This window comes from Poromitra crassiceps (genome assembly GCF_964638095.1).
Source record: "Poromitra crassiceps genome assembly, chromosome: 18".
Classification (NCBI taxonomy): Eukaryota; Metazoa; Chordata; class Actinopteri; order Beryciformes; family Melamphaidae; genus Poromitra; species Poromitra crassiceps.
In genome coordinates, this window is record NC_139636.1 from 28,658,632 (window position 1) to 28,761,131 (window position 102,500).

General features: G+C 44.6%; 3 protein-coding genes across 3 annotated transcripts in view; all 3 read right to left on the reverse strand.

Moving 5' to 3' along the window:
• Positions 1–13,327: 13,327 nt before the first annotated feature.
• gtse1 (G-2 and S-phase expressed 1) lies at positions 13,328–26,248 on the reverse strand. The gene is made up of 11 exons (XM_083654231.1): positions 25,872–26,248; positions 25,634–25,691; positions 24,476–25,067; positions 23,882–24,025; positions 22,604–22,742; positions 21,617–22,018; positions 19,803–19,854; positions 18,514–18,675; positions 17,341–17,881; positions 15,627–15,746; positions 13,328–14,027 (listed from the first exon to the last, which is right to left on the reverse strand). Exons 1-11 carry the CDS (start codon positions 25,888–25,890, stop codon positions 13,932–13,934), a joined length of 2,325 nt encoding a protein of 774 aa, XP_083510357.1. The 5' UTR covers positions 25,891–26,248; the 3' UTR covers positions 13,328–13,931.
• Positions 26,249–29,343: 3,095 nt separating this feature from the next.
• LOC310792541 (plasma membrane calcium-transporting ATPase 1-like) lies at positions 29,344–78,147 on the reverse strand (the record flags this gene model as incomplete). The annotated part of the gene is made up of 19 exons (XM_083654230.1): positions 29,344–29,676; positions 30,396–30,584; positions 31,437–31,544; positions 32,861–33,072; positions 34,196–34,409; positions 35,409–35,600; positions 36,831–36,937; positions 38,742–38,829; positions 38,925–39,104; positions 39,509–39,746; positions 40,802–41,043; positions 45,693–45,935; positions 46,805–47,019; positions 48,065–48,211; positions 55,338–55,559; positions 61,058–61,183; positions 62,571–62,828; positions 63,903–64,100; positions 77,940–78,147. The coding sequence occupies 19 exons, from the start codon at positions 78,145–78,147 to the stop codon at positions 29,344–29,346; spliced, it is 3,720 nt and encodes a 1,239-aa protein (XP_083510356.1).
• Positions 78,148–99,648: 21,501 nt separating this feature from the next.
• The window catches only part of LOC310792544 (cytochrome P450 2F2-like), a gene marked incomplete at its 5' end in the record, with an annotated part of 5,035 nt that continues 2,183 nt past the window's right edge, over positions 99,649–102,500 (reverse strand). Inside the window, 7 exons of the mRNA XM_083654235.1 lie at positions 99,649–100,213; positions 100,771–100,912; positions 101,147–101,248; positions 101,342–101,427; positions 101,508–101,646; positions 101,794–101,964; positions 102,216–102,376. Coding sequence (XP_083510361.1) covers positions 100,032–100,213; positions 100,771–100,912; positions 101,147–101,248; positions 101,342–101,427; positions 101,508–101,646; positions 101,794–101,964; positions 102,216–102,376 — 983 coding nt within the window. The 3' untranslated portion in view covers positions 99,649–100,031. The remainder of the gene's footprint in view (positions 100,214–100,770; positions 100,913–101,146; positions 101,249–101,341; positions 101,428–101,507; positions 101,647–101,793; positions 101,965–102,215; positions 102,377–102,500) is intronic.

Sequence of the window (102,500 nt, forward strand, 5' to 3'; positions counted from 1 at the left end):
CGTTGTCACATCCGCTGGCAATGCGTTGTAACATCATAATTTCTATTTATCTTACTTTTATCACATTGAATCATGGCTGAACCGACTTGTGAGATACCACATCATCCCGTCCCCAGTAACAAGTGTCGGTTGACTTCCTGTTTTCGTGTGAATATGTATTTCAGCCGTACCTCCAGACCTCCAGCAGCTGTTGGTCAGTAAAGAAGAGGTTCCCCCTGAGCAGCAAGACTGGAGCCCCAGTCTGGACCAGGAGGACCCAGAGCCCCCACATATTAAAGAGGAACAGGAGAAACTCTGGACCAGTCAGGAGGGAGAGGAGCTTCAAGGGCTGGAGGAGGCTGATATCACCGAGTTCCCATCCACCTCTCTCCCTGTGAAGAGTGAAGATGATGAAGAGAAACCGCTAATCCCAAGAGCTCCTCTGATCCTGACCGGTATGCCATGTTGCTTTTCAACATTCTTATTCACCTTATGCAGAAGACCCTGTCTGGCTTGAGAGACTAACAGGAAGTGTAAATACAATCGGAACTTCTGATTGTACTCCTAAACCTAGTCTGGCTCAATTCCACCACATTTAACAGCCCTGCACAGCTCGTCCCCACTCGGCTCTAATCGTTTCGGCTCGATGGACGTTTTGCTTCCACCGCGGATCATCTGCCCCCACCCACCCCCGCCCCCGCATATCTGTCCTTCGCTTATAGCCGAAGTAGACATAACGTTACAATTAAATCCATCCACAGAACTTTTAAACTGTTTATGAAATACTGGTGCCTCTAAATGACCTACAGTGGACATGGGCGAATGTGACAATCGGCCAGGAAAATGGATATCACTTTGTAGTTAGTCAAACTCAGGCACGCGCTGCGCTGCGCGCGGACGGAAGAGGCGCAACAGAGTGAAGCCTGCCCTGTACCCCGCGGCCTCTCAGGCAAGACCGCGGCTTCACCAAACACCCGCTGCGGCCTAGCGGAGCGCTGCAGCTCAACTAACTACAGGAGCTTGCTGAGCAGCGGACTTTTTTCACTCTGAAAACAATTGAAACCACTGCCACGACTTTATTTCACAAAGGCGAAGGCAGCAACACAAAGACAGATGGAAATCAGAAGAGAATGTAAGCCCACTAAACTGGTATGCAGCGCATTGACAGTCAGTAGATAGAGTAAACACGATTCTGCCTGGCCAATCAGTCGTCTACAATGTTTTCACGTCACCGTATGAACCCGGGTTGACAGAATAGAAGCCCGACGAGGCAGGTACGAAAAGTAGCACGACTCGACTCCAATACAACCCGGGCTGGGACAGTTTAAACCGGTGGGATGAGACAATTTATCGAGTCGAGCGGAGCGGGATCACGCTACAACCTGCGGTGGAAATGAGCCAAAACTAGGTTTGACCAGGTGAGCCAGACTAGTTTGAGCAGGTAAAACAGTCAGCATTTTGAACAAGAAGTTGAGATACAATGGGTCAAGTGGGCGGGGCTGCATAAGGTGAATAGAGGGGGTAGCCTTTGTCAGATAGTGCCGGCTTCCTGGAATTCTGTAATCAGTTCCTCTGCAAGCAACACCATCACTGCAGTGAGCTAGTAATTAACCTGCTCTTCTCCTGTTTAGAACTACATTAGTGGAAAATATTTTGTTGTCTCTGCATCAAAAATTTTCTCTTGTGTTTGAACCAAAAATATAGCAACCACACGCATTCTATTTACCGGGACCAATAACTGTTTAAATCTTTATCTGTATAAATTATTGTTTTAAATATGAATGGGCCAGGTATCTTCATATTCTTAAGAACTCAAATGCTTATTTCGCAATTGAGACTCAGGGGAGAGAAGTCTTGTCATTCAATATCGATACCGGTACTGCTTATTGATACCGATACTTATCGATACTACTACTATAATTTAGTGCAAAAAAATAAAGACATGACATGAAAAGATTACAGTTATTTTTTATTACTCATTACAAGTAAAATTCCTGAGAAGGCCTATTTCACCACTGTGAATATGATGATTTATTAAACCTACGTCACCTGAATTCTTTTTGAAATTGGAGCCCTTTGACCAGAGAAAACAGCTGTAGTTTTCCCCATATCACTCTTAAGGGGGAATCATACTACAACACCCAGAATGCATTGCGTACGTCACTGAATAGAGTAGACACTCGACACCAAGACAAAATTGGTGACATTACATCTCTTTACTGAGGCGTATTTTCATTTACAAAACATAAACGTTTTCCTGAATGTGATTGTGTCTGTATTTCACTTGTACCTCCAGACCTCCAGCAACTGTTGGTCAGTAAAGAAGAGGTTCCCCCTGAGCAGCAGGAGTGGAGCTCCAGTCTGGACCAGGAGGACCCAGAGCCCCCACATATTAAAGAGGAACAGGAGGAACTCTGGACCAGTCAGGAGGGAGAGCAGCGTCAAGGGCCGGAGGAGGCTGTTATCACCAAGTTCCCATCCACCTCTGTCCCTGTGAAGAGTGAAGATCACGAAGAGAAACCTCAGTCCTCACACCTTCATCAAAGCCAAATGGCAGAGAACAGAGAGGCAGAGCCTCTAGCCACCAGCTCAAAAACAGAAGCAGATGGAGAGCATTGTGGAGTATCAGAACCAGCCAGGAACTTAGATCCAGCTATTTATTTACAACCAACCAGTGCTGGCAAGGCTTCACACTCTTCTGAACGTGAGACTGAAGACCAGGATGACAAATGGATGGAAACTAGTAGTCAGTCAGGTTTAGACTCACAGAAAAACAGTGAAGTTCTTGCAAAGAAACACTTCAGTTGCTCAGTTTGTGGTCAAATATGTTGTCATAAAGGACACTTGGAGATACACATGAGAGTGCACACAGGAGAGAAACCATTTAAGTGTTCGTTCTGTGGTAAAGGTTTTCGTCAAAAAGGAGATGTGAAGAAACACATGAGAGTCCACACGGGTGAGAAACCATTTAATTGCTCAGTCTGTGGTAAACGTTTTGGTGATGAATCAAACATGAAGGTGCATATGAGAGTCCACACAGGAGAAAAAACATTTAATTGCTCATTCTGTGGTAAAGGTTTTAGTCAAAAAGGAAGCTTGAAGATACATTTCAGAGTCCACACAGGAGAGAAACCATTTATTTGCTCAGTCTGTTATAAAACTTTTGGTCGACAAGGAGACTTGAAGAGACACATGACATTGCACACAAGGGAGTAACCATTTAATTGCTCAGTCTGTGGTAAATGTTAATGTTTTATTAGGGTTTTTCACATATGTAGCTCATTCGCTTTGTTCCGATTCAGGGGCTAAAATGATACAATTGTTGTATTTCTGCCTTGCTTCATTTGTGTTCACAAAGCCACAAATCAAACGGTCTATATAGGGTTGCCAACCCTCCTGGATTGGCCAGGAGACTCCGGGGATGGAATAATTTAATTCCCAGAGATTTCTTGAAATTATAAGAATGTGTGTGTTGCTGTTGCTGTTGCACGTCGGATGTACAGAGAGAGAGCTACAATAACACAGGCAGGCGCAGCCTCACACACACAAAAAAATAATAATTGTGATTTAGTAAACACAACAAAGCCCTCGCAACTTCTGCCTATGTTTTGCTTGTTTCATTTTTCAATTATTTAAAGAATTCTGAATTATCCAAAGGTACCCAGACCCCCATGCCTATCATGGGGACTCTAGAGCATTGGTTCCCAAACTGGTCCACCAGAGAATTGCATTTTTATTTATTTTTTAAAAGACAACCGTTTTTACATACACATTAACCCTGAGAAGTAGCCGGATTGGGCCGATTTTCGGAAATATCGCGATATTTGGGAAATGTCAAAAATTTTAACATTTACTTTCAGAGGCTGCAGCAGGCTCAGTTTTAAAGCCAGAGTGAAGTTTCATATGAAACTAGAAGACCGAAGGAATCTATTTCTACCAACCATGTCATGCTAGTTTGTCAGGAATGTAGCTAAATAACACTGCAAAGTTAGGCACAATTTTGGCAAGGGAAAATTGTTTTTTCCAAGGGGTCCTCTTTATCACAGCCTAATGTTGGCAGGTGTGTCTGACTGGGCAATCCCGAGGTCTTCCCAGACCAGCACTTCACTTCTCATGACACATTTCTGCAGGCTGGCCTTCATGTAACTGTTTTATCCTGTTTTAAATCTCGTGTATTTGCCCTGTGCTTTCTTACTATGGGTCTTTTGTATTGCTGTCTATTTTATGAGTAGTTTCTGTTGCTTTCTGTAAAGGTGCTATACAAATTAGGTTTTGTATCTTAGTATCTAGTATTAGGTCTAACAATAATGCACAAATAAAGATGTAATGTCCTGGACCTGACAGCTTCCATAGCCTAAATTTGCTGCGGTCATATAGTGACATGCATTAAGACAGACACAGTGACTTGAGCCTCGCCCTCAAAAGACCTTAGACTTGACTCAGACTTGAGCTTTGGGACTGGTGAACAATCTTGTATGTGTTTGTTTTGTTTGCCGCATTAACATTAAGGGAATCTGTACTAATACTGTCAAGTAAGCAATGCTGAAACTGTATGCTAATAGATAAGGAGTGAGGATAAATACAGAACATGCATGGAATTCCTTAGTTTTAGCTAGGCACTGTTCTAAGCAGACCGGCATGCAGCAGATGATGGAATGATCATCCAAGAGACTTGAGACTTGACTTGGACTTGTGACCAAAGATTTGACTTGGACTTGTGACCAAAGATTTGACTTGGACTTGTGACCAAAGATTTGACTTGGACTTGCAAAAAATGACTTGTGAGCATCTCTGTTGGAAACCACATTTAATGCTACCAATACTAGCTTAATTATACGACACAGGCTGTAATTAGATTAATGTAATGCCATATTATATCAGACATAGGTTAGCCTTTATAATAGACAAAACTCAGAGAGGGCAATACCTTTATTTTTAAATACTTTCACACTTTATTACCGGGTCATTTGTTGCTCATTGGAAGCTTGGAAGTCAAACTTCACACGTCCCTCCTGGATGTTTTCTGGAGGCCGTGGAGTTTGTAGGTAGTAATAATACATCATAGCCTACATGCTTCCTCAAGGCCCTACTCTCGCATAACAGCTGAGAACATTTAAGTGCGACTCAAGTCCAAATCGTAAATCCAAGTCCCCATCTCTGGTTTCTAATTATAGCATAATTTGGTAGTATAGCATCTTCTACTTCTGTTAACACTCACAAAGTCAAAATATAAGCGATGTGATTTAGTTTTTGAGATATGAATGTTTGTTTGGCACAACTTTTCAGCTTTATTTCATACTAATTAACTGCTCCAGTGGCACCCGGAAGTGCTTTTGTTGTTGTGAATGTCACGCTAAGTCCAATTTGTCTCATTTAATCAGTTACAATCAAGTTGCCTATTGCTTTTTAGATAGGCTACCTAAATGAGGGGAGGGGCAGTGCACATAGCCCTGTGTGACCAACCAGTCCGTGGTGCTGAAAGGGTAGAAGGGCAAAAGGCATACTGAAAGGGCGCAGCTGAACGGCCGCTTAGGGCTTCCGTAGTTTACATGCAACATGGCGGCCGGCAGTCGCAAACATTCCTGAAAGGACTAACGTTAGCCTATTGTTTCCCGGTTATATCCTTTCAGAAGTTTAATCTACAAACAAGACTGTATGAGCGGGTGATATGATCACGAATATATATAAACTGGAAGCGAGGCTCCGTTTAGCTGTGAGCAAGAAGAAGAAGCTCCTCTCATGCCGGAGCCAGATGAATGATTTAGCTGTGAAGCTAACGTTAGCTGTGAATGATGAAGTTGAGCTGTGAAGCTATTGGAGCTTTGAATGATGAAGTTTAGCTGTGAAGCTATTGGAGCTTTGAAGGATAAAGTTTAGCTGTGAAGCTATTGGAGCATTGAAGGATAAAGTTGAACTGTGAAGCTATTGGAGCATTGAAGGATAAAGTTGAGCTGTGAAGCTATTGGAGCATTGAAGGATAAAGTTTAGCTGTGAAGCTATTGGAGCATTGAAGGATAAAGTTGAGCTGTGAAGCTATTGGAGCATTGAAGGATAAAGTTGAGCTGTGAAGCTATTTGAGTTTTGAATGATAACGTTTAGCTGTGAAGCTATTTGAGTTTTGAATGATAACGTTTAGCTGTGAAGCTATTTGAGTTTTGAATGATAACGTTTAGCTGTGAAGCTATTTGAGTTTTGAATGATAACGTTTATCTGTGAAGCTATTGGAGCTTTGAAGGATAAAGTCGGTCAATAGATAGTTGAGGAGGAAAAGTCTGTCACTGTGTGAAAATGTCTAAAGTCCAGAAACTGAGAGCGCTGGTGAAGCAGCGACTAACTGCGGCCATTGAAGATATATTTGGGCTGTTTGAAAGAACGATAGCAGAGTATGAGGAGGAAGCCTCTCATTCAAAACAGCAGAACGACCGACTACAAAAGCTGCTGGACGCTGTTATAAACCCTCAAATGCGGTTATACATGCTCCAACAGATGCTGGTTAGTGAAGAAGTTCCCCCTGAGCAGCATGCAGAGGTGGGTAGAGTTCTAAAAAGCTATACTAGCTACATAAGTACAATTTCTCCCATTAAAAAAAGGTCAATAGTGAAAATTGAGCTCGCAAGCACTTCGACATCCAAATCAGACCCTATTGGGCCATTCCTTTTTGTATTGGGAACTAGGAATACCCCAGTTGAGTGACATCACACCTGAATTGATCGCATTCCATTTAAACAGTCAGGAAACCAGCCAGGGTTAGCTCTATCCAGGCTAGCCATTGTTAGCAATAACAGTTGATAGGGGCACGCTATCGCCTGACAGCAAGAAGGTCCTGGGTTCGATTCCCGCCTGGGACGCTGTGTGCACTGAGGGTGTGTCCCACTCCCCATTCCCATGTCCTCAGTGCCTACGGCCCAGGTGGGGTCGTCAAAAAGGGCCTTTCTGTGTGGAGTTAGTTTGCATGTTCTCCCTGAACCCCCCACACAAAAAAAAATGCAAAAAACCAACAGTTGAACAATGGATTTTTCACATACATACAAACACTGTAGCAACATCTCCACAGATCATTAACGATAATAACCTTGGTTCCCCCTGAGCAGCAGGAGTGGAGCTCCAGTCTGGACCAGGAGCACCCAGAGACCCCACAAGAGGAACAGAAGGTACTCTGGACCAGTCAGGCGGGAGAGCAGCTTCAAGGGCTGGAGGAGGCGGATATCACCGAGTTCCTATCCAAGGTCAATATAGTTTTGCATTTTTCATTCGTTTTTATTTTCTATTTCGTTTTGACATTTTGTTTTCAATTTCAGCAATTGGAACCATGTCTTAATCTCAATTGTGTGCTTGCTTTAGGCTAATTGATAAGATCTAGCAGAAGAGAATATCTTTTACAGGACACTGTTTTAGTTTGATAGATACATAACGGTGTGATATCAGCATTTTTACTTAAGCGAGAAACATGCTTCAACGTAACCTCGAATTCGACGTTGGCGGCAGCTAGACCTACATACTCCAACGTCAGCTTAATGGGGGTGCCCCAGGGGAGTCCGCAGCAAAATGAGTAATTGTGTGATTTCACTATGATTTCAATGACTACTAGACTACTAGTTAGCCCAAGGAGAGAATGTAGTGCATATACTTGGTAATAGCTTTCACTCCCTCCTGTTATCTCCCCATCTACATTATACAGTAGTATATTTGCGCTGTTCACGTCAGCTGCATCAAATCACATTTTTGGGGAGCTGCACGATGCCTGCGCCGCAGGCTCGCCGGCCACGGCGCAGCCCTATGGCACGGCCTGTGAGAGCTTTGACGCCCGACCATAAATTCTGCGTTAGACAAGGAAAGCTGAGAAAGTGCAACCAATTAGGCAAAGTCAGCTCATGACTTAGTTTACAGTTGTGTATCATAACTTTAACTTTACATAATATTTTATATGTGTGTGTGTGTGTGTGTGTGTGTGTGTGTGTGTGTGTGTGTGTGTATATGTACCGTATGTGTATATATATATATATATATATATATTTTTTTTTTTTTTTTTTTTTTTTTTTTTTCCAGTTAATGAAAATGTTTTTCCACACCTTGTTTTCATTATTTCGTTAGTTTTTATTAATAATGATAGCCTTGACTCCCCCTGTGCACCAGGAGTGGAGCTCCAGTCTGGAACGGAGCACCCAGACCCCACACGTTAAAGAGGAACAGGAGGAACTCTGGACCAGTCAGGAGGGAGAGCAGCTTCAAGGGCTGGAGGAGGCTGATATCACCGATTTCCCACCCAAGGTTAGTATAGTTTTACATTTTTAATTCGTTTTTATCTTTATTTTGTTTTAATATTTTGTTTTCAATTTCAGTTGAGTTTTAATTATTAAAAAAACGTAAAAAAAAAAAAACGTTACAATGAGTAACTAACCAAATAAGACACATTTAGGCTTCCGTTCTCTGAGCCTCCCCTGAAACTGCTTGGAGCCCCCCTGGGGAGGCCCACCTCCCACTTTGAAAAACTCTGCTCTAGGAGGAAAGGAGACAGCGTTCACGTGTGGATTGGCGCTGGTGAGTGAGAGTGTGGTGGCTTGGACCGCAGCTCTCTTGTCTCTCTCTTCAACTCTGTGTGCGCGTGTGTTATCGTTCTGTAGGCACGTGTTCCCCAGTTGCTTGGTTTAAAGGGGGCTTGGCTCTCGTTTTTTGCCAAGCTGGAAGCTGTAGACAATAAACTTAAAATAAAACAATAAGCCCTGTGATTGTATTGTACAGTAAAACATGCATACTGTACATGCTGTGCATGCATATTTGTTGGTGAGATGTCTTACTGAACTGTTGGAGGATCGCATCCCAGGGGAGTGATGCATGCACGTAGTGCTCATTGCCTCCTGTGGTTTTTGCTTCAGGGGCCACTGGGGACAGATGCCCTGAGTCTTCCATGGCCGCACGTAACCTCGCATCACCAGGCTCTTCCCGAGGAGAAGAGCCTGGCCCCCATCATTTCTGAATTACACCTCTCTGCGTCTTTCCGCTCTAGAACATATATAGAATATATGTATGTGCCACATTTTTATCGCTCCCCCATTGAAATGCCGACACGAGGTTAACAGCCCCCTTGCTCCTCCAACGCCGACGGTGGCGGCGATGCCATATTGCATCAACGTTTTGTTTTATGTACTATGTAACTTCTTAGTCACCTCATGTTATCAGGCTCTAACTAACGTTAGATACACAGAAGATTCTTCCCAGACTAACTGCAGAGGCCAGATGCCCTGAGTCTTCCATGGCCGCAGGACAGGCTGTATGCTACTTTCCTTGAAAACAGCCTTCATTCTGGCTGTTGTGTCGGCGAAGCGGGTGAGCGAGCGGAGTGCTCTGTCTGTGGATGGGGCTTGTCTCAGGTTTGGGGAAGGAGATGTGTCTGCCTCTCTCCTTCTGAACTGAGCTGTTCTGCCCAAAGTTCTCAGTAGGGGATTTGCTTCCAGGCCCGGTCCATCCTCCCCCGCACCTTTCTGTCGAGGCAGAGAGGCTTCACAAGTTGTGAGGGCCCTCCGGTGCGATGTCACCCGCACCATGTCCCTTTGGTCCTCTGCTCTGACAGACTTTTTGTCCACTACGGGGGGACAGCTACTGTGTCCACACATCGCCTGGCTCATTGGGTTGTTGTCCTCATTTCATTGGCCTACGAGCAGTCGGGTCTAGCTCCACCATCTTGTCTGGTGGCCCAGTCTACTAGAGGGGTGTCCACGTCGTATACCGTGGACCCTGTTGAGTGGGGCCGTCATTGGAGGACATTGCAGTGCAGCATGTTGGGTCTCGCCTCTGACCTTTACCAAGGTCTATCGACTTAATGTGGCCTCCTCATTTGTTTCATCCTCCGTTTTTGGGGTAGCAGGTGACTGTTGATATGACTGTTGCAGTTATTTTCATGCCCTACAGAGTATAGCCCTACTTATTGGGAGGAGCTGGGGCTGCTGTTTTTATTTTAATTTTATTTCACATTCAGGCCCTTTATTTTCTGTTCATCTGCGGTGGTAAGCGAGTGCTTTTACCTCTACACTGCCCAGACTCAAACATTCACTTGGACTCAAGGATGAACTGAAAAGTTCAAGGTCACTGTGACCTCACGACCACCGGTTCCATGCTCGTTAACGTGATATCCCAGGAACGCTTTGAAGCATTGCTTCAAATTTGGCTCAAACATCCACTTGGACTCAAGGATGAACTGATTAGGTTTTGGTGGTCAAAGTTCAAGGTCACTGTGACCTCACACCCACCTGTTCTATCAAGGAAAAGGGGGGTAGGGACCATTTTCCATGTTGAAAACGGTGTTGTTGAGTTAGTCCAAACATTGCCTAAATTGCCATAGGGCTGAATGGCCACACCACTGCGCCATGGGCTTCAAGGTATTTGTGCTTGTATGAGTCTGGACAGACATGGATGTAGACTGCAACTTGACTTGTTGGTGGAGGCATACAACTGCAAGCTATTTCTCTCTTTTTTAAGCCGTTTTTATTTCAGTTTTTTTTTCACACCTAGTTTCGTTATTTCATTTTCATTAAAGATAATAATTTTGGTTCCCCCTTAGCAGAAGGAGTGGAGCTCCAGTCTGGACCAGGAGGACCCAGAGCCCCCACACATTAAAGAGGAACAGGAGGAACTCTGGACCAGTCAGGAGGGAGAGCAGCTTCAAGGGCTGGAGGAGGCTGATATCACCAAGTTTCCATTCACTCCTGTCCCTGTGAAGAGTGAAGATGATGAAGAGAAACCTCAGTCCTCAAAGCTTCATCAAAGCCAAACTGAGGACAACAGAGTGGCAGAGCCTCTAGCCAGCAGCTCAACTGATCAGATGAAAACAGAAGCTGATGGAGAGGACTGTGGAGTATCAGAACCAGCCAGGAACTTAGATCCAGCTAGTCATTTACAACCAACCAGTGATGGCAATACTTCAGACTCTTCTGAACCTGAGACTGAAGACCGAGATGATGAAGACCAAGATGATGATTGGATGGAAACTAGTCAGTCAGGTTTAGACTCAAAGAAAAACAGTGAAGTTCTTGGGAACAAACACTTTAGTTGCTCATTTTGTGGTAAAAGTTTTGGTCATAAATCACACTTGAAGAGACACATGAGAGTCCACACAGGAGAGAAGCCATTTAATTGTGCATTCTGTGGTAAAGGCTTTTGTCAAAAAGGAAACTTGAAGGCACATATGATGATCCACACTGCAGAGAGACCATTTAGTTGCTTGGTCTGTGGTAAAGGTTTTTGTCAAAAACCACACTTGAAGGTACACATGAGAGTCCACACGGGAGAAAAACCATTTAATTGTGCAGTCTGTAGTAGAGGTTTTGGTCGTATAGGAGAATTAAATATGCACATGAGAGTTCATAGTGCAGAGAGGCCATTTAGCTGCTCACTCTGTGATAAAACTTTTGGTCGTAAAGGAGACTTGAAGTCACACATGAGCGTCCACACAGGTGAGAAACCATTTAATTGCTCAGTCTGTGGTAAAGCGTTTGCTCGTAAATCACAAGTGACGGTACACATGATAGTCCACACAGGTGAGAAACCATTTAATTGCTCAGTCTGTGGTAAAGGTTTTGGTCTTAAAGCAGAATTAAAGCTACACGTGAGTGTGCACACTGCAGAGAAACCATTTAATTGTTCAGTCTGTGGTAAAGGTTTTGGTCGTAATGGAGACTTGAAGACACACATGATGGTCCACACAGGTGAGAAACCATTTAATTGTTCAGTCTGTGGTAAAGCTTTTCGGCGTAAAGACCGCTTGAAGACACACATGATGGTACATACAGGAGAGTAACCTTGCCCGGTCTGTGATAAAGGTTTTCGTCAAAACCGAAGCAATGTCACATGAAAAAGAAAGATAACCATAAATTACCCTTAGGTACAAGTGTTTTGTGTGTAGTATATAACCTAAAGTAGTAGCTATGATGACGAAGAGCCAGGTAGAATGCTGCACTGGATCTAACAACAATCAAACAGCCACAGATTAGGATGTCAGGAAGTGAATATTGTAGTTTTTGAGCTGAATTATCGTGTTACCCTTTGCAGTGTAACTGATCTTAATTCAGTGTCACGTAGTGATGGGAGAAACTAGGCTTTTCTGAACCATTTTTTTTTTTTAACAAATTGCTTCGAAAAATTATTAAATGTTTCGAAACAGCGCGCTGTCGACATCTGCTGGTCAAATGCAATGGGAAGACCCAAAACAACACTTAGACTTATTAAAAGATTTGGGAGTTACATGTATATATTTTGTTTAAGTGTAGTGTAAAATGTCCTGAAATAAACTGAAGTTATGTAGACTATGGAGGCCATCATATGGTTATATTTTGATCATTTTCATGATATGTAATAGCCTGGTAAAACCAGCCCGTCACGTGAACTCACGGAGAGCCAAATGAAATGTGAGTTCACGTGACGGGCTGGTTTACCAGGCTAGATATGTAGGCTATGGCAGTAGTATCTTATACCAATATTTATGTTTAATTTAGACCCCCCCCCCCCCCCCCAATTGTTTTTTATGTTATTTCAGACACATAAGTCCTATAGTAAAAAGAGTAAAAGTACAAAACGGGGACAAGAACAGCACAGAAAGACCTACGAGATCATGGCAGTTCATAAGCCCACATACTGTAATTGTTCTGGTTTCCAAAAACGAGCTATATATGTATATATTTGTTAATGTTGGTCTGTATGATCCTTGATTGGCACAAATGTATTCACCTGCCTTTTCTTTTTCCACCAATCAGTGTTTTGAGTTCCTGATGTATACCGTATGAATGCCCCTCCTACTTCCTCCTCCAATCTGATGAAGACCTGTTTCGTCGAAGCGTTAATAAAACTGACCTGGGAGCTTTATTTTCAGTGTGCAGACTTTATTTATTTTCCAAGTTTATTATGTATTTATTTGTCCTGCACCTGACCTGATAAGCCGATGTGTGCGCCCTACTTCCTTCTTTACCATTTCAAAACAGACACACACCTGCCAACATTAGGTTGTGACAAAGGGGACACCTTTGAAAATGTTTTTTCCCTCAGCAAAATGTTGCCACCTTCCCAACAAGCTAGCATGACATGGTCCCAAACTATGGGTCAGGACCCAATTTGGATCCAGCCCGTGGGGGGTGGGTCGCCAACTGGTCGTCATGGCAACTCATTACCTTATGTTTTTTGGGAGTTTGGGTCCCAGGGAGACACAAAATGTATCTTTTGGGTCCCAAGATGAGAAGGTTTGGGAACCCCTGCATTATAGCGTCAACCATTCAAATCACATCAGCCCAGAAACCAATTTACATCACAGTGCCTACATCCAAATTTTTATACAGTCTATGTAAGGACACACAGAGATTGCCAAAACAGTTAAATTAACAAAATTTATTCAGACATTGGCAGTTGACAACTTAATCATGAATTTCTTACCTCAACAGGCAGGATTTTAGAAACGTGGCTCAAGTAGGCAGCCGAACACTCAACAACAATCAACCAATCAACAATCTTTACTCTGAGAATCCTTGTTCCTCCTAAAAAACATTTCTTAATCATATTTTATTTATAGCATTTTACAACAAAATAAAGGTATACTATGCAACTTTTTGAGGGCCCTTCGTGTGCTCTTTTCATTGTTATCATCACACCATAACTCAAAACACAAGCCTGTTTTGCACCAATGTTTACAAACAATACAAATGTAAACAACCATTTATGGCGTTCAAGTATCTAAAAACATATTTAGCTCTTACAAACTGATACTCCTTGGATCAAGAGCACTGTCAGAGCTAAAAGATACTTTAAAATGTAAAAAGGGAGAAAAGAATAAGGTCTGTTTACATTTGAAGGGCCCTAAAAAAGTTGCATAGTATACCAATACAAAAACACAAAAAGACAAGGTGAAATGCTTTTTGTGCTGTGCAAATAAAACTCCAGTTTCCTTCCCCAGCACAACGGAAATCTCACTACAGTTAGAAGGACAAGTTGATAAGAGGGGCTTCGTTCATGCCGTTTTCCTTCTTGTCTTCTGGACTCCATTTGATCAGAGGAGAGCTCAGGTCAATTAACTGTCAACAGGAAGAGAACAGTTAAAGTTAGTGGAACTGTAATTCATTCATTCAAGACGAGTAGCGGAACTAAACCAAATGGAATGTGTCAGGTTAGAATACAATGATTTAATTTGCCTTAAAGCAATAGTTTGGATTATTTGACGTGGCTTTCTATGAGGTACTTATTGATAGTCAGTGCATTACCTACAGTAGACAGCGGATGGCGCGCTCCCAGTTTGGATAAGCAGAGAGTAGGTACAGAAGCAAAGCACTGTACTGTGTGAGTGGGGTCAGTAGCAAAAAAAAGTATTTTAGCCACCTAAACAGTTTGTGTACACCAGCGGTTTTCAAAGTGTGAGGTGCGCCTCCCGTGGACATAACGCTGAAAAATCAGAGAGAAGAAAATTGGCCAAGTTGGAAGTTGGCTGTGCTGACTGCACAATGCAGCTTCCACCGCGCAAATCAGCCGGAGGCGGAGCGCCCCCCAGTCTGGCTGCCTCTGTTGAGGTGAGCGCCCCCAGTCTGGCTGCCTCTGTTGAGGTGAGCTCAGCCCCCAGTCTGGCTGCCTCTGTTGAGGTGAGCTCAGGCTGTCAGAGGAGAAACCAGGGAGAAGGAAATTGTGTTTTTGTATCTGTTGGGGAGCCATTTCCGATGAATTTGACAAGATTTATGGGGCTGGGGAACGGTCTGTCCGCGCTGGCCAGCCTGGCTGCAGAGATCGGGGTTGAACATGCAGAGAATGCAACATTTACACATGATACACTGCACAGTGCGGGTATCCCGCTAGTTATAATAAAGAGGTGTTTAAAAAACCAGATTAAAAGTCCTTCAGAGTGGCTGAAGATGTCTGTTGTCTGAGAGGAGGCTCAGTCTCCCACACTTTGAAAACACCTGGTGTACATGTACACGATATTTACAACATTTTCAGCGCTTTACCTTGCTGGCATTCAAACAGCCCTTCCCTTAGTTTGGCACTACATCTTCTCAAGCATAGAACTTTGATATTCCTATGCATGCTTCTCACACTCTTATGGCACAGATCGCAGTTTTGGTCAGAAAGTGCTGTTTCGGAGTACTACAGTGCACGACATGCGCATGAATACCGAAGTTCTACAGGGCAAAGTGCTGAAAATGTTAATATATCGTAGACTTAAACTGATATAGATGTGTTTAGTTGGACCTTCTTTAGGTGGCTAAAATATATTTTGCTGCTGGCCCCAGTCACAGCAGTACATTGCATTGCTTTCGTGCTGGGGCTACTCTCTCCTTCTCCAAACTGGACGTGTGCCAACCGCCATCTACTGTAGCTAATTATCGATAAATAGTATACCTCATACAACCCCACGTCAAATAATCTGAACTATCCCCCTTAAACTGAAAACTACTAAAGCCATCAAAGTGTAAGAAATCTTTTTTTGTCCCATTTGTAATCCTGTCAATTACAATGTTGAGATCCTGACTTTATCTATAGCCACAAAACAACCAGACAGACGCTAAAATTATTTCCCCTTTTTCACAAAGTCAAAGTCAAAAAAAAAAAACTAACAAAAACAAGCTCAACTCAAAAGTTAGGCTGTGAGATTAGACTGAAAGGCTTGAGGAGGCGGAGTGTGGGACCTGTTTTGCCTCGCCGGACCAGTGCTTGGTGGTGGTGCGGAGCTCCGGGGTGTTGGTCAGGTCGATCAGGAGCTTCTCCTCAGGCCGCACAGTCGGAGCTGGAAGGTCCAGCAGCAGAACCTGTGGGATAGAAGCAGCCATGATCACAGAGCCAAACTGCTGCTCTGCTGCACTGTCTGCAGTCTCCACATCGCTGCTGTCGTGCAGAAACCTTTTATCTCCAAAAAAAAAGCTATTTTTCACAAGGAAGAAAAAACTTTCACATTTTAATATACAGTGTAATAGTAATAACAACATTAATAACCAGTAATATAACTTTCACTGGTCCAAAGTACCTGAAACTTTCACAGGTTATTTTTTGGTACCCCCTAAATCCATTTATGAAATAAAAAGAAAATGGCCAAATTTGGAGAAAATGGAGAATATTACCGGCACAGAAGCAAAGCAATCCCAAACATCCCTTTCCTTCCTACCCATGCCCAAACAGCAATCTGCGGCATGCGTAGGAATACGCAAGTTCTATGGTTGAGAAGATGTAGTACAAAAAGGAATGGGCAAAATGTTGTTAATATAGCGTAAACACTTACACTGAAATTGATTTGTTTAGCTGACCTCATATAATCCCACGTCAAGAAATGCAGTTTTCAACTGCCTCGCTCGTCACTCAGGTAACGTTATGTACGCTCAGCCTAGAGCTCACGCATGGAGTCAACTAAATTATATGGTTATGGTCAGAGCATCATCTGAACTGTCGTGTTTTGAGAGCAGGGGGTTGGATAGTGATTTGGGGGCTGCAGGTAGTGTGTCTGTCTTGCATTATTTTCACCCTTTCTCTAAATGAATGTTGGTATTGGCAGTGGTACAGTAGGAGCTTTTCATTCCTATATAATGCTAGTTTAATGCATCATATTTTATTTTTTTGCAAGTAAAATCTGGGAGGCTCTGTCCATTGCTGATGAATGACCCCATTTAAATAAAGTAATTTCTGTTGGTCACTTGTTTAGTTTATTTATTTTTTAATCAAGTGCTCTTATCTTTGACACAAAGTACTTGATTTAGTACTATAGATCTATAGATACAGGTTACTTATTGGTTTGACAAATGGAGGCATTTAAAATAGAGTACATTAGATAATTCTCCAGCACCCCCCACACACACACACGGTGCGACCAAATCATGTGTTGTGTGACCAGTGCTACCGGTGGAAAAGTTCATCTGGATGTAACAATCGATGTGAAGACACTTACACACGTCCCACTGTGTCCCACTGTGTCACACTGTGTAGCGGTTATTTGTGCTGTCACAGACTCCAACCCTCTTGGTAATAATTTGCTCTACTACACACCCTCTGGTTTCACTCGACATATTTTCAACATGTCGGCGCCCAAAATTGCCTAGTGATAATGTCAAGATGCATGATAGAAACCAATTATACTGATGACCTAATCTCTCTTACTCAACTTGTGGTGGTGCTGGTGAACATTGCGTACAGTGCCACACGCTGCACGTCTCAGCTTTGGGGGCACTGGTATAGGTGTCTTTTAAAATGAGTCACTAGACTATTTTTATTTTGTGTTTTCTTTTAATCTTTTTTGTATTATGTGTATTTGACTGTATTTTTGTATGGACCTCGAGTCTGCAATAAAGTCTATCTATCTATCTCTGTGTGTGTGTGTGTGTGTGTGTGTGAGAGTGTGTGTGTGTGTGTCCTTACCTCCTGTGTGTGAGTGTGTTGGTCCTCTGGTTCCTCAGTAGATTGCAGTTCCATCAGGTTTCTACTGGGCTCGGGAGCTTCCTGAGCAGCCTCACTGGGACTCGGCGCTCTGACCAGGACCTGGGACTGGGAGGCCTGGGGGTGGTCAGACTGGGAGTGGTCAGCCTGAGAGGACTGGGGGTGGTCAGACTGAGAGGACTGGGGGTGGTCAGATTGAGAGAACTGGGGGTGGTCAGACTGGGAGTGGTCAGACAGGGAGGACTGGGGGTGGTCAGACTGAGAGGACTGGGGGTGGTCAGACTGGGAGTGGTCAGCCTGAGAGGACTGGGGGTGGTCAGACTGAGACGACTGGGGGTGGTCAGATTGAGAGGACTGGGGGTGGTCAGACTGGGAGTGGTCAGACTGAGAGGACTGGGGGTGGTCAGACTGGGAGTGGTCAGACTGAGAGGACTGGGGTGATTGGGGCGATTGGGGCACCAGAGGCTCGGTGCTGGTCGGCTGCTCTTCCAAGCAGAAAGGCCGGATGTGTGCTGGAGCCGGGCTGCTGACAAGCAGAAACACACTTTTATACTAGAAAGCAAAACCTAAACACTACTGTTTAGTGTTTACTGATTTTTTTTCTTTCTTTCACGAAATGTGTTCTGCAAGCTGAAATGTGAGTTTAACATCACTACCAGAGGATCATGGATGCAAACCAAACTGTTACAGCAGGCTGGATCTTTATGAACGCACTTTACAAGGTTCCTTCCTATACATTTTCAATAAAAAAAAAAAAATCATACTTTTTCCATACCTTCATTAGTTTTGAAGATTTTAAATGGCGTTAAATATGATTTACACAGATAAACTTATTTTCCCTGCTAACTAGGTCAATCCACTGTATAGATGAAGACCCTATGTTCTTGAGTGGATGTGAATTTGGTGCAGGCTATTTGATATAATGCATGCTGACAGCGGCTGGGTAATAAGAGCATCCCTTTAGTCTATCTGAACATTATTCTTCAAATCTACAAGAACTGTGGACTCAAAGTGGGTCTACATCATCATAAAAGCAAGAATTATGTGTGTATCTGACCTGAACCACAACATTGTCCATTCTTTTCCAGACTTTCTTAGAGCTGCTGTTAATCTTATGCTGCCATGTTTTGGATGTACAGTTGAGTGAGCCGTCACCTGGCGGGCCAGGCCAGGCCGCTGGGCGTCATGGTGGGGATGCTGGAGGCCCTGCGGCGCAGCGGGGTGGGGATGGCCGAGACACGCCGCAGCGGCCTGTTCCCACCTGCAGAGGGCGTCAGCAGCAGCTCTGCAGCCGGGAGCACTGGCTTCTGAGGAATACTGGAGGGAGAGGAAAATGTTACTGGTGACATCGAGACCAATCCTATCTTAAACTTAACGAATTGTAAAATGTATCCATTTGAACAAGTCAATTTTTTAAAGGGATAGTTCGGATTATTTGACGTGGGGTTGTACGGGGTACTTATCGATAAGTCGGTGTATTACCGACAGTAGAATGTGGTCAGCGTGCTCTCTTCTCAACCATAGAACTTCAGTATTCCTATGCACTGTATTACACCACAGCACTGTATTATATTATTATTATATTATATATTATATATATTATTATATATATTATTATTATATATATTATTATTATATTATTATTCCTATCCACTGTATTATATTATATTATTATTATTATTCCTATGCACTGTATTATATTATTATATTATATATATTATTATTATATTATTATTCCTATGCACTGTATTATATTATTATTATATTATATATATTATTATTCTATTATTATTCCTATGCACTGTATTATATTATTATTATATTATATATTATATATATTATTATATATATTATTATTATATTATTATTCCTATGCACTGTATTATATTATTATTATATTATATATATTATTATAATATTATTATTCCTATGCACTGTATTACACCACAGATTGCTGTTTGGGACAGAAACATGCTGTCGCGGTGTCAATACAGTGCGGGCATGTGGAGGAATACTCCAGGTCTACGTCGAGAAGATGTAGCGCCAAAGGAAAGGGCTGTTTGACGGTAAGATAAAGAGCTGGGAATCTTATTACAGCGTCACTTAAAGAGATTTCCATTTGTTAAGGTGGGCCTTCTTAGATGCTTAAAATATGTTCTGCTCCTGGCCCCGGTCACACAGCACATTCACTTTGCTTCTGTGCTCGGACTACTACTACTACAAACAAACTGGGAGCGCGCATCCTACTGTAGGTAACACAGACTATCGATATGTACCTCGTACAACAACCCCACGTTTAAGTTTAAGTTAGTTAAGTTTTAAACTTAACTAACCTAAACTTAACGTCAAATAATGCGAATCATCCCTCTAAGTAAAGGTAAGTAAGTATATAAACAAACTTGATATAAACTTGATATAAATCCAGTAATGTGATAAACACCCACCTGTCCATCGGCCTCTTCAGCTTCATGATGCGTGACACGTCTGGAGAGGAAACTGCTACGACACAAAGACAACTCAGCTCAAATCATCATGAGGATAATATAATTAACTTCCTATGAAGCACTATTAAACAGTCAAAGTGCTACACAGAAAATAAAACTAGAATAAATATAAGCTAAATGAATAGACCATAAACAGGGATTCAAAATAATAAAACATGGAAACGCAACAAGAGTTAAGTTAGGAAAACATTTACAAGACAGCTTGTATTCACTTTCTAAAATGATAAAGTGATCTAGCTTGTATAATTTTACATGTTTCATGAATGATATACTGTGTATACCATGTTCATGTCAAGGACCCCTAAACTGACACAAATTAGACCACGGACCGCCATTTGATAAGATTTTGTCCCAGGGTTGCCCATCTGATAAGATTTTAGATTTTGTGATGACTCTCCGCCCTCTCCTGGCCTGTTGCAGGAGCCTGGTTTTTGGGTCGTTAGGCTGATTGGGTGCACCTGGGCCCAGTGCACCCATTGGGCTTAAAGCTCCCCTCGAGTCAGTTTTGTCATTTTGAAGATATTTCATGTGTAGCTGTGTTTTTTCCTGCTCTGCTAAATAGCCAAAGTGTTCGCCACTGTATTTTGTTGACAAATAACCTTATTTTGGGCTCAAAGTCTTAAAATACAGCTCGTGCTAGAAACGGGTGCTAACATCAGACATTATGTTCGTGTGACGTGTCATAGACAAATGCAATATTTAATATTACAGTGAATACAATCTGCCGTTAGCTTGGCCGCTACGTTTGCTAACGAAGTGTTCTGGCTATTCCTTCTGGCTCAAAAAAAAAAAAAAATCAAGTTACTCTCTTTCCATATCTTTTCCATATAAACCAGCTTTGATATCTGTTGGCTGGTTGTTGATATTTATAACAATATTGTGCCTTTTGGACGAACATTTTGCAGAGACAGAGGCAGCCATACTGTTTCCTGTCTACCATCTGGAAGTGAGACAAAGATCATATTGAAGGTAGGAGTGAAGAACCCCCTCAAGGACCCCTAGGAGTCCTGACCTGGACCCCACTTTGAGAACCACCGGCCTACTGCACTGGTTCTCAACCTTTTCATATCAAGTGCCCCTAATTTAGTCCACATTAGGGCAACGGATCCCCATTTTGATTAGATTTTGTCTCTTGGACCCCAATCTGAGAATATTTTTATCGTTAGATCTGATTTTGTCCAGAGTGCTATGACTCTCTGTATTGTAGGAAGAGAGATATCAGTGAAACTAGGATCAGAACATCATTCTACATTCTCTCATTGTGTCAACATACATCTTGTAAATTAAATAATGGTGAAGTTGGTTGAACAAATCATCAATTTCCTGGGGACCCTTCAAGGAGCCCTGGTGGTCCCCGGACCCCACGTTGAGAAGCACTACTGTATACTACCTAAAGTTTCCACACACCCGATTGAACGTTTTGTTTTTCATTCCCTTAAAGCCATTTACGTGTAAAGGCTTCTGTTTAAATGCTCGAAATGAGTTTCTTAGATTAAATATAAACGGTGAAGTTGAGCCTATGTATGAATTTGTTTCCAAAGCCTTTGTCTTTCCATCAAGGTAAAGGGAAGCTACTTTAAAGGATCTAAAATAGTTTTGATTTATTTGACACTTTTAATGGTGTCGCTGCATAATTCCATTTGTGTTATTTCATAGTTTTGATCTCTTTACCATCATTCTAAAATGCAGAAACTTTTTGACGTAGCATTTTGAAATAGGACAAATATTTCTCTTCGGGTGTAAAAACGCCTCACCGTCTGTCCGCCGCAGGCCCTTGACCGACCCGATGGGTCTCGGGGCGACGAGTGCTTTGGGTTTGGTCATGGGCACGCCCTGCAGCTTGGAGGGCATGCTGGGCACACTGCCGCTCCTCTCCATGACCCTCTTGGCTGGGGTGGGGTTGAGTGGAGCCGCGGGGGCGGGCCTCTTCACCGGCGTCGAGTGGGAGGCTTTGGGCCGGTCCGCCTCAGAAAGCTTCCTGGCCTGAGCAGAGAGGGAGCAGCGCCGCCCTGCTGGAGGCTCTGGTGCAGCGCTGTAGGCAGTGGAGCGGCGGGTTTTGGGGGCGTTGCCGCTGGGATTGGCCAGTCTGCTGACACTGGTGGAGGCACGACCGCTGGGACCCGTTGTGCTCAAGTTCAGAGGAGTGTTGACTTTGCCTGAAATTACAGACACATTCACACACGTTCTGGTCAGTTTATTTTCCTCCTTTAGTTGATAGATAGCGATCTCTAGTGACACCGAATCACAGCACAGAGACTCTCAGGGCCACATCTTATGCCCAGTGCAAGTGCAAGGGCAAGCGTTATCTTTGCTAATTTTTAGCACTCAATTTATTTATTTTTCTTTTAATTATGACTAGGTCTCTGAAACATGTCCTTTGATGTACTGAAACATGTCCTTTGATGTACTGAAACATGTCCTTTGATGTACTGGCCCAGTGGTAATTAAAAGGGAAAAAAGGGAGATTTTGAGTGCTAGAAACTAGCAAAGATAACACTTGCCCTTGCACTGGGTGTAAGATATGCCCCTCAGTCCTCTAACAAGAGAAATGGAACTGGACAACGTGAACATCATGAAGAGGATGATTTGGTTTCTTCTCCTAAAAGAGGTCAAAAGTGTGGGCAGCCCTGGTTTACATGTAGTGAAAAGCATGCTACTGAAATGTGGCTGAAATGACATCTATTGTGGAGTGTTTGTTATGATATCTATTTGGATGCTTTTAACTATAAAATAGACCTTACTTTTCCCAGTAGGGGACACAGACAGACTGGAGTTGAAGCTGGACACTGAGGAGGAGGAAGACGAGGTGTTTCTCCTATTCATCACTCTCCTGGTCTCAGGGGGCGGGGCTTTGACGGCTGACGGGATCCGCAGGGCGCTCTTGGGGGGGGGCGATGTACAAGACAAAAAGCAAAGACAAAATAAAAGACAAAACGTGAAACATACGGATAGTCACTGTCTACATGTTTTTTATTCATTTTCCATTTCAAAATTCAATACCTTAGAGTTTCACTGCAACTATCACTATTATGGGGTTTTTAAAGTCTGAGGCTGTGGGCCTCCCATCAGACAAAGCTTGGGGTCAAAGCCCATACCTATGGGATCATGATTATGTTATTTGACCCCAACAATTATTTGATTTGATCTCAACAATTGAGACAAGATAGCTTCAGACTAAAAAAGGGTCTGTCTGGCATTTATTTGTTTCGGGCTGTGGGAAAGTGTGGGGGGGGGGGGGGGGGGGGGACTGTTAAATTCCCCAATACTACTCTATGTCTTTCACCAAATCACACATATTTAGGCTATTCTATGTGATCTCCTTTTGATAACTAATGTTGGGTTTTTTTTCACTTTCATTCACTGAGCCTCCCCTGAAAGTTTTTGGAGACCCCCTGGGGAGGCCCGCCTCCCACTTTGAAAACCTCTGAATTAGGGGTTTCAGAGACTAGTCGACTATCAAAACCACTAGTCGACACTGTGCATCATAGTCGAGTAATCGTTCATCTGTGGTCAAAGTCAACAGCCTCTCAGAGGCAATCGAGGACTCTGCTATAGTTAACCCTTTATTGGATGTTTTTGATACCTTTTTGACGAGAATTGATCATTTTTATTGAATGAAAAAAACATTATATACCTTCCGTGACTAGTCGACTATTTGGAAGTAGTCGGCGACTACTAAAATGCAGTACTCGTGAATGCCCTACTGTCAACTAGACCAGATTATTCACTGTGTGTAGCTCAACATTACTCTTCATGACACAGGACAACTCTGGGCGGAGTATGGACCGGGCGTAGACGTAAAATACTTTTACACCATACTCCATCCAGAGTTAATGGAGAACTTTTACCAAATCTGGAAATCAAACCCATTTCAACCCATTGAGAAAACACAGGGGTAAAATGACACGATGGCGATTGTATGAAGCCGATGTAAAAGTCAAGCGTAGGAATAACAGTGTGTGTAGAGGACAAGAAAAATGTGACTTTTGCATTTGAATGACGCGGAACAAGGGGGTTACCTTGGTGGGCGGAGCCAGAGATGGCCTGCCCAGCAGGCTGGAGTTGAGGGAGGAATCGTTGACATCAGACGCCACGCTGGCCGAGTCAGACAGGAGATCCTCGCAGGAACCCACCCTGCTGGACGAGCGACCGCCCACTGCAGGCTGAAAGGCAGATCATACAAGAGATCATACATTGGGATTATTTCCAAAATGTAAGGCAGCCATTTTGCATAAAACATTTAAAATTCTGCTTTGGTCTAATGTCAGAAAATTGTGAAAATGTAACTCAGTGTTTCCCAAAGCCCAAGATGATGTCCTCAAATGTCTTGTTTTGTAAACAACCCACAGATATTCAGTTTACTGTGATAGAGTAAAGAAAGAAACAGTAAATATTCACAATTAAGCGTTTCTTCTTCTCCTTAAAAAAGTGACTCAAACTAATTAGGCCTAATCAATTATCAAAATAGTTGGCGACTGATTTAAACTAATCGATAAATCCCTGCGGCTCTAGTTATGTTTTTCGTCAACTAAATGATTAGAGACATGGAAGAAAAAACAACATGATTATTAGCCATTTTAAACAGATGTTTGGTGGATGGTCGCTGGCCTCACTTTGCAGGGCAGAGGCCTGCTGCAGGTTTTGCCAGCAGGTGTGGGTCTGGTCTTGGTGGAGGACGCGACCGGAGCTGCCGGCTTGCTGGGCAGCACGTCGACGCCCAGCCCCGTTTTACCTCGCAGTACCATCCTGGGCTGAGTCTTAGTGCCCCTCATAGGACTGGAGGTGCTGAGAGGGGCCTTAGCAGAGTTCACAGCACTGACCAATCTCTTCCGAATGGCAGGCGGCGGCGGCTTCGGCTTCATGGATACACAGAAGGTCTCCCTCTTGACGGAGCTGGGCGAGTTGACAGGCTGGCTGAACACGACTAGTTTAGCCGCGGCGTCCTGCACAAAGTATTCCTCCGTCTCTTTGTGACCATCGGCCGCAGTGCTGTCATTCTCCTCCCCGTCCAGCCGGCCCTGCATGCTGCTGTCTAGATGACCAGCTAGCTGCTGAGCTTCCTGACAGATCTCGTCAAACTGTTCTCCTGTGAGCGGACTCCATCTCGGCTTCTCGGCCTGGGTCTCCACTCCCACGGAGATACACCTCTCCTTGTGGCTGACCGGACCCACAAACACCTCCTCATCCTCTTCTTCTCCTCGAGAGCTGTAGAGCGGGACACGGTCTTTAGCACATCATGTGACAGCTGGAGTGAGATGCATAGTGTCTGGACTTCAAGGTTCCTTCCTACACACATTTCAATTTAAAAAAAGCCCTACTTTTACCAGACCTTGATTTGTTTTGAGTCTGGTGTTCAATATGAAAACATCTTATTTATTACCTTTTGCCAGTTTTTAGCACTGCTGTCACTAAACAGGAACAAATATGAGAATATGTGAGATGATTGACAGTGACACTTAGTTGGGCAGGGTTCCTAGTTCCTACAGTTTCACTTTTAAAATTCCATATTTTTCCCAGACTCTTCTTGACTGATTTGATTTTGGTGGGTATTTGATATAATGCATGCTGAGCTGACAGTGGCTGGGTAACGCATCGCACAGAACATTCTTCACAAAAATGAAGATGGCATGTTCTAACAGGAGGAGATGGAAGTGCAGTTTAATCCTACAGCTCTTCATCAATACCTGTCTCAAAGGGCTCTACACCAAAAATAAAATACAAGACAAAACAACATGCTACAGAAAAGTAATGTGAGTGTGAGGCGAGCCTACCTGGCAGGTGACAGGGAAACGTCAAAGTCAAACTTCTCATCAGCCAGTGAAAAGTAGTCTTGGAAAAGCAGAAAACAAATGGACATGAATGACACCGACACGTAACCATTGAGATATAAATGTATATTATTAATATTATATGTCGATGCACGTAACAATATGCAGAAGTGGCTATTAACCCCAAAACAACACAACTGTCTTGTAACGTGGTTTTCCATTGTGTTTGAGCTTAACTCACCTTTGGCATGCAGATCCATCCTCCCGTTTCCACCTTTATGAGAAAACAAGTGACTTTTCCAACTGAATGACAGATCCGAAGCAACAGAAGATATAACCTAACGTTAAGTTATACGTTTTATTTATAGCGCCCCCTTTTATTTGCAGGCAGCTGTTAGCTAGTAGGGTTGTTTAGCTAAGCTAACGTTACGTGCTTGCTAGCTAGCATGCTATGGTCAACTAACGTTAACCAGTAATCTGCAATTCAAGGAATGGCGGTAATACATTGATTTAGAACCAAAAAAGATAATGCGCTAATTAAAATCGGAATTATTTTAACCGAAAGGAGCCAACCTTCAGTGTAAAGCAAGTTAACAACAATACAGTTCTCGCACTACGGATCTGTTTCGCACCCACAAACTTTTCAAATTTTCTGCGTAACGTTTCCTGGTCACGTGACGGTGTTGGTCAGCGTGCTGGCTTCACCATTGGGTGAAACAGCATCGCGGAAGTGTCTGTGCAGTTGTGGGGATTGTAGTCCTAATGGACTACACACGTTCTTCCTGTCATGTGATTCCCAACCAGGCCCTACCCCTAGGGGTACTTGAGCAGCTTGCAGAGGGTACTTGGAAAGATTGGGATTACAATGTATTTCCAAAATGATAAAAACTAGCGACTTTTTCCCAATTGAAAACTGTCAAAATTGTATTAAAGAGGAGTCATTCAAATTATTTTCATTTAATGAGATGTGTTAAGCTGGGCTCAGACTACAGGATTCTGACAATCTTAGCCGATTTTGAAATCTGGCTGTGACACGCACTACAGGAGAATCTTCCCAGATTATCTTCCCTAGAATCTCAAACATGCACACACTACAAGATTTGTAAATGTGGCGCACCACGCACTACAGGATATTATTAAGATTATCGGCAGGATAATCACATTGATGCCCGGCCATACGAACCTGTTTCGTTTTTGGGGTTCCAGCAGTGACCAAAGCGCTCCGCCCCCACCTCACCTCTCTCTCTCGTTTCCTCATTTTCATGCCCGTCTCGCCAAACAAATGAATCTCACGGTAGTTAGCATGCGTGTAAACAACGCGACTCTATTGTCTGTACAAGTGAGAACACAAACACACACACACAAAATATATTTCCCTGCTGCATGTCATGAGATCGGCAAAAGTTTGGATAGTACTGGATTGCTTCCCGCAGCAGCAATGCCTTTTCCCCACACTGCCTGGCTGATAGACAGGTAGGAGATTACAGCCAATGACTGGCAGGGGCTCAAAACTACGATATAACAACTTTTTATTCATTGGTCATTCATTGTGATATAAATGAGTGACATTTCCCCCCAAATACTCGTGGTTCTGTGCTGTTGGTATTTGGTAGCCTATAATGCCTGCAGTGCAGCGCATCAAATGAGCCGCGTCAATTAACGACGGGAGTCTCGCGCAGCAGCAGAATGATGTATTCGCGCAGATTTTCAGTTCTAAATATCAAACATGTTTGATATGATCGGGACGGCCCCGATGAGGCTTTGAGCAGATCGGGAGGGTTAAGATTGGATCTGCAAACAGCTCACACTACAAGATCATCGGTGCCGAACGTCGGGCCCGACCAAGCTTGGCAAGCTGCCAGGCCAGATTTCTCCTCCGATTGTCGGGAGGGGTGAATCGGGCATAAATCGGCCCGAAAATCCTGTAGTGTGAGCCAGCCTTTAGAGAGGCCTACTAAAAGTTTAATATAAGTTTAATATAACAACTTTAGGAGAATGATGGACACACATGAGTGAGGGGGTACTATCGGCATGGTAAAACAGCTCAAGGGGTACATAACACAAAAATAGTTGGGAACCACTGAAGAGCAGTGATTCTCAACCTTTGTCATATCACAATTTTGCAGACAGAGCCACGGACCCCCATTTGATGAGATGTTTGTCTCTCAGACCCAATATTTTTTTATTGTTAGATATAACATTGTCCAGAACTCTATGACTATCCTATCTGTATTGAGCAACAACAATAAAACTATGATCATTCAAAATACTCATTCTTCTACATTGTAGAAGAATGTTGTTAACTTGTAGAAATTAAATAATGGTGAAGTTTAATAATCCATAAATTTGGGAATTGGGACCCCTTGGAACCCCCTGAAGGACCCCTGGTGATCCCCAGACCCCACGTTGAGAACCTGATGTAATGAAATGAGGGGCATGTTTCCTTTGTGGAAAGAGAAAAAGATTAAAACTCAACTAAATTGACGATAGGCTCTGTATTCTGCTTCTCATTAGAGGTGTTTCAGTTCATCCTAACCAAAACAGGTTACAGCTTGCACATGTCAGAGCCATTAAGTATTACATTAAGTAAACTCAATGAAGTATTATATTATCAGAACTGGTATTATCAATTTACTTGTCACCTAGCAAACCTCAAAATTTATGTCAAATTTATGCAAAAGGGAAGAGTGACGCATCAGAACAGCGCTCTCTGTGTTCCAGGACCTCTTAGTTTACAAATTAAGCACTGTCTACATCTATCAATCAGAAGCGTTTATCTGTGGAAAACTGTGAAAAATCATCCTGGTCTGGAAATTGTTCAACAGTTTTAATGAGTTTTGTTATATATCTTTGAACCAACAACAATCTATAACTTTATTATTATTATATTTTTTTTTACAAAAAGGCTAAAATAAAAGCCAACATTCCACTTTTTACTTTGAAACACTTTTCTCTAAACACATATCTGTAAGGATTAAAATGACTTCCCTCTCTCATTAATGTTGACTTACTACATATCGCCATAGTCATCAGCAAACCCTTTACCTCAACATAAAACTAAAATCGGTACTCAAAACATTAGCGTCCTGGACTTCTGCACTTCAGGACTTCTGGACTCCAATGAAGATTAAAATTAGCTTTGGACTATCTGACAACAAAATGGATATTTACAGTGTAGAAATATCAACATAGATATCGGTGGATGTTTCAGATCTATCCACCTTCTACTAAGACCGCACAACCACTTCCTCATATACTTTCCTACACAAAGCAGCACTGTCAAGGTTTCTGACGCTAGAAGAATAAGGAGCAAACAGAAAGTTGATATCGGAGAGACACCGGGCGACACCGGAACCTTCCACTGTCCGTCTTGAAAAAGTAGTTCTCTCATCAAAATCAAAAAGAAGGTCCCAAACTTGGAATACAGGTTCTGTATTCATAAAGACAAACATAAAACAGACGGTGTGTTTGATTTAAGACGTTTCTTGACGTGCAACAACGGTGAAATGCCACCACGTTGCTTTTTTTTTCCAAGAAGGTCCGTTCCTTGTCGTTCCTCGGCTTTCAGAGGGGGATGGGGGAAACAAATGAACGCTGAACAATATGTACGAAATGAACAATATGAACGAGTCTGAACACCCGAACAGGGTGTGGTTAACGCTGTGTGTGTGTGTGTGTGTGTGTGGGGGGGGGGGGGGGGGGGGCATCATGCTTCACAGGGAGGTCTCCAGGCTGTGCAGGGGACTCCCCGGACATGGACCGGTCTTGGAGGTGTCTTTGTGGAGGGGAACGATGCGGTCCACAGCATTATTGTTCTGGTTGGGCGAGGGGGGGAGCGGAGGCAGGGTGGCCGGGGAGTTGTTGCGTTTGGTGGGGGCGTCGTCCTCCTCACCCTCGTCCTCGTCGATCAGCGGGATGTGTGGCTCCGAGTAATCGATGCGGAACTCGGGGTGGTTCATGAAGTTGTGGATGGAGCTGCGGGACTCGGGAGTCTCCAGGCCGTCGAGGGGTGACATGCTGTCTCTCCACACGTTGACCACACGGATCTGAGGGCAGAGATGGAGACAGTTGGCAGGGTTCCCACACCTTAAAGAGCATGGTGCAGGTTGGAGACCTCATTGCATTTATATGTGGGAGGGGTATATAGCAATGTTTTTGTTTGTTTGTTTGTTTGTTTGTTTGTTTGTTTTTTTGGGGGGGGGGTTGTTAAATCACACATAGCTGCATCTAGAATTTTGTAAACTGCAGGGGGCACTACTGCCCCTGAAATGGAACTGCCTCCTGTGATGTCACAGGGATGCAAACTAGTCACTTTTAGGTGACAGTCACCTTTTTCATCCCAAAATAGGAGGATTGGTTTTGGAGTGGTTTGATGTCTGCCCTGGTAACTGTCACCTTTTCCACTATCCATGACTTTGCACCCCTGTGTCAGCCCCAACCGAATGAACACCCACTTAGAATGCCACCATTTTCTCCATATTTCTGCCCTTGGGGGCTTTATTTATTTTATTTATTTTATTTTATTTATTTTATTTATTTATTTTATTTATTTATTTTATTTTATTTTATTTTATTTTTTATTTTATTTTTATTTTTTTGTTTTAGGGGGGGGATTTACATACTAAGCATGGAGCCCAAAATGTAAATTCATAAGAAAATTTAACCTGCACCATGCTCTTTATACAGTACATCAAATTCATGTCTTTTCAAGGACATTCCAGGCCCAATGGATCAAGGTTAATTCCTGTTACTGAGTGCAGCGTACCTGCGTCTGGATCCTGTTGAGGCCGCGGCACCACAGCACCTGGCCCCTCCTCATCTCCATCTCGCCGTGGTCGATCTCGTCTAGGTCCTGCATCTCCTCCAGCTCCTCCTCGGGGATCTCCTCCTGCTGCGTGCCATGACCCGCCGTCTTCAGGAACTTCAGCCGGCTGGTGGGGATGGTGGAGACCAGCTGCATGGAGAGAGACAGCAGTCAGTGTAGGCAATAAAACATATATATTTTGAGGGCAACTTTTGCCCCCACTGTCGAAAGAAATAGGGGCATTTACAAAATTTCTCATTTTACAAATTTTTGGCACTTAAAAATAGTAATTGCTGCATAAAGTTGCTAAAGCGTAGTGTGAACAACAGCGCTGTGTGTGTGAGTGTGTTCTTCGTTTGTCTTCTGGCAACCAGCTTGTGTTTAAAGATGGAAATGGAAAATTAATTGAATTTAACGAGAAAAAAATTATCAAAATCTTGAGGGCAATTTTTGCCCCTTGATTATGATTTGTTTTCGGGGCATTGTGAGATTTCATGGGGCATTTTTGCCCTTGCCCCTGGCTAAATTCCTACACTAACAGGACTGCTCCTTCACTTCAGCCATTAACACAACCTTTGGTGGCTCAGTGGTTTAAGACGGTGCAAAGCCACAAAGTCCTTTACATCTTTGCTTCATTAGTGAAAGCACTTTATCTCGGGGCCATGTACGTTTCATTATCGTGAAAATGTTACTGTTAAGCAGACAAATACTATTTCAAATACTTTGAATATTTCTATTTATTCATTGTCCTTACCAATTTCTCTTTCTTTTTCTTTAATATAATTTTACTATATGCCTTCCTTGTCGGCAACGATACATGCCCATCACCACACTACAAACGAACCAAACCATGTGCTACTGAGTAGTTAAGTATTTAGTACAGCTTTCTGTGATTGACACTACCCACACACATCACCTGACTATCTGAATTGCAGTGAAGCCGCGTTAACCCGGCCCATCTAGTAGCAGAGCAGGGTAAAACAAACGCTGCTCGTGTCTCACCTGTCCCCACAGAAGGCTTCCCACGCCAAAGACGACACACCACAGCCATTGTTCGATTGTCAGACTCACACAGCTGAACGGTTTGCCGCCACACTGCACGATGACGATCTACAGGAACAGGATGACAAGAACAGGGGCGTGTGGGTAGTGTAGGCTAAGGCTAGAGGTAATATACTCGCCTACAACCGCAGAGACTTGGGTTCAATTCCCGGTAGCGGTACTTCCGGCTTGGCCAGAGGTTCCAAGAGACAGGTGGGAAGCCGGTGGGGTATGAGTTCTGGTTGCTGCACTAGCGCCTCCTCTGGTCCTCCACCCTGTTCGGGGGGAGGGGAACTGGGGGGAATAGCATGATGTTCCCACCCCGCTACGTCCTGCCGGTGAAACCCCTCGCTGTCAGGTGAAAAGAAGCAGTTGGCGACTGCACATGTATCGGAGGAAGCATGTGCTAGTCTCCAACTCTCCCCAGATTGGCAGAGGGGGTGGAGCGACAGGGGAAATTGGCAAAGTACAATTGGGGAGAAAATAGGAGAAAAAACTTCAGTGTCATGAAACTCAATCAATACACAAACGACCATGCACATTTTCAAATCAAGTAATAAAACCGAAAACTGTCACATGGTCTCATCACATCAGTATGAAAGCCTATTGGGGGGATACAGATTTTATTTACACCTGTTTCCCAAGAGTTAATTTTTTTTATTTTCTTGAGATACCATGTACTGTATACAATTATCACGAGAAGACACCTTTTGTTTTCCTGAGATCACAACATCTTTATCTCCAGATAAAGTAATGGGCAGAGAGTAATTGTCTCATTATCTCAAGAAAATTACACTTTGTTTTCCAGAGATAATGAATTAATTCCAACTCTGGTGCATCACAGTAGACATGATGACATGCCGACTGACTGAAGACACCCTGAACACTAACAGACAGACCTACTCCAACATTTGGGTTTTGAATAAGTTGCATCCCTTCAGGATGTTAGTTCCAAGCAGAGAATTATCTCATCTCAAGGAAGCGGTTTTTATTTTCCTGAGATAATGAGAAAATGGTCTATTTCCCCCCTTGAGATCTCTAGATGATTTTCTCATTATCCCAGGAAAACAAAAACCTTTGCTGCATAAGGGATCATGTAGACTGTAGACTGAGCCAGTCATTATCGCAAAATAAACCCCAACAGGAAGCAGAGGGGTCTTGAATTGAATTGAATTTTGCGATAATTGAAGGCTTACTGTCGCGAATGAGCTAAACCAGACTTCCTTCTGAGGATTGATATGACTGGACATGGTTATACAGAAATAACAGACTGTGGGATGCTGTGATTGACAAAGCTGTGTAATAACTCAAGATAATGACATACCGATATCTGGATACAACAAAGAACATTTCCTCAGTGGGCTTCCATACAGCAACACTTTTACCTGTATAATAAAAGTTCCAAAGACGATGGAGCAGAAGATGGGGTTGTTGAACATGCCGTCGAACACGTTCCTCTCGCCGTGGATCTTGCGGGCGTTGATCTCGTTGAAGATTTGCATCAAGACGAAGGTGTTGAAGACGATGGTGTAGTGTTCCGAGGGCGGCGCGTGCAGCGGGGCGTTCCTGCCGCTGTCGATGTTGAAGATCACCTCACCTGTGGGCCGTGTGAAGGTCACGGATGTTATGTTGAGCACAAAGACTGAAATCCTGAGTCGATACCAGATTGAGTGCTTGATTGAATTTACAAAGAATAGATACAGAAATTCATGGCACGGATAGGCCTACTTTGTGTTCAGGTAAGGGTGAGAGAGCACATTATTGGTAGAATTTACTATTTTAACTTCAGCCTTCTTAACATTGAGTATTTGTGCTGAACTTTTCAATTAATGGCAAAGAAATTCACAGATATAAGTTTTGTGTGGAGATGAGAGTTGTCAGTTTTCATTATCCTCTCAGGTTAGTAGATAACGAACCAAAACAAGACATCAGCACTTCAGGTGTGTATTCAAGCTGCTTCATCAGTTTTACGCTAGGAAGCCTAAACACTCACTGACTCAGTGCTTCACACCTGGCTCCAGGATAGTCTTGTTTTACTGTCACACAACCTTTTACAGTAAAACAAGACAAACCACACAACCTGTGGTGCAATTGGATTTATACTCTGTGTTGTAGGCTTTAGAGGTGAAATCTTCCCACACTTTATTGTGAAATTCGCAGTATTTCTTTTTACCTTTTAAACTTAAAGATTTTAAATCTCTTTTTCAAGAGGAACCTGGCCAAGAGGACTGCATAAAAAAACATACATTTAAGGTTTCATACAAACACACAAAAAAACATTTCAAAAGGCAGATTTGGGATTACATTCCCACGATTTCTCTGCAAAAACGGCAAAACAGGTTCCTCAACCTGCAATTTTTGCCAGTTCACACAATTTTAGTGGAATTATTTTTGAGAAAAGCAGCTGAAAAATCAATCAAGCATTTTGATTGCAACAATCAAGAAAGAACAGCAAAATCCTGGTACTTTACATCATTAATAAGATGCATCTTTCATGCACACAGCCTGAAAATGTTAAAATGATGCAACACGATAAAAATCCATATCAACGGATTTACATAATCAATTGATTAAATTAATTACGGTAATCAGATGATTATGTTGACTTAGGCTTGCACTTTCAGCATCAATGGGTCATTTGTTTGGTCTTGGTATGAAACTCAACACATGCCAACAACACATGCCAAAGTGAGCTGAGCTCCACAGCAGCAGCGACTCACCGGCAAAGAGCAGCGTGAAGATGACGGTGAGCTGGTAGACGGCATGGCCCAGGATGTTCTTCATCATGGTGCGAGAGATGAGGGGCTTCTTGCGGCCGTAGGGCTTCCGCAGCAGCAGCGCCTCGGTCGGTGGCTCGGTGGCCAGAGCCAGAGACGCAAGGGTGTCCATGATCAGGTTGACCCACAGCATCTGCACCGCTTTCAGAGGAGAGTCCTGGAGACACCACAACACTGCAATTAAGATCAGGATCCTCCAGACATCACCACAATTCCTGCTGTCTGTGGGGGGTTTGGAACATATTGAAGGTACAGATTCGCTATTTTGATTGTGAAGTAATTCCACTTTCCATCCATTAAAATTTGAGGTGTTTGTAGGATTATATAATTGACTCCATTCATATAAGGTATTCAAATCGCTCTCACATATCGGAGGGTGTGTATGTATACAGTATGTGTGTGTGTGTGTGGGGGGGGGGGGGGGGATGACTCATCTCATCCACCACTGATGTGTAGCACCTGGGTGATGCACGGCAGCCAGTTTGCAGAACGCTCACCACACATCAGCTATCATGGTGGAGAGTAGAGGACTGAATGTGCCAATTCAATATTGAGGGATGATTAGGTGGCCATGATGGAAGGAAGGCCTGTGTGGGAATTTAGCCAGGGCACCGGGGTTACACCCTCCAGGGCACCTGGGTTACACCCCTACTACTACTAGCCTGACCACAGAGAGTCAGGACCTCAGTTTAACTTCTCATTCAAAGGACGATGCTCACTCACAGCTCCTTGTCTCTGCCCTGGGTCATTGTGGAGATCATTTATGAGACCAGAAGGAAGAGCACCTCCTACTGGTCCTCCAGCACCACTTCGAGCACCAGACGGTCTCCCATCCAAGGACTGATTACAGCCAGCCAGACCTGCTTAGCTTCCCCACAATCCCCAGCAAGCCAGCAATGTGCTGGCTACACAGTACATGTCAAATTGACCAAACACCCTACCACTTATAATAAAGTCTCAAATTCTCATTTCCCATGTGTTCTTTGCCGATAAGGAAGGCAAAAACGAACCTTGTGATTTTTGAAGGGCCCCTAGTGTGGTAGGAGGGCCTTCCACCTCGGGCCGCTCCTGTGTTTTTGAATGCAGAAATCTCTGCTGCGTGCACTGGCCGGTCACTCTGCTTCACTCACTACAGTACCATGCTTGTGTTTGTCACCTGTGTGATGCAGGCCCCGGTGAAGGCCACGATGACAGCCACCACGTTGACGGTGAGCTGGAACTGGAGGAACTTGGAGATGCTGTCGTAGACGTTGCGGCCCCACATCACGGCCTTCACAATGCTGCTGAAGTTGTCGTCGGTCAGGATGATGTCGGACGCCTCCTTGGCTACATCTGTCCCCGCGATGCCCTGTGGGTGCAATGTCAGCTCGGGTTAGATACAGTTAGAGTTAGAGGCAGTCTGTCAAGGATGCACGGAGCATTGAGGCGGAAATATATGGACATTCGCCAGAGGAGTTTTGATGATTAAATTGAGATATATTTAGATATGCTACTCCTCTGTCATCCCATTCCATATGAATCATGTCGATTACAAGAGCATGAACTGCTGAAAGATGGAGACACGTAATGGTAGGAGTTCCATACCTTCCAATATCAAAGAGTCTGAAATAGGGGTGTTGCGATAATTAGAAAAAGACAATAATTGATATTGCATTAATAATACACATATGATAATATTGTGTAAATAATCCAGCACCTCTTCAATCATTTCCATTTCTTACTAGCTATTTAATTATCCATTTAGTGTAATTGCTCTTTTTCTATGATTTTGTACAGTTATGGTTACAGACTCCCTCCATCTCCATCTCCCTACACGTATTTTGAGTGTAATTCATTTGGCATAAAGGGGACAAAACGCACAATAAACAAAGTTAAAGATGAATTTAACGGATACCATTATGATTATAATTTTTTTTATTTTCTTTCTCATAGATATCGTGATAATATCGTTATCGTGAATTCTTCTGGCCACGATAATTGTGTAATGAAAATCTAATATCATGACAGCACCAGTAGTCTGCCTTGCAGCTTTTAAATCAAACCTAAAATCAACTCAGTCATGTCACCACTAATGACTGCCTTCTATGGCTAATTTTATTTGCTATATTCACTACTATACATTGGGAGATTTGTGTGTACTGTACATTGTACCATTGTGTGTGTGTGTGTGTGTGTGTGTGTGTGTGTGTGTGTGTGTGTGTGTGTGTGTGTGTGTGTGTGCGTGCGTGCGTGCGTGCGTGCGTGCTTACATGCGTGCGTGTGTGTGTTACTGTATTATTGTATTATTGTATAGCATGTCCTATGATTGTGTAAGTTGTTTGCATTTTCCAGATTCAAATTAGCTGGAAGCTGACAATTTCTTTGTCCCAGTTTGAAAAAGAAAAAAAGAAAAAAAAAATGTATTTGCTTCATCAGCATTACAGTGCCTGGACATTGGGGATTTGACCTCTGAACTCCTTACTGTTGGTTGGCTTATTCTGCCACTGTAAGTTGCTCTGGATAAGAGCCTTGGCTAAACACCTGGCATGGAAATGTCAAATGCAGCAGTTGGATGTCCACAGCAACAGTTGAGTCTTACCATGGCAAACCCAACATCAGCCTTCTTCAGCGCAGGGCCGTCGTTGGTTCCATCCCCAGTAACAGCCACAACCTGCCTCTGCTCCAGCACCGTGCTGTCAATGATGCCTGTCAGGAAACAGCAGCGACAGCTTCAGTAACTCGCTGACATTTTGGCATGCAACTCCACAGGCACGACTTTGATCTGGAAAAGTCACAAGCTCAAACCTTTCACTAGCATATGCTTGTCAGTTAGGAGAGGATCTAACCTTTCACTACACTAGCATATGCTTGATCTAATCTTTCACTAGCGTATGCTTGTGCGTAGGAGAGGGTCTAACCTTTCTTTCACTAGTGTATGCTTGTGAGTAGGAGAGGATCTAACCTTTCTTTCACTAGCGTATGCTTGTGAGTAGGAGAGGATCTAACCTTTCTTTCACTAGCGTATGCTTGTGAGTAGGAGAGGATCTAACCTTTCTTTCACTAGCGTATGCTTGTGAGTAGGAGAGGATCTAACCTTTCTTTCACTAGTGTATGCTTGTGAGTAGCAGAGGATCTAACCTTTCTTTCACTAGTGTATGCTTGTGAGTAGGAGAGGGTCTAACCTTTCTTTCACTAGCGTATGCTTGTGAGTAGGAGAGGGTCTAACCTTTCTTTCACTAGCGTATGCTTGTGAGTAGCAGAGGATCTAACCTTTCTTTCACTAGTGTATGCTTGTGAGTAGGAGAGGGTCTAACCTTTCTTTCACTAGCGTATGCTTGTGAGTAGGAGAGGATCTAACCTTTCTTTCACTAGCGTATGCTTGTGAGTAGGAGAGGATCTAACCTTTCTTTCACTAGCGTATGCTTGTGAGTAGGAGAGGATCTAACCTTTCTTTCACTAGCGTATGCTTGTGAGTAGGAGAGGGTCTAACCTTTCTTTCACTAGCGTATGCTTGTGAGTAGGAGAGGATCTAACCTTTCTTTCACTAGCGTATGCTTGTGAGTAGGAGAGGATCTAACCTTTCTTTCACTAGTGTATGCTTGTGAGTAGGAGAGGATCTAACCTTTCTTTCACTAGCATAAGCTTGTGAGTAGGAGAGGATCTAACCTTTCTTTCACTAGCGTATGCTTGTGAGTAGGAGAGGATCTAACCTTTCTTTCACAAGCGTATGCTTGTGAGTAGGAGAGGGTCTAACCTTTCTTTCACTAGTGTATGCTTGTGAGTAGGAGAGTATCTAACCTTTCTTTCACTAGCGTATGCTTGTGAGTAGGAGAGGATCTAACCTTTCTTTCACTAGCGTATGCTTGTGAGTAGGAGAGGATCTAACCTTTCACTAGCGTATGCTTGTCAGTAGGAGAGGATCTAACCTTTCACTAGTGTATGCTTGTGAGTAGCAGAGGATCTAACCTTTCTTTCACTAGCGTACGCTTGTGAGTAGGAGAGGATCTAACCTTTCTTTCACTAGCATATGCTTGTGAGTAGGAGAGGATCTAACCTTTCTTTCACTAGCATATGCTTGTGAGTAGGAGAGGATCTAACCTTTCACTAGTGTATGCTTGTGAGTAGGAGAGGATCTAACCTTTCTTTCACTAGCGTATGCTTGTGAGTAGGAGAGGATCTAACCTTTCACTAACGTATGCTTGTGAGTAGGAGAGGATCTAACCTTTCACTAGTGTATGCTTGTCAGTAGGAGAGGATCTAACCTTTCACTAACGTATGTTTGTCAGCGGGAGAGCATCTAACCTTTCTTGCACTAGCGTATGCTTGTGAGTAGGAGAGGATCTAACCTTTCACTAACGTATGCTTGTGAGTAGGAGAGGATCTAACCTTTCACTAGTGTATGCTTGTCAGTAGGAGAGGATCTAACCTTTCACTAACGTATGTTTGTCAGCAGGAGAGCATCTAACCTTTCTTGCACTAGCGTACGCTTGTGAGTAGGAGAGGATCTAACCTTTCACTAACGTATGCTTGTCAGTAGGAGAGGATCTTGCTAGCACACGCAGCTTGGGCCAAATCTTATCGATGCGCTCCTGCTCAATCTGGAAAAAGAGAAAGGGAAAGAAATGCTATTTTAGCTCCAAAACATCCAATAAAAAGTGTTTGGCGTGGCACTGACGGCAGTAGAGGGCCTCACCTCCCCCCGCTCATTGTGGATGCGTCGGTTGAACTCCTTGCCCTCCAGACAGAGGAAGTCGTCTCCAGGATGCAGGATGCCACACTTCAGGGCGATGGCGCGGGCCGTGTTGATGTTGTCCCCGGTCACCATGCGCACTGTGATGCCGGCACGCTGGCACTTCCTGATGGCATCCGGCACCTAACGTGGACACGAGATCAAACCAGTGCGTGATCTTTTCAAATCAAGTTTACTTCTAGAGTAGAGCTGAACGATAAAAAAAACAAAAAACTAAACTATAAGTTATGCACATTCCAAATCAGAAAGAAAGAGAAGCATCCAAACTGGATTTCTGAGCAAGGTCTTTTGGAGCTGCAGGTAATCTTTGGTCTATGAATCAACTACAATATAGGTAGGCTATGTATGTATATAGGACATACTCGATCTCAGTATCCGAAATCCTGCATATCTATTGATTGATTGATTGATTGATTGATTGATTGATTTTACTTTTCTTTAAAACCAATATTTCACCAAATGGAGTGAAACTCCACATCTACCTGGACAAAGACAAGTTAATGTTGGGTGTTGGGTGCAAGCGGTACCTCGGGCCGGACCGGGTCCTCGATGCCGACAACACAGAGGCAGGTGAGGCCGGTGAGGATGTCCGTCTCTGTGTCCCAGTTGGGTTCTCCGTCGCCCAGGGGGAAGTCCCTGTAGGCCATACAGATGGTCCTCAGCCCCTCGGAGGCCATGGGCTCGATCACCTTCTTCACCAGGTCTTCTCTGTCACGTGGCTTGAACACCTTGGCCTCGCCGCTGGCTGTCAGGATGCTGCAGCACCTGAGCCAATGATGTATATGAGTATAGTCTAGGGATGCACAATATATCGGCAATCATATCGGTGTCGGCCGATGTTAGTAATTTTTTAATTATCGGTATCAGTCCGACGAGCAAAATAACACCAATGTTAATATCAGTTATCGTATCAGCCAAAACTTTCATATCAAGAGGAAACAATGCGATAAATCTATGATTTATGGGCTTTTCCAAATGTTTTGGAAATAAAGAAAGACGTTAATTTTTCAAATTCAGTGTTTACATGTGAACCTGGGACCTTCTTGCTATGAGGCAACAGTGCTAACCACTGAACCACCATGCCGTCCATATTTCACATGAACATTTCCTAAATGTCTCTCCACCTTTGAGCATAATAAAACATTAAGTTACGAAGTTAGTCACGAACAAGAAGTGGGAAGCCTTAAATCCCACTTTGGGCGACAGTCACTTTGTGTAGAGAATCTGTATTGACTGATAAATGGAAAAATCAATGGAAAAATCCTGCACTTCTTACAAGTATCTATAACATTTCAAAGGTACAGGAAGGGTTAATAAATGGTTAATATCGAGTATATGAATATACCGACACAGACTAAAGTAAGTCTTCGGAATTATGTGCATTTTGAATCTCAAAAATGGGTGCGCTATCATCCATTTGCAGGGACTGGAAGAAAATCAATTACAAGTTAAGGTAAAAACGATATTAAACTTAAAAAAAAAAAAAGATTATGAGAAACTTAAGGGAAAATTGTACAGGATGAAATATATTGGTGTATGATTATGATTTTTGTTTTGGTCATAGCTGTCTGGAATTGGATACCCTGATCGTAGTGTTTATTTCCTCTGTGGCTTTTTCCAATCAATATTCTCCAATCAATATTCTCAATTCAAACGGTGAATACAGTATTACTGAAAGGTGATGAGTTTGTATCTCTGATGTAAATGAGGACAGAGCTGAAAATAAAGATCATTCAATTTCAGGGCCTTGATTTCCCCCCTCAAATTCACAAAATGTCAAGGATTTCAAGGAGCCGTGGGATCCCTGAACAGAGACCTACTTCCTCAGCAGGATCTCGGAGGCTCCCTTGCTGAACATGCGGTAGCTGCCGTCGGCGTTCTTCAGCACGGTGCTCATGGACTTCCTGACCGAGTTGAAGGTGTAAACCTTAAACAGTTTCTCCTCAGGGATCTCGTTGCGGATGGTCTGGTAGTCGCGCCGCAGGTCCAGAGTGAAACCCAGTAAGGCACATTCAGTCTTGTTGCCCACCTGCCGCGGCAGCCCACCTTCCTTCTCAGGAGGCTGCGAGGAAGCAGAGGGCACAGAGTGGACTGAGCACCAGCTCTGAATGAGGTGAACTTTTCCTAAAAATCATACGACCGCAAAAACATCAGTCACTGTGGCTGGTTTCCTGCTGAGATTTTTACTAGTCTCTCCCCAGACTCAAATATGACTGTGCAAGTTCGCAGCCCCCGCTGCTGTTTTGAGGGCGGGTCTAGGGGTCGTAATTGAATGACTGACAGGTCGTAACACCAACGAGAGAGTGGTTTGTTTTCAAAAGTCAACAGAGTCGACTGAGAACCAACTCACTTCAAAGGTTCTCAACTATCTGGGACCCGTTTTGGCCTACTTTGACGAGGTCAAGAATGACCAGTAACTGAGGCTAGGGGTGACGGATGGCTCGCCCGGCTGGTATCTCATGGACCCCTTGCGTGGGATCCCATACACACGATCTCTTACGAACACATAAGCACCTTATAATAATAATAATAATAATACATTTATTTATATAGCACCTTTCAAAATAACCGTTACAAAGTGCTGTACAGACAGGCAATTACAGTGCATAGAATAACGAATAAAAACCATCCAATAAAACCAGATAAAAGATTTTAAAAATGCGTCTGGTAGCACCATATTGTAATGTTGAATGTCGACGATGTATGTTTTTTTCCCTTTCTTTTCCTGTGTCTGAGCCTGTTTGTCTTGTATATTGTTCTATATTCTATAAAAGAATATATATTAAGATGGCTTTGAGTGGCTGAGAGTAGGGGGGGGAGGGGAGGCATTTGTTAAGTGCCGGTAGTAATTTTCAGCAATCTATGATGCAATGTGGCTGCAGCAAGACTGACCCTGTACTGAACTGGAACCTGGATGTAATAATGAAATCATGAAGCCCACGGCTGCAAGGAGTAATTAACGTTAGCCTACTAACACTTTCCTTCATTGGTGAGTGAAAAACAAATCCATCTTTTACAGCAGTGGGTTTAAAGTCCCTGGAAACCAGAAATATTTCTTTATTATTTAGCATTTTGAGTTCATCACATCACAGGACCCTATGTTAATAAGCCACCAGCCAAATTTGAACGATGATGAACGTCGCAAAGTATATAAATTTAGATTTGACAGTCATGGCAAAAGTCATGAGAATCAATTAGTTTTTAGAGTGTATTTTCTCCCGCGGACTGTGTGGGCGTGTCCCGTCTGCAGCAGGGAAATTTCTCTGAGAGAGAGAAAGAGTATGTGTGTGTGTGTGTGTGTTCGCGCGTAAAGAGATCTCTGCTCAGCGCTTCTGTCTCCCTCCCACTCTGTGTGCTGTGTGTCCAGCGCTATGCTGCGTGCTCTCTCTCTCACTAGTCCAGAGAGAGAAAGAGAGAGAGAGAGAGAGAGAGAGAGAGAGCAGCATAGCGCTCGACACAGCACACAGAGTGGGAGGGAGACAGACACTGAGCGAGCGCTGTGGGGCAAAGAACGCACAAAAGGAGAAGGGCGGGTTGCGCGCGTGTACAAAGGTTATATAGAGCTTATGACGTCATAAGCTCCTGCATTTTAGCACCTCGCGCACTGCTCTCTTCAATGAGGAAGTACCTTGTAGAATCTTGTAGAAAAGTATCGATTTTAAAGTCCCTGGAAACCAGAAATATTTCTTTATTATTTAGCATTTTGAGTTAATCACATCACAGGACCCTATGTTAATAAGCCACCAGCCAAATTTGAACGATGATGAACGTCGCAAAGTATATAAATTTAGGTTTGACAGCCATGGCAAAACTCATGAGATTTCATTATTTTTTAGAGTGTACTTTCTCCCGCGGAATGTGTGGGCGTGTCCCATCTACAGCAGGGAAATTTCTGTCTCTCGGAGAGCGCGAGAGAGAGGGGGGAGGGAAACGGAGAAAGAGAGATGAGTGCACACACCGTGTGTGTGTGTGTGTGTGTGTGTGTGTGTGTGTGTGTGTGTGTGTGTGTGTGTTGCTCCGCGGCTCGGAAGAGATCTCTGTCCGTTCTTTGCCTGAGTGTCTGTCGAGAGAGAGAGAGAGAGAGAGAGAGAGAGAGAGAGAGAGAGAGAGAGAGAGAGAGAGAGAGAGAGAGAGAGAGAGAGAGAGAGGAGCGCATGGCTGAAACCCGACACCTTGCTAATCTCACAAGCACAGCGCTTGGTGGCAGACGGCACACAGGGAGGGAGACGGACAGCGAGGGAGCGCTGTCACTGGGGGCAAAGAACGGACTTGCCATAGGTGGGTGGGATTGCGTGCGTGTACAAAGGTTATATAGAGCTTATGACGTCATAAGCTCCTGCGTTTTAGCACCTCGCGCACTGCTGTCTTCAATGAGGAAGTACTTTGTAGAATCTTGTAGAAAAGTGTCGATTTTAAGGCTTTGGGTTGAAAGTAATGTATAATAATTTCGGAGGCACAAAATTACTAACATAAGACCCTAAATAACATAGTTAGAACGTTTTTGTGGATTTTGGTTTCCAGGGACTTTAAGGCTTTGGGTTGAAAGTAATGTATAATAATTTCGGAGACACACAATTACTAACATAAGACCCTAAATAACATAGTTAGAACGTTTTTGTGGATTTTGGTTTCCAGGGACTTTAAGTTATGTGTTGACACAATTAATTGACTGTATTATTTTAGGCTACTGCGTGCGCTTGTATGTTTGTGTAACAACAGTAGTAGCCTTGTTTGGCTTAATATTGTCCTGCTCTTTATGGGTGTAAGTAAGGTAGCAGCGGTATCTATTAGGGGTGGGGGAAAAAATCGATTCACCTAAGTATCGCGATATTTAATGTCACGATTTTTTGGATCGATCTTTTATTCCAGAATCGATAATCGCAAAAAAAAAAAAAAAAAAAAAAAATTGGGTGCTTGCAGTCAGGCCACTCACTGAACAGCAGGCCAGGCGCCGCCTACTGGTTTACTAGTGGTTTTATTACTTTATTAGTTAGTCTGAAGTAATAATTACACTTCAGGGTTAAAGTGGGTGCATCTCATTGTAAAATTGGACTTCAAACGGCCCAAATCTGGCTTCAAACGGCCCAAATTTCACGCGCGTTGGCCCATATCGGCCTGGCCTGCTTGGTATCTAATGCCCGGCCTGAATTATGATCCCAGTCAGCCCCTGTTTTTAACTATATCGCCCAGCCCTACTCATGATATATAATATACAGTCTCTAGTGTATGATTCAACTTTTCCCATGTTCTAATCTAGTGTAAAAAAGCAAACAAACTGAAAAAATAAAAGAAAAAAATAAACAAAAATCGCAATAAATCGTAATATCGAATCGCGATAATCGTAGAATCGCAATACTTAAGAATCGCAATATAAATCGAATCGGCACCCAAGAATCGTGATAGTATCGAATCGGGAGATAAGTGAATCGCCACAGCCCTAGTGTCTATACTATATAGCAGGCAGTGTATATAGAGTGTGCACTTGGCCGATAGTATTCTGTTACATCGCCGCACGGCCATTTTGGTAGGAAAACAACAGGTGATTGTGATCAATTAACAGGTGATTACAATCAAGTGACACTTACAGTCAATGAGCTGTGTGTATTGTAGCGCCATATTGGTAGGAAAAAGGCTTGTGACATCATCAGAATACTATGAATATGTCCATGTGAGCCTTTTTACTAAAATGTATACTTAATTTACTATGGCATTGATTATTATTTCCCGTGCATTTCATGGTGCATGTGTGTGTGTGTGTGTGTGTGTGTGTGTGTAGAGAGAGAGAGAGGGAGGGAGAGAGAGAGAGAAAGAGAGAGGTGCGGGGTGGAGAGTGGGGGGGAGGGACAGTGCGTTGAAAAATCATGCCCCTCCGGTCAAATTTAATGCCCACCCAGCTATATGTCTCTCTCTCCCGCCGGTTCTGGTAACTTTTCATTTAGCAGCACTTAGACATGCTGGCCCCTTGCTGCTTAGCAACAGCACATAGACATGTTGGCCCCTTGCTGCTTAGCAACAGAGTGGAACAAAAGCGGCCATAAGGGGGTATAATAAGGTTTATAACTGTCACACCGTCTGACCAATTAACATGGCACTTATGTGTATCTCCTCATGGTGAACACTGACCCATTAGTTTTTAATATACTTTCATGAACCGTAAGTCAGATTGATGACCAAATTGTCACGTATTCAACATGCCTGAAGTTTGTGCTGAGCTAAGCAATCGGTCAAAAGAATGACGTTAATTTATAAATATGCAAATTAGAGTGTGAGGTTTTTATTCTATTGTCAATTTCCAAATGGCATATCAATACCAACCTAGCACAAGCATCAACATTACGACTAACAGACTACCAAGTATGACATCAATGGCATTCAAAATGAAGAAATTAGAACTAATTCAAATTAGGCTGCTACTTTGCATGTCTTTGCCAAAAACAGAAAACACTTCTTCTTAGACTTGCAGTCTCGGTGTGCTTGTGTGTCTACCAGGCAGGCACATTACATTTGACTGTAGTGAAATCAGATAATATCTCAAAACAATTTAGAATTGTTAATTAAGATTTTACTCCAGCCTCCAGAAGTTAAACCGAGGAAGGGGAAGACTTAATTAAGACCTGGCCTGTTGGGGCAACACTCCAAGATGGAGTGCAGCCTGAGCCAAACGCTTAACATCTAACGCTTGCCTCGATGGAAAGCTATTTTTAAACTCACCATAATCTTAGTGGTGTAGGCGCAGTTGACCCCGATGCCCAGGATGAGCAGGTGGAGGATCTTGCCGGGGATGAGGTCGGGCTCCGGCACCTTCCTGTAGTGGCGGTCCCCAAGGTACGCCTGGACCACCGTCATGCGGTTCATGGTCAGCGTGCCCGTCTTGTCGGAGCAGATGGCCGTAGCGTTGCCCATGGTCTCGCAGGCGTCAAGGTGCCGAACCAGGTTATTGTCTTTCATCATTTTCTGAGAGAGGGAGACAGCAGAACAGGCGCGAGTCCAACTCCTAATTCAGTATAGACGGTTTTAACTTGACAACATAAACATTCTAAATTGCCCCGAGGTTACTTCCTGTTGCATTGTTTGCTAATACAATAGCTGACAGGAAATAAGCTAGGTTTCAAATGCAGCACTAAGCCCCAAGAGGTCATGGTTTACAGTAGGGATGTTCATCAATTATCGAAAATCGATAATTGATCGTTAAGGAATTGAATCGATCATGTGGAATTTTGATCGATTATTGTTATTATTATTATTATTATTATTATTATTTGTTTGTTTTTTGCGGGCTAGGTTTGGGTGGAATTCGTTCCTCCTCGCCCCCACTCCATTGCTCAGCTGACTAACGTGAGGTGGAGCTTCATATAGTCTCTAGTTTTCTGGCTGGGCACGGGCCTTTGTGCCAACAAAACTGTTTTAAACATGGGGAATTCACACCGGCATGCGCCGGGGACACAAACAAACGCACCCAGCGGTCTGCGGACCTCAGTGAGGCTCAGGCCTGTTGATTTGACTCTTGTGCCGTCAGCTAAGCTGGAAGACGCCGATTGCCTTACATCATGTAACCTGACATGTAACATGTTTGTTTACCTGGCCACAGCGCTAGTGTCTGATATTCTTACTACACAGCGGCATCGGCATTATACCTGGCCGAGAACGCGCAACGTTATTACCAGACCAGAGTAAAAAGAAATATATATATATATATATATATATATATTATTATTATTATTATTATTTCGATTATGGAAATTTTTCAAAATGAACATCCCTAGTTTACAGTGACTTTGATTGAGTGATTTTACAGCGGCTAAGAGGTGTTTAGTGCATTGTACCTTGACTGAGTAGGCCAGTGAGATGGTGACAGCCAGAGGAAGACCTTCTGGCACCGCCACCACCAGCACCGTGACGCCGATGATGAAGAACTTAACGAAGAACTGGATGTAGACAGGGAGGCACTCGTTGACCCAGGGAAGGCCTTGGAACCAGAAGGTGTCCACCATGAACAGAGTGATCAGGATGATGACCGTCATCCCCGACATGAACAAACCTGGAGAGAGAGAGAGAGAGAGAGAGAGAGAGAGAGAGAGAGAGAGAGAGAGAGAGAGAGAGAGAGAAGTATCAGGTGAGGCAGAGGTAACCCATTTCCATGTCTTTGGAATTGGACTATATACACACTACATGCAACTCTATGGCACATGTATGTTTAGCATGGTAGTATCGCAGTATTCTGAACACAATGCTGGTGATGTCACACATTTCTTCCGTGTCCATTGTTCAAATCAATTAGGGCAGTGGTGGCCTAAAGGTTAGAGCAGCGAGCTTGTGACCGTAAGGTTGTCGGTTCAATCCCCGGGACTGGCAGAATAAATCTGGGTGGGGGAAGTGAAAAGGCATGCTTGTCTGATGACTGAGGAATCAACGTTTCATCAATCTGCTATACCAGCAGTCTGCTCTCTTATGTTCTTAGCTCTATGTTTTTTAATTTGTTTTTTAATTTTTTAATTAGTTTTTTAATTTGTTTTTATACTGTTTTATCGGCCGTATCAGCCGCTGGCTCATCCCGTTCTTAAGTTATTAGTGTCGTTTTATTTTATTTTATCAGCGGCACCAGACGTATGCTCTTTTATATTGGCTCATTGTATGTCTAAATGTTGTTACATCCTGATTATTTATGACATTGTATGTATGGTTTGCACTTTATGTTTTTATGTTTCAAGCCTCTATGCCTGCTGTAATCCAATTTGCCCTTTGGGACATTAATAAACTACTTGTGACTTGTGACTTGTCCCTCCCCCATTACCACCACTGAGGTGCCCTTGAGCAAGGCCCTTAACCCCAGCCGCTCCAGTGGAGCTGGTCAGTGGCCAGCAGATCAGACTGTGGTTGTACTGGTCAGCTTCCAGGTGTGAATGTGTGTGAATGTGAACAGGGCGCTCCTGAAAAAGAGAGCATTGCTCTCAGTGAGACTCCCCCTGAATAAAAGTGGGGTGGAAATCCTTCGGTGTTGCTGCCAGCAGTTATCAAACTCTATTCTCATCAGTTATATCTAAATAGCAGACACACACTTATGGATGAGCACAAGCTGTACATACCTGCTTTGCCAATCTGCACAGCCAGTTTGGTCAACTTCCCCTGGAGGACTGATTTCTCCTTCTTTGGTAGATTGGTTTTCTTCTTCTCTGATTCTCCATCTTCATTGAGAGGCTGCATTTCCACAGCAGCTCCCTCCTTGCCTTTTCCTGCCAGAGGAGACAAAACGTTACTTTTCACATAAAACTCCTACTACTACCACTACTACTACTATTACCACAACTACTACTACTACTAAGTTACTACTACTACTACTACTACTACTGTTGCTACCGCTGGTACACCTACTACGTCTTTCACCTTCTTTGAGGTTGAAATCAGTTAATAACAGCTATAAATCTAATCTAGTCATAACACTAGACGGTCACTTTTATTGTGGTATTGTTGACATTAATAACAAGCCATTCCTGCTTTCCTCTCACATCAAAGGCCTAGTAACCCTAGAAGCTGTATCATGTTTAATAGAATGGTAAATAAATGACAACAGTATGTCAGAGACACCTGAAGAAGCAGACTGTCGCTGACTGACTCATCTCCCCCTCAGGAATCAATAGATAGACAAAGAAAGAATGAAAATATCACATAACAAAGTAAAGAGTCATGTTTGCACCACTGCAACAATACATACAGAGAGATCACAGCCCAGAGAGACGATGCATCAGGCAGAGAAAGCCACGGAAGTGATACTAAAAGCTGTAGTTCCTCGAATGGCCATTTGAGGCTGGCTCCAAAATGGAGTCATTCCCCATTCACGCCCATATTAAAATGCCCGACTTTACAGTCAACAGGATTAAGCATGTTTACAAAACATGGTTTTGGTCTATATTGCTAATGTCACCTTTAAAACAACTGTACGGAGGTGAATCTTTATAGAACTCGCCCGTTTAGAGTCAAATAGATGATAGAAAAGACAATGTTTTGGCCGTGATTGACAGGTCGCCTGTCCAGTGATCGCGCAGCTTGCCGATCATGGACCAATAGTTGCTGCGGCTCTGGGAAACCCCTGGTCTTGTGCCAGGCTCTGGGAAACCCCTGGTCTTGTGCCAGGCTCTGGGAAACCCCTGGTCTTGTGTCATCTCGTACGAGCTGGTTGCTGCGGCTCTCTGGGAAACCCCTGGTCTCGTGCCATCTCGTACGAGCTGGTTGCTGCGGCTCTCTGGGAAACCCCTGGTCTCGTGCCATCTCGTACGAGCTGGTTGCTGCGGCTCTCTGGGAAACCCCTGGTCTTGTGTCATCTCGTACGAGCTGGTTGCTGCGGCTCTCTGGGAAAACCCTGGTCTCGTGCCATCTCGTACGAGCTGGTTGCTGCGGCTCTCTGGGAAACCCCTGGTCTTGTGTCATCTCGTACGAGCTGGTTGCTGCGGCTCTTTGGGAAACCCCTGGTCTCGTGCCGTCTCGTACGAGCTGGTTGCTGCGGCTCTCTGGGAAACCCCTGGTCTCGTGTCGTCTCGTACGAGCTGCGCAAGAACCCCAAGATGGCGACGGCCACACAAGGCTTCAAAACCGGAGTCCAAAAGCCAATGGGTGACGTCACGCTGACTCTGTCCAATTTTTTAGATGGTCTGTGGCAGAAACATGTGATTTTCCACCAGTGGCTATGTTTTCTGATATAATCTGATCAAGTCATGTAGTCTGGATAATTAATTTTGTTTGTTTCCAATGCAAAACCATTTAAGATTAAGCAACATTGTTTTGATAATGGACTAAACCTGCAGGTGAACATGTACACCAGAGGACAGCCATTGGAGGGTGGGGGCGGGGCCATGTTGATGTTGCTTGGAAACAGATAGGGGGCGCTATACTGTGATCCGACATGCAGCAAAGAACCTGACTGGTGTTTGGTTCATGGTCCATAATCCCAGTCTGGGGATTATTGTTCTTTCTCGGTTGACCATTCTCTACAAGCCAATCCACACCTCCATCATCCGACACACTCACGAACACACACAATGGGTCTGCTCCCCCAGCCTGTCTGCATGAACAATACTCAGCACAAGGAATAGCCTAGCGTCAAGACATTAGTGAAATGGCCTAAGCGTGCGAGTGTGTTTGTGTGTGTGTGTGTGTGTGTGTGTGTGTGTGTGTGTGTGTGTGTGTGTGTGTGTGTGTGTGTACTGATCCCAGTGCAGTAAATGAGGTTATTAGCGGGAAGGCAGGCAGGGGAAAAAAGCAGCTGCCAAGCTTAAGGCCAGTAATCTCCTTCGTCCTAATCACCATAAACGGAGTCAAGAGCACCTGCTGCTCAGGCCACAGGGACGCACGCGCACACGCACACACACACGCACACACACACACACACACACACACACACACACACACACACACACACACACACACACACACACACACACACACCATCTGCCTCCAGGGCAAATATCCAGCCCAACATTCTACCTACAGTGATGTGCCCACCTACCTACCTACTGCCCACCAAACTACTTACCTACACTCTACCTACTTACCTACCTACCTACCTACCTACCTACCTATAGACTCTACCTACCTACCCACCTACCTACAGTACCTACCTACTGCCCACCCAACTACGTGCGTACCTACCCATGAGCAACACCATCTGGCTCCAGGGCAAATATCCAGCTGAGCAGCTACATTCTACCTACAGTGATGTGCCCCCACCTACCTACCTACCTACTGCCCAGTGCCCACCAAACTACTTACCTACACTCTATCTACAGTACCTACCTACCTACCTACCTACCTACCTACCCACCCATCTACCTACAGTACCTACCTAGTGCCCACCCATTACGTACCTACCTACCCACCACCATCTGGCTCCAGGACAAATACAGAGCCTACCAACTACCCACGTATCTAGCTACCTACAACCCCCCCCCCCCAGGGTAAACACAGGTGCAAGCAAAACATGAATGAAGGTTCATTAATGTTTTGCTTGCACCTGTGTTTACCCTGCCTTTTCGACACAAAATGGCCACTGTGAAAAAGGCCCATTGTACTTCACCAGTTCCCCCTGCCACCCTCCTGGTTGTTGCTCCACCCCCTCTCTGGGGATTTGGGGAGAGTTGTAGACTAGCACATGCTTCCTCTGATACATGCAGTCACCAGCTGCTTCTTTTCATCTGACTGCGTGGAGTTTCACCAGCAGGACGTAGTGCGTTGGAGGATCACACTATTCCCCCCAGTCTTTCAATAAATGGGACATTTTTACTGTAACACTGTAAGGTAACACACATGCATGACAATGAAACAGTGATGTGCTCACCTTTCTTGCCATCTTTTTTATCTGCAGACAAAGGAGCAAAGATTGTATTAGTGCAACATTTACAGCCCGTCACCACTCGGCTCTACTTCCTTCAACCCGATGGACGTTCTGCTTCGACCGCCGTTCATCTGCCCCCGCCCACACCTGGTCGTCATAGCGACCGCATATCTGCCCTCCGCCCATGTTCCGAAGTAGGCTATAATGTTACAATTAAATCCATACACAGAACTTTTAAACTGTTTATGAAATACTGGTGCCTCTAAATGACCTACAGTGTGTGTGTGTGTGTGTGTGTGTGTGTGTGTGTGTGTGTGTGTGTGTGTGTGTGTGTGTGTGTGTGTGTGTGTGTGAGAGAGAGAGAGAGAGAGCAGTGCTGGCATGACCCCAGTCCTTGATCCTGGCCTGAGCAGCCAGCTCATAGCATCACAGCATGTTGGGCGGGTGTTACAGTGTACATGGGCAAATGTGACAATCGACCAGGAGAATGGATATCACTTTGTTGTTAGTCAAAACTCACAAGCGCTGCACGAGGGACGGGCGCGAGGGACCAGGCAAGACCCCGGCTTCACCAAGCGCCTGCGGCCTAGCGGAGCCGACGCAGCACTGAACTACACAAGCGCTTCAGAGCAACGGACTTTTGGACAATTGAAACCACCGCGCCGATTTTATTTCACCAGAGGCGAAGGAAGCAACACAAAAGACTGATGGAAAAGCATAACAGAAGAGAAGGTAAGCCCCCCACTAAACTCGTATGCAGCGCTGCATTGACAGTCAGTAGGATAGAGAGTAAACACGATTCTGCTTGACCAATCAGTCGTCTACAATGTTTTCACGTCACCGTATGAACCCGGGTTGGCAGAATAGAACCCCGACGAGGCAGGGACCAAAAGTAGCACGGCTCAGCCTCAAATCTAACCGGGCTGGGCCGGTTTATACCGGTGGGATGAGACCATTTATCTAGTCGAGCGGAGCGGGACCGCGCTACTAGCTGCGGTGGAATTGGGCCATTAGTGGCTTCTGAAGAAAAAATGCCCCATAAAAAATTATTTGATAATTAAAAGGGTCGTTTTATACTTCGAGTGACATCCGGAAAAAATCCCCCTGGGTTTAACAGCTGCCGGGGTCCCCATGCAAGTGGATGGAAATTTTCCTTTCTGGGCTGCATGGCGTCACATGACTTGCAATACAGAGCTTCGCCACCATGTTCAAATGGCTTCACAGCCCAGCGCTATTCCTGGGGGCTTGGAGTGAACAGGCAGACAGACAGTTTAGAGCAGGAGTGGGCAATTATTCTTCCTGGGCGGGGCCACATGAGAAACCCAAATTGTTGCCAGGGGCCCAAAAGAATTTGTCATGCCGCAACAAATTTTATCACTAGATTAAATGATAGAAAACATATTTCTACATACACATATTTTCTTTCACCTATTCTTCACCATTTATTATATTGAAAATAACAGCATCTTATTATGAGAATTAAACTACCGTATATGCAGGAGTCTTTGAACAAATGTTCTAGTCTTACATTAAAACATGTTTAAAAAATTTACACATATTACAGTACTGGTTTTATGCTTTTCATCTTACTAATAACTATCGGGATAATATTGTATATTGAGATAGTTTCAGTCAAGATAAGATGCTACTGGGATCACTATCAATCCTGCTAATGTTCTTGATGTGGTTTTAGTGTACAGAACATTATTTAACAGTAATTTAGACATACAAACAAAATCTGTTTCAGTGACAGTATTAATGCAAATTCCAACTCTAGCCCAAAAATGTTTTTTTTAAACAAGGTTCAGTAGAGATGACTAATATACTTTTAATGGGACATAAAGGTGGCTCATTGGTCCCACATGTGCATCAAAATGAGACGCACCATTGGGATATTGCTGTGCAGGGAAAAAATTAAGGGCAAAACTACAAAAGCTAAACTTTGTCACCCTATTTTAAGGGAAGGGGGAAAAGTGACTTGAGTGGTCATGGCTCAAGACCACACCAATGTACTCCTGGAGTCCCAGTTAGTATTCTGGTGAATCGATGAGAAGAGCAGATAAATACCTTCTCTCTGTGTCTCTCTCTCATGTAGCCTAACTGCTAGTCAGAATCACTTTTATTGCCACAGTATGCAAGTCACATAGGAGGAATTTGTCTTAGTGTCTGTATGCAGCGTAGTTAGAAAACCGTGGGGGAAATGGGTTACCTGTGCCTCACCTGATACCTCTCTACATTCAGCCCCCCCCCCAATACAGGTGGAATGGAATGATCCGAGTTTCATAACCACATGTTGCGATGACTCGACTTTGAGATTGGAAGTTGAATCAGATTCCTTATAAAGAATCATCGATGACCTTATTCGGGGTCGTCACCCCTACAAGACACATCACCCCTCTCTGCTCGTTAATTACCAATCGCCCTAGATAAGAGTGTCTGAGAAGTCAAGTCTGAATGATGCACCTGTGATGTCTCTCTCTCTCTCTCTCTCTCTCTCCCAAATTGTCATTGCTCCAACCCCCCGATGTGGGGAGAGTTGTAGACTAGCACATGCTTCTGATACATGTGTAGTCAGTCGCCAGCCCCTTCTTTCCACCCGACAGCAAGCAGTTTCAGCGGCACGTCGCAGTGCGTGGGAGGATCACGCTATTCCCCTCCGAAAAGGCCCCCCGACCGACCAGAGGAGGCGCTATAGTGCAGGACCCGGGACATATACCCATAATCCGGCTTCCCGCCCGACCAGACACGGCCCAATTGTGCCTGTATGGACGCCCGACCAAGCCGGAGGTAGCACGGTGGCTCGAACCTGTGACCCTCGTGTTGGTAGGCATGGACTCTACCGCTGCACGACCCTGCACTACAACCTCTTAGCCGTTGTAAAATCACTGTAATCCACAGCCTCATGGGGGTTATTGCTTTTATAAAATGGTTGCTACATATAGACGGTTTTAACTTGACCATACACATTCTAAATTGCCCCAAGCTTACTTCCTGTTGCAGTGTACACACACAAATAGTGTAGTAGCTGTACTGTACCGTACTGTAGCTGCTACCATTATGTATGTCTAATGTTTAATTGTATGTTTAATTAGGTATATGCTATTTGCACCTGTACGTCAAATACGTCGAATTTAAAATGTTTAAGCACGTCTAAAGTATGCACATGACATGTGCACCTATGTGCAGTGAATATGCCACTGTCTCTGACTTGTCTTATCACTCTACTGCCTTATTGCTTGTTGTGTCTCTTGTTGTTTTTGCACTCATATGCCCTGTTATATTTGTACTATGTTGTAAACGGAGTCCACAGCACAAGAATTTCACACGTGATACTTGTACCACGGAGTGACAATAAAAATCTTGAATCTTGTTTGCTACTCTTTATTGAGATCATGTGCTCTGCCCTGGCGACTGCTGACTCTTGAATATTGCTGTGCTGTTGATTAATTGCATTATCTCATGTGCATTGCTGTATTGTAAGCTGTACTATAAGACCCGGCCCCGGGCTTCAGTCCTTTGCCTTTTCCCATCGCACCCAGACGCAGCTCAGTGACGCACCCAGACGCACCTCAGTGAGACCGAACTGACCAAGACAATCTTTTGTACTCTGTCAATAGAAATCCGCAAAGAAGTCCTCTTTGACAATTACAATACAGCGGCTTACACAATGAGTCAATGGGGATACAGACTGTTGGAGAAAAATATAAGTTCCATTCTCTATCACAGACCTATACAACATGACATCGGATCTGGCTGAGCACATGATTCTAATAAGATCTCAATAAGTGCAATGAGACAGACAATGTCAGATACAGAGTGAGGAGAAAGACCTTCGGGTCCAAGCAACACGTGAAATGTATTAATATGTTAAAAATCAGTATAAAACATAGGAAAAGATTAAATTTGCTATCACACTAATACAATAGCTGGCAGGAAATAAGCTAGGTTTTAAACTGTTCCCATAGCAACACAACTCTGTGAAAACCGTCTATACATCTGGGGAGGAAACCGGTGGCTTCAGATGCTACACTTACTTTTCTTGTCCTTCCTTCCTTTCTTTTTCCTCCCAAATCTCTTCTTGTATTTCTTCTTGTCGCCCTCCTGGTTCTTCTTGTCATTGTCATGAGACTTCTCATCTTCGTCCTCACCGTCGCCGTCCTCACCGGCACCCAGAAGGGTGAAGATGATTCCCGTCTGAGAGTTGACGCCTACAGCCGTGACCAGCATTTTCCCAGAGCCTTCCATGACATGGGTGCCTGAGAGGAGGAGACAGCAGTGAGTGAGTGAGTGAGTGAGTGAGTGAGTGAGTGAGTGAGTGAGTGCGTGAGTGAGTGAGTGAGTGAGTGAGTGAGTGAGTGAGTGAGTGAGTGAGTCAACAGGTGAATGATTGAGCGAATACGGCCATTTTCACACTGGTCCAACAACTTTTCTTTAACTTCCTCCATTGTTATTCTGCTTGTTGTGGCAAACATCTACTGTAGTATCTACCATAAAACCTGCCTCTTCTTCATTGTGATTGGTCAACTCTAAAGGTGCGCGTTCTTCAAAATACCAAAGGTTTAAAGATTCTTAGAAAAACTCCATCTAATTAGAACGAAGCCTCTCTCCCAGTCTTTCGTGTCGACCTCTACTTCCAGCTGTCGTATAAAGGCAAAAATTGAAAAAAGAAAGAAGAAAAAATAACAAAATGGAGATCTAGTAAAACAGGTCGTGGCAGTGTGAGACAAGAGGCGCTTCAGCTTAAAGGAGGACTTACCCCCTAGATATGTATTAGAACAGTGATTTGAAAATACCTATGGAAAAAACCAAGAAATGACATATGCTCTTGTCTATACTGGACTCTTTGGCTGTGTTGAAGTCCAGATTTTTTTTCGGAAATCGACGCCATTACAGTTTGCCTATTGCCTCAAAAATAATTTATTTGAGAGGGGCCATATCTGTATAAATATCAACAATTAGCCAACGCTGGTGGCCTGTATGGAAAGAGCTTTGCTCAAAATGGTTGAAAGTTATATCAATTTGGTAATTCAGTGGCGAACTAGAAATTTAATTATTTTTCTGCATGTAACTCTATGGCAGTGTGTTGAACTACGTTACGAGAGCAAAGTGGCATGGGCTCGTTACAGCAGCACACCGCACAATACGACAAACCCCCCGTTCTGGGGTAACACAATGCGAGATTTCTCTACGTCATTCCCTCGTCCAAGTTGCCATATAGTCCCTTTTTCATTTTAGTTTGGGGGCTTTTCGTGATTGTTGTTAAAAGTTGTGCAAAAGTTTTTTCCTCTCAGCGCAGTGCAGGCTGCCTGCGCCTCCTCCCTCCTGCCAGACCCCGGCTGGCGAAACAGCCTGTTGCATGCATGGGGCGCTTGTAACCTCACGGAGCAACAAACAAACAGACAGAAATAGCTGGTGTGCGATTTAGAGAATACAGTCTGAGATTGGGTACAGGATTGAGGGAATCCCGCATCTGTTTGCGAAGGTGCGACTGGACAGGACGCTTTTCACAGACGGGCACAGTAGTCGGAGCGAGGCGAGTGTCAGGGCTACTCAGGGCAGAGCTGCAGATCTCTCCTTCTCCTCCGCGCATTCAGTCTGTCCAAAATCATTACCGATATAATCTCAGTAGGAGGGATGCAGGGAAATGATAGTAGCCGATGTGTTTAGAGAAGCTTTGTCACGTTGTCACGTCGTAGTATAGCGTTATATTTTACATGTGCGCTAAACTGCGACCATATTTGTTTGCGGAAATATCAGACTGCTCTCTCTACTCTCAGAGCACAGAGAGCTCTGCTCTGCTGCGCGTGCCCGCGGAGCTTGGAGCTAGTGCATGAGGTTTACAGTAGGACTCTCTCCCGCCTGGCTGGGCTGGAGACAGCTGCTTCCAACTCGGACTGATAATATATACATCATCATTCGAGCTTATTCAGGTAAGATATTAATAAAGTAGTGACACATTCAGCGGGAAACTAACTATAATTAAGACATGTGCCAACTTTGACGACGTTTGGTTCAGTATTTTAAGAGCAAACTTCAATAGGAATAGGCTTGGAGTTCTGAGGAGCCGAAAGGGTACAGGGGGGGTAGGGGAGTAATTATCTTGAAATCCCATAGTCTTTGGGAACACTGTGACGTCAAAGTGTTCCTAATCTCCCATTCATTTGAGAAAGAAAAAAAAAAGCAGTCTTTGACCCTAAGAGGGCGCTTATGCCAGGTATGCTGCTGAAAAATGATACAAATGGTAAAATGGCAACAGTTTGGTGTCAAATGTGGAAATTCTGACCAGAATTCTTCACACATCACCCCCAAAGTCATATATATTGGTTAAAAGCTGAAAAAAAGTGTTTTGGAGGTAAGTCCTCCTTTAATGTCCCACCATAATCACCATGATATATTAAACAACTAGTTATGCTAATGATGTCATTAATTAAGCTAATTCATGTTTTAATAATGAGCAAATATCAACATTAACATCAGGGTGGGAAATTAACTTAACTTACATCCAATGCTTGGTAAAGTCATAGATGTTTTTCAGGAGGGAAAAGTGGCAGCAGAAGCACAACCAGACCAAATGTACCTGAACAATAACAAGCGCTAATGCAGCAAGACGACAGCTCATGTCACACAGAGTGAGCAGCTACAGTGTTCTGACATGTCACACAGCTCATGTCACACACAGTGAGCAGCTACAGTGTTCTGACATGTCACAGCTCATGTCACACAGAGTGAGCAGCTACAGTGTTCTGACATGTCACACAGCTCATGTCACACAGAGTGAGCAGCTACAGTGTTCTGACATGTCACAGCTCATGTCACACAGAGTGAGCAGCTACAGTGTTCTGACATGTCACACAGCTCATGTGACACAGAGTGAGCAGCTACAGTGTTCTGACATGTCACAGCTCATGTGACACAGAGTGACACAACTACAGTGTTCTGACATGTCACAGCTCATGTCACACAGAGTGACACAACTACAGTGTTCTGACATGTCACAGCTCATGTCACACAGTGAGCAACTACAGTGTTCTGACATGTCACACAGCTCATGTCACACACAGTGAGCAGCTACAGTGTTCTGACATGTCACACAGCTCATGTCACACAGAGTGACACAACTACAGTGTTCTGACATGTCACAGCTCATGTCACACAGAGTGAGCAGCTACAGTGTTCTGACATGTCACACAGCTCATGTCACACACAGAGTGAGCAGCTACAGTGTTCTGACATGTCACAGCTCATGTCACACAGAGTGAGCAGCTACAGTGTTCTGACATGTCACACAGCTCATGTGACACAGAGTGAGCAGCTACAGTGTTCTGACATGTCACACAGCTCATGTCACACAGAGTGACACAACTACAGTGTTCTGACATGTCACAGCTCATGTCACACAGTGAGCAACTACAGTGTTCTGACATGTCACACAGCTCATGTCACACACAGTGAGCAGCTACAGTGTTCTGACATGTCACACAGCTCATGTCACACAGAGTGAGCAGCTACAGTGTTCTGACATGTCACACAGCTCATGTCACACAGAGTGACACAACTACAGTGTTCTGACATGTCACAGCTCATGTCACACAGTGAGCAACTACAGTGTTCTGACATGTCACACAGCTCATGTCACACACAGTGAGCAGCTACAGTGTTCTGACATGTCACACAGCTCATGTCACACAGAGTGAGCAGCTACAGTGTTCTGACATGTCACACAGCTCATGTCACACAGAGTGACACAACTACAGTGTTCTGACATGTCACAGCTCATGTCACACAGAGTGAGCAGCTACAGTGTTCTGACATGTCACAGCTCATGTCACACAGAGTGAGCAGCTACAGTGTTCTGACATGTCACAGCTCATGTCACACACAGAGTGAGCAGCTACAGTGTTCTGACATGTCACACAGCTCATGTGACACACAGTGAGCAGCTACAGTGTTCTGACATGTCACAGCTCATGTGACACATAGTGAGCAGCTACAGTGTTCTGACATGTCACACAGCTCATGTGACACACAGTGAGCAGCTACAGTGTTCTGACATGTCACAGCTCATGTGACACATAGTGAGCAGCTACAGTGTTCTGACATGTCACACAACTCATGTGACACAGAGTGAGCAGCTACAGTGTTCTGACATGTCACACAGCTCATGTGACACAGAGTGAGCAGCTACAGTGTTCTGACATGTCACAGCTCATGTCACACAGAGTGAGCAGCTACAGTGTTCTGACATGTCACACAACTCATGTCACACATAGAGTGAGTGCAGCTACAGTGTTCTGACATGTCACAGCTCATGTCACACACAGTGAGCAGCTACAGTGTTCTGACATGTCACAACTCATGTGACACACAGTGAGCAGCTACAGTGTTCTGACATGTCACAGCTCATGTGACACACAGTGAGCAGCTACAGTGTTCTGACATGTCACAACTCATGTGACACACAGTGAGCAGCTACAGTGTTCTGACATGTCACAGCTCATGTGACACATAGTGAGCAGCTACAGTGTTCTGACATGTCACAACTCATGTCACACACAGTGAGCAGCTACAGTGTTCTGACATGTCACAACTCATGTGACACACAGTGAGCAGCTACAGTGTTCTGACATGTCACAGCTCATGTGACACACAGTGAGCAGCTACAGTGTTCTGACATGTCACAACTCATGTCACACACAGTGAGCAGCTACAGTGTTCTGACATGTCACACAGCTCATGTGACACACAGTGAGCAGCTACAGTGTTCTGACATGTCACAGCTCATGTGACACACAGTGAGCAGCTACAGTGTTCTGACATGTCACACAACTCATGTCACACATAGAGTGAGTGCAGCTACAGTGTTCTGACATGTCACAACTCATGTCACACACAGTGAGCAGCTACAGTGTTCTGACATGTCACAGCTCATGTGACACATAGTGAGCAGCTACAGTGTTCTGACATGTCACAACTCATGTCACACACAGTGAGCAGCTACAGTGTTCTGACATGTCACAACTCATGTGACACACAGTGAGCAGCTACAGTGTTCTGACATGTCACAGCTCATGTGACACACAGTGAGCAGCTACAGTGTTCTGACATGTCACAGCTCATGTCACACACAGTGAGCAGCTACAGTGTTCTGACATGTCACAACTCATGTCACACACAGTGAGCAGCTACAGTGTTCTGACATGTCACAACTCATGTCACACACAGTGAGCAGCTACAGTGTTCTGACATGTCACAACTCATGTCACACACAGTGAGCAGCTACAGTGTTCTGACATGTCACACAGCTCATGTCACAGAGTGAGCAGCTACAGTGTTCTGACATGTCACAGCTCATGTCACACAGAGTGACACAACTACAGTGTTCTGACATGTCACACAGCTCATGTCACAGAGTGAGCAGCTACAGTGTTCTGACATGTCACAGCTCATGTCACACACAGTGAGCAGCTACAGTGTTCTGACATGTCACAGCTCATGTCACACACAGTGAGCAGCTACAGTGTTCTGACATGTCACAGCTCATGTCACACAGAGTGACACAACTACAGTGTTCTGACATGTCACAGCTCATGTCACACAGAGTGAGCAGCTACAGTGTTCTGACATGTCACAGCTCATGTCACACACAGAGTGAGTGCAGCTACAGTGTTCTGACATGTCACAGCTCATGTCACACAGAGTGAGTGCAGCTACAGTGTTCTGAGATGTGAGAACAAACAGGGGAAGAGTGAAGTACCTGAAAGCAGCATGGGGTCTTTGCTCAAGGTCTTCTTGACATGGTCCGACTCGCCCGTCAGAGAGCTTTCATCCACCTTCAAATCATTCCCTTGAATCAGCACTCCATCCGCAGGAAGGAGGTCACCTGGAACCATGCACGCACGCAAGCGCACACACACGCACACACACGCACACGCACGCACGCACACACACACACACACACACACACACACACACACACACACACACACACACACACACACACACACACACACACACACACACACACACACACACACACACAGATGTTAATTTCCATCTGAAGACAGGTCAAGTGGATGATGACTTGAGTAAAAAAAAGAAAGAAAAAATCATCTTTTTCAAGGGCATTGCCATTTCCAACTCCAACATAAGCCACAGACACACCAAACTGATGTCAAAGACCTACAACGAAGGCCAACTGTTGTGTTACCTCACGCCGCCTGTGTCGGAGCGGATATACAACATTACTTTGAACGTCTCATAAAAAGGTGTCAGCGCATGGTCTTTTGGTCATGGTCAAGAAAGGAAGAGGCGGAGGCGAAAAATAAGGAGAAACCACACTAATGGCTGATATCATGCAGCGACAGGCTTAAGGGGATTTCCCTTAACCACAAAGACTAGAGCCACAGACGCTCACCAACAGCCCGCTGTGTTAAAGGTTATAGATACAAAGATTAAGCAGCAGCTCTACATCTAACGCATCCCTCATGTGCATCAGTTATGAAAGGCTTGCCAGGCAGCTGCAACAACCTAAATGATTCTGTGCAGATTCATTTTTCTGGACGACATAAGTGAGTTCCCTCTGACATTTCATGCATTACCAGGTTGTTGAGCATGCTCAGTTATCATATAATGCATGCTAAAAAAAAGAAAAGAAAGTAAAGTATGTTGTATAAATATAGTATATTAGTCTACAGCTGGAACAAACTTCCAGATCTCAGAAGCACCTATTTTTATTGGTTTGTTTTATTTATCACTTCCTGTATTTCTTTTCTAACCTCTTAAAGGGGCACTCCAGCGCCAATTTATTTGGCACATAATATCACACACCAAAAAACTGCAGACATTCATTTAGTTTGACAGTTATTGAGAGTTGATTTGAGTTAAGTTGTGGACCAGTCATGTACAAATGACACTGGCCCATAACTTACTCAAATCAACTCTCAATAACTGTCAAACTAAATGAATATCTGCAAAACGGTTTACAGTTTTCGGATATGTGTGAGATTATATGCAAAATAAATCAGCATTGTTTTTCGGTGGAGTTCTCCTAATATCTTGTGTAAAAAGCACTTTGAATTACCTTTGTGTACAAAATGTGCTACTCTATATAAATAAACCTTCCTTGCTCACCTGGGCTGTCAGGGTAAAACAGGTTTGACTCTTGATTTGATATTTTATTAATTGCAAAGGTACTGTATGAGAGCATGAACGTGTATGCAGTCTGTGCATTTGTCTATTTTGCAGGCATTCATCGGCCGCTTTTTTACCGTATTTGACTTGTGCGATGTCGCCGACCACGATCTCGGTCACGGCGATCTGGATGACCTGTCCGGCACGCACCACGGTGAACCTCTGCTCCTTCTCGATGCGGCTCTGGAGGCCGCGGAACTGCTTCTCTTTGCTCCAGTCATTGAAGGCCGTCACCAGGACCACACAGACCACCGACAGCAAGATGGCCGCCCCTTCCATCCATCCCGTCTCCGCCTCGCTCTCGTCTTCCCCCCCGGCCACCGCCGTCCCGCAGTCTGGAACACAAGGCAAGCTTTGACTTTTTTTTTTGTCCCCAATTGTACTTGGCCAATTCCCCCTGCTGTCCCAGTCTTTGCTCCACCCCCTCTGCTGATCTGGGGAGAGTTATAGACTAGTACAAGTTGCCTCCGATGCATGTGCGGTCACCAGCCGCTTCTTTTCACCTGACAGCGAGGAGTTTCACTGGCAGGACATAGCACGTGGGAGGAGCACGCTGGTCCCCCCCCAGTTTCCCTCCCCACAAACAGGCTCCCGACCAGAAGAGGCACTAGCGCAGCGACCAGGACACATACCCTTAATCCAGCTGCCCACCTGCAGACAGGGCCAATTGTGCCTGTATGCATGGCTGACCAAGCCGGAGGTAACACGGGGGCTCGAACCTGCAAACCTTGTGTTGGTAGGCAGGGAATCTACCACTGCACTACCCAGGCCTACTCAGGCCCGTCTTTTTGTGATGTTGGCCGTCTGCTTTGGCTATTTAATATTATTTTTAATGGATTTCTGCTTTATCAAACACCATATAGTAGAGAGTGACAGCACAGAAAGTAAGGCCAGCAGCGTGGAAACCATGACCTACAGTACCTGTCACCACACACACACACGCACACGCACGCGCACGCACACGCACACGCACACACACACACACGCGCGTGCGCGCGCATGTGGACGCCCACATGCGGACGCCCGCACGCACCCACACCCACACAGCAGCCTTTGCAGAGAAAAATCATGGATCAGTTTAAGCATATTTTAACTGAGTCTACAAAGCCTCTTTGCAGGTCAGTGTAATCTCTTAAGGGATTTTCTCAACTCATTCGTTCACTCCTGAATGATTGTAACTTGATAGTAGTGGGAGGGGGGGGGGGGGGGGGGAGTAGGAGGAGTATTCAATTGGAGCTAATATATCCATTACAATAGAATAATAATATATCCAATACAATAGAATATTCACAGCTGAAAAATACCGTATGTATATTGTATAAGATATATTCTCATCACCCAACTATATATTTTTTAAACAGGTCAGGCTTTCTGAAACCAAAACAAACAGATGTTGTTTGTTGACTTACTCTCTCTTTCGGCGTCTGGGGGTCTGTAAAAAGAAAGGCCTAGTGATATTATGGCTGCAACCTCCAGGATGATTAGAGTCACATCCTGCAAGGCTTCCCACACTAAGTGAAGAAATGTCTTTGGCTTTTTGGGAGGTATAAGGTTCTGTCCAAACTCTTCTTTTCGTCTGCTGATGTCCTCAGAGTTCCCATCTAACCCTGGAAGAGAGAGAGAGAGAGAGAGAGAGATCAGATGTGCATCATTCAGACTTGACTTCTCAGACACTCTTATCTAGGGCGATTGGTAATTAACGAGCAGAGAGGGGTGATGTGTCTTGTAGGGGCGACGACCCCGAATAAGGTCATCGATGATTCTTTATAAGGAGTCTGATTCAACTGCCAATCTCAAAGTCGAGTCATCGCAACATGTGGTTATGAAACAAGGATCATTCCATTCCACCTGTATGGGGGTGCTGAATGTCTGTTATATCCAGTGGTGAGAACGCCTGAGAACGGAGTTCCTAGAGTAATGTTGAGAGGGAACGGCAAGAATGAGAGGGCTAACGGCATTCCTCCTCAGGTTCCCCTTAAAAAGTGGTCAGTGGAGAGCAGAGCAGTGGAGAGAAGAGCAGAGCAGGGGAGAGAAGAGCAGTGGAGAGCAGAGTAGTGGAGAGAAGAGCAGTGGAGAGCAGAGCAGTGGAGAGAAGAGCAGGGGAGAGAAGAGCAGTGGAGAGCAGAGCAGTGGAGAGAAGAGCAGTGGAGAGCAGAGCAGTGGAGAGAAGAGCAGTGGAGAGCAGAGCAGTGGAGAGAAGAGCAGTGGAGAGAAGAGCAGTGGAGAGCAGAGCAGGGGAGAGAAGAGCAGTGGAGAGAAGAGCAGTGGAGAGAAGAGCAGTGGAGAGCAGAGCAGTGGAGAGAAGAGCAGTGGAGAGAAGAGCAGTGGAGAGAAGAGCAGTGGAGAGAAGAGCAGTGGAGAGCAGAGCAGGGGAGAGAAGAGCAGGGCAGCATGAAAGGAGCAGAGAATAGTATGAAAACATGTATTTGGAAACGGAATAATAAGCAGTGTCAATGTCAATGTATCGTCAAGTCTGTCATGAATAAAATCAAGGGGAAATAATCAATAGATCTCTGCGATTTTATTGGAGGAACTTTTGTAAGAGATTTCTCTAAAAGAACAGAGTGAAGCCTGTACTGCCTTACTGTACAGTGGCCTGTATAAACTAGCATGTAGCCTGCACACACTGTTAATCAAGAGACCTCTGGGCTGGGTGAGTGATGTCATTGTTATACAACCCCGATGGCTTTTTATTGAGCACGTGCATTAGAATGCCACCTTTTTGTCTGTATTTCTGCCCTGGGGGCATTTTTTTTTTTTTAAAGGCGGGGGTATTTTCATAGGAATCTTGAGCTCAAAATGTAAATTCATAATGTTTTTTAACCTGCACCACACTCTTTACGTTTTTTTGTATTCATAGAACCAACTCCTTGCAGTTGTCATACGGTAGATGAATGTAACTGTATGGTAAGACAAGTTGAGAGAAAACCAAGCTGACGTTGGAAGTGTATGAAGGTCGAGCTGACCGTAAGCTGTCTCTACTCATTAGAAAAGCACAGAGGAAAAGAAGCTCCAGCAACAACCTTGATTCATTCGTGAAAGTGGAGAGCTATACATAGATCTGGCCAAATCTTATGCTAGAATTACTCACAGATATGAGGAATTACTTGCAAGCCATTTCATAACTAAGAAATAAGATAACTCACAAAACTGCTGAATAATTTTTGTAATAATTTTTTTTTTTTTTTTTTGTAATAACATTTTTACTGCATCGTTTCTTTTCATTACTGTCTATTTTTGTATGATTCTGTAGTTTTTGTACTGACTGTGACTGCAGTGATGTAAACAGTGTTTTGTGTCAGATACTGTTAGAATGTTGGATGTTCATATTAAACATGGAAACAGTTTCAAAGAATCATTAGGAAAAATCGCAGGTTTTTGACTATTATGAACTTGAGGTTAGGAGATTTGAACGAGAACACATGGTCTAGGTGAGGTCGTATAGACTCTGATTGCGTGATTGGTCATTGCTCCAGCACCCTGCACTGTTCAAACCATAACCAACCAATGGGATCCTATATCAGACCAGCCTTGAGTGCGTGATGTCACTTACCGGAGGCTGTACTTTTTTTAAAAATAAATCTACACATTTTAAAACTGTGACAGTTCACACATCTTTAACACTATATACATATATTATACATCAACCCCCTCATCTATTTCTGCTCTCACTCACTATGTCAAAATATAAGTGGCGTGACGTATAGCTTTTGAGATACAGTAGATGTTTGACACTAGTGTTCCACTCTTTTTCACAGTTCCTGCTGTCAGACTCAAGCGGAGCGGCTGAACAAGTTATGGGGTTTTCTAACTCTAGTGGAGTTGCAAGATGAAATAATAATAAATTATATTCACATAGGCCTCCAAAAAGCCCAGGCTGTGAGGCTGGACGTGTCGGGACATGCTCCGTTCCCTCTGGCCCACTGTGCTTATTGCCTCTAAATCCCTCTAAAGCAACGTCGTTCCTTCTGACACTTTAAGCTTCCCGTCCACCACGAGGTGACACTACCTGCAGGTTTGCTCTTTGACCTGTCGCTGCACAACAGCAGCCATATATTCTGATTTTCTGAGCCAATGGGCATCGAGCAGGGGGTAGGGGTTGTCACGATACTAGAATTTCTAACTTCAATACCGATAGCCAGGAAAATATTGATACTTCGATATAATTTCGATACCACAGGACAAAAAATTACAACACATCAAGAGGCATCAAAATAAAGGAAGACAGATGGATGGACGGACGGACGGACAGACGCACGTTCCATAATCTATAGGCCCGATAAAACTCATTCAAAACTTTGCACTTACACCGCAGATTACCCCTGCAGAACACGTTTAGCTTGTTGAAGCAACAGATACTAGGGATGTCACAATATATATCGTCCCGCAATATATCGCGATATCAAAACGTGACAATACGTATCGTTGAGATGAAATCTCATATCGCGAGAAAAAGAAGCTGAACATGGTGGCACTGATCTGCATCTGATTGCATGCTCGCTCTCCTTTTCATTGCTTTGTTTGAACAGACGAGGGACGTTACAGACACACGGAGGATGAAAATGGTGAAATTACTCAAATTAGCGTGGAGGATGCCCCCTCAACTTACAAATCGATCGCAAAAAAATATTGTTAAAATATCGTATCGTATCGTTATGGTGAACCCAATATCGTGTATCGTATCGTATCGTGAGCTGAGTGTATCGTGACACCCCTAACAGATACCCACCAATCAAAGGGAGAGAAAAAATCACTTACTACTCATCACTAGTATGTTTGATTTTTCATTAAGAGAAAGCAGTGCTGGTATTGATACTGTACTATTGATTGCAAATGAGTATTGTCAGTATCAAAATGTTTGTATACTTATCGATATTATGGATACCTGTTGCAAATGAGGATTGTATCCAATTCAAATTTTTATCAATGCTTTCGATACTTTTGACCACCTTAGCTGGGGGTAAAATAAAAACACTCACTAAATTAAGGAGTGTAAAACAAATAGACGAGCGTGATGGATAAGTACCGAGCCAAGGAAACAACTTCTGTGAGTGGGATTACTCGAGGTAAATCCATCCATAGAGTCTATCATCTATAAGAGATATAGTCCAGTTGTCAATCTAACCGATCTTCCTATGTAGACAAGCTGCTGGTGACATTTTCATGAGATGGCGAGACGGAGGAACCGCTAAGGGTAGTTTACGGAGTGTGTGGCAGAGGGATAAGCTGAATGAATAAATAACGACGAGGCAAATGTCAAAGGACAGAACCTGATACTGAGCGGAACCTGGCCGCCGCCTTGACCCGTGGAGAACCTTCAGGTGTATGAATGGGGGCTCTCACCTGCTCTCTAAACACTGGGCTGGGCTCCCAGTCTGCCACAGCAGCTCTGCTGCCTGCATGAACGCACATTATGAAAGAGCTGCATGGACAGCGATATAGAGAAGTAGGCTGTTGCTGTCTACAACAGTGGTTCTCAACGTGGGAGCCGGGGACCACCAGGGGGTCCTTGAGGGCGTTCCAAGGGCACCACCCCAGCAAATTGATGAATTGTTCAACTTCATCATCATTGCCTCTACTGAGAGGATTAGAGAAGTGTGGCAGGGGGGAACTTATCTGACATAATGGGACGGGAGTCTGTCTGTGATTCAACTCTGCTCAGCTAATAGTAGTAGACACCAACTGGTCCAATTTAAAGTCAGTCACCGTCTTCACTATTCCAAGCATAAGTTGCACAAGATTTACCCGTCTGTCTCACCACTGTGTGACAGGTGTCAGGTGTTGGAGGGCGCTCTGTCTCGTGCCTTCTGGCTCTGCCCTTCACTGGCCGCATTCTGGGCCAAAATATTTTACTGGTACTCTAAAGGCCCAATTATACTCCACGTTAAAGACTGAGACGGACAGAGCCTTCTGTCCGTACTTTGCGTTCATTTCGTGCATTTTCTGTCCGTCATCTGAAAGCTTACGGATACGCATGAAACGGAGCAAAACCACATACACACTCATACATTTGACTGTCTACTGCCCACTGGTGAATGTATTGATTAACATGATACCAACGTGAAAGACGCATGGAAGTATGTGAGCAGTGACGATTACACCATTTGGAACGGACGTATTTATTTTCGTATGAAAATGGAGTATAAATGAGCCTTAAGGCCTACAAAATAACCCTTCAGCCGGAGGCAGAGCTCACCATCTTCGGCTGCTCAGAGTCCTCTCTCGACTTCCCTACAGCTGTGCAACAATCTCTGACACAGGGCACAATTGTCGCGAAGAAACTCATTCTGCAGGAATGGAAGTCCCCCTCTCCACCCTCTTTTCAGCTGTGGCTGGCGGACATGATCTCTGTTATACGGATGGAGAGACTCAGCAGGTTCCTGAGGACCAACTCACTTAAGAGATTTCTAACTATTTGGGGCCCGTTTCTGGCGTACCTTGATGAGGTTAGAGGCGACAGGTGACTTGCCCAGCTGGTCTCTCATGGACCCCCTTGTGTGAGATTACATGCATAGCATCTTTTGGCACCTTGTGCAGCTGGTGGCACCACATTGTGATATTGGAGAGTCATATGTATGGTTATCGCCCTTTCTTTTCTTTCCCCGTATCTGAGTGTGTTTGTGTGTTTTGTTTGTTGGTGTTCTGAAAATTGCAAATTGCAAATTGCAAAAAAAAACAAAAAAAAACAAAATTAATTATTGCCAAGAAGTTAACACATTTAGAGAATGCAGAAGAAGTTTTGATCATAGTTTCACTGTTATCTCTCTTTATAAAACGGCTCTCTCAAATCAAGCAATCTGATTGGTTCACAGCCATTGTATAAATCCAGTAACCCACTCCAATAACCCATGGCCATGGTGTCAGGTGTTGGAGGGCACTCTGTCTCATGCTGGCAACCAATAACCATGGGTTATTGGTTGCCATGGCAACTCTCTTACTAAAAGCCTTTGGTTACCTCAAAAAAAACAAATGGCGGAGACAGCTGTCAGATTCTTGTGAATCGATCTTCGCTTATAACTTTACTAATACTTCGCAGAAAATTATGTTTTGTACAAGAATAGATGCGGGCTAATGTCTTCTTTGCAAAAAAAAAGGCTGTTAACCCCGCATTTAACCCCGTAACGTTAGTCGGTGTCGGGCTTTGCAGAAAGCACTCAGCTTCTCAGCAAGCGCTGAGGATGCAGCGCTGCGCTCGAGCTGCCTGTCGGGGTTTCCAGAAAGCTCTCAGCTTCTCAGCAAGTGCCAGGATTGGCCAATGTCAACTTCAGTCTCCAGAACGATCCAATCAAATCACCCGCACGTTCTTGCGGTCCCGCCTTACAGTAGTGTTTCAACTGACTCTATCAGAATACCATGCCAGTCGGACTTATAGTATTATTATTATTATATTATTGTACTTGGAAACCGTTTTATAAAAGCAATATAGCACTCGAGCTGCGTGGTGTTGTGGAATATATCCCGCTGATAAGCTGTTATCCCACGAGGCCTGCGGCCTCGTGGGATAACAGCTTATCAGCGGGATATATTCGCCACAACACACTTGCTCTCATGCTATATTGCTTAAACCTACAATACAAGCCATGGAATAGAGTACCACAGGGATGAGGTCTTTTTGAAGGCCAACCTGAGGAGCATCCCTCGCGCTGGGTTCCCTCGTCTGGAAGTCAATGAGATTTTTGCATGTGGATTTTGCCTAGATGGCTGAAATAAGGTCTGAGGTTAAAAAACGTTTATAAAACGGCAGCCTTCGTGTTCAAGATAATCTTCACAAATGAACACCACTTTTTTGGTTTCGAAGTGTAAATGCAATCGCCAAAAATTGTGATGTTCAGAAAATGCTTCAAAAATACTCCTCCACAACTACAGCATTTTGGTTGCACCCCTCTTTTCCCCCTTTTTTCGCAGGGATACAAAGACACATTTAATAAAATTCTTGGGGGGGGGGAACTAAATGAGATTTTCAACTGCACTGGAAAAAACTGATTCTCAGTTGTATCTGATGAGTGATTCGGCCGGTCGGTTGTTGTTTTTGGAAAGGCTGCAAAATCCACGGAGACGACCACAATAACGGCCAAAACACACAGGGCGCGAAGCGGCGCGAAGCGGCGTGGAGCACAGCCAGTTTGTATTCGGCGCCCATGTTAACTGATCTGACCGTCCACACTGCTCGCGTCGCGCCGTGCCGCGGAGCGAGCGCTGTGCTTCTGTTCGGCGTCTGTTCTATTTTTCCGCGAGCCGCAAGCAAATCTGTCAAGCTGAATAGAGCAGATCATACCAGACAGGAAGTCAAGGCATAGAGAATCCGGCCAATTGTCAAATAAAACAAATTTCAAAATAAAAGACTAATAATGGTGTTGTTTGTCCTGTATATATATATATATATATATACATATATATATATATATATATATATATATATATATGGTATATATATATTTATTTATTTGTCAGGTGTGCACACACGCACACTCACACACACAAAAAGAGAGAAAAAGAGGTGGAAATACGTGGTCGGGGTTTGAATCAGTTCACACATCAATTCAGAAAGAGAGAGAGGTGGGAGTGACGTTGCTATCTGAAATGGGGTTTCAGGTGGTCATCCGGCACAACAGCGTGAGAGAGGGAAATGACAGGGAAATGGCCGAAAGGGTCTATCGACCACCCAGTGCGAGGAGTTACACCTAGGTTTCTCTCCAGCCACTGATGTCCTTCAATGAGCTGGTCTATCATGGCAAAGTAGTGAGCGTTGGCTTCATCCGTCATAACCCAGCCTCCAGTCACAATCTCCACCTGCCCTCCAAGTATCAGTTTACGCATGGCCTCCTGCTTCTGAACGTCCGCGCTCTCCCACCACTTGGAGAAGAATGAAATCTCAGACCAGATGAACTTCCTGCGTGGGTCCTCAGCCAGCTTCAGCACCATGTTGCTTAAGATATGTTGTGTCTGGTCCATAAAGTACTCGTCAAAGGTCTTGATCCAGCCTGGATCGTTGTGGGAGTGTGGGACCACAAACACTTGCAATATTTCATTGTCCCACTCTCCAGGCTCATAAGTGATTTCAAAGCCCTGTTTCCACACACCACCATCAGGGTTGGCAAAATTCAGGAGGGAGTACACATCTTAAGTTCTGCTTGACCACGGTTACCTACAGCAAATTGGCAATCCTGGGGCTTGAAGGCAAGGAAGGTGGGGCGGCCATCGAAGGGTAGCACCCAAGAACCATTGGCACTCCTGAAGGGCAGGTGGCCACTGGAAGACACAGCTCCTGTGTCTGTGAGCTCCATCACAGAGTCCTTCATGTGACTAATGATCTGGTGGTTTTGCTCTATATGGTTCTGCAGGACTGAGATCGGACTCCTTGGGAATTTCCCACCATTCTGTCGTCGTCCTGCAGGGTCATGTTGGTCCAGCATAAGGTAGAGTGAGAACACAGCCACACAGAATATGGCCCCTCCTCCACACACTGTCACCTGCTTCCTCAGCTTCATCCTCCTATGGAGCAGTCTTCTTTTCCAAGATAATCATCAGTGATGTCAGAGGCATTGTGACATCATCAGTGATGCACACATACACACCCACAAGACACACACACACACACACACACACACACACACACACACACACACCTACGCACACGCGCACACACACACACACACATACACTCATACACACAAGAGGCAGACAGGCATACACATGCACACACAAACACACACACAAGAGAGACAGACACACACATGTCACACATGTGTCCTACTGAATCGTGAGTGACCATAAAACATTCGGTTTAAGCAAGAACAAAAAATAACAACGGGGAAAAACATCGATTTATTTTCCCGTATTTTTTGTTGTTGCTTAAACCGAATGCTTTATGGTCACTCATGATTCAGTAGGTCACGGGTTGGCTTGGTTCGAGCCTTAAAACTTGTTATATAAGGATTTATCGAAATGTCTACGGAGAAAATGAATTACGCCACAAAAAGTCATGTGCCTGTTGAGCTCTATAGAGAGTGAATTGCAGAAATCGCTGGCTGCTCAAATACACGTTCCCTGTGGACCCTTTATATAAAAGAGCACTCCTGCAGGTGCAAAGATGGATGCAGAATCTAAATCCAAGACAAAAGCCAAACAGCCAACAGCAAATTCAAGGACTTTTTCAATGGATTACAACACCTTGTTTGGTGGAATTTGAGGACTGAAATTTGTCAGGTTTTGGGGTAAGACATTGCAGTGGTCAGAATAGGATTTTAGAGTAGTAAGATAGACTATGGTGCATTTTCCCTACTCATAAATAGGGATTACCTACTACTAGGGGTGGGAATCACCAGATGCCCACGATACGATACTGAAACGATACTTGAGTCACGATACGATAGTATTGCGATACTGCGATATTTTCGATATTGCGATATATTGAATATTGCGATATTTCGATATATTGCGATTTCTTACTTTTTCAACTGCAAATGATGTCCCCAAAGGAAAACTTTGTCAACATCTGGTTTATATAAGAACATTTTTTCAGTCTGTACATCTGACTTCAACCATTTTATTGCAGCAACATTGTCAAGTAGACAGACCAACAACTTTCATAAAGTCATGTCATAGTTGCATGCACCTGACAAACTGAACTGTTTGTTACAGTCTACTTACAGTCCACCTTAACTGGATGTGTGTGTGTGGACTACTGTACTTAATAGCTTTTGCAACTTCACTTCACTTACACAAAACATCTTGTGCAGCCCATTCAGTAACTGGGGAATTTGTAAATTACTGTTATGACAAAACTGTTACTGTTAAAACAAAATGAAAATATGCTACCGTTTGTTTACTGCTGGCCTTGGAACTAAAGTTTATAGTAGCCCGGTGGCCTGGCCTGGCATGGCCTGCAGAAAAAAAAAAAAAAAAAATGGTAAAAAATATAAATAAAATATCGTCAGGCAAAATATCGCGATACTGTGGTGTATCGATTTTTTCCCCCACCCCTACCTACTACCGTACTGCCTCAGTTTTACCAATTGTGCTATTTTGGCTCTATACTGCTCTTGCTCTGGCAAAGCAGTATAGTTCCAACTTTTTATTACTTACATTGAAAAAAGCTTAATTAATTAAGAGAATATCTGTAAAGGCTGTGATTTGTCAGTGTGTTTGAAGCAGGTGTGTTAGTGGTTAATACATTTTGCATTGTGTCTTCTCTATAGCCTACAGCATAGCAAGAATTTCAGCTTTCTTTGCATGACATTTCTCATTTGTGATCCATTGTGTGTGGCTGAGGGGGCTTCTTAATATGCAACGCTTAATTCAATACAGTACAACTTTCAATGCATCTGACCGGCCAGAAGAATATTTGTGAGTTAGTACAGGCGAACAATCACTGGTGATTTATTTCTTTAACGGTTTCATTAGTTTGCTGCTTGAGGGGGATTCTGTGTCTGCTGCTGGCTGATAGAACGGTTCACATACACACACACACACACACACACACGCATGTACACATGCGCAGCCACACACAGACACACACACACACACACACACACGCACGCACATGCACGCGCGCGCACACACACACACACACACGCACGCACGCACACGCACGCACGCACGCACACACACACACACACACACACACACACACACACACACACACACACACACACACAGATTAAGTTATAGGGTTCAGAAAGACTTCCATGTTTCATTAAATAATGGCTAAGAGATACTTCAAGGTGCATGACCTACATCTGATCACAATTGAATCTTCAATTTATTTTGATTTCCTAGACTCAACACTTGCTGCAAGGAATAATAATTCCCCGGTGAATCATGCTGCCTAGCTCACAGCACAGATTATACCATCCCATTGAATCAGTGGTTCTCAACCTGGGGGTCGGGACCCCCCATGGGGTCACGAGATTATTTGGGGGGATCGCGGGTTGATTGTCAAACATATTTGTTTTCCTCCATTGATGATTAAATCTCCCATACCAATGGTTTCATGTATTAGAAAGCTATATAAACTATAAAAACTATTTCAGTGAGTGAGTGAATGTGTGCGCACTGTCGTTGGGTTGGGTAGCGGCGGGAGGGGGGGGGGGGGCGCGAACCCCAGTGACTGAATCATGCAATCAACAATAGCCGATGACAATTTTGACTTTACTTCATCCTCATTATCCAAGTCCTAGGCTACAACAGTAATGGTCCTTACACACCGAGCACGTTTTTTTTCGTGCGATTAATTCGCACGTCAATAATATTTTCCGAACCTATATCAGTCAATGCAACCGTGCACACCAACGGCGAAGTTTCGCCCAGGGTTATTGCGGTGTTTATTTTTTCGAACCACGGTCGATTTTTCAGAAATTCGCTTCCGACGTGTACACATCTGTGGCTGTGATTGACAGGTGGGTCAAAACTCGCATCGCAATTTCGTGCCGTATATTCGCATCGCTCTTGATGTGTAAGGACCTTAAGACTGGAATCAAATAGTATTCACAAATACGGGGCACAGTGGCGCAGTGCTAGCGCTGTCGCCTCACAGCTAGAAGGTCCTGGGTTCGATTCCTGCCTGAGACGCTGTGGGCGCTGAGGGTTTGTCCCATCATGTCTTCAGTGCCTATACGGCCAGGTGGGCTATCTCGTCAAAGGGCCTTTCTGTGTGGAGTTTGCATGTTCTCCCCATGCTCCCCTGGGGGTTCCTCCATACAGTATATAACCCCGGTGGTTGGAAGAAGTTGGTCCCCGGGCCCTTCACTGCAACTGCCCACTGCTCCTGGCCTGAACCATGGAGGACGAGCCAGGAGGGGTCAAACGTGGACAAATTTCACTGCGCCTCCAAAGCGTGTGTGTGTGTGTGTGTGTGTGTGTGTACTGGCCGCCGTGCACGTGTCTGCATGGCATGATGGTGTTTGTGACAAATAAAGATGGGGTTTAATCTTTAATCTAATTTTAATAATTCTGACCCAAATGGATGGGGTTTGCCACATGGGATGATCCACAGGCACACAGTTGACTATTTAAAGTCAACCTGGCTCTTCAGGTGGGTAGGGCTAGCGTTACGTTTAGGTTTAGAAAGGGTTAGATGTCCTGGGTTCAAGTCTGGCCTGGGTCCTGGGAGCATTTTTGCATGTCATCCCTCTGTCGCTCTCTTTCCTATCTCGCTTCACTGTGAACTGTCTAGAGGCAAAAATGCCCCCAAAATAATCCTTACAAAAAAGGTCAACCTAGTTTCCTTCTCTATGACTGATAACAAATCTCACATAAATCTGAATTGTCCTGATGTAGCCAATTAGTTTAAAATACCCACTTAGAATTATTTTCAAACATGTGCCAGACAGTTCTGATGGTAGCCAGTGTCAAGTCAGCATGAGGGGTGAGTACATATTTTTCCGATACTGGTGCTAAAACGATACTTTTAAAATGGTACGGGTGCCTAAACGGTGGCTGAACCAATACTTCCCTCCCCCCATTTAAAGCGAACCAAACAATAATGTTAGTGAAGGTGCATGCATGGCCAGTTTCGGAGCACCGGAGGGCGGATATTTCACTCAGCTGCTCGGGCATGGCACCTAAATAAGGGCACCTGAATCTGTGTTGCAATCCGGTCCGGTAAGTACCGGTCATGAAGGTAGCGGTACCATAGCGGTACCGGGTTTTGGTACCCAACCCTAGTCAGCACACAGACACAGTCCAAGTACTTCTGTGGTCATCTTCTGCATGGAAGCGCAGAGAAGTGCAGAGATCCAAATGCTCCACAGAGCAAAAAATATATAACTACTCTGTTTAATACAAGACTCTGTGTCATTTCTCAAATCATGTTGTGGTTCTGCGTCCGTCCTCTTGCCACGAGAGTGAACTCGTGGCATAGTAGTTTTGAAAACTTTCAGTTTACAAAACTATGTAGCCTCCTGTTTACCTTCAAATTTACCTATGCGGCTTTGCTTTAATAAGCCAATCAATATAAATAGCCACTCTTTCTGTTCATCTTTTCTTTATGTAACCGAGTGAATCAGCTCCAATTCCTCGTGAGTCCCGTCAGGTAGCGAGTAGGTTGGTTAAACTCACTCCCCCAGGATAAAGGCCCGTTAATAAGCTCCACCAAGGGAGCGAGCTCTCTTGGTGTAGTGGTTAGCGTGTCCGCCTTGCAAGCCGGGGGTCGGCAGTTTGAATCCACCCGTGGGCAAAAACATGGGTTGCTGCAATTACCATCAACACAACGCCGTTACATTTAGAGCAATACTTGCTTGATTTGAACTTGGGGCACATTGGTCTGTCAAACCTCCCTGATGATAACTCATTGGGCCTCATGCATTAATGTTTTCTTATTTTTCTCTTATATTTGTTATTGCACAAAGCAATAAGAGGAAAATAAGGAAATCCTATGTAGGATTCATTAAACGTGCACTGACAGCCAGTCGTATGTTGATGAATTGCATTGGATGCGTGTGATGGCAATTTATAATGAGCATAAGAACACCCCAATAACCCTAAGGCATGGACGGTAGAGCTTGGTGCCGTGTGCAAACCACCAAACCAAAAAGCCACAGCAATTTCACAGGTAACTCTGCAACAACACCTTATTATAACTTGGGTTATAATAAAATGCAGTGTATTGAGGGTAAATGTTGCATTCTTTGCATGTTCAACCCCTATGGACTGTGTGCTGCAGCCAGGCTGGCCAGCGCAGCAGACAGTTCTCGAGCCCGGAGCCCCATAAATCTCGTAGAATTCGTCGGAAATAGCTCCCCAACAGATACAAAAACATGAGCATATGTGGCCATATGTGTTTGATTTACATACAAAGAACTGCCATGATCGGATTTGTGAAACATGCATTAAAAAAGAATCGATTTCCTTCTCCCTAGCTTTTCCCCTGACAGCCTGAGCTCACCTCGCCTCAACAGAGGCAGCCAGACTGCGGGCGCTCTGCCCCCGACTGATTCGCCCGGGGGAGGCTGCGCAGGCATTCTGAAGCATGGCCAAGTTGACTGCGCATTATCTTCTCTCTGATTTCATTTCTCCCCCGTAACGTCTCGCTTCCCATGAAGTTGTCTCACACCCCCCAGGGGAGGCGCGCCCCACACTTTGAAAACCGCTGGGTTAGAGCAAGCTTAGGTCAAGGCTGTCAGAAGCCACAGTTGTGGATGGAGCCAGGCATGGAGTTTTTGGATTGTCGGGGCTTCGGAATGATAGGCTATCTGCCTTATATACTGTACAATACAGTGCAGAGGGTTTCCCATACACTGATTGTGTTTGGGTGGCCTGCCCAGGGTAAATTAACAGTCACCTAGACAAATTAATAGCTGGCATTCAAACCTGGATCTGAACTGTTGATACAAGCACTGAAAGTGTGTTTTGAACTACAACAAACAATTCATCATGACAGACAGTGGTTGGACTGAGTGAGATGTATCTTCTGGCTAAATGAAACACTGAGCAATGAGCATATTTACCTTCGACAGGGGACGTCCTCAGTCTAGAACAGAGTCCGTTTACATCTCCGTAACATTCCTGGATCCTCGATACTCCTTCCGGGCCCCGCAGCTCCATGAGGGAGCGAAGCTCCTTGAGTGAGCAGCTGAAGTCTGCATCGTGATTGGCCTCGGCGCGGCGGACATGTTTGGAGCCACGGAAAGAGTCCCGGAAAGAGTTAGCGGCCATCTTTTCTCTGGGACCCACCAAACAGCGGTGGTGGTGAGAGACAGGCCTTCCTGAAGAGTACTCACTGGCTCAATCCTGTGTGTTTCCCATAAACCACCGCAGTTCCTCAGGGGCTTGGCTTGCTTGACTCCAGAGCGTGAGATGCATAGAAAACCATTTTGATGTGATCCCTGTTCGCCCGCGGTGTCATCGTGGCTGCCGAGATCAGTTGGAAGTTAGAAGGCTACATCTGAAATGGAATAGATAAAAGACTTAGGTTTCCTGTAAAACTGCTGTAATGCCACAACACTGCATTAGGACTGCAAGTATTTGCTGTACGCTACAAATAACATGATTTCATTTTCAAAGGTCATTTTACAACGCAGCGTTTCATAAATCATGACACCGCGTGTGCTGCTATGTCGTACCTTGAGGTGGATCGTGGTGTATATCAGATCAGGAGGTTGCCATTTTGAAACTTTGGCCATCGTTGGCAACATTTGACCTTGATCAACAGAGATCCTCGCAGCCTCCCAAGGGAAAAACTCCCCTCCCCCACCAACTGCTGCCAAACTGCCCTTAAGCAAGGCACTGAAACCCCAGCTACTCCAGGAGAGTTGCCCAGTAAACCAGTCTTCTACTGTGGCTACTGAGCTCAGCTACTTATTCCAGATATTCTATCCTTAATTGTATTTGAAGATTTTAATCTTCAATACAATTTACGTAGTTGTCTTACTAACTACCAGTGCCATATCACTCCATGGAAGATGAAGATCTTCACAGTGACAAATACCAGAATATTTGAAATGACAGGGGTCACTTACCACTTACCAAGTTGCATGTACATTGGCACAAATTTATCTTTAAAAAATCCATGATTTTCCAAATGCTTTTGTGTGAGTCCCAAACTTTTCAAGGCCTGGAAAACAATTGTTTTGCATAGATTTCCAGACTTGTGTAGGAACTAGGGATGTTCATCAATTATCGAAAATCGATAATTGATCGTTAAGGATTGGAATCGATCCTGTGGCATTTGGATCGATTTTTTAATTATTATTATTATTATTATTATTATTATTTTTGACTAGGTTTGGGTGGAATTCATTCCTCCTCGCCCCAGTCCATTGCACAGCCGACTAACGTGAGGTGGAGCTTCATATAGTCTCTAGTTTTCTGGCTGGGCACGGGCCTTTGTGCCAACAAAACTGTTTTAAACATGGGAAATTCACACCGGCATGCGCCGGGGACAGCAGTGTTGGAGAGGAGACACATTGCAATAAAGAATTCATTGAGGAGAACACGTTGTCTTTCGTATTTTCTGCCATAGGCATTCATTTTGTAAAAAAAAAATTGAAAATTGAAAATTGAAAATTGAAAAAAGTATTGATATGATCGATAATCGATAATTGATCGTTCATTTTCACCGATTATCGATTTTGGAAAATTTTCAAAATGAACATCCCTAGTAGGAACCCTGAAAATGTTTAAGAAAGGCTGGTTGAAGCTTGGGAGTTTACAGGAAAACCAATCTGTCTTTGAATTAGAACAAAATGGTACGGAGAGACCAGAGGAGCATTACTGCACTGTATTCAACATACCGTATTAAGAAAGAAATACCTAACAACGTGTAAACATCAATATACATACTGTAGACCCTGTTTAAATAATCAAGCTAGTGGAAGAGATAACTAAAAATCTGACATTTGACAATCTGACAAACCTTTCTGTGTGCAAAACAGAAGTGTTTGAACATATTGCACTTGCATATTTATTTGAGCAATGAACATTGAGTAACATTTTTCACAAGGATACCAAGGTTTTCTGAAATGAAACCCCTATTTTTTCCACGCAGGTGATATGATCTATGTGTCTTAAATTCTAATCTGTGTCGATCAGTCGTCTGACTGACTTAATCTGTTTGAAGTGAGAAGCCTGTGTGTGGCAGACCTGTACAACACACTCTGACACCAAGCCTTTAGAAAGAACTACAACTACTGTTAATCATTAACTGACACTAAGGCACTATAAAGCTTTGTGCGGCCAACGCTTGACTTGAAAACTGAAGTCAGTATTCAAGAATGTAAATATCATCATTTAAATCAATATAAATATCATAATATCATAGTATTACAAAAATGTAATAAGGACAATTGTTAAAACCTTGCTGTTTATGTCATATACTGTACATGTAACTACATGTACATCATGGCACAGGGAGCACACTACAGGTGACATTGCTAAAAGGCCTGTGTTGATTGATTGTGATGTTTAAGATGAAAAGGCTGAACAAATGCTCATGGAAAACACTGTGAAAGGCTGTGATGGAGGGAGACAACAGACGACAACACCAGAGCATCACTAAAACTTAGAAAAGAGGAAAAGAAATTCAACCAACCACTCAAAAACAGCAGCCAATCCACTTCAGACTATAACTGATGAACATTATATTGCCAATTTTCTATGCAAGCCCTCGAGACAAACAGTTCTTTGCAAAGCTATAGTTTTGGCAGCAACATGACACCTGAGAGAGCCTTTGACATTTGTTCCCCTTGAGCAGTACAGCATTGAGGAAAAAATAAAAGGTTCTACTTACAAAAACTCCCCCCCCCCTCCATTGCCCTCCTTTTAGCAACAGGAGGTATTACCGGTAGTCCGCTATGAGGCAGCGTCACAAACGCAACTCCACAAACTCCCCCATAAGCCCATCCAAGCCCCTCGGCGCTTCAACGGGCGTCCGTATACAGATCTGTGGACAGTTATTCCCAAAGTGCGTGTCTCCTTAGAAATAAAATGTGACCTTCAGAGAGCCCATGCTCGATCGCAGCGGGCTTCATTTGAGGGAAAAAAAGGACTGGCTAAATGAAAAAGGACTGGCTAAATGATTATCTCAGGAAAGCCTTGCTTAATCTAATTAGACAATCTGTGGCATCAGTGTGCGACAGAGCTGCAGCGCAGCCTCTATCCTCCCTCCTGTCCTGGAGAGTTGAAGTACAGTAGTGCGCCTGGGGGAGGTGCACTGTGTCTGTGGCTGTGCACACCGACAACCAGGGAATGTACCATCTTAGGCTGGGAGCACGGGGGGGGTTGGGGGGGGGGGGGGTTTCTTGGTGGGTGACTCAATCAATCAGACTCAATCCCCAGAGGGGGAAGAGGTTGAGACTGGACCAAGGTTATAGTTTTGTATTTGTATTTGTATTTTTTTTATTTTCATTGTTGCTTTCAGTTCAGTTTAGTTTCCATTAGTTTCCAGAGTGGGTTTGATCATTTCAGTTGAGTTTTTATTGTTTAAAAATGTTTTGTTTTTATTAGCTTGAGTATTAGTTTTATTTTTATTATAATATGGGGTATTTGTTCAGAATAGGTTGTCTTGAAAGCCATCACCCTGGATGGCAAATTGACGAGGTCCTGCCTCCCATTCCCTGCTGGTAGAGGGCAGCATGGTCCAATGTCCTCAGGTAGAAGAACACAAGCTGTGTCTATTCACCAGATTACTATTTACACAACTTCTTTGATTCAGTTTTATAATACTGTACTTGCTTTCTTGAATTTAAAGTATTAGCCTATATCCATTTTCTTTCTTTTTGGTGCATCAAACTCTTCCAAGAGGCTGGAAAGTTTGACACAAAACAGCACACCAACCCTCTATCCAGCTCAACATTTTCACAGAAAGTGTAACAGTTTGGTTTGAGAGAGAGAGACAGAGAGAGAGAGAGAGAGAAAGAGAGAGAGAGAGAGAGAGAGAGAGAGAGAGAGAGAGAGAGAGAGAGAGAGAGAGAGATGATTTCTTAGTCTGATCATGGATAGGCAGGGAATATGCAGGATGCTCCTCAGAACATGTAAATGCAGGTGGAGTCACTTACTGTAGAGGTGAGGAGTGTTGGAGGGAAAGGTCCGCCTGTCCGTCAGCCACTCGCTTCTCATGCACATCACACACACACACACACACACACACACACACACACACACACACACACACACACACACACACACACACACACACACACACACACTCACTCACTCACTCACTCACTCACTCACTCACTTACAGCCAGGGTGAGTGGTGGGTTGTCCTGCCGGCGAGCCCGACAGGATTCCATACAGAGAGACAGAGAAAGAAAGGGGTGAGTGAAAGAGAGAGAGAAGAGTGAGTGAGTGAATGAGAGAGAGAGAGAAAGAGAATGAAGAGTGAGTGAAATAGAGAGAGATTGAGTGAGAGGGAGAAGAGTGGGAGAGAGAAAGAGAGAAGAAACTGGAGTCTGATGGACGAGTATACCCACACACAAACATGCACACACACATACATGGTTGTGACGCATGCTGACGTATAAGGCGGCACACGCTGTCACGTGCACAAAGATGGAGGAGGATTACTTTGCTGCATGCACACACACACACACACACACACACACACACACACACATAGGCGGATTATAGCACATAAACAGACACAGCAGGATTAAACACACACACACACACACACACACACACACGTACTCACAGAAATAAAACAGACACAAAACACCCACACATGTGCAGTGCACAGATGGGAACACACACACATACGTGCACAGATGTGACCCCCCCCCCCCCCCCCCCCCCCCACACACACACACACACACATACACACACGATGACATCTCTGTTTCACATTAGCATGATAGTGACCTTTGACCTGTAAGGCCGGTGAATCACAATGGAGGGGAATCACAAGCATCTCATTAAAACACACAAATACAGCCTGTCACACACACGCACGCGAGCGCGCACACGCACGCACACACACACACACACACACACACACACACACACACACACACACACACACACACACACACACACACAGAATAACCTCACTAATCTTCCTCTCCATGGCTTGAAGCTGCTGAAGAAGCTTAATAATTGAAACAGCATCAATGCTTTTAAGGACATATGCCCAGATTAGGCCTGTGGGCGGGGCCAGCACACATTCAGATTAAGACCACACCCCCAGAGACAACTGCAGTGTGACTCAGAGTTCACTAATCAGACAGAGGTCAGAGACGTTGCCATAATGGGTGGGTGGTTTCATAGACGTATAATAGTAGGCTATGTGAAACTGGCCTGGTGACCAGATTGTTGGGCGGGAGACTAGTGGATCCATGCGCAGACACCTGACGGGCTCGACACACTGGTACTGGGAAAACTAGAACTGGCAACAGGCAAACTTGCGCGCACGTGCGCACGCATGCACGCACGCACGCACGCACGCACGCACACACACACACACACACACACACACACACACACACATTTTCTTAAGAAAACAGGGGGCACTTACATATAGCAAATATCGCCTGAAGCGCATCTCCCATGGGGACAGGATGTCTATTGTGCCCCCCTGCCCGCCATGCCCGGTGAACTCCTCAGGTGACTAAAGAAACAGAACGTAGGCCTATGAGATACTTCTTCACACATGTTTGAACAATCTTCAAAGAATTGTGGAAAAAGAAAAAACAGACAGAGCCAAAGCAGGAGGATGTTACAATACCTTCAGTGTCCAGATGCCCGCATCCTGCCTGAAGAACATGGAGGTGTAGACTCCAGCATCCAGCATCTTGTTCTCTGGAACCCCCCATGTGTCCACGTTGCATCTCATCTGGAAAGACAATACAGCAGCACATTAGCATAGATTCTACATCACATCTCCATAATGGGTCTGTGGAAGAAGCCACCTGGTGGTCTTATGAGTAACTGCACAGTCAAATATAGGCATAGGTATGTACTTACGGCATCATATTCATTATTGTACATGAACATGGGGCTACCCCGGATCATGTAGGCCACGACACAACCCAGGGCCCACATGTCCATGGCCTCAGTAGGCTGGAGGCCCAAGATGACCTCTGGAGCCCTGAAGGTGGAAGACCAGAGACAAAACATAAGACAAACAAATAAACAAATGTGTGACAGTGACACCAACTGTGAATTGCAGTCAAATGTAAAAAAAGAAATCCTAGAAGCTAGAGGAATGATAGAAGAACGCCAACTATTCATGAACAGTAGTGCTACAAAACTCTCAATAGAACATACCTGTAAATCAGAGCAGAGAATGTGTCTCCAGGGCTGACTGAGGCAACAGGAGCGGCCAGGCCAAAGCAGAGTCCTGCACCGGGTCGGGGTTCCGCGGGGCCCCGCCGGGTACCCGCAAAAAAACGCGGGGGGGCGGGTAAAAAATACACTTCTGTAAATTGGTGGGTCGGGCGGTGGGTAAAAATTAATAAATGCGGACGGGCGGCGGGTGGAACAACGACAACGTATGAGCCTTGTATGTTTTTCTGTTTCTGTCGGCCAATCACATGCGACATCAATATTTCATCAATAAGGCAACTGAGGAGGTCAATTTCAGGTAACTCGTTTACATGTTTGTTGTCATGCTAATGTGCCGGAATTGAATTAACCTTAACATTTAACTGAACCGAAGTTTCGGCTATCTGCATTTTTATCGTTGATAAAATTGCGCAATTTTTTTCCTCACAGTCTTTGACGTGACGTTAAATGTAGATAGCTCTGTCGATCGCTAGCTAACGATTAAAGTTGGCTGTTTGTTTCAGATCATGCCGTCTGGAAAGGGGTTCCTCTGCCTTTCCGACATGCTGCCACTCCGAACGTTAACTTCCATTACTCGGACTGGCGGTCGTTCACCTTAGAAGCCGCAATGCCGACCTTAGGTTTAGGCGTGGGGGTGGGAGAGGTTAGGTTTTGGGTTAGGGTCTGGGGGAGGTTAGGTTTAGGCATGGGGGGAGGTTAGGTTTGGCGTGGGGGCTGGGAGAGGTTAGTGAAAAACGGGGAATATAGACCCCCTTTCTGAGTGCCGATATTTCGGAGTGGCAGAACGTCGGAGTGGCAGCACGTCGGAGTGGCAGCATGTAAGGAAAGTAACGTGACGCTAATGCTAACGCTAATGCTAGGCTAGTAAGAAAACACACGAGCTAATGTTGATGATGACTCTTCGTCTGCGGCCATTTGCACACACTGGTGTCTGTTTATTACTGTAACTGTAATACTGTACATTAGTTCAGATCATGGCGTCTAGTAGTAAGAAAATGCACAAGGCATTTGCATGTGTTTGGGCCATCTGTTCGCCAAAAAAGATGGCATGACCTCTATGATCTTAAAGGAACACTCTGCCCATTTTCAACCAGCATTGTATCATTAGAACATCAGTAGTATATCAGAAAACTGTAAACGGTTTTGAAGTATGTCATTTAATTTGACAGTTATTGAGTGTTAACTCAAATTAATAAGCTACTAATAATTGCAAAGCTACTCCCCCCCCCCCCTCTTATCAGCTCTGGGAGTGTCAATGAAGCTATAATTAGGCGGTGCTGATTCGGACAGAACAGCCACTCTGTTGTTCATATCGAGCCAGGTTTCGGTGAGGAACATTAAATCCAGATTATGACTGGTAATCAGATCACTGATGAGGAGAGATTTATTTGACAGCGACCTAACATTAAGGAGTGCGGCTTTAATATTTTTAGAGCCTGGAACTTGTATCGTTTGCTTCACAAGGGGAATGGAGATTAAGTCTGATTTAGAAACAGATCGTGTTGGGGGGAAAGTATTACGTCTGTATGAAATCAAGACTGGTATCGAAGCATTGGATCGATAGACCAATAGTGGTTTATCGCAGCCAGTTCCACTTCTAGTGTGTGCTGGCGCAGTTCCTTTATAAGGCTGTGGGACCTTGTTTCTATGGGGACAGGCCGGGATGGAGGGGTCTGGCGTCGGGCTGGTCGACGCTTGGGGACTTGGACCACAGAGGGGGGGCCAGATTGGGGGGGGTCTTGGACGGGCGGGGGTGGGGCGCGTCGACTCTTGGGGGACTGCAACCACAGCCGACTCTGCCGACTCGGGGTCGGTGGGTCGGGGGTGGGTCGAGGGGGTGTGGGGGATGGCGGAGAGAGGGTGGGGGGGGGGGCGGGGAGCAGGTAGGTTGAGGGGGATGTGAGGGAGGGGACTGGGGGGGGGGGGGGGGAGCAGGTAGGTTGAGGGGGATGTGAGGGAGGGGACTGTGGGGGGGGGGAGCAGGTAGGTTGAGGGGGATGTGAGGGAGGGGACTGTGGGGGGGGGGGAGCAGGTAGGTTGAGGGGGATGTGAGGGAGGGGGACTGTGGGGGGGCCAGGTTCGGGGTCGGGAGTGCTGGGTCGGGGGTGAACAGCATAAGGAATAAGGGCTGCTACCATTTTGATCTGAAAGCAAAGCAGTCTACCCTGATGACGAGAGGAGATGCATTTCTTACCATATTTTAGTTGTACAAAAACTGTAGACTGGGCTGAGATTGAAAGGAAGTTGACATGAAAAACTAGCCTTCACTAGCCTCTAAAGCTGGATGTGCCCCCACTTCAAAACTCATCCCCGGCGCCGCGGCCAAACACCCCAGACTTACCTCACTGTCTGCAAATTCACAGTACTGCAGGTTGTGCTGCACAAGGGTCCGGACACAGGCGTAGGTGTTGTTGTAGGCGTCCTCGCACACGCAGTCTGGGAAACATTGCTGAGGAGTGACGAACACAAATACTCAGTTCATGTAGGGCACCGTCACATGTGACACACTGAACCAATAGTGACCATGTAGCCTCCTTTATGGGACTTTTTAAACCTGTCACAGTTGCTGTAACCTTGTTTTGAGGCAGCCTGTGTGTAGTGTAATGTAACGAAGTAATAATACTTTGTACAGTACATTTGGGGAGTATCTACTTTACTGCCACTGCAGTATTTATATTTCTGTCAGCTTTCACTTCATTTTACTCCACTACATTTCCTAAATAAAATGTATACTTCTACTCCTTGATATTTCCCCTAAGCATCTTATTTACAAAGTAAAATCTGGAGAAATTCAGTAGCCTGCCAGCAAGCAGAGCAGGTTTGGTGAATGAATAAGTGCTCCTAGCTTGCAAGTTAATCACAGCGATGCACAATCCCTTCCAGTTGGTGGCGGTAATGCACCATGAGTCACTGGGGCAGCATGTGTTTTGCAGCTGCCTGCCTGTCAGTGTGATCTCCAGGCAGCAACAGAACAGTTCCTCGAGGTTTTGATTTATTGATAGCGTTAGATGTAACATTATATACGTGCATGCCTACATGGCATGTATAGAACAAAACAGGTCTAAAATGGCAGTCATTCAATTACATATAGTTAATGCTGATAATGAATATAATTTCAATGCTGTGTGGTTGTGGGTTTTCACTTCTGACCTTCCGGTCACAAGCTTGCTTCTCTAACATTTATATTATTAGGCCCCCACTGCCCATGATGAAATTTGCAGCAACCAATGGTCGCATTTCTTCTCTTCCTCTCTGGCCGGCTTCATTGAGTGGAACCTTCAAGTGTGGAGGGACACTGACTGCAGCCTTTCACTATTTAGTCCAGGCACCTGCCCCCTCCTCTCTATAGATATCTAGGCTGAGAGAGAAGGTAGGGAAGAAAGGGAAGAGATCTAGATCAAGAGAGGTAGATGGAGAGAGAGACAGGAGAGAGAGATGAGCGCTCAGAGGGATGGAGGCTGAACAGAGGTCTGGTTTGAGCTGCTGGCAGCCCCTCAGGGACCAGAAGACTTGAGATGTGGCCTCTCCTCCCGTCCATTTCCTCTCTCTGCCAGTGAGTCTATCTTGCTCTCTGTGTGTCTCTGTGTGTCCTCCCAATTTAGTTTGTCATTGTAAACCCACAGCACAGTAATGATGACATGTTCTTCATAGATCTAGCCTTTTAATTTTGCTCTTAAGCTTTCTCAAAGTACACCAAATTCATGCATTTCATGCAAATTCCGACATCTAGCGGACACGATTGCCTGCTTTGACCTGGAAAATATGAAAAAGCACTGTCCAAATGTTCATGTCATTCTGGCCAATACTCTTCTGTTATAGCATTTCAGTCTGGAATATGGAATATCTTTCAATAATATTTATGACTAAAAGGCTAAAAGTAATCTCATGTGTAAGAAATGACTGTTCTACATTGAAGTAGAAATTTAAACTAGAACGGGCTAAATTTGCTGAAGCAAATTTGATTGTGCTTGCTCCCCCGTGATGCTCCGCCCCCCTTGCACCGCCCCTGCCTTAGACCCCGCCCTCCCATCCAGTATCAATACAGCCCCAATCGGCAATGTGTAGCTAGGACGTGTTTAGGCCGTTGCAAGGGTGTATTAACTGGATGCTATGGTGTTTTCGGCTCATCGGTATAGGGCGTTTGTAGATCGTTGCTAGTGTAACCAGTTTAGAATGATATCTTTATTTTTGTGTTTGAAACATCACCAAATCCTGATCTATGTTGAATAAGATCTGTTTTGTTATGTTCAAGTTGAATTTCATAGTTTTATCTGATTGTGTGCTCAAACCTGTACTGTCACTTTAAGACGTCCGTTGTTATTGACGTCACTGCTGCGACTCCCTCAGTCCGCGCTAAACGTTCTGAGATGAGGTATGTATTATTTTCTGTGTCAGGAATAAGCATTTATTTTGGTTTTTGGACAATACAAACGTATCAGTATGCACTTGTCAATGATAACCTTAAGGTTGTGAACATGTAGAGCTCTGTGTCATTAGAATCTGAACTTTGTAAATTCGTTTTGCAAGTTTATAGTGACATGTGTTTCCAAGTACTACAGGGTTTCCCGTGTGTTTATTGCTAACAGGGGCCGGTGAATCCGTGTCCTGTGGAGAGACTGCATGTTTCAGCCTTTGTATTGTATTATTATTTCATACAGGTATGTGCACTTTGTTATTTTCATACCACTGTACCATTTCATTGTTACTGTTACTGTAATGTTTAGCATGTTTAGAGTAATGTGTAAATGAATGGAGTCCGCGCTAAACGTTCTGAGATGAGGGGCCGGTGAATCCGTGTCCTGTGGAGAGACTGCATGTTTCAGCCTTTGTATTGTATTATTATTTCATACAGATCCCCGTTTCCACTAAACGTCTTCCAGTCGCAGCTTGTGTCAGAGTCCTTCCTTCCACCTGCACAGCCACAGAACACAACGCAGATCATACTAACGTTAACGGATGCGCAGCCAGCCAGACTGAAGTGGCAGGCCAGGCACGCCCGTTACAATGGTGCCGTGACCTTTCAAGGATTGGTCTGAAGATCGACGCCAGCTCGTTCGCCGGGGGGAGTCTGTGATCCCTCGCCTGTACCAGGTATTTCCTTGGACTGTGCCCAGGTGTGTCAGAGGACACTTCCTTTAATTCTATGGGCTGAGCTGATGAACAAGAGGATAGGAAGAGAGAACCAAGAACCCCACGGACTGGTTGTTTAATAATTTTACAGAACTGGGATATATATAAAAAAAAAAAAAAAAAAAAAACTTTATTTAGTGTTCTCTCAGACTGGTAAACAAAAGAAGAGGAAAAAGAAAAAACGTTATAGACTTTTTATTCAGTGTTCTCTCAGACTGGTCAACAAAAGAAGAAGAGAAAAAAAAGAAGATGCTTTATGGACTTTTTATTTAATGTTGGTGAAAAAAAGTTGGAAAAAAAAAAAGTGAAGGACAAAGAACTTTGCAGGCTTTTTGTTTAATGTTTTCTTGGTAAAAAAAATAAATAAAAAAAAATAGAAAGCTGAAATAAGAGCTTCACGGATTGTTTATTTGATTTTTTTTTATGGACTGGGTTTAAAAAAAAAGAAAAAAAAGAATGAACGATAAACTCAAGACTGTGTTGATATGCAGTAGCGTCTAAGTTCTGATTTGCTGATGTACAGCCGAATACCGATTTGATGTCGTTGTACAAATCTGTATAGTGATCTTGAATTAATCATTCAGATTTTATTTAAAATTTTCTCTAAATTGTTTTATTTTTTTTCTCTGTGTGTATAGAGTGACAGAAGCATGGCAAGGGGTGGGACATATTTTGTCGGGTTAGAGGGTGACAGTGCTGATCGTGACTCTATTGAGTCCCAGTTTGGTGTGGGGAGGGGATTTTCGGATCGACCCTTAGAGACCAGGACACCAGGGCATACAGTCACAGCATTTAGTACTCCACAGCTTACCTCGACACGTTATGTAGATCGCGCCATGCAAAGCCAAGTTGAGCAGAATCCAGACTTAGGCTCACTCATCACACAGTTAGCTGAGAAGCTGGGCGACTCCATTACAGCTCGGCTGCAATCAGATAGGAGCACACACAATGCTAGAGCTCCTGAACAGCCCTCAGACATGACACTGCCTAACGTCAAGTTTGTCATGCAATCAGATGCAAGGGAGCCTCCTATATTCAGGGGAGATGGCTCGGATAAATTCACAGTTCACGAGTGGGAGAATCTCATGACTTTGTACTTAAGGAAGAGGGCCATTCCAGTTCATGAGCACTCACAAGAGGTCCTAGCAAGGCTTATGGGTAAAGCGGGGGATGTGGTGAGGATAAAGTTGCGTAACAACACATCTATCAACCACACTGCCAATCCCCATATGATTTTTGATATTCTGAAACAACACTTTAGCGAGCTGACATACTCAAGCATGCCGTTAGCAGATTTCTATAATACACTGCCCATACCAGGTGAGGATGCGATGGAGTATTGGATCAGGCTAAATAAGACAGTAGATGTGGCAGGTGAATGTCTGAAAAGGCAGGGCCGTAGCATCGATGACCCTGGTCATGAGGTCAGTATGATGTTCATCAAACACTGCCCAGACCAGCCTCTTGCAAGTGTTTTCAAGTTCAAATCTGCAGAGAAGTGGTCAGCTTGCGAGATCCAAGAGAGGCTAGATGAGCACATGCAGGAGAAGAAAACGCGAGCAGCAGCGGTTAGGCCATTTAAGCTAAGCCCAGCAGAGCACAAAGTCCATTCTCATTGTCATGTGCCCTTCATTGGTGATGCACCTGTCTTGAATGCCACTGTGGCATCTGTGCCGTCTCCGGCACCCTCGACTACTGCTGGTATTGACAGTGACTGCATGAGGAGCTTAGTGAGCTTGTTGGACCGGCTGGTCACACAGCAGACACAAGTGCCTGCTACTTTCGACAGCAGCGCCGCAGTACCTAATTCTTTCCAGAAGGTGTGCAGGGTTTGTAGGAGCCCTGATCATTCCACGTTGGCTCACTGCAGGCGTGAGAACAGATGTTTGAAGTGCTTATTTCCTGGTCACTGGAAGAGGGACTGTCCTCAGCAGACAGGCCAGCGCCGCTCTCAGCCGAACGAGAGCGCGGGTGGACAGAACGAGCCGTTAAACTAGAAAACCCACACCTGGAGGGGGGCGGTGTGGGTAACTTAGATGAATCCCTCTTTGAAGCGGGTGACCTAGCTCAGTTATATGAGGACAGCTGCAGCGCAGCGCCTAGGGGAACTCGGATAGTTATTCAAGCCACTCAGAAGATCGAAGCTTTCGGAGAGCTGTCTTATGCTCCTGTTCTTGTCAACCACACCGTGCAGCTTAAAGGCATGTGGGACTCTGGCTCTATGGCATGTAGCATCAGCGAACAGGCAGTGGGGAAACTCAGCTCTGCTGGTGTTTTGCCTGAGAGGCAGCACCCCAAAGAGAACATTGTCTTGGTGGGCTGTGGTGGTCTGCAGGCTCGTCCCGAGGGCTTTTATGACTTGGAGATGCAACTTTATGGTGTTCGCTGCATCGTGCCCACTTTAATCGTGCCCGGTCAGCATGACGATCTCATCTTGGGCTCAAATATCATCAAACGCGTGATTCATGTCCTGAAGGGTGGAAGCGACTACTGGGACATCGCGTCCAGACATGAACATCAGTCTGACCCCGACATTGAGCATTTTCTGTCGATGTTCACCAATGTTGAGCGCTGGAAAGGGAGCGAGGTCCCAGACAAAATAGGCACTGTCAAGCTCACCCAAGCAGTGACCCTCCTACCCCAGCATGAGCACCTAGTTTGGGGCAGACTTCCTGCTAATGTGCCTATGTCACCTGGCAGCACTGTTGTCGTGGAGCCGACTAGCTCCAGAGCCATGCCACGAGGTGTTCTAGTAGGACGTCTTGTCACACCTCTCTGGGGAGATAGGTGGGTGCCAATGACAGTTGTGAACCCAACTGACAAAGCCATCACACTAAAAAGAAATAGCAAATTGGCTGACGTGTGTCCATGCTTGGCGATCGAAGATCTTGATGCCTTCCAGGGTCTGCGAGCGGCTTCAGAGAAACCGCAACCTGACACGCAGGTACAACAGTCTCATGCAGAGAGGCAGGAACCTGACAAAGGGCACCCGCAGCCTGGTGCCTCATCCAGTGCCTGTCCTGCTCAGTTCGCTGAGAGTCTGTCAGAGTTGGGCCTGAGTGACATAGAGATAGACTCGTGTGAGGTTAGCGAAGCCTGTAAGTCTCGGCTCGCAGGGCTGCTAGCTGAATATCAGGACATCTTCTCCAAGCACTCGCTGGACTGTGGTGAAGCCATAGGTTACACGCATCGCATACGTCTCACTGACGACCGCCCTTTTCGCCTACCATATAGGAGAGTTCCCCCAGCCCACTATCAAAAGTTGAGGCAGGTTCTCACCGATATGGAGGAGAAGGGGATTATCAGGAAGTCGTCGAGTGAATATGCTTCGCCTTTGGTGATGGTATGGAAGAAAGACGGTGGGTTGCGGATTTGCAACGACTTCAGGTGGCTGAACGCCCGAACCTTGAAGGACGCCCATCCCTTGCCTCACCAGTCCGACTGTCTGGCTGCTCTTGGTGGCAACTGCCTCTTTAGCACAATGGATCTCACCTCTGGCTTTTTCAACATCTCAATGCATGAAGACGACAAAAGGTACACAGCTTTCACGACTCCCCTTGGACTGCATGAATACAATCGCATGCCACAGGGTCTGTGTAATAGTCCAGCGTCCTTTATGAGGATGATGATCGGGATCTTTGGGGACATGAACTTCACAAAACTTCTGTGTTATCTTGACGATCTTCTTGTCTTTGCGCCGACGGAGGAAGAGGCTCTATGCAGACTCCAGACAGTGTTTCAGAGGCTGCGGGAAAACAACTTGAAACTGGCTCCTAAAAAGTGCCATCTGCTACAAAGGCAAGTCGGATTCCTTGGCCATGTCATCGATGGTCATGGTGTGTCAGTCGATCCTGCCAAAGTGGAGGTTATCACCAACATGACGGTCCAAGACCTGATGGAAAATGATGGGTGCACTCCTTCTGTTCGAAGACTCAAATCATTTCTTGGCATGGTGTTTTATTATCAGCACTACCTCCCGAACTGTTCCTCTGTTGCAAAGCCCTTGTTCGCACTTACAGCTGGGCAAAAGAGGCGGGGAAAGGCAGCTAAGGATAGGAAGTCTCAAGGGACTTATCGAAAGCTTACCCCTGCAGATTGGACGGTGGAGTGTGGGAGTGCTTTTGACCGGCTGAAAGCCATGCTGCTGGAATGTGTCGTGCTCGCCCATCCAGACTTTGAGGAGCCGTTCATCTTGATGGTTGATGCATCGTTGGATGGACTTGGAGCGGTACTCTCTCAAGTGCCCCAAGGAGAATCCAAGGCCAGACCTATTGCTTTTGCGAGCAAGACTCTCAGTGCGTCACAGCGAAGGTATCCAGCTCATAGGCTGGAGTTCTTGGCACTGAAGTGGAGTGTATGTGAAAAGTTCAGCCACTGGTTGAAAGGTCGTAGCTTCACTATCTGGACGGATAATAATCCGCTTACATACCTTCTAACGAAGCCAAAGCTTGACGCTTATGAGATTCGCTGGGTGTCTAAGCTTGCAGCTTACTCCTTTGATCTCAAACATCTGCCAGGGAAGAAAAATGTGGTGGCGGATGCCTTGAGTCGCGACCCATTTGCGAAACCCATCAGCCAGAGGCTGTTGAGGGAATCATATTCCACTCTGACTCAGGAAGCCAATGGGGTGGGAGAGGATTTGGTGCAGGATGTCTTTAGGGTCAGCTGCCAGTCTCAAGCCCACAGATCAGCGAACCACCCAATACCCAACATTGTGTGTGATGCCGCTGAGATGAGGGCTCTTTGTCAGGGCCACTGTGCCTGGGCTGACGCAGCGGAGACCAGAACACTCTGTCTGGCCCAACATGTCCAACAGCTATCAGCTGGTCAAGATGTGTTGCCCATGTTCTCTGCTCAGGAGCTACAGCTGAGTCAAGAGCAGGACCCCTGCATCTCTGCCGTGTTACCCTTTGTTGCTGCCAGGAAGCGTCCTTCTAGGCGAGAGAGGCATGGTGCTGACTCAAAGGTCCTCAGGTTGTTCAAGCAATGGGACAAGCTGGAGGTCCATGATGGCATACTGTACAGGGCAACACGAGATCCTGTGTCCAAGCAGAAAAGGTGCCAATATGTGCTGCCTCAGAGTCTAAAAGACAAGGCGTTAGCAGGCATCCACAATCTGGCGGGTCATCAGGGTCAGGACCGTACTCTCTCGCTTGCAAGGCAGCGTTTTTATTGGCCCGATATGGAGAGGGATGTAAGGGCACATGTCAGATGCTGTCAGAGGTGTGTCTTAGGGAAGTCACCAGAGCCAGCTGCCCGTGCGCCCCTTGAAAGTATCAAGAGCTCTGCTCCAATGGAGTTAGTCTGCATGGACTTTTGGTCTGCAGAGGACAGCAAGCAGCGGTCGGTGGACGTGCTAGTGGTAACCGATCACTTCACCAAACTCGCTCATGCTTTTCCTTGTGCCAATCAGACAGCGAAGCAGGTCGCCAAGAAGCTCTGGGATAATGTGTTCTGCGTTTATGGTTTCCCAGAGCGGATACATTCAGATCAGGGCACTAATTTCGAGAGCAACTTGATTGCAGAGCTCCTCAGGTTGGCTGGCGTTGCAAAATCCCACACCACAGCCTACCATCCAATGGGCAATGGCGCAACAGAGCGATTTAATCGCACCTTGGGTAATATGCTTCGTGCTCTCCCCCTTAGAGAAAAACACCAGTGGCCACAGCAGATCCAGACTCTCACGTTTGCTTATAACGCCACCGCCCACGAGACTACAGGCTATGCGCCATTCTTTCTTATGTTTGGGCGTGTCCCTCGACTGCCCGTGGATGTCATGTTCAAGCAGGTTTTGAATGATCCTGCAGTGGCTGATTACGACTCATATGCCAAGTCCCTGCTTTCTTGCTTGAAGAGTGCTATGGAAATAGCACAGAAACATTCTTCCACTGAGCAGCAACACCAAGCCCGACAGTACAACAAACGCGTCAAGGGCACCTACTTGTCCGTCGGGGATCGTGTGTTGGTCGCGAATAAGGGGGAACGGGGTAAAAGAAAGTTGGCCGACAAATGGGAGGATGGAGTGTACACAGTTGTTGGTGTGAATCCCGGCATTCATGTCTACAAGATACAGGATGCCGAGGGACACACAAGAGTAGTGCACAGGAATCTCTTACTGGAGGTCAATTTCTTGCCACTCCCTGGGGTGGATCATGGCGATCTGACCCATGCAACGGATCAGTCCTTGATCAGCGAGGAGTCTGATCAGGAGGACTGTGATGACACAGCCTCAATGTCTGAAGTACTGATTCCAGGTGACGATGCACGGGAGTTGTCAAATCCCGGAGATGGAGAGCAGTCTGCAGTCTCATCTCTTGAAGACTCGTCAGAGTCCAACTTAGCTGAGTCAGAAGAGCCAGTGCAGCCTAGTCCAGTAGTCAGTCCTGCCGCTGCCATTGCTGACTATCCATCCTTCTCACCTGCAACACAGACAGACACTTCACACTCACCTCACACTGACACCTTAGCTTCCACTGACACACATGCACACACTGAGGCTGATAGCCAGGTTAGAACGCGTGCAGGGAGGTTGGTGAAGTCAGTGAACAGACTGATAGAGTCTATGGTTCAGAAACCATTTCTGAAGGGTCCAAACAGCTTATTTAGTAGCCGTCCTCAGTCTCTCCTTGCTGGTTTCGAGAGGTGAGCTGTAATAAGTGTGGGAGGTATTTATGGGAGACAGTTTTGTTTTTTTTGTTTTTGTTTTGAAAAGAATATACATGTGCAAGTGTCTATGGAACAAGTTTTAAGGCCAAGTGCTGTGTGGCGTATCAGGCGTCGCATTTATCTAAGGGGATTCAGAGATCTGATCAACCTCTTTCTCCCTTGAACCTTGTAAGTGAGGTAACTTCTGAGTTGACTGTAAAGACTAGGTCTTTCTTTTCACTTGTGCCAGATTGGGTCAGTAGTAGATATTGTGCTTGCAGTCTTGAGAATGCATCCTATAGTCAGGATGTTGGTGAATTTCAGGAGGGGTGAATGTAACCAGTTTAGAATGATATCTTTATTTTTGTGTTTGAAACATCACCAAATCCTGATCTATGTTGAATAAGATCTGTTTTGTTATGTTCAAGTTGAATTTCATAGTTTTATCTGATTGTGTGCTCAAACCTGTACTGTCACTTTAAGACGTCCGTTGTTATTGACGTCACTGCTGCGACTCCCTCAGTCCGCGCTAAACGTTCTGAGATGAGGTATGTATTATTTTCTGTGTCAGGAATAAGCATTTATTTTGGTTTTTGGACAATACAAACGTATCAGTATGCACTTGTCAATGATAACCTTAAGGTTGTGAACATGTAGAGCTCTGTGTCATTAGAATCTGAACTTTGTAAATTCGTTTTGCAAGTTTATAGTGACATGTGTTTCCAAGTACTACAGGGTTTCCCGTGTGTTTATTGCTAACAGGGGCCGGTGAATCCGTGTCCTGTGGAGAGACTGCATGTTTCAGCCTTTGTATTGTATTATTATTTCATACAGGTATGTGCACTTTGTTATTTTCATACCACTGTACCATTTCATTGTTACTGTTACTGTAATGTTTAGCATGTTTAGAGTAATGTGTAAATGAATGGAGTCCGCGCTAAACGTTCTGAGATGAGGGGCCGGTGAATCCGTGTCCTGTGGAGAGACTGCATGTTTCAGCCTTTGTATTGTATTATTATTTCATACAGATCCCCGTTTCCACTAAACGTCTTCCAGTCGCAGCTTGTGTCAGAGTCCTTCCTTCCACCTGCACAGCCACAGAACACAACGCAGATCATACTAACGTTAACGGATGCGCAGCCAGCCAGACTGAAGTGGCAGGCCAGGCACGCCCGTTACACTAGGGTGTACTAAGTAGTTGTGGGCGGGAAATGGGCGGGCCTTTGTGAGTAGAAGCGGGAGGAGCCAAGGAAACCAGGGCAGAAAGAATTTTGATTGTAGAAGCTATGGTTCCAAACTTACAAACCAAAATATAAAGAGGGCAGCTATAGCGCCACCGTGAGGTCAATTGGTATAATTTTTTAGGCCAGATTAGAAGAGTACTCTATGAACCTATGTACCCAATTTGGGAACAGTCACTCTTACAGTTTGTGAGATACAGCTACTGAATGCTGCTATAGCGCCCCCTATAGGCGAAATGACACAATTTTATTTTTATCAGCTCAGAGTACATATGTGCATACCTGGACCAAGTTTGGTTCGGATCGGACAATGTGGTCCGGAGTTATGGCGGTTTTTGTGAAGTAGGCCCCACCCACCCCCGCCCCCTACAGGCCAAATTACACTTTATTTTCTGAAATCAGCTCAGAAGTGTCAAGTGTCAATACAAGAAGGAAGGCTGGCCATAATTCCAATGAATCAGCACTTCCTGCCGCCCTTCAAAATAAACCAATTTAGAAGGTACAGGTACTGAATGCTGCTATAGCGCCCCCTAGAGGCGAAATGACACAATATTTGTCCGCAAATGCTGCATCAGGTATCAATGGGTTAAGTAATAGCCTACGTACAGGATATCTGAGATTATTGTGTAAATTGTGAGGACAATTCCTTCCACAGGCTTCCACAGGAGGACTATTATATCTTTGCATCTGCAATCGGACGTCAGAGATGGGTAGGAGAGTGTTTTGAACAGCCGAGTCCCCCAACTGACTTATGGAAGTTTGTGTGACGCTAGTTCCAGAGTGTATACGGAGAACATAGCGTAACATTATGGGGCTATAGATCCATTTCACAGCAAACAATTTGATGTGGTTTAAGCAGGAAGTAAACCAGGTATCACACACACACACACACACACACACACACACACACACACACACACACACACACACACACACACACACCTGCCACCTAGAGCACTGGAGTGTGTAATGTTCCTTTGCTTTTAGTAGCCTAAAAAGCAGTTGAGGACTGGGGTATTTATATTGCGACTTATTAATTGTGTATATATATATATATATATATATATATATATATATATATATATATATAATGTATAGGATAATTAATTAATATCTCAAAAACTATACATCACATCGCCTATATTTTGACATTCTGAGTGAGAGCAGAAGTAGCTATCAAAAAGCTGCCACACACACACACACACACGCACACACACACACACACACACACACGCACACACACACACACACACACACACACACACACACACACGCACACGCACACACACATCATAGAAGAAAGGTGAGTGAGCAACGTTGGTCATTTATTAACCAAATGCTAAAGTTCTCTGATCCATGGAGTTAAACATTAGACTGAACATAATCTCTCCACCATACAAGTCATTCCCTTTCACACACTGCCTGCCCTCCATTATATAGCAGAGCCTATTTGGCCCTGCTCATCAAGTGTTTTATGATTGCCTTGAACCAAATGTGACTTTAAACTATATAATACAGTATAATATAATAGTATAATAATAAGTATAATAGTCAAGTCAAGTCAAGTCAAGTCAAGTTTATTTGTATAGCACATTTCATACACAAAGGCAATTCAAAGTGCTTCACATCAAATGGTTGACACAAGAAAATAAAAGAATAAAAGAAGAGAAAAAAATAGGCATTTAAAAACATCACAACAGAACTTTAAGAAAGAGCATAAAAAGAGCATTAAGCGACAGGCGCAGCAGTTACAAAAACAGCTAAAAACTGACAGAGTCATTGGGTTTGCATAATAGAATAAATCAATTACCCCGACATCATGATAAGAAACATGATTACACACACATGATTGGAAAAATGTCCATAACCTTAATAATAGTTGGACTCGAGCCTTTAGAGGCCACACATATCTCCTAAAACAGCTGTCAGCAGTTAAAAGCGACGGTAAACATAAAAGTATTTAGTCTATTTTTAAAAGTGAGTAAAGTTGGGGCAGATCTGAGGTCTTCAGGCAGTTTGTTCCAGCTAGCAGAAGCATAGTGGGTGAATGCGGCCTTCCCATGATTTGATTTGATCCTAGGCACAGTTGGTAAGCCGGACCCTGCTGACCTGAGAGGTCTAGACAGTTCGTAGCGTGGGAGCAATTCAGCGATGTATTTTGGGCCTAGGCCGTTAAGTGATTTGTAGACTCGTAACAGTATTTTAAAATCTATTTTATGACACACTGGCAACCAGTGTAAGGACCTAAGAACTGGAGTAATATGATCAGCTTTCTTAGTCTTTGTTAGAACTCTAGCAGCAGCATTCTGAATGAGCTGGACTTGCCTAAGTTATTTTTTGGAGAGACCAGAGAAAAGGCTATTGCAGTAGTCTAACCTACTATAAATGAAGGCGTGAATTAGTTTTTCTAGATCCTGCCTGGACATGTAGCCCCTAATTCTTGCTATATTTAGATAGATTATAATAATAATATTGTAGTATAATTCATACTATATATTGTGTGTTATTTTCCTATATCATCCAGTTAATAACGGGATTGTTTTTGATAATTCCCAATCCAACCTAAACAGGCTCCTATCAGGTTTTGAGTCCCTTTTTTGGAGTCCTTGTCCTCTCCTCCTCAGCCCTCCCGGCTCTCTCGGAGTCTGACGACCATGCGGTAGGGTTTAGGGGCGGAGTCTGACGACCATGTGGTAGGGTTTAGGGGCGGGGTCTGATGACCATGCAGTAGGGTTTAGGGGCGGGGTCTGACGACCATGCGGTAGGGTTTAGGGGCGGGGTCTGACGACCATGCGGTAGGGTTTAGGGGCGGGGTCTGACGACCATGCGGTAGGGTTTAGGGGCCGCAGTGACCCCGAAGACCGGAGTGTAGTCTGGCTGTCCAGCATCTTCTGGCCAGCTGAACTGGAACCTCCTTAGCAGAGTCACTAAGATGAGGAAGAGCTCCATGCGAGCCAGGCCCTCTCCAAGACACATCCGAGGACCTGGGAGACACAAGTAAACAACAACAAGATCAATGACAACAACAGGTCCTATGCAAGTGAACAATACAGTGCCAAAGTCATGTCTGTTTTGTTTGGCATGTCCAAAGGGATTTCATCCACCATTAATTTTTCCATAGACGTTTCGTAAAATTCTTCTAGAACTAGTTTTACTTGGTCAAACCAAGCAATTCAGCTATATCCAGAATCAGGAGAGACCATAGAACGGGGGGGGGGGGGGGGGGGGCGATCTACGTTTTGGTTAGTTTTATTCTGAGTGAAATGTTCTATGGTCAAATTTTTTAATGGTTGATTTTGTAAATCCATTTTTCAATTTGAACTATTTATTGATGGATCAATAGTACATTTGTTAATTCCTTTTGCAATTACTCTTTTTAATTGTACAATTAGATCATAATTAATGAAATGCTTTATTACAATTTCTGTGACTCCAGAGGGCCTCCATATTATGGGGTTAGTAAACTGAAACTCATAGGAACAAGGTCACAGGTTTCTCAGCGACAGCCTTGATGGCTTGCAGTAATTCTACAAGTCCTCACCAACAGAGAAAGGCATAAACGCCTCCAGTTTCAGCAGCTCCCCCTGATCATTGAGGAAGTTTTCAGGGTTGAATTCATGAGGGAATTTCCACTGGTCCTCCTCATACAGCACTGACGACAGGTTAGGGATGACCAAGGTTCCCTGAGGGGACAAGGTGGAAGCAAGGTTTGAAGTCAGAACGTAAGTAAAAGTGACCTAGGTAGAAAGCCTTCATATCTGCACATCCTGCATATCCATGAAGAAAAACTGACTGTACTTTAAACAAAAGCAATCTAATCTTACCTTGGGTATCTGGTATCCCATGAGCTCAGTGTCCTGGTGGTCTTACCTTGGGTATCTGGTATCCCATGAGTTTAGTGTCCTTGGTGGTCTTACCTTGGGTATCTGGTATCCCATGAGCTCAGTGTCCTTGGTGGTGGAGTGGAAGACACTGAGAGGCAGAGTGCTGGAGAAACGCTGTGCTTCCTGGATCACTGCCTGCACGGAAAGATGACATTCTATCAATCTATTCGATAGCGACTAAACTGAAGCAGAGAACCCATATTTGTGTATGATCTTGTACCACAGCACCTGCATATACAGCATCTTGTGTCTGTCTTCAAAACTGGCCTGATCCTTTCCCTCCAGCACCTGGTCTATCTCCTCCTGACAACGCTCTGTGCCAGAACAGAACACAAATCAGTTTAGTTTGTTCACAGTACGTTTGAAACCGGCGCAACCAGACTCCGGGACTCACCCTGGACGTCGGGGTGGGTCATGAGGTAGAGGACAGTGAAGCGGATGGTGTTGGAGGTGGTGTCTGTCCCGGCAAACAGCAGGTCCAGCAACATCACCACCATCTGGTCTTCATCAAACACACTGCCCTCCTCTGCTTTCTGAGGAACAGATGGGGAACGAGGGGAGAAGCAAGCAGCACAAGGTGAGGAGAGAGGGGCTGGGAAGGGAAGGTGAGGAGATGGGATATGAGACTTCCTGATGGAACACACACACACACACACACACACACAGCCCCTTACCCTCTTGTCCATCTGGTCGAGGTAGCTGTCGATGACGTCCCGCGGCTGGTTTGGGGAGTGCGAGGCTCTGTGCTGCTCTATGATGTCCATGACATGATGTTTGATGGTGCAGTAGGCCTTCAGAGGGTTCTGGAAGGGCAGCGGCAGGCTCCTCAGCAGGGGCATGGTGTCATAGATCTACAGCAATTAACGCAAGAAGGTATGGCTGTAAGTCAGACTTGTTTTGTTTGGGGGGGTTTGAAGAGGTTTGTGGGCCCTATAAGGGCATCAAACCTTCTCACCACCTAAATGACCATGTAGGCCTAGAACTTTCAGGTCAAGGGAAAAAGTGGGGAAACACCCAAATCGAATTCTCAAGGCGGTCGCAGGACAGCAGCAACCCTAACCTCACATCTTCGTTAGCCTCTGAATGATAAGGGAACACCTACCATCCCCCAGGGTCCATTGGCGATTTTGGAACTGTCTGCCATCATCTTGATCATGGCCTGGAAGAACTCGTCCTCGTACTCGTAGCGTGCCCCGAACATGATGGAGCAGATGATGTCACACGAAGCATTGTGGAACAACATCTGGGGGTCTATCGGCTTACCTGGGTCGAGTAACAAGAAGATGAGGTGGTTTACGATGAGTCTATTTACATGCACGTTAATGTCCCATAGAAATTTAGGCTGGTCAAATATTCCATGTTTGAGTTCATATTGTGATCCCAACCA

Excerpts from the sequence above, each read along its gene's own strand:
- gtse1 (XM_083654231.1), bottom strand. Across the intron at positions 25,068-25,633 it reads GTTTCCCTGTCACCTGCCAG|CTCTCGAGGAGAAGAAGAGG; the intron begins GTAGGCTCGCCT and ends CCCGCTCTACAG. Across the intron at positions 18,676-19,802 it reads CTGAAGAGGCCGATGGACAG|TATTCCTCAGAAGCCAGTGC; the intron begins GTGGGTGTTTAT and ends CTCTCCCTCCAG.